The 121,896-nt window shown below is 41.0% G+C and overlaps 2 protein-coding genes across 10 annotated transcripts; both read right to left on the bottom strand.

Annotated features, from left to right (window-relative positions):
- Window positions 1-533: 533 nt before the first annotated feature.
- LOC307023768 (eukaryotic translation initiation factor 4E-binding protein 2-like) lies at window positions 534-5,660 on the bottom strand. The gene is made up of 3 exons (XM_079657314.1): window positions 5,374-5,660; window positions 943-1,131; window positions 534-860 (listed from the first exon to the last, which is right to left on the bottom strand). The coding sequence occupies exons 1-3, from the start codon at window positions 5,507-5,509 to the stop codon at window positions 835-837; spliced, it is 351 nt and encodes a 116-aa protein (XP_079513440.1). The 5' UTR covers window positions 5,510-5,660; the 3' UTR covers window positions 534-834.
- Window positions 5,661-6,336: 676 nt separating this feature from the next.
- ank1b (ankyrin 1, erythrocytic b) lies at window positions 6,337-86,748 on the bottom strand. 9 transcript variants are annotated; one of them, XM_079656975.1, is made up of 44 exons: window positions 85,936-86,748; window positions 50,171-50,272; window positions 46,820-46,918; window positions 46,087-46,185; window positions 45,360-45,458; window positions 44,457-44,642; window positions 43,991-44,089; window positions 43,116-43,214; window positions 42,862-42,960; window positions 42,179-42,376; window positions 39,623-39,721; window positions 39,119-39,217; window positions 38,585-38,683; window positions 38,165-38,362; window positions 37,711-37,809; window positions 37,232-37,330; window positions 36,838-37,035; window positions 36,642-36,740; window positions 36,095-36,193; window positions 35,791-35,889; window positions 35,048-35,140; window positions 34,788-34,860; window positions 34,609-34,629; window positions 33,253-33,376; window positions 32,952-33,015; window positions 32,560-32,672; window positions 31,021-31,245; window positions 30,284-30,438; window positions 29,821-30,032; window positions 27,727-27,931; window positions 27,055-27,151; window positions 26,729-26,957; window positions 25,881-26,009; window positions 23,892-24,011; window positions 23,043-23,127; window positions 21,863-21,937; window positions 21,649-21,780; window positions 20,425-20,583; window positions 19,043-19,114; window positions 11,722-12,367; window positions 11,525-11,642; window positions 11,085-11,156; window positions 10,649-10,743; window positions 6,337-10,424 (listed from the first exon to the last, which is right to left on the bottom strand). In XM_079656975.1, exons 1-43 carry the CDS (start codon window positions 86,059-86,061, stop codon window positions 10,675-10,677), a joined length of 5,682 nt encoding a protein of 1,893 aa, XP_079513101.1. In that variant the 5' UTR covers window positions 86,062-86,748; the 3' UTR covers window positions 6,337-10,424; window positions 10,649-10,674. The 9 variants fall into 9 exon arrangements, with proteins under 9 accessions (XP_079513101.1, XP_079513108.1, XP_079513102.1 ...); XM_079656982.1 differs by having other exon boundaries at window positions 11,722-11,794; window positions 85,936-86,747; XM_079656976.1 differs by having other exon boundaries at window positions 21,863-21,931; window positions 85,936-86,747.
- Window positions 86,749-121,896: the final 35,148 nt, after the last annotated feature.

The following is a 121,896-nucleotide window of genomic DNA, read 5'->3' as shown; positions in this document are numbered from 1 at the left end:
ATGAAGAATACGTTTCTCTGTTGTCCACGTTCATAAAGCATAAAACAACAGCATCAGAGCACGGTGCAGAGTCTCTAGATGAGTTTACAGTAGTCCCTCGTTCTTATTAAACATCCATGTAGTCCGCTGTATAGAAGACTGTAGTTTCCATAGTTTCCACACAGCAGCAGACGCACATTTATGACGTCCGCTGGCGCATCATAAACACGTCGGATAGGGAAAGTGCATTCTGATTCTCTAAAGTCCTTTTGAATTCTCCTATCCACTATCCCTTAACCCCGTGACGTTTCACACAGAGGTCAAGGGATAGACGATAGGGTTAGACGTCAGGAGCTGATTTTTGGATTATCCGACCGCAACCCTAGTTAGAATAGGCTTCAGTGTTACGATCATAAGGGCATGCTTAAAAATGTGTTCTCCTTTTAGAGTCCCTGGCTCTTGATTTACACCGTATAACCAACAAATAATTTCAGTAATTTATCTGTGAAACATTTAATAATTTTAAGACCTAAAAAGTCATCAAATGAGTCAAATCACATAAAATATTGATTGTTTAATTTCAACAAGACTTTGACTTACTTGTCAAATATGTCACAGGTCATACAAAGTCAAGTGTATTCAAAGTAAAGAAACAATTATGCATGTTGTTTCGTAAGAGAACAACATTCTTACACATATTAAGCATTACAACAACAAAAAAATGCCATCTCGTTTTCAGAACGAATCTGAAGGAAGATTACCTGGCTCAGTAAGACTATGCTTCTTATGTCACTGGACATAAAAAAAAGAAATAAAAATGTTGGAAATCACTTTTATCCTTGCAGCAGAGGCTCTTCAGATATCCATTTCAAACTGGTCGTCTACAGGAGAAAGAAAAGACATTGGAGTGAGAAGAAGGAAGTGGATAATGGCTGCTCATGACAGATATACAGATCTGTTTACCTGCGCTTTCCTCTGTAAGCAGGCTGTGGTTGGAGTTATTGCAGGGGGGGGTCTGTTCCGGCTGGTTTCTGTCGCTGGGTTTGAGCGGCCTGGTGACCCCGGGGATGTCGGGCAGATTGGGGGGGGTGCGGGCGAGGGGGGACGTCCGACACTGCAGGAGGAACTTCCTGTCGTAGATGATTCTGGTACCTGTAGAAAGCAGCAGAAAAGACTTTAAAGTTCATTATTGTCCATATTTTGATACTAAAATAATATGTTGAATTTCAGGAGATCAAAATGTGCTGCAGCTGTATTCATAGTGTACATTCAGTTAAATAGCACTTGAGTCAGTTTAACTTAAAAATAAAATGAAATAAAATACAATTCAGCAGCTAATATCCACATTGAAGAATTCTAGCCAGTTCGAAAAAGATAAATATAAATAAATATAGAATAATTTCTGAATTGTAAGGTGTCCTTGGGTGCTTTGAAAGGTGCCTCTAAATACAATGTATTATTATTATTATTATTATTATTATTATTATTATTATTATTAATTTAAACAAAAATCTAAGCAACTAATCTCCACATTTAACATTTGTTACCAGTGGAAACATTATTAAAATATATTCAAGAAGATGTAGAAGCATACATTTAAAAGTGGTAACTTGTTTATTAGATATAAAATACAAAATAAATAGCATTTAACTCAATCTAATACAATACAATTTAACAAAATATAGCTCCAAGTATAGCACAATATAAATGAAAAATAATTCAATCATTATTAACATAAAGAAAGTATTAAAGATATTTATGATCCCTCATCCATCCCACAGTATTGTGAAGTACTTCTTGTTCCCCTTTAAGAGGACTGTTGTGTGTTCACTGCACACACGTCCATGACCAATGAATGACCCATTTCTTTTTGTCCCCGAGATCAGTCCACTAACCGTACCTGCACCAGTGCATGACATTAAGGATTTTGGGAGATGGCCCTGTGGGCCATCTAAGCTAATTTACAGATGGCCCTGAGCCCAATAGAGATTGCCCTGAAAAATGCGCGCGGATGAAATGGCACGAAGGGTTTGGGGGGCCTCCCCCTAGAACATTTAGATTTTTGCAGGCCTTAGATGCTGTCTGGTGCATTCTCTAGACTGAATTATAAGATGAACCACCACAATATTATATTGTACAATGTCAATGTTATTCTTCATTTCACTTGTTTGTTTGCTCTTGTTTGCTCGCTTGCATGTCCTGCATAGCTATAAGAAATACTTAAGTTGTTGGTCAAGATACATCTGATGAAGGCAAATGCCTTCATCCGATGGAAAAAAGTAGAAAACATTACATTCAGTTATAACTGCCAAAACAAACATTATTTACACTATTATGGCCCCTGTTAAAAATGTTTGTAATGTTATCTACTGTAAGTTGGTCGAACGAATGCCTCCTCATCCAGAAGCTGACCGAGCAGACCCGAGCAGCAGTCGAGAGGAGCCGAGCGCATCCGCGAAGCACACAACATGTGACGTCGGAGTTCCCGTTAGCCGACAAATCTAAATCTCTTCGGTCAAAATAATTTCCCTTTAGCGCAAATACCGCTTCAGTTGCGCCACTTATGTGACAGACAAGAAGAGTATGTGACAGACAATAATAGTCAATTCTAATGTCTAACACTTAATGTGGAGAAAGAGATGTCCTGTCTAGGTTGATTGTGCGTTGATCTGTTGGTAATGCATCGGGGTTCCGGTGGGCATGTAAACAAATGCATAATGCTGCGCTATACTTTGTGGCCTCACCCGGTTGCATTGCGACACTTATTGTTTAGGTGTCTTTTAATAAGCAGGTAGTCATATCATTAGCTAGAACTAGCTGGATCTGATCGATATGGACATAAACGCGAGTGAAGTCTAATCTGACGGGAGAGAGAGATCAGCTGCTGCTGACGAGTCGACACGCAGCTCTGCATGATCACATGCAGCGGTGAGCGGACAAAACACACACTTCAGGTTAGAATATCACACGTAGCTATTTTAATTACCTCTCAAACTACCGTAACTAGTTATAGATATGTTTAGTTTTACTGTCGGGTCACTCATTACTGGATCCGCGAGCTGCATGATACTGGCATAATAGATTGCCCGATCGGGCAACCAGCAGGTGAGGCTTCATGGCCCGAGCTAAATACTAGATGGCCCCGGGCAGTCCTTAATGTCGAGCCCTGTGCACCAATTCTGTCTCATCTGTGTAAATCTGCCCTCATCTGTGGCAGAACACACTATCATTTATAATGGACGACATGTGTAACTTTCTCACCGCAGCAGAGTGAAAACACTTTTTTGCGTCACTCTTGTCATTGGAGATTTCTCAAGGTGTCAAGATTAGATATATGAGCAAAAAATGCTGAATACATTTATTGGCCAATAACTCAGCGTTTTGATGCGTGTGAAACTGGCTTTTAGTCGGTTGATGAGCCAAAAAACATATATATATATATATATATATATATATATATAATTTAGGTTTTCATGGCAAGTAGGTGAAAGTTTGTTAATTTTTAGTATCTTGCATGTATCCACGGAAACATATGTTGCTTTTAAAACACATAAGGTTATTATAAGCGCATGTTCTTCCTCTAGTCTACAGTATCACACACGTGTCCTGGTGAAGCCAAACTCTAGTAAACAAGTTGCCGCAGCTAAACAGCAGCCTGCTGTAATAACAAAACTATAAATAGGACGGGACCGAGGACGGGCTATATTTGAACATACTCGATTGTGTGAGAGCAGCTACAGCCTGAACACAGAAGATGCCAAAACCATCAAATATTTTAAATGTCCTTTATAAATAACAGTTTAAATGCCACAATATATATATAAATAAATAAAAAAATATATATTATTATTATTATTATTATCTGGTAGGATTATTCCCTTTTTTTCTATAGCGTATCCAAATATAAATCCATGGAGTAATGTTTACATTTACAAACCATTCACTTCAATCTATGGCAACACAGAGATATTCCATTGAACCAACATACTGTGTGAATTGGAGCAGTTTAAAATACAAATCTGGCAACATTTGGGGTCATAATGGTAAGTGGCAGCTAATAGGTCAGATAGGCTAACATTTGATAAGAAGGTCAGGTTCAATCCCCGGAATAACAGAATTTGGGAGGGGAAATGGCCTTTTCCAGGTGAGAATGTGTAATAGTTGGTGCTTTCCATGCTCCCATACTGTGCAGCATGTCAAACGTATGTCCCAAAGATAGTGCATCCTGTTACTATTTTTGCATCCAGCATGATTTACTGGCATATCTCAACCATAATGCTTTGCGGTGTTGATATAAGCAAGAGGGTCAAGTCCAAGTGTTGTGACGTAGGCCCAATCCCAAACCGCCCCCTACACCCTACCCCTCCGTTTTCACGTTCGTGGGGAGGGTCCGCCACATTAAGTGCTGTTCCAAACCAACGAGTGTGGAGCGGTGTGGAGGGGGAGTGGGCTCAAGCCATCAAACAGCGAGTCTGCATCGGGTGCTGACTGGAGACCGGTCTCTACCTGACCGGTCTCAATGCTGTGTGTGTCTGTCAGGAAACACGCTATTAACAAGTAGTTCCAGCAAACATCCACTGATAAACTGCGATGTTAACAACCTCATGATAACCTCATATTTTTTAACTTAGGATCGTATACCTGTGTTTAGTCTAGAAAAAGGTAAATGTGTGCATTTTATTATAAAGTTGTGTATATTTACAGACTGTTGCAAAAACTAAGAAGCTTATAAAAATTAGGTTTAAAACTAAACGAGCTTTACAAAAAAGTAACACAATTAAAGATGTTTGGAGTTTTATTTTAGTTATTAATTTTTAGCCTAAGAGATGCTGATTTGAAATACAGTCTATGATTTGAAACCGTTGTCACATACAGCTACGGCATTTCCTGTTTCTACCGGAGAGAGGGGAGTTTGTCCCAAAGCTTGCTGCTGTATTTAATCCCTCCATCTGACAGGAGGGAGCCTCGTTGAGCTGCGAGTGTCACTCCACGGAGTTCACTACGTCACGGAGGGGTAGTGTGATAAGGGGTAGGGGGTAGGGCGTGGTTTGGGATTGGGCCGTAGTATGCATGCTGCATGCTACAGTACTTCCCGAGGGCAGCTGCAGAAAATAGTATAAACAACGAGTGTTTTTGAACACAGCCTTTGTGAACGTGATCAGGGCGTTTGTGAAAAGGGAAAGTAACTCTCAATGAATCTCCCTATAACTAAATACATTTTGAACTTGAAATGCTGGTTTCGGGATCAACGTGACATTCTTCAGAAATGTCGTGTAGATTTTCCATGTAAGTGTCCCTTTAAATGCCCCCCCCCTTTCATTACTGATCTTTCTCTTAACGCATATCGTATTTAAACTGTGTTAAATCCAATAACAAGACCCAGTTCTTCGTTACCTCCTGGCGTAGTGCTGAACAGAGTCCCCCCGGGGGTCGTGGAGTAGTCCTGCGGCATGTGGGCAGCATCGTGGATGGTGACCCGTCTCACGGCCGGGATGTTCTGGCTCCTGGTGGGCTGGCCTGCCGCTGACATGTCTCACAACACGGTTCTGTTTTAATAATACTTAAAGGCCACAGACAGGGCTAGCTGCTTCAGTGGCTCAACACGCAGTGAAGCTGAGAAGTTACCTTGAGCCTCCACGTGGTGAGAGCAGGTCCAAAACATTCCAGGAACCTCCTTCAAAACAACATGTGGAGTGGAGCGCTGTGATTGGCTGGAAACATGGTTGTGACGCCCCCTGTTTCTAGCCAATCACAACACGAGGAGGTTTTATTTCTTCCGGATCTGCAGGCTGCTCTATCAATCCATGGATGTATAATCCAGGGGTATCAATTACAGATACAACTTCAATCGTAACAAATCCTTAATAAAAAAGTATTCACATTGATATAAAGAACAAAAATACATTTTGTTTTAAAATTACATGCAAAAAACCTTTTTCATGTAATCAAAAACATATTTGTAGTCATAGGAAACATCCAGTAAAATACCCAACGATTGTATGAAGTACAAATATTATGTGCAGGCCTACTATAAAAAACACAACAAATTAATAATATTTTTAAATATTTAAAAAAATAGTTTTCTATGGTATAATTTATATGGTAAGCATCAATCTATACAACCAATACAATCTACAATAAGAAATACTATAAAAACCTAATGTATTTGGAGCAGTTCTATAAAATAAATCAAATTGCTAATAAAATAAAAAAAGCATTTTGTATGGTTTTGATATGTTAGACCCCTAAAATAAAGCACTTTAAACTCCCAATAGTCAATGTAGGAATGTTATTGAATACAAATATATATATAAAAGCTGCACTAATTTCCCATTTTACAAAAAACATGACACCACATTTATGTCACATCTTTGTTTATTAAGTCTTGTAAATGGTTTGAGCTGGTGTACAGGGTAAGATGATCTATACATATGTCAGAATGATTCTGATTGAAAGGCTTGTATACATATTCACGTTTGTTTATCCTCTCTCCAGGACAATACAAAAGAAAAGAAAACAAGTGGTCATAGCTACGAAGCCTCTACATTCCCCATGATGTGGGCGTTGGCCTACTCTAGATAATGCTTAAAGAACATCCATAACAACTCTATGAGGGTGCATAGCATTCTAATTAAATATATTTTGTCATATATTTATACACATATTTTCATAAAAACAGATTTTTTTCTGCATGTGCGCAGTTGCATTCCTTAGGATAGATAAATATGATATTGCGTTTACATTGTCATGTATCCATTCTAAAGGAGTATAGGTGACCTCTATTCTTTCGCCACAGTTAATTTTACAATACTCTTTTTTTAAATACATCGCCATAGGTTACACGTCCTCTCAGGTCACAAGTCTGGTAAAAACTCTCTTTTCTTCCCCCTGATCCAACAAGGTTTCAAACCAAACACCATCACACATTCTCTCTCTCTCTCACTCACTCACTCACTCACTCACTCACTCACTCACTCACTCACTCACTCACTCACTCACTCACTCACTCACTCACTCACTCACTCACTCACTCACTCACTCACTCACACACTCACACACTCACCCACTCACACACACACACACACACACACACACACACACACACACACACACACACACACACACACACACACACACACACACACACACACACACACACACACACACACACACACACACACACACACACACACACACACACACACACACACACACAGATACACACCGTGGAGTTGTACTGATGTTAGTACAAAGGCTCAATGACTTGTTTGATTCAAATTGCAAATCTAAGTTATTGTTCAGGAAGGAAGCAGAAGAATTACATTAAAATAAACTTCAGCCATAAATCTTTTTTGGGTGGCCACATCGAATATCTTCTAATTTTCAAAATGGATTAATACCAACTACATTTGAGCGTACAGGTACCACACCTGACAGACATAATCCCTTCTCTAATACTTTTCTCATAAACCAGCAAAGAAAATGTTTTCTTGTTATAAGTAGGTTTTTTTTACATTTTATGTCCAACATGAAAGTCAAAATAAGTTTTAAACCTTTCCCCAGAGACATTTTTAAATTGTAGTCTTGGTGGCTACTTTGTCAGAATCGACAATTTAAAGGACTATACAACTGTAAGCTGATCATATTAATGGAGAGAAATGTCCACAGCGTCAACGGACTGTAATAGGATTGAATGCTGTCCCACGACTGTCAAATCCACCAATGAAGAAAGCAACTATACTGTAGGGAAAACTCTACATGCTAAACATGACACAAATATATTATACCATTTGGGGTTTAAATCTCGAAATTGTAAGGATTATTTCCTGAACACAAGATGAATTAAATTGTCTTTAACATCCCCAAATCTAACTCCCTTCTTGCGCTGATACAGTACAAGAGGTGATATAGAAGGTAACTCGTCACTTTAGATGAATAATGCTACAGCTAACTTAAATAAAACACTTAATATTAATTTAATGAAACTTTCCTGTTGGAAGAGGTTACTGACTACATACTGAATGCTTCACGTCTCCTCTTTGTTCTTACTTGAATCAAAGAGCTCTCCACCACACACACACACACACACACACACACACACACACACACACACACACACACACACACACACACACACACACACACACACACACACACACACACACACACACACACACACACACACACACACACACACCATCCTGCTCTTGCCCCCCTCCTTTACATCCCTATCCCGCCCAAAACACCAACGCCTTCCTCAGAAACACTCACTTTGTGCCCCTCACTCGTCTGTGAAAGGAGGACTTGGAACATAACAAGGAAAAACATTTTGATTCTGACCGAGCAGAACGGAAAACCTGAGTGGAGTAACAGTGGAAAACGTGTGATATGTAATAAACATGTGCTATATCAGATGATGCTCTTGTGTGCACTGACAGGGCATGAAAACATGTGCATTTGTGTGATGTAGAACTAATGAACTCGCTCATTCATTCATTCAATCGGCGTCTCACTCTTTCAGGCTACAGTAGCATTTACAGCACTTCAATATTGTCCCATTAAATGTGCTACTATGGTACGACCCCGTCAGGTTTCTGCATAAAGGAAGTGCGTTGGAGATGAAGAGAACGATGGGCGGGTTGCAGTGACGTCAGTGTATGAAAATAATAAAGACATTAATCAAAAACACAAATGGAGCTAGGTTGCAGCACTCCTTTTTTTCGGTACGGTAATATATCCTGATTTAATTTTTGCTACGTTAGGTGCTGAAAAACAAAGAATCCCTCTCATGCTAGAGCTGTATCTGACTGATGCCTAACTCAAATGCTTTCCCAGAGATTTAGTCATCTACACCGTTCCAAATCATGTATTTCCAGAACCCTGGCTAGCATCTTCATTGTTCTTGCCAGTATTATTGCGGTGGCAAACTCAAAAATCCGACGCTCTCCGACTAGGCAATACGTTTTTATTTTATGTCACATGTTTCTGATTATGTGTGTGTGCTTTTGTTTGTGTGTCTTCACAGTTCTCGAGTCTGGGGTCAGTGTTAATAAGACAATCACAGTGCTACCTGTCTGTCCCCGCTGCCCGTCACAATCCCATGTTGTACTCTCGTAGCAAGATGCTATTTTACGCCTGCTACCATTGAACTACAAATCCCTGTACCCCCCCCCCCCCCAGGTGAATCCTTGTTTACGATGCAACCACTGTGTTCAAATGAATGAATGTACATTTTGACGGTGAGGTGCTACAGCTGTTTCAAACAGATAAAGAGGGAGCACATGCAAAGTTTTCAGCGTTAAATGTAGGAGCTAATAAATGCTGATAAGAGGCCTGTGATTTTTTAAAACTGCATATTGACTGAGGCTACTGATAAGGATCAAGATACCGCGCGCTACTTGGAGAAATGACGGAAGAAGTTAGAAAAAGGTCACGATGGAGGAAATCTTTGTGACGTCGAGCCGCTGCACAATACAATCAAGCAACCAACCCCTATCCAAAGGAAACACCAGGGGCAAAATGTTCCTCACATTGGTCGGACAAATACTTTAAAAACCAAGGTGGACCGAAGGAACGGAAAAACACACAAGCTTCATCCACAAAGGAAAAGACGTTAGCAGCACACGCAGACAGGTACACTCACGAGCGGGGGGCGGGGGAGCAGAGCACGGCGGCTTTTCTTGTTCCGCCGTGACATCCACAGGGCTCAAGAGCCAATCATGAGGCAGGGCTCAGCTCCAAGCCAAGAAACACATGCGGTAGAGAATACGCGCACACATACACACACACACTGACACATGTCCACGTAGCATAGAGTGCATATATCACATTGAGAATAATAGGGGACAGTGAAAGAAGCATCAGTAGGCTCAGCAGGAGCTTAGCTGTATACGGAACCGTCCATCGAGGGATCGATCTTTTTTTCTTTTTTTTTGTGTTATTGGACTCAACTTGCCGACACACACAACTCCTGTTGGCGGGAATAGGGTCCTTAAAAAAGGCCCCAGCTTGGGCCAGCCCCGTACCTTGTACCGCTTCAGTTTGTAGATAATGACAGTTCAAAAGGTCAAAGGGCATGCACCAGCAGTCATCATGCGATTACAGTTCACAGGAAGCACTTTTTGTTTAGTTTTTTTTTCTCGGTTGTTTTACTGACATTTATGTTTTTTTGTAAAAAAAGAAGAAGAAGAAGAAAAAGAATCATGCCTTAGTCTAGTTGATATTTTCATTTTCGATTATCTTTACAAATGTTATAAAACTACAAGTTGAACTTTTCTTTCATGGTGCTCCATGTTCACACGTTGAGGATGTTTCTGTGTTTGTCATTTTGTAGTTTGCACTTCTTAAGTCTTTGTCTCACACTTCCTCTCCTCCCCATCCTCTCATTTCCATCTGCGCTCTGGTTGTGTTTTTGTGGAGGATGATTTGGCAGTGGCTTTCCGGTCCTAGAAAAAAAGAGACGAACAGCATTTAGAAACAAAACCCAGGAAAAGTGAATTTGCCCTTCCAAAATAAAACAAAAAGTGTAACTGAATGCCAAATCATTTATGCCCAAATTCTAATTTTGCACAGAAATGGAACAGCAAGTGAGAGACTTTTGAGTCCGATAAGTTGCTGTAGGCTCTGTCCAAGCACTGGGATGCACTCGTGCTTGTTGTGTGTCCCGTACCTGGAGGACCGGGCAGTATTTGTATTTCAGTGTTTAACTCTCCGCAGAATGGTGCGCTGCGCTGACTGAGCGCCCTTTCTCTCATCCACCCCCACCTGGAGCAAGGAGGCAGGGAGGAGGGAAGGAAACAAGACTCGGACCAGTTAACTGCTGAAGCCTCTACATGTAACCAAAAAACTTGTCTCTCCGTTAGCCGACCGATGTGGCTCTCTGCAGTCCCAAGATACAGACAACAATGACATGATGATGGTTATGCCTCACACTCACAACTATTAAATACATTTAATTCAATTATGACTTCCTCCTTTAGAGTTGAAATTACCCTTAACTCAGATTTGACAACAAATTATAGAGGCTTTGTTGTCAAATCTGCTTTCAACATTTGGCTTGTGGCTATGTGGTGGAATATGAGAGGATGAAAAAAGGACTGACGCACCTTTCTGGCAAGCGTGCGTCCGTGTTCGTCTACAAACCGCACCTCGGCAGCATAGTCCTTTTTCTCTTCTCTCTGTACAAGAACAACAAAATGTACATATAAGAACCAATTCATAGTACCCACTTTTACATGAGAATAAATAGTTTGCAAAAAGAATTAATCATGGCCGATATTATATTTATATGTGTTGCAGCACACAACACATCATTTTTGTCGGGGTCTGGGAAAAATGCATTTTGATGTTGACTTCTAAAGACAAAATAATGACTGTCTTCAACGAGGTTCCCCCTCCAGGCGCAGGAAGCGACTGATGGTCGGCGACCTGACCTGGCCCCGCCGCTGCTCTGCAAGCACTTAGGCCCGCCTCCTGGGGAGAGAAGCCCCGTCCCCTGTCAAAGGGCTGCGTGCGCTGCAGCACATGAGTAACTCGTGTCACACACCGGGGTCAGCAGAGCCTCCTGCACGCTGCCTTCCTGCCCCGACGACACCGAGCCCCCCCAGCCCTGCAGCGAGTCCTTGTCTGCCAGGTAAGGCTGAAACGCTCCGCCTCCCACCATCCTGGAGAGCAAATAATATCAAATTGTTATATTCTTATTGTTTCTTGATTCATATGTAGATTTGCCAAGAGGTACCGTACCGGTTATCCCCGTTGTGGTCCGACCCTCGACTCAGTCCCGAGATCTCAGTCCGCTGGGCGTACACCTGCTGGCCTGCAACGACAGAAAGCCCTTCCACTGAACCCAGCCCTACACCCCCCCCTCCTCCTCCTACTGCCAGGACCTCCCCTCTCCTCCCGTCCGACCTCTGACCTCCCAGCTGGCCGTTCAGGTTGACCTTGGGCACGGCGCCACTGGCCCTCACCCTGTTCCATTCTGCCAGAGCAGTTGCTGGCTCCTGTGGCGTCTCCTCCTCCTCAACCTCCCCTTCCTCCTCCTCCTCTTCCTCCTCCTCCTCTTCCTCCTCCAGCTCCATGATGGAGCCGCTGGCCCCGCTGCTTGGGCGCCCCAAGCTGTAGGGAAGGGAGAGCGTGGTGCCCTCCGAGTCGTCGGCACGACTGCTGCCATCCAATGAGGAGTCCTCCACTGTGACTAATGAGGGGCTGACCCCCGCGGGCCACACCTGAACATCGGACATCTCCATTAACGTGTCTTCTTCGGTGGTGGCGATGGGGGCGCACTCCAGGCTGGAGACTTCCTGCCAGTAGGGCTCTGCTCCCAGAGGGGAGGGCAGGCTGTACTGCATGGAGGCCGGGGACAGCATCTCATCCTGCACCAGCCCATAACCTGAGGGGGGACAGGGCGAGACAAAAGAGAGACTAACACCACGCAGGCACAGCCGGGGCAGGATGGGGGGGGGGGTTGATTGTTTCTCCAACCTGTGAGGAAACAGTGGGCTCAGCCCTGTCCCAATATACCAAACTATGGACTAGAATCAAGATTTATAAAGCCAATAATGTAGGATCAGGATATATCTATTTTATTGAATGAGCAATCATTTCATTAAGGAAGCCTTAGGAGGCAAGATAGAAAACATATCTATTGTGATCTTTTTACAAAGTGTGAACTTGTTCAATTTCTCTTTGTTGTTAATTACTTAACATGTCTTAAAAAAGGTTATGACAAGATAATCTTTAATAAAATAAATGTTAAGCTAGAATCAATTTAGTTTATTTATTACAATTCAATTAATTTGAGTGACTTCAATCAGAGAATATGTATTGTTGTTGTAACACTCATTTTGACCACAAGAGGCTGAAGTATATCCACAATAAAGGGTTGAAAAGATAGTTATGTAACATTGTGGTGAGTATTTTTCTTTTATCTCCACTATCTTGCCGCTAAGGAAATCATAAATGCATCTACCTGCACTTTTCTTTTTCACCCATTCCACATTTAAACAAAAATAAAATAAAGAATTATCCTGCCAAAACATTTGTTCACCTGTTATAGATGTAGATAAACAATTCAGACCCTACATACAAAAAATGAACTGTTTTTGGACTGATACTTGTGGGTTTGATTCAAGCACTTTGGTAATTGGCATTGGGACAAAGCGATAAGAGTGAGGTGAGGGTCAGAGGGGTTTGCTGTATCACCAGTTGTCCGTGAGGTGACGGGTGCAGAGCTCTAGCTTGCCACAGTGAGAGAAAGGGAATCTGCAGAACATACACTTGTTTCTTTATAAGCAAAAAAGTCTAAAGTTATACAGCATATGAACCCTGGGGTTGGCACGATATAAATGTATCATAAGTAACATCTGAGGAAAAAGTGGCAATTGGATTTAAGTAGCCATAGTTAAAAGAGGCTGGTTATTTAAAATGTTCATATATAGTGGTTTAATACAACCAATATTCAAATCAAAGTAGTTCAAGTACATACTTTTATTACGTACGTTCATTTAATTAAAAAAAGCATTAACTGTAATAACTGTTGAGTGTTAACTAATAAAGGATTAGGCTGTGTGCTGTACATTACATTTGTAATAAGCTGTGATACAAGGATCAAAGCTTCATTAAATGTTTTTGACCATCTATTATCGTTCCAACCCATTTCACACGTTTCTGATTGGGAGTCAGTAGCATCTTGCAGATTCTGCTGAATGCAAGATCCTGTGGCTCTTGCATCATAAGAGGCATGCGTTTGCTTGTGTCTGCATCCCAGGCATCCAAATAAAGACCACACACACTAACACACACGTACACACACATTAGAGAAAGAGTTTTTTTAACAGATTATGCCACTTTTACAACTTGGTCTATATTTGATACCTTTTGAATACTGAATTGGTCACATTTTGCAGCATGATTTGATGTTGTTGTTATTCTGCAAACCTCTTCAGATTCAGGAAGATTACTTTTATGAACTAATAGTAAATGAATAATATATATTTTTGCGATAACAAAATATGTTTAACAACTTTCTTTATAGAACTATAATTAGCTACTTATAAAGAAAGAGCTTGATTAAACCAGTAAAATACACAAGGACAGACAAACACACTTTATATTCAGTGATACTTTGTCAATTATTCACTAAAATGTACTTTTTGGCGCATATCAAAAGTTAGATATTTTTGATTAAAAGTAAATACAGTTAAATATGTTTGTGATTTTATTCGAAATGTTATTTAATTTAAATATTTTAGTACATTATCCTATTCATTAATTTTTAAGATATATAGGATTTGTTTCCACCGCTGGTGTTTTTTCTTTTGTTTCCTTTAATAATATGATTGAGAGCATTTTTATTCATTATCTATGATATGAGTTCTACATCAAGACGTGGTAAACGACCTTTAGAAATAAATGTTGAAAAGTGAATGAACCTTATAATCTAACAATCTGTGTTTTTCATTAGTGATATTTGAAGACAGCAATACTTTTGTATATGTGACCTGTTTGGATCGGGGAAGCCCGATTACTCTGAGTTCAAATGTTTCATCAATGTTTTCAGATGAATGAAATAAGGGCAAAACTAAACAGTAATGGAGTACTTCACCCAGAATGAATGTGAGGATGCGTTCACACTGCTGTGCTTCAATTAGATCAACTACAGTATAGTTATTTTGTTAAATCAAATACATTTAAAAAACAGATTTTGATCATGGTTGTACACATTTGTTATAATAATTTTTTACATTTTTATATTTTCATTGTCTATTATATATATATATTCATTTTGTTCTATGTTTTGTCCTCGACCTTGTACTTTCCTTGTCATTTCAGTTCCTGTGAATGTGTATTGCATGCACCAAACACCAATACATTTCCTAGTCAGTGAAAACACACCAGGCAATAAGCCTTCATTTGAAGGAATATGAAAGAAAAGAATGCTTACTTGAGAAAATACATAACATTTATCTAATCGAACCTGCCGTAATGTAGCTGTGGAACACTACGAAAGAACGTAGCTAGCTGTATATGGTCCATAATTAACATTATCCTGCGACAGGACCCATTTCAAACTCGTATACATATATACGGTAATGTCCAGCTTTTGTAAGAAAATGATTGAGTGATACAAAATAGCAAAATCTACCTTACTTTCTAATTTCAGATTTAAATCATTTTTGGTCAAATTGTTGCAAACAGAACGCCAGCCATAAAATCTATGGTCAATACAAAATATGTATTAATGGGTGAAATACCTCTTTACTGAGTAGTTGTCTCAGAGTGTATGTGTGTATGGATTACATGTGAGTAAGCATGTGTGTGTGTTTCTGGGATGGTAGAGGGCCAGGATGATGGCATGTGGCGTCAGAATGAGGGGAACTGGGAGGAATGAGTGAGCATTAGAATGAGAGTTAAATGAATCTGGGTTAGCCTTTCCCTTCGCTCCTGCTATTTAGAACACACACATACACAGACACACACACACACAGGTGTCAAAGGCACAGGATGTGGTGAAGCACAAATAAACTCCACAGAGATTGTCATAGCACAAGAAAACAACAGAAAACAAACACACTGCACAGCACACCACCACTTTACACACACACACACACACTCACAAAACTGCACTTATATTTAGATGAGGACACACACTTCTAGCCCACAGGTGAGCCTCAAATGCACACAAATCATCACACACACCCAAACCAACACACAAACACACCTCGCAGCAATATCCCTGCTGGCAGATAACGTTTAGACAATGTTAACGGGGAGTCCGTCGTCACACATGGGCAACACATCGGTTATACAAATCTAATTAAAGTCATAGCTTGTGTTTGAAGTGGGGTTGTATGAGGTACTTATACATAGTCAGTGTATTGCCTACAGCAGATGGCAGATTAGAGAAACAGACCGGGGTAAAAGCAGGGAAATAAAGCACTGTTTTGCTATGGCAGAAAATATCTTGCCATGTAAAACAATATATCTTTATCAGTTTAGGTGTATGCTATATTTAGATTTGTCCTCTTTAATTTGCAGCATCTTTTGAAGCCATTATACTACCCATTGATTCCATACTGCAAGCACTACTATTTAGACATACTTATGGCTATTTTACTAATATATATTTAGACTGTAAGTGTAAATATGACACTGAATTTGATCTCGTTGCACTGTCATCGCTACTACCTCTGCTTTTACCACTCTTATTTATTTATTTATTGTGTCTATTTTTTACTGCAGTGTGAGTTGCTAAAGAAATGTTGTTGTACTTTGTATGATAACAAATAAAGATATATTCTTATCCTCCCTGCTGGTCTATAGCTGAGATTTCTGTGTTCTGCAAGTTCAAATGTCTGGCTGTTTTCTTTTGGTGGCTAAAATACATCGACCTGTGCAAAGCAGCACATCGCTTAGCTTCCATTCCAGTATTTTTCTCTGCTTTACCAAACTTCCAGCTACTGTAGGTAAAACACTGACCTAATACAAAACCCACAAAAAAAAGTAAACTGTCTCTTTAAATGTCGGGATGTAGACTGATTTTGATGAAGAACAATTCTGATATATACACTGAACAAAAATATAAACGCAACACTTTTGTTTTTGCTCCCATTTTTCATGAGATGAACTCAAAGATCTAAAACATTTTCTATATACACAAAATAACCATTTCTCTCAAATATTGTTCAGAAATCTGAAAAAATCTGTGATAGTGAGCACTTCTCCTTTGCAGAGATAATCCATCCCACCTCACAGGTGTGGCATATCAAGATGCTGATTAGACAGCATGATTATTGCACAGGTGTGTCTTAGGCTGGCCACAATAAAAGGCCACTGAAACGTGCCGTTTTGCTTTATTGGGGGGGTCTGGGGGGGTCCGAAAACCTGTCAAGTTGAACCCTAACCCTAACCCTAACATGTCACCCACTGACACATTAAAAAATGTTTTAGGGTTTAACCCTAACCCTAACATGTCAGTACCTCTTACTGTCAAATGTAAGTAACTTAGTAAGTGTCATTTACTGGGCAAAGGAGAAGTGCTCACTATCACAGATTTTTTCAGATTTGTGAACAATATTTGAGAGAAATGGTTATTTTGTGTATATAGAAAATGTTTTAGATCTTTGAGTTCATCTCATGAAAAATGGGAGCAAAAACAAAAGTGTTGCGTTTATATTTTTGTTCAGTGTATAATAAGAGACAAAAAGTATAGTCCCATGGATCTAACACTGAGGAATATGATTCACTTTGCCCATGGATGAAAGACATCCTGCCACAGCAACATTGTACATAGAACATTATGTACTATGCAGCTGACCATGTTACAGCGTAGCATTAAACACAACAACATTTATTTTACAGGTTAAGAATTACAAAAAAACACACATTTGTTTGTTAATAAAGCATTACAAAACGAGACTGAAATACACCCATTGAACAGAGAAAACATTTTAGACTGTACATTGAAAGCATGCCATGCACATAAAGATGTCAGAAACAAAAGCAGTTAATTATTTTCAGGAAACTCACTCGTCCCAGTCACTGTTCACACCAAACCATCTAAAGGACACCTGGGTACAACTGGGTTTTAAGACCTTTTTTACGAATACAAAAAAATATAATACTAAGAACACTTTGTCTTGCAAGGAAATTCAAAGACTTCCTGTTTGAAAAAAATTATAATATATGCAAATCAAATCTTTGCAAGCAGGAACAAATTAAAGTTATTTTATTATTTACTAAACCCAGGTCTGAAACACACACACACACACACACACACACACACACACACACACACACACACACACACACACACACACACACACACACACACACACACACACACACACACACACACACACACACACACACACACACACACACACACACACACACACACACACACACACACACACACACACACACACACACACACACACACACACACACACACACACACTGTAACAGCAAAGCATGCGGCATGCACATGCACAAACTGTAGTACACACACAGAGCTGATTGAGAGAGGAGGAAGAGGAGGAGGAGAGGGTCCCCACTCGACTGAACGGGGGAGGAGCGCAGGAGAATAAGATGGCAAGAGAAGGAGGAGGCCCAGAGGTCAACATGAGGTCATATGAGGTCAGAGGTCGGACAGGAAGAGCTGTGAGGAAGAAGAGCAGGACAGGGGAGGAAGAGGAGGAGCAGGGCGGCTGGGCAGCGGATATGACATGTCACAGGTTCAGAGACAGACTGAAGGAAGGACGGAAAGAGAGAGAGACAGAGACTGTCCTGAGCAAAGGAGACACTTTGAGACGGCCAGAGCATTGCAGTTGTGTTGCAATGTCAGCTGTCAATCAAACTAAATATGTCTGTCTCTTTCCCAGTGAAAGAAAGAAAGAAAGAAAGAAAGAAGAGAGAGAAACAAGGTATGAAGGCCCAGAGCACACTATCATCTGCACTATCAACCACTTTTGAGTAGTGCACCATCACAGACACACATGTACACACACACACACGCACACACACGCACACGCACACGCGCACACGCACACACACACACACACACACACACACACACACACACACACACACACACACACACACACACACACACACACACACACACACACACACGTAATCTAAAACAATCTCAAACATACTAAATTGAAAATCAGAAATGAATCAAGTGTTGACTTGTTTATTGCTTTTAAAATGATGTCAGTTATAGCAAATGTGAGTGTTTCTCATATGAGGTAAGAAGAATCAAAACGTCATGTTTAGGGCTCCAGTATGAGGTGTAATAAATGGCAGTGGCCCAGTGAGGAGTGCACAGAGGCGGCGTTGGTGCATGCTGCAGAAGGCTGGGTTCATGGTGGGAGAATGACACCATTTCTCAAATCTCAGAAACATCATCTCAGCTTTCATTACCAATCATCATCATCATCATCATCATCATCATCATCATCATCATCATCATCATCATCATCATCATCATCATCATCATCATCATCATCATCATCATCATCAGCAGCAAACCACCATGCAGCCCGACTCCCCTTCAACTTACCCCTTCTGAAAAACGGGGGTCTAATAACTCGGGGCTTGCGCACATGGCGCGTTGGCCTTTTGTCCGTGACCTCTTGTGGAGCAACAGAAACAAAGTAAAACGGCTGGTACCAAAACTCCTGTTTAAGAATTTCTTCTATGATTTTAAGTAGAGCTGAATATACCAACTGTTGGGACCAATATATTCGTCTGAGTGAACACATTCTAGGATCAATAATAATTGTGAAATAATGGTAGAATAATAAGCTTCTCAAGTGAAACATCTTGAATTATTAAGCATTTTAGAAATCATCTTTGATCAAAAACTACCAAATACATCTAATAGCTTACTCTGCAATTGAAGTAATCGAGCCTCCTATTAAGTTTGAATCCAAATTCTGTCTTAAGTTTAAATGTTCCTTTTTTTGATCACATCATTGAACAATCAGACATCAGTCCAACCATAACAATACTAGTATTCATTCCATATATTGCCCTCAACACTTTTAATGAATGACAATTAGGGCCGCACAATTAAAATGTTGAATAATATATTGAAAAAAGTTATTTAAAGCTGCAGAGGAATACTGCCCAGAAAATCACATTCTACAGATCATCTTAAAAAATAAAATAAAATAAATAATTTAATATATTTTTCAATGATAATAAAAAAATATCAAAATCCTAATGTCGTAATCAATTGTGATATCAGTTAAAAAATAAAGTAATGGCAATTTGTTTTTCCTTCAAATTGTCCAGCCCTATTTACAATCACATTTTGGCATTATTCAAACATACCCTGAATGGGGAATTGTATTCTAGTCTCATAATAGAAATGGATTTATAACTTGCTATATAAGGTAAAGTCAAATGATCTAACCTTGGAGATAGACTGACTTTAGTGTAACAAGGCGGTAAGACTTACGACCCGTCCACACTACAGCTTCGACAGCTTCAAAAACGGTTTCCAACGCGTCTGCCCATTCACTTTGAATGGGGTGACGTCACGTTGCCTCGCTTTTCGCCAAACTGAATTGTGGGTAGCAGAGCGGAGCTTTCCTGGCTTTTCAGGCTGCAAAAGTTGAGCAATGTTCAACTTTTGAAGCTTCTGAAGCTTTCGGTGGAAGCGTCAGGCAATCAAATCATATGCCAGTACAAGCTCTAGCCAATCAAACCGCTGCTTGTGTGTCAGGGGCGGGAGATTCATGTGATTGGTTGTTGGTCGAGCTTCAGACACGCCCACCGGCAAGCTTTTTTTGAAGCTGTAGTGTGGACGGGTCGTAAATAAAAGATGAAATTATTTCAAAGTTGCTGTTTGAATGTAGCGGGCTAATTCACTGTTCATTGATAAGGATATAAATAGTTGACGTCTTCTGTGATGTTTGACGGGTTTGTGTGTCTCACCATTGAGGACGCTGGGGGACAGCAGGGTGGAGTCGCGGTCGCTGAGTCGGCAGGCCCCCACCTCTAAAGACCCGGGCACCAGCTGTTGAGGCTGACCCTCCAGAGAGGTAATGATGTCGGCACGATCGATGTACTTCAGAGCCGTGTAGAGGCTCTCCACTGAGAGGGAAACACAGGGAGTGGGGAGGGAGACAGGTAACAGAGACAGGGAGACAAACAGGGAGGTATGGGACGTGGACAGGGAAGTCAAACAAATATTTTAGAGAGCATTATGTTTCATCAAAAAGACATTCGACAATTGAATAGACAAAAACAGACTCACAGAATGGGGATTTACTCATTTGTAACATGTCTAACCGTAGTGGATCACATCATATAGAACAGGGATGTCAAACTCAATTTCATCTCGGGCCACATTAGCATGGTTGCACTCAAAGGGCCAGTTTTATACACATACAAAAAATACATATATAAATATTTAATATATATAAAATAATGTATTATATTACATTATTGCCTTTGCATTGGATTATTATCGGATAGGGTAATAACTTCATAAGTCTCTTCAGTGAGAATGTCACAAAATGATTAAAAAGAAAAGCCACATTTTGAAAAAAAAGTCAGATTCTGAGAAAAAAGGAATATTTTGAATAAAGAAAGTGATTTGATCAAATTTGAGATGCATTGTGCTACATGCAGTTTATGGGCAACGTGCTTCTGTAGATCGGCATGTAACCTTATAATAAACATGTTATATTCTTTGCAAGCTCTTGTGGGGCCGCATCAAATGAAATCACGGGCCGGATTTGGCCCCCGGGCCTTGAGTTTGACACCCCTGATACAGAATAGAGAATGAATCCTTAGCTGCTCCAGCTTAAATCTGTTCTATGGGTGGCAGTTTTTGAGCCGTAACAAAAGCCAAAAAAGTAAACGTTCACTCAATAAAACAGGCATTAAAATAGTTTTTTTTAAAAGTGTGAATCACTGCCACCCATAGAGGCCCTTGATTGTAAAGTTATAAATGAGCACAACAATTATTAGGCTGATGGGTCCAGTAATAAGCAAGGTTAGCTGTTGACAGATAGCCATACACAGAAACAAACGGTCTCCCCACCAGCTTACGCCTAACGGGGATAACAAACCAGTAGCAATCAACATCTGTGCCTTACAGCAGTTCCTTTGTACAGATCATTTCTAAGAGATAAACAGTAGTATGGGACTTACTCTTGGCTCTTTTGCCTTCCCTGCCGGCCCACAGGTTAAGCAGGGCGGAGCTTTGGTCCAGCAGCGAGTTGGGATTCTCCACACGGATCCTGTTAATGTCGTCCACACCAAACTGAAGCTCACGTGCCAACTCTGACAAAAGGACAGGTAGTTCAATAAAAGAGAGCTGCAAAGACAGAGAGATACAAAGCCTCTTTGATATTAAAGAACTAACCTGCCCAGCTCAGACCCAGCTGTTCAGATATGAGGTTGATCTTGAGCTCAGTCCTCTCCATGGCATTCACTGTGGCTTAAATGAAAAATAAGGGGGAAAAACAGCATCCCAATTAGAAACTCGCTGCCGTGCCGGTGTTAAATATGTGAACACTTAACTGAGGAGATTATATCCTGAACTAAAATAAAATAAATACATAAGAAGTCTTAATTCCAGTATTTGGACAGACCAGCTGATACTCAAGTGACTACAATTAGTGGTCAGATAATATAAACTTTGGACCATCCAAATGTGTGTTATTGACGGCAGACGGCAGATTTTGAATACGTTTTCTGTGTCCTCAATGACTTAAGTTTATATTAAAACTGTCAACAGCAGTACTTACCTTGGGAAAAGCATTGTTCTGTTGAAGGAAATCAGCAATAGCCACAACATTTGTTTTTTTGTCCAAATCATTTTCAGGATTAAAACACCATATGGGCAGGGGGAGGTTATAATTTGGGAGGGGAAGGGGGGGTCATTCAGGTGCTAGTCCCACCAGTCAAAGTAGCATTCAGTAAACATTACAGAGGGACTGAGGTGCAATGTAGCAGCGCTGTGTGATAGACAGAAAAGGCCTTTTCTTCTTAACTAAGCCTTCAGCAACGTTTTAACCAACCAGAGCGGCCATCTTGACTCTGTTTAATTTACAACTGGCCAATCAGCATGAGGGCTCCTCTGTCTAGCTCCACTGCGAGGTCCTTCCCATTCCCGATGCTAAGCTAAGGTGCTAATGCTTACAGTATCTGCTGCCATGCGGTTGGAAATCGCAGTGGAGACACTAGCGCCATGCAAACTGTTCACATAAGTCATTCATCTGTTGCTACCAGGACACTCGTTTCCAAGGAAAGGCTAACGTGTCATGGTGCCATTATGGGTCGTGTTCGGGCTCATCATTTTGATATTATTTCCTCTAACTGCACTGCAAAGGACTCTGGGGCATACTGTGGAACAGTGCATTGCATCCAAGGTTCGGTCTTTGTGCCATGCGTGCACGCGAGAGACAGATAGGGGGGAGAATAATGAGGGCAGAGTGGGAAGAACAGGGGTTGTGGGTAAAAGGGGCGGTGCAACATTCAGTGCCCATCTCCACCGTGAGTAAATCAGGAGAGGGCTGGAGGTCGGGCAGTGAAGGACTCACCCACACCGGGCTCGTTCAGCGCGCTGTAGCGTTCCCTCAGGGCGAGGGGGGTCAGGGTCCGCCTGCGCTCCTCACTTCCAACAACCTAATAATTAAACCAAGAACAACATTCAATTATATTTAATGTCTAAGGCGTCAATAATGAATCACTTCTTAAACTTGTTTTGCCAACTGTTAGATTCGGCGGACTGCTGATACAATAAAGATACATAAATATGAGCATGTATTAATTATTTGTACACGTGTATTTGTCATTTCTAAAGGACTATCCTGTCTTAACAATATGTTGGGTTTAATGCAGAGCAGAGTATCCAATAAACCTTAAAGATACAGGCAACTCCAGACCTTAAAAGCAGTCCGTCAATTCTACACATTAATAATCCTTAAAACTATCGTATATTTTTAACAATCGAAATTGGTCCATCTGTTTTCATCTCGGGGAACCGCCACATTAAAGGGGAGGCGATAAATGGGTAAAGCAATTCAACAATGTTTGAAATTGATCAGCAATCAACAATTATCTAAATGAGTTTTACTCTTATGTTAAAGTTGAAATGTACTGTAGATATGCAGTGCGTTCATTAATCTTGCAATAAAGCATTCAGCATTTCAAATTTTGGAAATGTTTCAAACACATTTCTTCACTAGTATTACATATAATATTCAGTATAGTCCAACTTTCATCTGGCCAATCATGTTTGGCAAATAATGGCTCACGAAATCCTGCCTCAGACAAACAATTGGTAAGACTGGCACAATAGCAAAGTGTTGTCTTAAACCTTTGAGATGAACTGAGAACTTATTTGGATGAAGAAACTAGGTAAACTGAAGACATAAAAGAGTTCTTACCTTGACACAGGGTGGCATGGTTATGTTTAGGTTACACAGAACGTGCTGTGCGTCCTCGTACTTGGTGCACTTCCGCAGAAAGGAGAGAAACCCATTGGCTTCCTTGTTACTATCTCTGACCTAACAGAGAAAAAGAGAAAAGGCCAACAGAGAGAAGAGAGAAGAACAGAAAAATGGAGAAGAAAAAAATACCAAGAGGAGTAATGGAAGAGAGAAGGGTGAACAGTAGAGTTAAAAAGAGATGGAGCAATGAAAGGGTGACGAGAGAAGAATAGAGTGAAACAGAGCAAGAGAGGAGGAGGAGGAATAGAAAACAGATGAAAACGGGTATTAGAGTCGTCCGCCATGTCTGGAGCATGTGGGGCAGTAACATGGGACGAGAAGCAGGGGGAAACAGGGATGGAAGCAGTCCACAGGCAGGCGAGAGGGAGAGATTTACCTGCACAGTTTACCTGGACGTCTGTCAGACCAGACAGTGACAGAGTGACCGTGAGAGGGAGAAAGAGAGACAGTGAGACAGACACGTACACACAGGCAAGGCCGCAAGATAGGAAGGCAGGCAAAGAAAGTGGGAGTCACACGACATGCAAACGATTACCAAAGAGAGCTGACAGGACGTAAGTAGGTAAGTTGTTTGTTCCTTGGCTACGCCATAATGAAAGGGTTTTTATCATTTAGCTGAGGCTGAACAGCAGTGTGGTAAACTGACAGACACACAGAAACACTGATATACATATAGATGGATAATCAAATCAAATAAAGCAACACAATACAAACTTACATCAATACGATAACAGATATGAAGAGACGGGAAAAAGCAGACTGACTCAATTATTATATACTAGGATATATTTCTAAGAATGGGTTTGAAAACATCACTGAAATACAGATTAGGTACAAAGCAATGACAACTATGATCTGAAAATGTACTTATTTTACAGTAATGCAACCTATACATTAGGGAGAAGGTTTATTATTCAGGGTTCATACACTTTTTCACCAATGATTTTCAATGACTTTTCCATGACTTCTCCATGACCTTTACCTAATTTTCCATGATCAAAAGAATTACTCTTTCTCAGCAGTACCACTGAAAATGGTTTATTTTAACATGGAACAGGAAAATAAGGTCTGCATATGAAACATGTTGTGCCTATCTAAAACAAATCAAATAGGCTTAATAGCTTCTACACGCTAAAGCAACTAAAATCTCTCACCAGCAAAATACCTCGAGAGTTAAATGCCATTTTACATTTCATTACTATACGATACAGTATGTATTATCATTATAGTATTACTATTTCGGCAATTAGCTAAAATATAAATTATATTTGATGCAACTTTAGTTAAATTTCCATGACTTTTCCAAAACTTTGGGGAAAATATTGTTTTCCATAACTTTTCCAGGGCCTTGAATTTGCATTTTGAATTTCCATGACTTTTCCAGGTTTTTAATGACCGTACGAACCCTGATTATTACATATTCAGTTCAAATATATAATGAACCACACAAACCAGTGACACATTTGCTTGATTTTTCATTTGTGGAGGAAGAATGATTTGACAAACACGAAGAAGAATGGACCGGTAGACAAGTAATGTATCTATATATCATTAATAGAAATCATCTTTACTGAAATACTTTCAAACTGTATGAATATATAGTGAGATAAGACTCAATGTGTAAGTAGAATGATTATGCGTCTAGTCTATTTTCAGGTGTATTTCACTTTCTTGGCGTGGTGTAGCTGATTGTATTTGGAGTAGAAAGCGCCGACTGTTATTTCAACCTTAACATGCTAATGGTGAGAGACTGCCTCAGCGGAAAAGCACACAGAGACCACCGTATGGACAGGTTGTGTGGGTGCTCAAGAGGACTAACTGCCGAGAGGATTCTTGAAAACACTGGTCACACAAAACCACAGTACTGTAGGAATACGTAGCGAGTGAGAGAAAAGCAGGTGTGTAATTGGTCGGATAGAGACAGACCTTGACAGAGACGGGCAGCCGGTTGTCTCTGAAGGCCTGGAAGCTGAAGCTGCGAGGCTGCTGCGTGGCCTTCCTGATGGGCACCAGGTTTCCGGAACATTCTAGGTGCAGCGGCATGCCCTCCATAAGCTGGGGGAAGTTTTTAGTAGATGTTAACGGGTACAGGATTAAAGCTGAACCGTTAAGTTGATCAGTCGACATAATGGCAATACTATTTTGATTTATCGATTCATCCTTTCAGTCATTTTTCAAGCAGAAATTGATACAATACTTGGATTCAAGCCTCTTTTCCTTGTCATATAATATATTTGTTGGGTATTTGATCAAACAAGAAGGCCACTTCATAGACTTTGATTGTGTACTACTTGAAATAATGAATGGCGGATCAATCGATAAAGAACATAATCAGTAGTTGCAGCCCTAGACAAGATAAATCATATCATATCAGCAATGGAGTCTAATAGTTCTTTTAAACAGCCAGTGTGGATCAATATCTTAAGACACAAACTCCTACTCCTCTGCATTGAAGAACACTCTCTAATTCCAGGATCATGTCTCAAAGATGGAGACGTTTTGGAAGCAATGCCAGCAGTAGTGTTAGTGTCTTTTCTCTTTAGCATGCTTCTTGCATCATCTTATGCTATTGACTTTTTAGTAGCTACAATTCAACTTTATTTATGGATATCATTCTTTCGAAACTATCAATTGCTCAAAAGTGGGCCGATATATATTTTTCTCATGTTAAGAGTTATGAAAATGCAATACATTTGAATAAGCCCTCCTTGCTTTCCTCAACACTTTTCCCTTTTTGTGACCTTGGCAACATCTTGCTTTGCCACTGTGCTGACCTCTATGTCTCGACTGCGGGCCACTTCGGTGAAGTTTTCATGCAGCTCCAGTGTTTTGTCCATCTTGTCATCTGTCATGCAGTAACAACGCAAGCGTCCCTCACGTGCTTCATTCATCTTAGCAAAAACAACAAACTTGGCCATATATGGAACAGCCATCAACTCGCGGTACAGCAAATTGGCAAAGGTCACTGCCTCTGCCGTGCGCGGACAGTCTGCCAGCCAGAATCTAGATAAGGTAGGAGAAGATAAATAAGAAGTGTGCAAAGGGAGCAGGGAAAGCTGATTGGTAATGCGTTTGTTTTGAGTTCCGCTGAGGGGCTCACCTTGCAGAAACGTTGGTGGTGAAGTTGGCACAGCTGTGTGCGTACATTAGCTTCGTGGTTCCAGTGATGTCTTCCCACTGAGCTGGAGCTGTGCCACCTGAGAGATAATAGCTACATTGTGTCATTCATGTAAGGACAAAAGACAGCAAGACGGTCACCCCCCACAGGGTGAGCAGGACATATTAACCTTCGTATTACACGGCTACTTAGAAACAAAAAACCTGAATTTCGACATAAAATATTGATTACAACCTGATTTTATTGAATAATAATGATTGTATTGCTTCTGCTAAGAAAAAACGGTCCATTCTAGTACCAATGGCTGAACCGCACACACATTTAAAAATGAATATTCAAAAAGTATGGTAAAGGACAACTAATGTTTTTTTTTTTACCACAGCTGATCATACATTGACCGGACTTTTTTCCGCGAATTGATATGAATGCACACAGTCCCTCAATCAGAGTAGCCATAGCAACAGTCTGTTATCAAAAAAGAGCAGACTGCTGAATATCCAAATTGACCAATCAGAATTAAGTATTCAACTAAGCCGTGTAAAAAGCAAAAAATAAAACATGTACAAATACACTCTTTTGCAGCAGATTAGACCAATCCAATAAATACAATAAATACAAAATAAAAATAATGTTGGAAGGTCATGTGGCTCCTACCGATGACACTGCAGAGGAGGCGCAGGCTGGTGGTGTCGCCCTCCCCAGCATCTCGAGGACTCTCCCGCCAGGATGGTGGCAGAGGGATGCGCAACCCGATTGGACGGTGGAATTTGCGTCGCCGTGGTTCGATGGTGACAACTGGGCTGAAGGTCGCCTGGTTGCCAAGCTGCTGAGTCAGCAGTTCATCGGGGATTGGCTGCGCCTGAGAAGTAAGTGGTGGAGGATAAGCTCGTTAAAAAGAAAGATGCACAAAAAAGGTAGTTTGAAGGAAATGGAGGTCAAGAAGGCTGGGGGGAAGAGAAGCACAAACACAATATAAAACGGCAGGAAGTACAGGTAGGTGATTCTAAAGGAGTGTGCAAAGGCAGGGAATAGAAGTAAGGGGAGGATACAAAAAGAAAATGTGCAATTGACTGAAACATGAAATCCACAGCCATACTCACACATGCAACCAACTCATATTTCACACCTGACCCAGCTCAGATCAGTGCATCAGCACGGTCAGTGTGGCTCACAACTTAAATCAGGCAACTGAGGAGTGATGAATGGCTGGATCAAAAAGGAAAAACATAAACAGAGCAGCATAAGGCAAAGCAAAGACTCTGACCCATGCAGGTTCCTGAAATAACATCAGTGCTGTGACCAATCAGTGTTCTGACGGACAATGTGAAATGTAAACAATGTGAAGTGACCAAAAAAAAAAAATGTGGAGAACCCATAATCCGTCATAATCTCCACAAAAACAAAAAAGGCAGTCAGCATGAGTTAAACCAAGTTCCTGTATGTGTGTCTGTGGACAGTCAAACACACATTTGCAGACAGACACCCTGTATGCATGCTAATTTAGAAATGGTGCAGTATGACATGACACAATGTGATATATCTCAGGTCTAGTTTTGGCAACTTTATGCTTTTTATAGTCTTTAAAAAGACCCTTAATATGTCAGTGTAATTGAAAAGAGTTTTGTTAATTTTACACGATGCATTGTTGGAACAAAAAGGTGATGCCACTTACTTCAAGGCAGCAATCAGAGTTTAGCGACGTTTGAAATGAAACATGTTGAGTGGACGTTTGTTAATGTTGTCAGCACTGTCAGTAAAGTGAGTTTGTCAGCGTTAAACTCTGGTTTACCCTGATTTTCTTCCAACATGTAAACTTAGATTTTTGCTGATGTAGTCATGACTTTTTAATGTCACGAAGAAATAAAAAAAAAGGTGCTTCAAACCTATGACATAACACGAATCTAAGAGGAAGAGGTTAATGTTTAAAATAGTAAATAACCATACCACTGTTTTTGAATATTTTAGACATTTAGTACAAATAAATACAAAATATTTGACATTCTGCTGACCAGGGCATTTCAACATCCTTTAGATGTTTCATAATTTCCTTTTTTTGGAGTTGTTGGATTCAGATCAGGTTCAGCTAAAGATTTGTAGTAAATACTGGATACACAAATACAGGGGCCGTTTGTCAATGTCGAGTATAGCTGCTGCAGAGCCACTATTTCAAGTATCCTACGTCATCGAGTGGCGCCGAATGCTGGGCATTTAACATGCATTTAAACAGTCCTTCGGCGCCACTCGATGACGTAGTATACTTAAACAGTGGCTCTGAAGCAGCTTTACTCGACATTGAAAAACGGCCAGAGTCTAAAATGGATTAGCTGCCTGTCGCGTTCGCAACAACTGATAGAATAATTCATGAACTTTGTTCAAACAGCAAGAGTGAAGCACACACTCAGTCTCAATGACGGATAGCACGGCTCAAACATATTTAGGCCTGTCGTTTGTCAAACAGACAGATCATCAACTTCAGGATATGGAACCTGTCAACTCTCCACAGCGCAGCACAGACTGAATGTAAACTCGTTGGCACGGACCATTAAGTCACACACTGAGAGTCAGCTGTTTTGTACTTCAAACATCTGTTCTCTGTAATTGATCAAAAGCAGCCGATTGTCTCAGTTCTGCGAGCAAAGCAACAAACACCTAAGCTAATCAAAAAAGCTCTAGAGGATCTTTAATGTCATGTTTTTAAATGTGCAATCCACTCTCCTCTTGTTCATTCCTTCCATCTCCTCGTCTTACCTGCAGCCCCAGTCTCACTCTCTTGGTGACGGCCGTCTCGGGAAAGATGGCCTCGACTCGTGGCACTAGCTTACTGGTCAGCCGAGCGCCCTCTGGACCAATCAGATCGCTCTCCTGCTGAATGCGGGAGACCACGGCGAAGTAGAGGGGGAAGTCAGTGGAGATGATCCGACGGATTCTCTTCTTGTCCAGCTCATCGTGATTCTCGAGGTCTACGCACAGGAAGAGGAAGGAGACACAGAGGGATCCATGGTAAGACGAGAGTTAATTTCTGTGTAATAATGGGTTTCCATGTGAGAAAAAGTGCACTTCTGTGTTCTTCGATAATATTCCCATAAAAAAGTATCCCCTCTCCTTCCTGTGCCTTTGCTCTGCAGCTCCAGGGTCATACATCAAGATTAGGACTGTCTTATCTGTCGCCGTGCAAGGTCTCAGGAACAGTCTTTAGTTACATCGTACTGACCTTCATCCATGCCATTCAGGATAGTTTCCAGCACTTCGTCACCATAGCGATTGCGATGCTCCTTCCAGACCGAGCCGTTTTCGCTGCGGAGGACCACGAGCTCCCGGTCCCCTCGGCCCAGAGAGGCAAAGTGAGGGATTTCTACTATCACTGGCCTGTGAGAGAAAACAAAAACTGAATGAAAATCATGGTTTGAATCAGGTTTCAGGCTTTTTCTGTTCATTTGGGATGTAAAAGCACTCTGATCACCAGGGAAAGCGCTATATAAATAACATGTATTATTATATATAATCTAGTTCAAACCGAAACATTGGATTGTGTTACTGTTGCATGAGATATACAGAGCCATGATTGTCCACTAGATGGCATCCTAACCATAAGCTTGTCATTTATATTACACATTTTTGTCATTATCTTACAATAAAATCCAGTTCAAGTTATTGTTACCTCTAGTGTCAGTCTCATTTGGAATTTGGGATGCATTTCCAGCATATCTTATAATAAAACATTTTTTATAAAAATTGCAGGAAACTAAACAAGTAAATATTAAACAGAAAACATATAATATTATACATTACATTCCTTTAATATTATTATGAACACAAAAAAATAAAAAAAAGCATCCATATCCTATCTAGGTACTGCCACATGCTAAACATAAACGCACGTACAGGCTGACCCAGAACAAATAAAATTACTTCTAGGGAGGCCATAAAGCTGGAAAAACGTTGACTCACCCAAGGAACTGCATACTGGACGGCCCTAAGGAGATGATACGGCTAGCGAGCCCCTCCCCCTCCACCAGCGGAGGGGGCGTGGTCAATTTCAGAGGTTTGACCAGCCGGCAGGTGATGCGTGTCGGCGCGGTGCAGGTGCGCGGCGGGATGATGACTCGCAGGCCATGGTGTCTGCTGCCGCGCATGGAGCCTCCTCGAGCGTCCACCATGAAACTCACCAGGAAGCTGAGAGACAAACAATGACACGATGATTACCTTTAAAAAAGGATTGCACGATCATTTAATCATCTTCAAATGATATGAAACGGTGATTAAGATGAATTTAGAGTTCAATAATGTCGGTTAGTTATATAACATTTAAGGATCAATACTGGGCTCTCCTCTGGGAAATTCTCCCCCTGAATGAGAGAGAAGACTTCATTCAGTAGTGTTCGGAATTGATCTGGTCTTGTTCTGTTTCAGGATGATTAATAGAGGAGACACTCATTCGGTATGTGGGTGCCCTTTTCCTTTCATTGTTCTCAATGTGACAGAGGAGGGCCGGCCATCTGGAGTGGCCCTGAAGTGCAGCAAGGATGACATCAAAGACCTAAAAAAAGAGCCCCATGCCGTTTGATCTTGCATTAGACTGGCAGCCTCATACAGGGGTGTGTGTGTGTGTGTGTGTGTGTGTGTGTGTGTGTGTGTGTGTGTGTGTGTGTGTGTGTGTGTGTGTGTGTGTGTGTGTGTGTGTGTGGCAGGGTGACTCTTCTCTCATGGTTTATCTTTGCTAATACCCTCACTTTATATTCTGCATTTTAAATGCTGACTCATTGTGCCGTGCATAAATTAAGACAAGTCAGATTAACATGATGCTGCTTTAACATTATGCATTTCTTAAAAAATGCCTTACTTTCATGTATTGAATGTAAATGACTGCTTTATTTTATTTTATTGCTATTTACCTATATTTTATTACGGTGTCCTTATATATATTTTATGTATGCACCATGGCATCAAGTCAAATTCCTCGTATGTGTGAACCTACCTGGCAATAAACCTGTTTCTGATTCTGATTCTGATTTACAATCTAATCAAAGTGTAAACAGTGTGACAGTTATCTTTTTTGTGTCATCGTCATAAACAGTGTAAATGCTGAATCTGTAATTATGGAGAACGGATTATCTGTGCTTCAGTCTCGGCATCATTGATGTTTGGATGTCAAGGATGTCACAACTTTAGCAATGATGAATTATTGCTAAAAATGTGAATATGTTCCTCTGTTTTTTCTTTGTATAACTATCAATTATTATCTAATCAAAGTAAGTTAAAAATGAGACCCCGGTCCTTAGCATACTTACATGTACTGTACATTCTGATAATTGTCCCCTTTATTTCATCTTCTCTGCCTTGCATGCATTTTATGAAGTACTTGTAATCTCACTGAGTCTGACCAAACCCCTGCTTCATGCTGAGCCTGACTAGCAGCATCAATCAATGACATATTTAAGTATTCCAAAAATGTGGATTAACAGGCAGCAACACGTTGTATTATCTGACCCGGTGTGAATGGGGCTGGCCACGGGGCTGACGTTGTCTGAAGTCTCTGTAGCCGGGCTGCTCGGGATGAGAGAGTCGTCATCGTACTCCTTTGGCAGGGGGATGGGGGTGTGCTGAGGGCGGAGAGCGGGAGAAAAAGACAGGCATGGGAAAATTGAGAGGCAATTAAATGACCATCAGTCAAAAGGCAAGCGCAGAGAAAGAAGCACAATCAACTGAGTCAGAGACAAGCTGAACAATAATGGACAGAAAGAAGCATAAACAGAATCAGAGAGAGAGAAAATTGAACCACAAAAGAAGACTTTTTTTTGGCTTTCACAAATGAATAACTGTTTTCAATTGGAAAATGAAGCAAATGCTTACGAATGCTTAATATCACAAGCTAAGCCTACCTGATCCAGCAGTACAGTCTCCGGGGACACACAAGGGATTCTGGGAATACCAGGAGAGTAGGGCCTGTCGGGGAGGAAATGATGTAAGACAAGAAACAGCTGACTTTTATTTGGCAATAAAAGATGATTAGAGCAAATCTTCTCATGATTTAGGACAGAGATAATGTACTTTAAATGGCAGCCATTAAATGACCTATTTAACACCATTATATTTCAGCTGTTATGTCAAAAAATAAATAAAAACAGTTTCAACTTTCAACTGCAGTTTACTATACAGACATATGAGCACACAATGACTTACGATGTTCCCATGGCGCCCTCGAAGTCTCTGAAGGTTTTCTTCGGGGAGAGGAAGTCGTCATCCTGGTCCTTGAAGTCGTCAAGCTTCAAATAGCGTCCTCCATCCATCCCGAGCAACTCGTCTCCTGTGGGCCAAATGAAGAGATAAGAAAAAAGGAAAAGGAGCAAAGAGGGGAACAAATAGGCAAAGAAAAGGTTTCACATAAATAATTAAAGAGAAAAAAGGACGAGACCACGGGAATACAGGGCAAAATGATGCTGATCTCAACTCTCCATTTCTTCTACTAATTATTTTTTGTCTATATGGAATTCACCTTATTCCCCTAATTGAAACTTTTTTTTTAAAGAGTGACAGTATCTTGAACTTTGGTTGACCTCTCCACTTAGGTCAAAATAATGCCACTCGATTCAATTCCCAATAGGCGAAAGTTCATTGTTACACCACCATCCTTCCCATCACTTCACCTTAATGAATACCACAGAAAAAAAATGGCCACAAAGCGATGTTTTATTTCAACCGATTAAACCAACAACAACCAGAGCCGATGGAAACCAAAGGAGTGAAAGAATAGGTTTGGTAAGACATTGAATATTAACACAGTTTAGGACACTGCATGGACGGCACACTGCAAGCCACCTGGTGACAGCATGTTTTTTTGTGAGCATGCCTATTAAAGATGAAATCACATGTGGTGATGGTTGTGTCTGTGTAGGAGAAAAGACCTCAGTTATTAAGGACGAATGGTGTTGAAATAATGATCATAACAACAATAAACAATTCACAAGACAGAGTTGTTTACAGACATTGAATAGGACAAGCTGTACAGGGAAACTCAAAAAATGTTAGAAGAAAAAGAAATACCATTAAACATCGAGAACAAAATAGATTAGAAATGAGTGTGTGAAAATGCTTTAATGTTAATTCTAACAAATATTTGATTAAAAGCAGAAAAAGCGATTGAATAAGTGCCAACTGTGTGTCACAGCTGGGACGCAGCGTGTGTGCAATTTAGCTCATTGATCAATTAGTCTGTAAAAGGCAGGAGCACTCATTTAAAAAATGGCTCGATTGGAAGGCGGCTGTTTGTCTTCTAAAGACAGAAATACTGGAGTTCAGTCAATAATTAGTCCGCCAACAGATGTGTATTGGTAAAAGGAAAACATATCGTGACTACACGCTGATGAGAAAACAGACACATTTTGGAAATAAATCTCTGAGCACAGGGCTGGAGTTGAGAGTCAGAAGAACTGATTAAAAAGACACTTAGTGACACACAGAGAAAATGAGATTTGCAATGAAGGCACAAATTCACGAACCACCAGACTGGACAAGCCAGAGATACACACACAATCCTACCTAAAGTTAGCTGGGCAACCCCTACGAAGCAAATGGAAAAAGTGTTATAAACAGTCAAACATTTAAAAATGATCAACATTTACAAACTCATTAGTAAGCCAGTGTACCTCCCATACAGTCTTCTTCAAAGTTAAAAATAAGGGTTCATAGTTGATTAACATAAGATATTTCAATCCTACCTTCGTCCTCTGACACATCCAGAATCTCATCTACTGTCTCAGGGAAACTCATGCGATGCTTCTCCGTGGTGATCTGTGCGGAGCAGGAGGAGGTGGAATTAGTCAGAGCGGAAAATAGTTGGAACTGCTGCTGCATTATATTTGCAAACTGAACCTGATCAAAAGACAACTATTTGATTGAACAGCTGAGTCACGATGTGTCAAGGCTACTCCTTGCGTACTGGTGTAACCATGTGAACCGTGCACGGCGTGTTGCTCACCGCGGAGACGGACTCCTCGGTAACCAGTTTGAGCACATCGATGACAGAGATGTAGCCCAGCCGCTTAGCGATACCCAGGGGAGACGTCCCATTCTGTACGGAGAGATGGGAAACAACACAATACATTATACAGCATCATCAGCATATACTGTAGGGATTAATGTTAACAGGAGACAACGGTGATACTCAGATGGCTGTCAGATTACATGACAGACATTCCCAAAGCATTTCATACTGATTACAATCACCACAGATTGGTTACACATCTTCATTTTAGACCAAAAAACATGTTACAAACCTTCAGGCCATTCTATAAGTGAGGCACTCGAGTACAAAAGATGATATTACAGAACAGTATGCTGACCATCTCCGTTAAGAAAATGTAGGATGTGGTTTGATTGTAAGGGGGCATTTAGCAAAATGTGTGATCATGGTATTCATATGAGTTGGGACCTCGTCAGATTTCAAAAATGACGGTTGACTACTAACTTATATTTGTATCTTATTGTTTTACTAAATTAAAGTCTATCAAGCCATTTGAATCATGTTGTCAAAGTAGATTACAGAAAGTATGTCACATGTCAGATGCTTGCCTCCATAGCGTCCTTTGCTTTTAGTTTTCACATTATCTATAGGACGCCTGTTGATCTTGGCCAAGAGATCTGAGAGTGCAGGTACAGTGGGATTGAGGGGTGCAGAGAGGAAGATTGTATCTGAAAGAGGTATTCCTAAAAGTGTCTCACCGTGGTAATCTCATTGGGCAGCGCTCCATGTTTCAACAGCAGGGTGACTATGTCCGTGTGGCCCTGCTGAGCCGCCTGATGCAGGGGAGTGTAACCCATCTGGAGGGGAAGAAAAAGGAGGGAGGTCAGAAAGATGGAGAAAAACAGAACAAGTATTTCCATCTATGATTATGGAATGCTAAAACCATCATGGTATGCTCCTCACAGGGCTTATTTAACACATGGATGAAGCTTCACAGGACTAACAGGTAAACAAAAGACACTGAGATATATATATATAATATGAAAGTGACACGACGCTTACCCTCGTCTTGCAATTCGCATGGGCCTGCTGCTGCAGAAGAAACTTCACCATTTTGATGTTGCCATAGTGACAGGCCACATGCAGGGGTGTGTATCCCATCTGAGACACGACACAAGGGAGAGACAGGTGTAGAAATACTTGTGATTCCAAATAGTACAAAAAAGGCAGCTTTCTTATTCTTTCTTAAAGATATGAAATTTAAAAATAATTTTTTACATCTTAAACACAGATGAGCTGCTTTGACTAGTTCACATTAAATATTCATTGATTATCATTCATTTGCTTAATACGGAAAATCCAATTATATGAAATTGCTAAACACTTCTCAGAGATAAGAGACTTAAAGCTGTGTCATGAATATTATATATGGAAACTATTAACGACAGAAAGCCCAAGTGAAGTCTGGCATATTCAGTCTATTGGCTGTCCCAGCAGGAGAAGACTACGTTAGGACACTGCCTCCTTAAGTGGAATAATCGATCTACTCTTCTCGTGTAATAATACCCGTTCTATCATCGCGTGTACCAGAGGAGGCGGTGTCACTTACCCGTGACGCAGCGTGAACAGAAGCTCCCTGTTTGACCAACGTGTCAGCGATTCCCACATGACCTTCCTGAGCCACAAGATGCAGAGGGCTCAACCCGTTCTAAAAGACAGAAGGGGTAGAGGGAAGGGTTGTTTGTAATGGTGGAAAGATATGTAAATCCACTATTGCTTCGTTCCGATCCATGGTAATACTTTACCTTGTTGCCCAGATTCACGTTGGCCTGTTTTGAGATGAGCAGCGCCACCATGTCGGGCCGCCCCTCCTGAGCAGCCAGGTGTAGGGACGTGATGCCTTGGAGCGACTCAGCGTTTGTTATCGCCCCGTTCTGCAGCAGACAACTTGCCACCTCCATCTGGTTCTGCTTGGCCGCTATGTGCAGGGCAGTGTAACCATTCTGAGGCGAGAAACGAGGACACACACACGAGTGGGCATCGCTTTTCTAAGCACTATTCATGTTTAATTTTAGATTGCATGCTGTCAGTGCCACGGAGAAACTGGTTGTTATGTAAGGTACTGTATTTCCACGTATCACACACACTCATTTGGCCTGTGTGTCGCTGTGCACGCACACACAGTAGTGAGCATCTTACTCGGGCAGTGCTGTGTGCAGATCCTCCCTTGCTGACCAGGAGTCTAACAACATCCAGGTTGTTGTGATGGACTGCCACATGAAGGGGTGTCAGACCGTTCTGTTAAACACACACATGTACACGTATATAGACACACACACACGCAAAAACATGTATATATGAAACACATACCGTGATAATATACACATCCAAAAATGCCGCTATTTGGTCACACTTCAGGCTCTTTAAAGGTGTGTAAAAAGGACTGTATTGTGTGTGTGTGTTTGTGTGTGTGTGTGTGTGTGTGTGTGTGTGTGTGTGTGTGTGTGTGTGTGTGTGTGTGTGTTGTGTGTGTGTGTGTGTGTGTGTGTGTGTGTGTGTGTGTGTGTGTGTGTGTGTGTGTGTGTGTGTGTGTGTGTGTGTGTGTGTGTGTGTATGTGTGTGTGTGTGTGTGTGTGTGTGTGTGTGTGTGTGTGTGTGTACTTCAGGGACTGTCTCACCTTCCCAGCAGCGTTAGGGTTGGCCCCTCTCTCCAGGAGGAGCTCGGCCACGTCCACCTTCCCGTATTTAGAGGCCACGTGGAGGGGAGTGAAGCCTTTCTGCTCAAAAGAAAAAGCATTCTGTCATTATATTCTCTGTTGTTGGAAAAAACAAACAGAAAAGGCCATTATTTTCTTTCATCTCCCGTTGTTATAAACACAAATCAGTAGTACGTTTGACCTAGTATGACTTCATTCACAATAATACCCAACATAAATAATACTCTGTTTGATAGAATGAGACCAGAATTAAATATAAACAAGCATAGAAAGGTACCTGATGCTGCTAAAGTGGAATACTAAAAGTAAGATCTCCGAGCACAAAACAAAACATGTTTGCCTTTAGTAGTTTCTAACATAGTTCAGTTGAGGCTATTCTTGCAGTAATGCATTATTGCACATTACGAAGCCATACCTTTGTCATCTTGACCTGCTGTGCCCCAGCGTCCAACAGGATCCGGATGGTGTGGACGTGTCCCTCCCGTGCAGAGATGTGTAGGGGCGTGTGGCCCGCAGTAGTAGCTGCGTCGGGGCTGGCTTTGTGCTCAAGAAGCAGCTTGACAAGTTCCTTGTGGCCCATGCGGGCCGCACAGTGTAGAGGTGTCTGATCATCCTGGACACAAGGAGAACAAGGGAAATTAATGTTTAAAACAGGGAAACAGATATCATTAAGTACAGGGCAATGGAGTCACACAGCTATCCAGACACCCTGCTGCCTTCATTATGTGCTTTAGGTGGGCTTTATGAAACATTCCCTGAAGTTTGAAAGCAGCACTGGCTTACAAACATTAAAGTTAGAAACACAACGTTTGTTTAGGGTTGTAGTGGCTTGTACCTTAGCTCTGGCATCCGCTTGTGCTGCGTTCTGCAGCAGGAACGCAGCCACTTCACAGTGTCCTGCCCTGGAGGCCATGTGGAGGGGAGTCTCCACTTTCTGATGAGGTTAAAAACAGACAACCGTCACTTAAATGCACAAAACTATTATGAATGTAACTGAGATTTTCAATTAACGCGTCAATTATTACGTAATCCTGAATATGATAAATGTGTAAACCAAGTCTGACACAGTTCTTCTTTAATATGAGCAAGACCTTTTTAAATCCACCCTATTCATATCGGGGCTCATAGTTCAAAACACTGTCCATTCATTTCAGTGATTAAGAAACAATTAACAGGATTTACTTTCATTGCTTAATCCATTTCTGGCTAATTGTTTAACGTGTGACTTAGGAAATGAATCTTCCCATGTAATGAATTATTGAATTAAGTGTGGAATTAATTCTCAATAAAAAAAAGTTGTAATGTGGGACAGTCATTTAGAGAGAAGAGAAAATGAAGTTTATGGGTAAAAAAAAGGAAGGGTTCTCACCACATTGGAAGCATTAGGTGAAGCCCCTCTCTGGACCAGGTTCTTCACTATGTTCAGATGGCCCATGAATGCTGCTACATGAAGAGGAGTGAGACCAGACTACACACACACACACACACACACACACACACACACACACACACACACACACACACACACACACACACACACACACACACACACACACACACACACACACACACACACACACACACACACACACACACACACACACACACACACACACACACACGCACACGCACACAGACAGGTCACTAGAGCTCAATATCAAAGCATTATAACAAACTAAAGCGACATTCTAGTTCTTTAGCCTCATCTGAATGACACATGTTCTGCCAACGCTGGAGCGTGAATGTTCATGTAAGAAGCACAAACAGAGAAAAATGCAAAGTATAAATAACCAGGAGTGCTTTATGAGGACACTTGAGTGAACACTTTTCTTTCCGTCAGAAGAGCGTGTCCCTGGTGGTCACATTGTCTCACCTCTGTGACAGCTTCTAGGGAAGCGGAGTGCTTGAGCAGCAGGTCCATGGACCGCATGTGGTTCTTCTTGCAGGCAATATGGAGAGGTGTGAAGCCATTCTGGAAACATAAGGAAATATCTCTGAAAATGTTTCTTTGGTGATGGTGATAATCTAATCTAATAATAATAATAATACATTATATTTATATAACGCTTTTCTACAACTCAAAGACCCTTTACAGTATGAGGGAGGGTAGACAAACAAGGACAGGCAAACAAATGAATATAGTAAAATAAAATAAACAGAAAAAGGCAGTCAAGAGGAAGTTGATTGAGAGGGGGGGGGGGGCTTATGGGTAGACAGAGTTGAAAAGATGTGTTTTGAGGCGGGACTGAGAGACTGTGAGGGACTCAGAGTCACGAAGATCTTTAGGGAGGGGATTCCAGAGCCTAGGAGCTGCCACTGAGAAGGCTCTGTCCCCAAAGCTGCGGAGTGTGGATGTGGGAAATGGGAATGGATAATATAGTGTATACAATATATTGATTGAATTCACTTTAAAGTGGGCGTAAAAGATACATGTTCCTATTATCACGAGGAGCAACATAGAGGTGGAATAAAATCCAAGGTCAATAGGTCATAGATGGGTGATAAAAGGTGCTTCCGCATTTCGCAGCACAATGTTTTTGCTGTCTTTGTTTATAATATTTCTACAGAGCCAGGACTTTTTATCAGCACAAGTGCACACTAGCAGACCAGGATAAGATATCAGCTAAATGTGAAAGAAGTGTATTTGTTAAGGATCAGACTATTAAACCAGTGCTTAATACTTTATGCAGACGTGCCGCTACAACTGATTCAATCTTAAAATATAAATACATTTTATATATATATATACAGTGGGGCAAAAAGGTATTTAGTCAGCCACCAATTGTGCAAGTTCGACAACTTAAAAAGATGAGAGAGGCCTGTAATTTTCATCCTAGGTATACCTCAACTATGGGAGACAAAATGAGAAGAAAAAAAATCCAGAAAATGACATTGTCTGATTTTTAAAGAATTTATTTGCAAATTATGGTGGAAGATAAGTATTTGGTCACCTACAAACAAACAAGATTTCTGGCTCTCACAGACCTGTAACTTCTTCTTTAAGAGCCTCCTCTGTCCTCCACTTGTTAACTGTATTAATGGCACCTGTTTGAACTCGTTATCAGTATAAAAGACACCTGTCCACAACCTCAAACAGTCACACTCCAAACTCCACTATGGCCAAGACCAAAGAGCTGTCAAAGGACACCAGAAACAAAATTGTAGACCTGCACCAGGCTGGGAAGACTGAATCTGCAATAGGTAAGCAGCTTGGTGTGAAGAAATCAACTGTGGGAGCAATTATTAGAAAATGGAAGACATACAAGACCATTGATAATCTCCCTCGATCTGGGGCTCCACGCAAGTGATGAAAAAGTTTGAGAAACACTACGCTAGTGGATTGTCAAAGGGGGAGCCTCATTGCGGGGACAAAAAATTAATCTATTTTTTTTTTTAAATTAAAAAAATTAAAATGTTCCATTTTTATTTTGTAATCATCTCGCGACCCCCACTCGGGGTGGCCCACTTTGGGAACTCCTGCTCTAGAGGAGATCTGCATGGAGGAATGGGCCAAAATACCATCAACAGTGTGTGAAAACCTTGTGAAGACTTACAGAAAACGTTTGACCTCTGTCATTGCCAACAAAGGGTATTTAACAAAGTATTGAGATGAACTTTTGTTATTGACCAAATACTTATTTTCCACCATAATTTGCAAATAAATTCTTTACAAATCAGACAATGTGATTTTCTGGATTTTTTTTCTCATTTTGTCTCTCATAGTTGAAGTATACCTAGGATGAAAATTACAGGCCTCTCTCATCTTTTTAAGTGGGAGAACTTGCACAATTGGTGGCTGACTAAATACTTTTTTCCCCCACTGTATATATATAATACTTCAATCAATAGTCAGTAGGCCTAAATCAGTCTGCACTGATTGGGGGTGATTCTTACAGTATCTGCTGTCCACAGCTGCTTTCAAATATGAAAAGCTCCTTTCAGCTCAGTAAATCCCTGCACCTGCTGAATCAGCATCTTTTCTTGCTTTCCTTTTAGCAAAAGTAGCGTCTCATATCTTTGAAACACATTGCAGTGCAAACGCTGTTCTGCGTCATTAATAACTCAACTATTTATGGGGATATTTGCTGAACAATCACAGCAGTTATATATACATAGTTGAACCTAAACTCTTTAGTGAGGAAACTCATGCGTTTTTAAAGGAAACACTTGAGATTCTCAGGGAAAGTTATGTTATTACATTTTTATACCCCTTCACATTCCTTCCCAGGCCAAATTGTTCATGTTTTGAGTGAAATAAATACATCTAGACCGTTTATCATAACAGATGGGTAAATTATACTTAAATAAGTACATTCTGAAATACATATTTGGACATAAAACAGTCACGTATGGCCTTCTTGATTAATTGTTGAATTCAACTTTGAGAAAGTAATCTATAGTAAAGAAGAAACATTAAAACAAACCCTACCAAAGCTCTTGCATTGGCTTTGGCCCCCTTGTCCAGAAGGACTTTGGCCATCCGGCTGTGACCGCAGTGGGCTGCTACATGAAGAGGGGTTAGGTGGTCCAGCGTGATGTCATCAATCTCAGCGTTGTACTGCAGCAGCTGCCGGACACAGTCCATGTGATCCCCCTGAGCTGACATGTGGATGGGGGAGAGACCATTCTGTAGGAGAGATAGAACGGGAAGAAGTTAGGGAGAGAGAGGGATGTTCATAAATCAGATACAGTCAGATAACATTTATTGTGTTCATGAAAGAGTCATTAGAGGGTATGTAATCAACACAGTGTGCTAAAAGTACTTGGAAATAATACTGGCAATGAATCTTGTAATGATGGTATTTGCTATGATGTAATTGCCTAGCTTGCTTAGTAAACAGACCCACGAGTAAATCTTATTGATTTAAGATCATTATCCAAAATTGGATGAAAGTGTTTCAGTTTTTAACAATCTGCTTTATATGCTGATTTTCTGTTGGCCTTGGGAAAGTCTCCTACAAGATAGAATCTCACTAAGTAGAACATCTTAGATTGACCAAGAACACATCAGTGCTGAACAGTAAACCCTGAGGATCACTGCTGATATCCGAGCTTCTAAGGTTAGTGATGGCTGAAATGCAACCCCAGCGACTGCACTTTTTCATCATCTACCTTGGTTTTAGCCTGGATGGGAGCACCGTGTTCCAGCAGGAACTCAATAATGCGAACATGACCGTTCCTGGCGGCACAGTGGAGAGGAGTCAGCTCATCCTACAATGAAAGAGGGACCAGGAGAGAAATTGGAAAATTACACAAGAGACAGGAATGAGCAAATCAGCAGAGAGGAAGACAGATGGGGGGGGGGGTGGATTTTGGAAAGTGTAAGTGAGTAAATGCCAAAGGAGTGGAGCTGAGCAGAACACTACCTTTGTCACGGCATCAATCTGAGCTCCTCTGTCCAGCAGTAGTCTGACCATCATCACGTTGCCCCTCCTGGCGGCTATGTGAAGGGGCGTGATGCCGTTCTAGAGAAGAAGCGGAAGAAAGTCAGGTTTAATAATCATCGTAAAGTCTAAAGACTGTTAATGTAAAGTATAATGGAAACTGATCTATTGACAAAACATGTATCTTAAAGAGGCCCTATTTTGCTAATTCTCAGGTTTCATATTTGTATTTAATGCTTCTACTGTCTCCATGCTTTAATGTTTAAAAGGTCTTTATTTTTCTCATGCTGCCTGTGCCTCATCACCTCTTTCACCCTCTGTCTAAAACCAGAGCCTTGGATTGGTTAGCTGGCCGGCTCTGTGGTGGTTGGTCAACCGCTTTGAGATGTCCCGCCCCTAAGTCTACAGTATCACGTACAATGAGTCGGAGCGCTAGCCAATATAAGCGCAGGTGTTACGTAGTGATGTCTAGTGGACCACGCGCGTGGAACCTACGCCGGAAGTTGTGGCACAATTCCGTTGTACACACCGACGTTAACAGCAGCCCCGTCTGTCCACACGGCGACCGGCTCTGTCGTCCAGTGATCGAAGCGCCTTCTGGAAATGCTTCACAAGTCCGTCGGTACGCAAATGCGCTTAGCCTTAGTGAGACAAGTGACGGTACGCATTTCAGATGTTTGCCGCGCATGCATACCTGTTATGTGAACCCCTGTATATAACACACTATAGGAAAGGGAAAACAAAAAAATAACAATAGGGCCCCTTTAATATTCCTGTCTCCTTTAAGGTATATTTCTCTTTAAACACAACGTTTGAATCACGCCCATCATTCCTTTGAGACCTTGTGAGACACTGACCTTGGGGGTGAAGTTTACATTGGCTCCTCTGTTCAGCAGCAGCTGGGCAACGCTCATGTTCTCATAGTGGGCTGCAATGTGGAGGGGTGTGAACCCAGTCTGCAGTGAAGGAGACATAGGAAAGAAGAAACAGTTTAAATAAGGATAATTACCATCTATTTATATCAATATTCAAAAACAGGGTGACAACAACTTGCAAGACACGGATTACATAATAGTTGGGGATATAAAGTTCGAAAGAACAGTCACACAATAGCCTAAAATATTCTATAAATGTCTGTTATGAGGATTATTTTTATAATGAATAGATATGTTTTCAGTGAGAAAGCTGTTGCATCTAGCTGTTCCTTTTAGTATTTCCCTAGACTGTTTAATTCTCAATCAAGCAAATGACATTGTAATTGTATTGTTGCTGCTTATTAATCTTATTCTTTTTAGCTCGACACACTTCTCGATGAGTGTGTACCTTGCTGAGCACGTCCGGGTTGGGGTCGTTCTGCAGGAGCACAGCGGCGGTGCGCGTGTCGTCGTTACGAGCGGAGATGTGCAGGGCGGGGAGCCGGACCTTGCCCTTGGTGCCATAGTTGATGAGCAGTGCAACAACATTTTCATGGCCCTGCTGCAGAGCTACTGCGAGGGGAGTGAAGCCGTCCTGAGAGAGGAGGCAGCGAGAAACAGTATGGAGGTCATAACGGGGAAAAACGAGACAGGAATGGAGAAAAGGAGAGAAAATGGAGAATGCTATATTGTATGAGATATGATACAGTCAAAGATACAATATTCTCTAGCCTCATATGTTTAGTTGGCACCATCTGTGTTACAGTAGGTGCAAAATCCCATTCAGAACAGCTAATTTGAAGAGACATATACTGCTACAAGTACTTTATAATTTAAGCTGATTCCAGTCCATTAGCATAAATATAAATGAATGTATATACACATGTATTACATATGTCTTTGACATTAGGCTGTCCTTTTCCTGTTAGGAATCATTTGAGTAGATCTGAGGTCACATATCTCTCCTTGAGAGGGGTCATTCTCTCCCAGTCACATAACATATAGACATGCTGAGCTGTCTGCCCAAAACTGATGAGTCAAGACTGACACAGCACTGACACTGCTATGCAGGTTAAAGGAGATCGAGGTCGGGGACAGTGATGATACTATTTTTTTAAATTATGGATTGTATTTAAAAAGTCATTGAAATGATTACTGTTGGGTAAACAGGGACAGAGAATGGCTGGGCGACAAAATTGATGGCTTATACTGTTTCTCTCCTGTGTCCCTTTGGGGAGAAACAATCTTTCTTTGATCTCCAGCTTCCTTGTTTTCCAGTTAATACTCCAAGAAGAGTCTCCATCACACGTACCTCTGTTGGGAGGCTCTGATTGGCTCCGTTCTCCAGCAGGAACTTCACCACCTCGAGGTGATTCTCTTGTGCTGCCATGTAGAGAGGACTAAACCCTTTCTGTAAAGACACACACACATTATTTATGATTACATATACACAGAATTATGGGGATGTGGTGGAAAATATATTTACTGTACAGATTAAGATGAATAGCTAATACATCAAACAAATCAGTTAATTAAACAGAAAGCCATTTACAGTGGCTCCGCCTTCAACAGCTTTGATAGAAACATTATTGTGCAATACCATACAGTCTAGGGGCCAATACTCCTAAATTAGTCATTTAATATATACAAATATATCTGAAAAGGCTTTTAGCAACTTATAGGAAGTATCAAAGTGCCCCTTCTAAGCCTGCACATTTCTGTCAAAAGAAACCACTTCCTTTTTACACGTTAAATTGGATTTACAGTGATAATGGCTGCCACAACCCTAACTGAAGTTGAAAATGAAAAGCTTAAAAGGAGGATCTAACCCTAAAGGATTATACAACAGAATTTATTTTTTAAAGAAAATATGTACATTATAATACATTAATAATACATTATTTTGCAGTCAAGAAGTCTGCATCCTCTAGAAGTTTAAACGAACCACACATTCATGGATAGCCCTTTAGCAGGTGTGTCACATATGCATGCGTACACGCTGACACGCTCCTGTCTGAGCCAAAGTCGGGGTGACTCACGTGTGACTGGGCATTAACGTTAGCTCCGTAGTTGACGAGCTCAGCCACCACCTTCTCCTGCCCTGCCAGCGCCGCGATATGGAGAGCTGTGTTCCCTTTCTGGAGGTCACACACACACACACACACACACACACACACACACACACACACACACACACACACACACACACACACACACACACACACACACACACACACACACGCACGCACGCACGCACGCACGCACGCACGCACGCACGCACGCACGCACGCACACACACACACAGACACACACATTGAAAGAGAGACAGGGAAAAGTAGAGTGAGCCGGAAGGGAATGATTACAACCTAATGGCCTAGATCTCAACATGGAGAAGTCGGCACTAAAATACACTATAAATAATAGTGTATTAATGTATTCAGTATACATGTAGAAGTTAACCATCGATGATAAACTTATGACCACAATTAAAATACATTTGAATGTATGTTATTTAACAGCTCTGTTAAAAATGCAATTGCAAATATTCTGTAGTTAGCTTAACCACTCTTTTCCCCAATACTGCATCTACTTTGTTAAATAATTTCGTATTACTTATTCAAAGGCTAATCCATTATCTTGTAAAGCCGTTTACAGCTTTGCTGGGTACAATGTGAAGGATGGCTACACTGCTTTCTACAGCTGCCAGCTGAATTAGCCCCGAGCTACATTTAAGAGAGGTGCTGGGATGGTGTGAAAAGAAAAATCAAATACCTTGGTGGTGGCCTCCAGCTTGATGCCAGAGTGCAGCAGAGCCAGGACCATTTTAACGTGGCCTTCTTTAGAAGCCAGGTGTAACCCGTTGAGACCATTCTGAGAGAGAGAACAGAGACATTTAGTCACATTAGAGTTAGAACAAACACAGTCATGATAATCCTGGTGATAATCAGGATTACTATAACCACAGTCTGTATTAACTGAAAAGTGATGCAGCATCTCTTATAAGAGGTGGTGCTAAGCAATGCTGAATAAACAGATAGAACACATCTCTGAAAAGTCTTTGGACATCCATGCCATCATTTGGCCGTGTCCTATCCTCGGCCTTTATCATCGTGGTCTAAACCACAACCTGACAGCTTGTGCAGTGGTCTGAGAAACCAGAGCGAAGTGTGTTTGAGTTCTGCTAGTGAACATCTTTATACTCCCAAGTTCCTTTTAATCACGATTAAATAAAACCACTCCACATTCGGAAATGAGGGAAAAAGAAACACCAATTCTCCAGTCTCATGCCCCTGTGAGCAACATGTGCTGTGTAGAACATCACTCGCCTAGTTACAGTACCTCTGAAAATAACAGATACAGACACAGAGACAGCAGGAGGACTCAGTTTGGACAAATTGAATAACCTGAAAGTATAGAGAAGAGGGAGAGGACAACTGTTTTATCCCAACATCGCCCAGACAGTCTGTTGTCTCTCTGGCTGAATACAGTGTTGTAATGGAGCTGAAACCTGCCTGCTGTACCCAGTCTGACCAGAAGGGGTCTCAGTTACCCACAATGCTCTCAGGCTTCCCCTCATATTGCGGTGTGACTCAATTCAAATGGGTAACAGCCTCAGTGTGAACATGCGCAGCAGAGAATGGGAAACACACTGTGTATCAATTACACACACTGTTCAATGTGGTGTGTGAGGCTCTGCTGTGTACACACCGGACCAAAGCAAATACGCACAGACTTTAAATGTTGTTTTTTAAACTCAAGACTAACACATTAATGCCCATTAACACGCCCTTCTGCAAACAGCTACATGACAGGGATGAGAGAGGGAGACTGTGCAGAGTTGCAGGCATAGCAAGGACACGCTACTGCTGCAGAATCACATAAATCACAAATACAAATAAGGTCTCTGCCCTTGCAAGACATCAATAAAATAGTAAAAGATGAAAAATCCTTAGGAAAAAAAGGGGATGGAAAATGGAAGAAAAGCATTTCTTTACAGAATTACAGTTAGGGTCTTTAAGAAGTAATTGATCACACGGTTGTGGGTAGTAATGATGTAGTATATATATATATATATTATGGACCATTGACAAATGACTCATTTCGATCCCTATCTTCAGTATCTCATCTACTGTCTCTCTGTCTCTTTTAAATTCACATAACATAACCACAATGACATCAAATGTAGTAGAAATGTACGAGTAATACAATTATAACAACATCTATACAAATACATGTTTTCTTTACAAGGAAAACAATCCATCTATTTTTTTCAAACATCAAACAAAGACATTTTATCTCAAATGTTTTTCCTTCTGTTTGTTGAATGAACACAGAACAAATACACGCATGCATAGGAACACAGATGCGCACGAACACATGCATTTCTACAGTTAGTTGCCAGGTTTTTCCGGCGCTTTTCTCAAGGACGCCTCGGCATGACCTGGCACCTCTCCAGCTGCCAGTCCACACTCAGTATTTTTGGTCTCAACGGGACTTGAACCAGCGAACCTTCAGTTCCCATGCCAAGTCCCTACAGACGGAGCTACTGCCGCCAATTGAAATAGCTTTATTGGCATGAGCAGAATAAAATAATACTGTGTTGCCAACAATTATAAGGTGCATCTATACCTATACATTTCCCACATGTCGTCGCCACCTCTCTTTCTGTATGTGTTGCGGAACCAATTAGTGTGAAACGGGCGTTCATTCTTAATGTCCGCTCTTCCATCTCTCTGACAGTGGTGTGTATGAAAGCACTTCTCCATTACTCTGCACCCATCCTCAACACAACAGCTGTTTATGTGTCTAAACCAATCATATTGTCTTTCACACGTTCACAGTGATGTCTCCTCATTAAGCTGATTCGGCTGTTTTATGGTCCTGATGCAATAAGGTGTAAGAGAGCAGACGGCAGGGCTGAAGATGGAGGGGACTTTAATCTAATACACTTAATTATTCATGCACACCACTTTACACAAAAGATAGAGAATCAGGAGGTCTAGGAGTCGTGAATTTTTCATTTTCTTTTGGGGCTTTTTTTCATTTGTCATCCTTAGCTGATACTGCAGAGTGGTATTCCATTGAGACATTACGTTTTTCTCATTCCTCTCAGAGATCCTTTAACACCACATTTCATAGTTTCTTTCTTTCTCATAGGGATGAGATGAAGTTCCTGAGTACCATTCGCCTAACTGAGGGAAATTATTTTACTCCTAAGAGTACTTAAAGAGAAATTAGTGCAAGCAGCCAAAAAAACCTTTTGATTAACACCTCTGTGTTTAGTGTCCTGTCTGTCTATAACTTTGTGTGGTAGTGTTACCACTGAACAGGTCTCTCTTGAAAGTGAGACCTTGTGTCTCAATGAGATTTTACACCTGTATAAATAAAGGCTAAAAAAAAAAAAAAAATCTAATTCCTCATTCCGTGCTCATAAATCTCTTAAGTTTATTCAAAAATATCATTTGAGCTATGTGTGAAACATTAAAGGATAGATATTTGACCCAACTAGATGTCATGCAAAGAATAGCTCTTACTTAACTCTTCCTAATCTGCTGCTCCTGGTCATGAAAGACTGAATCGGAGGGACATTTCTCCTGAGGGACATTTCTCCTGAGGGACATTTCTCCTGAGGGACATTACCAACTGAAGCAATCCTGTTCTCTGGCCTTGGTCTGCTGCTTATACGTGCATGGGTCAGAAAACTCTTTCATTTGTATTATACACTGACAATTTCAGTACCTCAATGGCTATCTTCGTCACAGACAGTGGCAGAATGTGTGTTTATTAAACTATATTATGGAAGTGTTTTTAAAATGGTTTTTGACTTCCACTGACAACATGCATGGACTTGTTGAATGCCGCTCATGGGTTTTCATTTAAATCAAAACGAAAATGTGTAAATACTGTAATGTAGCGATTACTGAACACTGTCAGAGAGAAACATTTTTTTTGGATTGGCTGCTAGATTTGTAAAGCACTGTGAGTCCTAAAAATATGCTGTCATTTTTAATACGAGGGGCAGTTTATAACGTTTTGTTCATTAAAATCATCTTCCTCTACTCCCACAAACACATGCTAATACACACAGCTTTTTGGATAGTGAGTTAAAGGAAATAGTCTCACTTGATTAGATGAATTGATGTCGAGGCCGTTCTTCAGGTGATCGTGAGCCTTGTCCAGGTTACCGGAACGAGCGGCACGCAGGAAGCTGGTGGATGCATCCGCCTGCAATGAGGAGGAAGAGGAGGACATGTCAACTCAGCATGTCACACAGAGATACTGCTCGGGGCGAGAACACTTCCTACTATGGCTGCACAATTCATCAGAATGATATCAAAGTAGCAATATGGAATATATGTTTAAGGGTCCCTATTGTATATTTTGGGGTGGGGTTTGCATTTTCTGTGGCGTGGTATATAGGTTTTTGTGCATGCAAATGGTCTGTATTGGGTTCAAATCAAATGGTCTGTATTGGGTTAAAATCAAATGGTCTGTATCGGGTTAAAATCAAATGGTCTGTATTGGGTTAAAATCAAATGGTCTGTATTGGGTTAAAATCCCAAAGTTCCCCCCACCCACCTTAAATGCCTTTATTGGACTCCTTTATTAACCTTATTAACCTAATGACATCACTACAGTATGTAATACTTGTGCTGCTATTGGCTAGCGCTCCAACATATTATACGCGACTTTCCCGAGTGGTTGACCAATCACAACAGAGCCGACCAGTTAACCAATCAGAGCAGACTGGGCTCTGGTTTCAGACAGAGGGTGAAAAGAGGTGCTGCAGCACAGGCAGTATGAGAACATTGAAGCATGTGAACATGTCATAGAGGCATAACAACAAATATGAAACTGAAAATGACCATAAAAGGACGCTTTAAAGACTAAAAACTTGTTAAAATACCCTTTTGAATCAAGAAGTGGGTCAGCAGCAGAAATTCCTTCAACATAATGAATTACAACAACGCTATAAACTGAACACACACATTGCTCATCAATATCAACATGAGCAGGTCTGAAATACACACAAACACTAGCTCAGAAACCTTTGTTGTCCTTGATATCTGGATGTAGTTGCACTAAAAGCCCATTACGATCACCCAACGGGAAGAGACAAGGCTATATGCAGGAAACACGATAGAACATTCGGGGGCTCTCCTGCCCTCGGTGAAGGCTGAAAATGTCAGACTCCTTACAGTGGAGCTTCGCCCACACGGTGAGTTTGGCAGGCGTTCATAGCGGAGCACACTCCGCCACGAGCTGCGCTGTCTGCCTGTCTGATCTCAGAGGAAAGCTCCTGCCGTTTGTTTCCCTGTGTGTCAGTGTTTGTACGCCCACCTCTGAGTTCATTCATCAGCCGTTAGTGTAACACGACTGACCCGCGCAATGAGATGTTTCCAATGCCCCGAAGAGGAAACACTGCGTGATGTACTTTGAACCTCTCTTCACCTATGTCACGGGAAGAGTTATTATTTAGCTGTTATTCTCAAGTGGTTTAATTACGCTGAATAGCCGAAAGATATGCCTGCCCTTTTTGAATGACTTTTATACATCTCTCATGTGTAGCAATGTATCAGTCGAAAATGTTGTTGGTTGTTGTGAACCATTTATTGCATTTTATCTAACAAACAGATTTTTTTTTGTCAGGCTGTTTCCTATCCCCACCCCTTCATTGTCTGATTTCTTATCTTCTTCGTATGTTTGCTAAAGTAAATCAACACGGTTCAACCTTCAAAGTTATTCCCATTATTTTCTTAAATCTAACTTTTGAAAATATCAAGATTTCCACCTCAGCTGAGTTCCTGTGACATTTTGCTAAATGAAATATTTCCCAGTGGATCGCCTAGAAACGTCTTGTCTGCGTGTCTTTAAAAAAACATGGTGGGATATGGCACAGGATATAAACCGATACAGTTTTCAGAAAATCTAAACCATAAGTCCAGGTCGCATATTGTGATCGATCCGACTTTTAACTAGAAGAGCTCTATCAGCTAGGGCTGCTCAATTAATCGTATTTTAATCGCAGTAACGATTTTGGCTTGCAACGATTATGAAAACAACATATATTTTTTTTTTCAATAAATGGATGTTTTCAAAGTAAATGGATAATCGTTTTTTAATAATCGTGATATCAATTATTGACCCAAATAATCGAGGTTATGATTTTTGCCATAATCCAACAGCCCTACCATCAGCCCTGTGTTTCAGGTCTGCTCCGAGGTTTAGGCCCCCGCTAAAGCCTTCCAACAAGTTTCATTCAAAATCAGCTCAGTAGTTCTTACACAACCCAAATCAAACAAACAAACCAAAAATAACATCTCTGGGAGAGGTACCGGTAATTAACAATAAAAGCAACCCATAACAAGATGTTGTTCTTTTTGGAGAAAATAGCTGTTATGCAGTCGTTCTTGTAATAACCCAGAGTAGATTAGCAAAAGGCTTTATGGCAAACGTTTCATTACCTGATACCGAAGCTTGTCTAACTTAATAACTCCAAGAGTTGGTGTATGATAAAGGTGTCACATTATCCACACTTATGAATATTCTAAAATTATAAAACTGGCATATGAAAAAAAGGAATGTGAACAAAGTCTTGTTAGCTTTCTCAAGACTCTTTGAGATCTAAATATGAGTGACTCAATCCTGACACATTGCAGCTTTTGAAGCCATTGTGTTCACAGTAAACTCCTTTTATGATTTTCTTCTTCTTCACTATGAAGTGATCGTGATATTTACTGTATTTCGGATCAGAGCCTCGCTCCACCTGCATCCCTCCTCCTCTCCCCCATGGCCCCACCGCCGATGCTTCATGAACCAGTTCTCTGCGTTCATTTATCAGCAAGATTTTGTTAATGAGTGTTGGTGATTTTTGTGAGTGAGTGTGTGTGTGTGTGTGTGTGTGTGTGTGTGTGTGTGTGTGTGTGTGTGTGTGTGCGTGCGTGCGTGTGTGTGCGTGCGCGTGCGTGCGTGTGTGTGTGCGCGCGCGTGCGTGCGTGTGTGTGTGCGTGTGCGTGCGTGTGTGTGTGTGTGTGTGTGTGTCTGAGTAATGAGCTGACCACAAATAGCTGTAAATGAAAAAATCTTGCAGCACTTTTTACAAATCCATTCTTTAGAAGCTTGTGTGAGGCAGAATCCATGTTCCTCTGTTACTCCCCTATCACCTCTATGCTTCTATCTCCCCTTTTTGGTTTTACGTTACATCAATCCTTTCTTTCCATTAGAGCTGCACGTCCAATCTTGGCAGTTTCACTTTATTTACAATCAACGAGTTGAGATAACTGGAACCTTGCAATACATATCACAGGTTGTACAAATAACATTTGTCTGTATCTGAATCAGATTTCACTTTTCCAGGCTCTCATTCTGTCCATTTCCCTTTCTTTCCCTGACTAACAAATTGTGCATTAAGTTCCTATGCAGTTCATCTCACTCTAATGTTCGGCCTGTACACAGTTACATCTTGATTTATTATTATCTATCTACTATACCTAATACCTAATTAACAACATAACAATTGTACCACGACATATTTCCAGAGGGGAGGTCTTGGACAAAACATAGACTCGGTGGCTTGCTGTGAATTTGGGGAGTATTTGTGTGTAATCCCTTGGCAAACAGGACTTCAAATGTTATGATGAATAATACATAACGAATTAACATTTCATAAAGTATGTAGGAGACGAGTTTCACTCAGTGTTTATCACGAAGCCACAAGGCAGATACGATCTTAATGGACAGTGTTTACCTCAGATAAACACTCAATGTGTAGCTTCACACTTATTTTTTTCATTTAACAGGGCCAAGCCACATGTTTGAGAATGTAGAAAATTATGAAAAAGTTAATCATTTGATTACATTAGATAAAGGTTTGTCAGTCCGTAACAAAAGCCAACAGAATGACTAAGACGTGAGATAGAGTAGAATGAAAAAAAACACACACAAATAACAGTTGAGTGAACACATTATCCAACCTAGACAATCATAAATGCTAATGGTCTGAATTGTTCATCAGCTCAAAGCACAATCTACACGTCTCAACTCCAAATAGGAGGAGGAGAGGAGACACAACAGCATGGGGAACATGACTAAAAGGCCAACAACATAGGGCTGCTCGATTATGGCAAAGATCATAATCTCGATGATTTGGGTCAATAATTGATATCACGATTATTAAAAACGATTATCCATTTACTTTGAAAATATCCATTTATTGAAAAAAAAAATGTGAGCAGTATGTTTTTAACAGTTGATTACCCTGAACTTTAAGTATAATTCAACTGAAAAACCAATAATAAAAAAAAAGATTTATTTTATTTTATTTCGATTATGTTGTTTTCATAATCGTTGCAAGCCAAAATCGTAATAGCGATTAAAATACGATTAATTGAGCAGCCCTACAACAACAGCAGTTTTCTTGAAGACAACGACCACAAGGACATAAGAAAAAGCAGCAGCAACACACCAATATAACTATAGCAGTCCAACATCTGAGTTATTCAACAAAAAATCTGTACTTAATTTTTTGCCAATTTTAGCTGAAATATTCAAGAATTCCACTGATTTGCTCCAAATGTTTAATAGAAACACTAATTAGTCGTGTTGCTACAAGACTTACAAAGATGGCATTGTTTCCCAGGTCTAAAGAAACCCCGGGGCAGCTGATGAGGACACACAAACAAAGCGTTGAGGAAATAGACAAAGTGTACACAAGGATGTAAACAAACATCATATTTACTCTGTTATTACAGAGTCATATTCCATAGGCTTCCTCCAACCCCTCAGAGCTCACAGTACTGTTGTTCTATTGTTAGCGTGGCGAACCGACACAAATCTGATTCTAACAGTGAGACAGACTCAGGAGCTTTGTACTGAGCCACAAATAATCATGTAGACCTGACAAAAGCCAAAGATAAAAAGACTTAAATACAAAGGCACAGAATTTAAAAGCAAAACTGCAATACACATGTGGAAATGAAAATCAATGTCAGGATGCTGTTTATAATGAATGTTATTTGCGCCCTAATATAATTGGCACCACATTTTGCACACACTGAATTAATGAATGAATGAATGAATCAGTCACACATTTGAATTCACTCATATATGCCGAAACAAACTGTCTAGCACAAGTGTCAGAATAGCAGGTTGATGACTAATGAACCATGCCATTAAAAAAAACATATTGCTATGAGATAAACAAGAGTGGGTGATTAGATGGAAATGTTAGCTGTTATATGAGTTGTTGTTGTTGTTGTTGTTGTTGTTGTTGTTGTTGTTGTAATTGTAGATGTGTGAATGATTATATAATTTGAGAATGTGGTATTAGTGTTCAGGAACATTATTATTAGAACATATTAGATTGTCCTTGTTGATCGAATTGCCATAGTCCGTTCCCCTTGATCAAGTTTCAATAAACCTTTATTGAGTTGTAAAACATAAGCTCAGTTTCCATCACTCTCCTTGTTTTCCTGTCCTTCCACTTCACTCGCTGCAGCCTTCTTGCTTTTGGCTTCCTCCCACATTCACTATGGTTTTCTATGAAAGGAAGTATGGACTCGGGGATAAGGAAGATATCACACACTCTCTGTCCCTGAGGTGCTCCGTACTCTGGGTCTCCTCTGACTGAAGTCATTGGCCCAACACTGGAGATGTGAACTTATTGTAGTGACAGCTCCTGTCACTCTAAGTGGAGACTTCTTTTCACAGCTCAACATGCGTCTCATCTTCTGCACACCATACTTGATAGGTGCTTGTAGAAAAACTTATTATTATTAATACTTATATACTAATTCTACCCGACTGCTACTAATACTACTACTACTACTACTACTACTACTACTACTACTTGTTTGTTTGTTTGTAGCCTTTATTTAACCAGGTGAAAGCCCCTTGAGATCAAAATATCTATTTTTCAAGGGTGACCTGCAGGACATTAGTTACACATGAAACATAAAAACAACAGAACAGCAATAAGGATGACATACAACATAATGTACAGGGTACAGTTTACAAACTCTATTTACAGTGACAGGTACCATGAGTATCAAACAGCATGTCACCCAGCCGAGTTCTAAAGTTATGCAGGGGAAACAAAGTGCTCACTTTTAAACATGTTTGCAGACTGTTCCAAGTTAGTGGAGCTGCACAACTAAAAGCTTTCTTCCCTAAGACAGTCCTAGCACTTGGCACATTTTACTTACTACTACTACTACTACTACTACTACTACTACTACTACTACTACTACTACTACCACTACCACTACCGCTACCACTACTGCTACTACTACTACTACTACTATTACTACTACTAGTAAACAGCATTTTCCTTTACTTATTTGATTTCATTTTTCTGACCTAAATGACATTGGCTTGGTGTATTTGATCATATTACTTTATTTAGTTCCCTTACTAATAATTGTCCTTGTTTGTTTGAATACATTGTTTTAAATGTGTGGTTCAGCTAACAAGCAGCTCTACTGCAATGGAATGCTGTAGTTTTGGAAGTACTGTCTGTGTATTATTTGTAGTATATGAGCTTTACCAAGATCTTCTCTGACATCTGATTTGTGCTGCACAAAATGTATATAATGACAACTGAAGCTCATCGAGTTATTACTTTATTCATCTTAGTGAAGAACACCATCTACTAAAACCTACTCTAATTATTTCTCTGACTGATGTCTTAACTGTTAACTAAAAAACAACACATTGGTTTGTGAAAGTAGAATGTTCAAAGCTGTTGTTTTCACTGTCAATCATCATTAATTGCACAGAGAGGGAGGGGGTAAGGCAGAAGGGGGGGGGAAATGTAAAACAGAAAGAAGTAAAAATGTCTTCATTATCCTGACAAGCATCTACAATCCATCTCTACAGAGACATAGTAGAGTAGGTCGTACGTTGCCGGGACTGACACGGCCTATTCTGGCTCTAATATGCTGAATACTGGTGGACCGTCAGAGAGTACACGATAAAAAAGGTGTGTGTGTGTGTGTGTGTGTGTGTGTGTGTGTGTGTGTGTGTGTGTGTGTGTGTGTGTGTGTGTGTGTGTGTGTGTGTGTGTGTGTGTGTGTGAGAGCTTAAACAGGAAACTAATTCATATAATACTTAAAAAAATAGAGGAAGACAAATCACTTTCCAACACACACACGCGCATGCAAACCGAAACTAAAAATAGCTGCAGAGACGCCACAGTATGTTAGTGTTAGCACTAACAGGGAGGGAGATGGATCACAGTAATGAACCCTCATGGGTTTAAACAAAAGACCCACTTCCACCACAAAACACGGAAAGATTCTCAAGCAAACTAACACGCATATAAAACAGGAGCAGACACAAAATCTATGGTACCAAAGCTACCATACACAACTGCTTAGTTTCAATATGCGTTCTTCTGCACTTACCTGAGCTGTTTTGAGTGCATCCCAATATCAAGTATTGCAAAACTCTGTGCCTGTGACTCTCAAAAAGTAGAGTGTGAACACTTGACACTTGTCACACTCAACAGCTTTGAGGGATGTAACAGAAGTTGCGAGACCAGTCGAGACAGTTGTTGCTCCGGTCAACACAGCATTATACAAATAAATATATATGTGATTTTAACTATATTAAAATACATATACTTCTATATTGGAGTTGAAAAGAAGGCATCAGTAATTTGCAGTAAGACTTGCTAGCACAAATGACAACATTGCTAGCTAGATAGATAGATAGATAGATAGATAGATAGATAGATAGATAGATAGATAGATAGATAGATAGATAGATAGATAGATAGATAGATAGATTCTTCTTTCCCACTTGGCTCTACTACTCTTTTCCCTTAACTCCTACCTCTAACTGTAGAAAAAGTGCATCAGGAAAGGAACTGAAAGATCAACGCCCTTCACAAATATTACCCTACTACAGTCAGTAAGAAATGGGTCACCTCACTCTGACCTGTGAACTTTATTACTTTCACCAGACACTGTTTAGTGGTGTCTGAGAAGTTATATATCAATCATTGAACAATATGCCTTAGTATCGCTCACAGAGTTACTGGTAATATTGATATTTCTAAAAGTTTGTGTAATCATCTGTTTTGTGAAATGCGGCTGATGAATTCATAATTTTGTAGATTGTTTTATCTGGTCACAAAGTTGTCAATACTTGATGAATGCTTTGTTGGGGTTTTGTATGTGCCTGGTACATTTGAAAATGTGGCATAACTTACAGTAATTACAGTAAGTCATCAGAGAGATAACAGAACAATGTTAAGTATCTCAAACCATTTGTGCATTCAATTAACTGAGTTAAAGAGATGGTAAATTATAAATGGAGTGTGATCATTTGACCACTCAGGAAAATGAAGAATGTTTCCAGAGCACGCCTTTGCCGAGCAAGATGAAGTCATGGCCTTGAGAATAAAATCAATGGAGTCCGGCAGGCTGTGGGAGTTGCTCCAGTATTGATTGATCGATGGCGTGAGTGTGTGAGTGCGTTGCGGCTGCACTAACGCACAGTGACACTAAAGGGCTGCACTCGTACAAAAGTCACAACATTCAAGTGATTCATGCAGCATTTAAATACACATCGTTGAAAGGCTGAATTGAATAGACTTGACCCTCTTTTCAGTGGTTGTTTTTCAGTTTATGATAAAAATCGAACGCTTGTAAAGAGAGAGTTAAGAGTGCCTTTTGAAGCTCTTCAGATCGAACAAAAAAGACTGTTTGCCTAGGATTTAAATAGTAAGATATCAGATGAGCTTTCATGAAAGTTAATAAACTGCCGAGCGTTGTAATGAGAGGTTTATGAAGATGTTTGATCAAGTTGTTTGCTTCAATCCTCACACTAATCCCACAGAGCAGTGTGTGTACAGTATAGACTGAACACTCATGTAATCCTGCCAAGACAAAGCCTTCCAGAGAGAAACTTCAGACTGCGCTGAATAAACTCTAGGGCGGTACCAAATGTAGGTTTCACATTAGAAGCTTCTCACATTTTATGATGTAATCAACCAGAAAATAAAATGTTTTTTTAGTATTGTGTTGAATAAATGTAATGTTTGGTGCTTTTAGCTGGCTGCTCGACAGCCTTGTTAATAGAGGTATGTGCAGTCCTTTGTGTGCAGCAAGGGAGAGCAAACTGTTCTTTGACCACAGAGGAAATGATGTGTTTAAAAGACTTAGCAACATATAATATACTGGAGAGTAACGAAAATAAAAAATAAATGTCTAATAGATTTAAATTTGTTCCCTTTCATGCTACAATGCAACCACTGGAATCTAATTGTATAAATATTATAATATTAATATTGTAGCTTAATCCTATCTGCAACCACAGAAATACCTCTTTAACACAATGAAGACATAGAAATAAAATAAAAAGCTATGCAGCAATAGAATACAATGTTGCTTTTATAAGTGTTGAGTCTTTAAACTATTGGAATGCTAGATTATAGTGACTGGAAACAAACACAACTTAAAGTAAATCTAACACTGGCCTAACTCAATAGATCAGTCTAACATGTCTTGGTGCTAGCAGCGCCTTGCCCTCAAAGGGCTGCTCATCTGAACCTGCCTGCTCTTGTTCTTAACATATAAAACAAAGAGATGCAGATGATGTGATTTGTTGAGACGATTATATATTCCACCAAAATCCCTCTGTCCATCGTGAAAGAATAATGAGTTGTCTGCTCCTCTATCCCGGTGCTAAAACAGAGCATCTGAAATATTTATAGCCTCTGTCAGGCCACTGCTTCCGCAACCCATTACAATCAAAGCCTGCTTTTCCTTTTTATAAATACATCTTGATATCTAACTGCGTGCCAATCAAGTCACGCACACACACAAACACACACTTACGGTACTGTTTGCAGATGTTTGCGCATTAACTATGATAAGAAGGTTTATATTCTCTCAAGACACAAAGATAAAGCTATACAATGCACATACAAGTACATACAGTCACACACTAAGAGGGTAAGAAAAGAGGCACTTCCATTACTACTGCAAACGCACACTGTTAAGGCTGTACAAAGGCGTGGAATCAAATGCGAGATGCAGAGACAAACAAAGTATCAAAATAAAGTGTTTTAATGTAAACAGGTCATAACACACTGAATACATAAAGCAACAAAACAAACACTCAATAAACTGTCTAACGATAACTCTATGGACAATGACAAATGAACTTAACGCTGGAATGCTTGGAACACACAAGACAATCTGGCAACGAGACAGGGGAAGACGAGAACTTTATATACTAGACAGACAACACCAGGTGAAGACAATTAGACAATCACAACAGCGGGAAAACAGACAAGGCAGGAAACGTACTTTAGACACATGAGGGTAGACAAGACTATCAAAAATAAAACAGGAAACTATCTAAACACATAACATGAAACCTAAACTAGGGAACAATCTTAGCAGAGCCGTCTACGCATAACACACACATTGTACACATGTCAATTCCATGATTCTAATTACATGACTTGTACTGTCTCTTGAAGAGGGCTTCCATGCATAAAATGTGATACACGATTTAAAAAACAGAAAACGAAAAAGAAAAAAGTTTGTTTCAGCAAACTTCAAAATACTGAAAGACGCCATTAAAAGAAAGTGACCTTGGAACTGAAAGCAGCTATGGAGATTTTCAGAAATCCTCGCCTCCCTTGTTGCCTGAAAGAAACACTGTACCATCCGCCTCTAAGATACATAATTCATGTTTATTCCATTTCACTTTCTAGTCCAAACCCAACTTCATAATCTACTATTTATTGAGAGTAATCCCACCAGATGTCAGATGAACAAAACACATGGAAAGAAATACACCTTTGACCAGGTGGAATGGGCAATGGCGTTTCCACCGTAACTCTGCCTGGTTCTGCTTCGCTATGATTCCCAGGTCTATTTTTCTTTACAACGTCTGCGTATTTCTGCCAAGAGCAAAGAAAAAGGTGACACAGGAGAGAGGGATAGACAGCTAGGGTCAATAAAAGACAAATCTGACAGAGGGTGAGGCGGCCCTGAACTCCACTCAGGCACTTCTTCATTTGCTCAGCTACACATCATACCGACTCATTTCATGTCATTACTCTTTCCTCTCTCTCTCTCACTACCCCTCCCTCTTGGTGATTTTGCAACTTCTCTCTCTTCTCATAACCTTTTCAATAATGATGAGCACATCAGAAATAATACTGGCAAAGCATGCTGGGTATAGCTGTCCCTAAGTAAGAGTCTGTTCTTTGACGTCATCAATCTGTGCATTTAAAAGTCAAGTTCGCTGACAGGAAAACTGATATCTGGAAATGCATTTAATAACACTCTGGAGGTTTGGGGATCCAGATATTAGCTACAGAAAATACGAGGAGTGCACAAGATGCTCAAACTGAAATCTGGGGAGATGAGTGTCGGGTGTTAGTTATTGTATCGCAAGATCCAATATGAAACTGCTTTAGTTATTTATGTGTCCTCAGGGCACTCACAGCAAAAGGCCATGAACTCGTAAGAGAGATCGGCATCTTGACATTTCTAGTAGGCACGGGAAAATACAAGAATTTCATGTCCGAACGATATCGCCAAAATAACTGCAATGTTACCCCAAAACATTTTAAGATAAAATGCTTGAAACTCTTGCAATAAAACCTATGATAACCGAATCACATGACTTGACATTTGGGTGAGAAATTATAATAAGTGAACGTTGGTTTTCAAGACAGAGATAGTCAAAAATAAGGCAAAAATAAATAAATAAATAAAGGTTACATTTTGATTATTTACACAAGGCTTTTAAATTATTCTTCAAGTCCCTCATGAGTATTTTTACGATTATCCCAATAATAGATCACAACTGACTAAATGTGAGTGTTGTTAATGCAATACACAATTATTTCATTCACATTGTCCAATCTTTATTCTGAAATTGGATTTTCAGAATAAAGATTGGACAATGTGACTGAAATGTAAGTGCCAATTACAGCACGAAAGAAACAAATCAGCATGTCATTTTGAAAAAAAATTGTGAGGATTATTTTTTAACCAGGTGCTTGTGTGCCACATTATAATTTTTTCTGGATCAATGTGATGAGAGGTTTGGGGCGTATTGGCCAAAGCCACATAAACCGTGCTCGGAGCAAATCTGTTAGTGATTGCCACATCAACTTCAAGAGGTTGGCGCTATAAAACAATCATCACATTAATTGAGTTTAGCTTGTTTCCAGGCAACCAACAGAGAGACCGGCCATTAACAGCTGCTTCACATCTGTTAATGGTATTTGTGCTAAGCTAACTAGCTGAAGAGCTTGACCTTAGAATGAATGGGCAGAAAGGAAAATGGTGCTGTATTGACTCTCCACCAAGGAGTATAAGCGTATTTATAATGGTAAATTATTGCTATAAGATTGAGAAAAGTGGCCTTTTAAATGGATTAGAGTCAATTATGAAAGGAAAAGAAAGGGTAAACTAATGGTACATTAAAGGTGGTGTAGGTAAGTTTGAGAAACCAGCTCGAGATACACTTTTTGTTATATTCCATGGAATGCTCTTAACATCCTGATAGCAATGAATATCTGAAGTGTTTTGATAAAAAATCCATTAAAAAATGTAATCTGTGGAAGCCGTAGTACTGTAAAAAGCATGACCAATCATCTGAGCCGGCCCGGCTAAAGTAACTGGATGGCCTACCTGCCTGTCAGCCTTCCATCTGTGCACACACTTATCTCGTGCCCTCATTGGTCATGTGCACGTTTGTGTGTGTTGGAGGGGGGGCTCTGTAAGGAAGTGGCAGATATGTTCCGGCTGTGTATTTTCAAATCCTAGCGCACTCGAGCTGGTTTCTCCAAAATTACCTACCCCACCTTTAAGGCACAGAAAAGGGAAGAAGCTAAAAAATGAAGGAGATAAGGAATAAGGGGATAGATACAGAAGCAAGGGAGCCACTATGTCTGAAGGTCATGTGTGCATAACTGATGGGAAGCACTCAACTGCACCTGGCCAATGACTGCTCTACCTCCCATAAGGCCGATACACAATCACTATGACAGGAGGGAGGCGGGAGGAAGAGTGATGGATAGGAAGCAGGAGGGAGGCAGGAAGGACATAAACAGAGAGGGTGGGATGGGGGGTGAGATGGTGTAAAAAAGAATAAAGGAAGGCGTAAAGGACATAAAGGGTAATGAGAGAATGAATCGGCAAAAGACGGAAACTGAGAGGGGGAGGAGCTGAGAGTAGGAAAGAAGGGAAGAGTAAGGCCAGGTAAAAGGACGGTTGGATAAAAATTGGCCGCATGTTGAAACAGATGAAATGCTGTTTACATGGCGAAAGGGTTTCTGTCCACACTGGCATTTTCAGGTTGTTTTTGTAACTTTAAAGCAAACAAAGTGGCTTACAGCTTACACGTTTTCCTTCACATGGATGCTTTTAAGTGCTTTGTGGGTCAAGCCCTTAGTGTGCAAATGCATTAGTGGGGACATGACTTTTACAGTGATATAGAGAAGTAGGTGTAAGTGAGAAAGATGAAGGGAGGAGGGTTGAAATACAGCTGTGAGAGAAGTAATATATCAAAGCAACCTATGTGTGTGTGGTGGGAGAGACATGTCTTAGAGCAATGAATCCCAACTGGGAGATGTTCTTTTTTCTTGACCCCCCCCCCCACCAGAAGAGCTAGAGGTCATGGTCAGATACAAGGCGGAGCGTGGGGATGCAGGGTGTGGAAGCAAGGTCAGTGATAAGAGGAGTCTAAGGTAGGTTTGCTACACCAACTGTCTACTCCAGTACAAACTATATATGAGTCAACACATTCCCTAGTGTTAATGGAGTGGTGTGGGAATGAGTCCTAAACCTCATATTGAAGTCAATGGTTTTTGGTTAGCTTCCTGAAATGAGGTCTGTGGTAAACACAAGGGATTGTCACGTTTAGTTCTTCGACATAAATGACTTTAGGTAATACATACGTAAGTAAATATGCCACTGGTGAATGTCTGAAGCTTCTATGTGTCATGAAATATTGGTTGCTAGCAAGTGAATAAATGAGAATAGACGTCATTATGCGAGTCCCACTTTGGCTTAGCGGTGGTGGTGATGTAAAGTCATGTTAGCACAATGTAGTTTGTTATAGCCTAACTTTAGCTTTTGACTTCTGGTGACTGCATTTATGCTTTAATAATCATACAAGGCTCGTTAATATGTGGAGATTATCCTGCTGAACAAAACGTGTAGGTATCAGAAACGTTTGTTTACCACAGAGCTTTTTTTCCATGATATTCTAAAATCCAATGGATATATCCAATTGGCTTTTAGTTGAGGAAGCCCTTTGGTTGCTAACTTTGGCCTACAAAAATGCATCCCTGCACCACTCTATATCTGTCATGCAAAGACTAAACCCTTTAAATATAAGTAGCTTGTGGATCAACAGCCACACCAGATATGTACACAAATTCACACACGCTTGAATTCACGCAAACATGAGGAACAAAAGCTTCTCAGTGCTGCTGTCTCAGCAGATGACACACTGTTGTAACACTGCTTGTTTTAGCGTTGTCAGTTTATCACTTCCCCCCCATCCATCTGTCATCTGTTCATTTGGAGGTGATCGCAGGCCAAGACTGAGGTCGCTGACATTACCTTTGGGCTTTGATGGCTCAGGATATTTGACTGCACGTTGGTGGCAACATGTTCATAATACTTTATGTATCCTGCACATGTGTCTTATTCATTATTCCTTTGGTGGTTTAATTCCTATAGAAGCTTAAGCACAACATTTGAAGGTTTTAGCATTTCATTTGGTTTATATGAATACATTCAAGACTAAAAATGTGTGTAGCACAATAACAGAGATATGAATAGAGCAAACTGGCATCTCATTTAAGCTCAGTGAGCAACCTGTTGAATATTTAATTTTTGATCAAATGTTCATTACTGATGTCCCTGCAATCCTGTATGAAGCGGCATCAAATCCAAGATTAATCCTGCTTCTAGAAGAGCGTTGTTCAAACATACATATGTAAATGTTACTATGTCAAACCCATGAGACCTGAAAGAGTACTATGGTGCACTGGCTGATTCATACATATCTCTACATGGTTCCGTAAAGGCACTTCTAAGGCTTGTTTCATTCCTCATAAACCTTTCTTTTGGATTGATGTGTTAAAAAACAAATATCTAGCAAATAAAGAAAGCCATGTTTAAAAAAGGTAACTTAGAATGCTTTTCTGACCTATAGCCAACACTTATAAGCCAACCAGTAACTGTTAACCAACTTCATCAGTGCCTTGCATGAACGGGATGTCTGGGTACTGTAGGTTAGCGCCAGGTTAGCACAACTTCAGCTTAGGCTCATTTTAGGTGGGCTGACCTTTAAGGTGGTCCAGCTATTATTATCTATCTTGGAAGCTTGAGTTTTTCTTAGTTGTTCGTCAGAATTTCTTTTGTCGGCTAAAGGTTAAATGTTATGTTTTAACATTCCCACTATGCAAACTACAAGAAAATGTGATATTCAAACCTAGAACCTAGAGGAAAAGAAACAATTGTGCAGGGGCAATACAATGAACATCTAATAGCAAATGAAATACAGCACATAAACAAACAAAGCCTCAACATGACAAACAAAACCACAAGATTAGCTACTTGCAAATGAGTTAACCACAAAACTCACCAGGGAAGTCACAATAAGGGCAGTATGACTCAGTAGTTGAAGTTAGATGTCAGAGTATTTATGATGAAGGACTGGGAGGGGGAGATAGATGGGCTGAGAGGCGTGGGGGGCTGGGGGGGGGGGGGGGGGCAGGAGCTGGTGCTGCTGCCCTATCGAGACGTTGACTGACTACCAAATCACCCGTGTCATGAATCAGGACTGTGGATTGCTCCGGAACTGACACATCCTAACTCACACACACACAGTGACACACACACACAGCCTGAACCTGTATGTGAACGCACGTGCACTAAAGTCATCCTGATACACGTTTCAATACCTGTTGGCTATATTCATGCATCTCATGCACTGCGACATGCATCGTCATCCTCAGCCATGCTGCCAACAGGCGGTTGCAGAAGCTGAACATATGCTCCTCACTGCAGGAAGACTCCAGCAAACACAGGGATCAGCTCACTGCTCCCAGAATGCAGTGCACACAACAGACGCTAACAACCGGAGTTACGCACACAGTGTATTCTAAATGTTTCATACCAACACAAGTTTTCACTCAGCCCTGAAAAAGCTGACTTCATTTTTGGGTGGGGGGGGGGCTTCAACATCATTTACACTCATGGTCAGATTCATTACTTGGGACGGATACACAATGAGGGAAGAGTGACGGACGTCCAACTATGAGGTGTGATAAAAATGATATTGGAGCATTTCATATATTTTAAATAATTTATTTAACATCTTCGGATAGTCGTTTGTTTAATCATAGTCTTTTGTTATGCTCATCACTTGCAGTTTAACACATCCAGACATACAAACAGTAAGAAAAACAGATACAAGCTTTCATTATAATTATATGCAAATGTACTTAATTGCTTTGATGATATTTTTCTGACCTTCCCTAATGCAGTTAAGAGATTTGATTGGGATTACAATGGGAGCAGAGGCAACAAGGCATGCTCAGTAAGAAATGATGACTACATAGGGAATGTAAATGAGGAAAGAAAGAGATGGAAGCTGAGAGGGCATATTTATATACCATAAGTAATGTGAAATATCTGTGTTTATATCTTTGTGTATGTCAGTGCGTATAAGTGGCAGCTGCATGTTGTGCTCGTGTGTGTCAGCGACAGCGGGTCTTCACTAATCCCCCCGTGGGTGTCGAGTCATGCCAGTGAGCCTAATGCTGCAAGAGGGACGGGGGGCAGAGGCGCTGATGGAGGATGAAGGAGGAGAATGCGTTGAGGACAAACACTAAGTTGAACTAGAAGACAAGATGGCAGGAGGGCACGGCTACCTCCAGCCGTAAAGGTGAGCTCACAAATACTGCTAGGACTACAGCGTCTAAAAATAACAAAGATACAGTCAAATATTAATAATAGAAGCGCAGAGCTCTGTTTTGCTGTCCTTAAGGTTGGGCCATTTGAAGAAGCTCAAATTGTAGAGATGAACATTGAAGCGTTCACAAAATATTTACACAATAAGCAGTTTGATGAATAATCATCCGTAATGTGGATTTAGTGACTAAGAAATGAAAAGAACAGTCTGGTTAATTTTGAAAAGTACTTTTATGCCGCATTTAAAACCAGTAATCAGTAACACTTATCATATTAGGATATCTAACATCTAAGATGGTATCTAGTGTTTAATCACAATATTCATACATTACTCAGTCCGACCTTAAGACACTAAGAATAAGCCTTAAATGGTTCCCTTTTTTCATTAGAGAAAATACTGTTATATAAGTTATACTCAGAGTGACATTACATTAAAATGTATATTATATTAAGAATCCACATCACATCCAGAACCACACAAATGGCAAATCCTCTCAACATGCCACCATAACAGAATAATGGTATTATCCTCAGCCACAAATTGCTGGTCTGATAGATTTCACGGCATGGTGACCACTCCCCGAAGCCGGTCGATAGAGACAGGTCCTTATGATTCAGCATTCTATGCAGGTTCACAAGAGCTAACGGGACAAACTCCTCATACCAGGGTCAGGACTGCCAATTGAACACAGCAGCAAGGGGCTCGTCCCCTGAGCCCAGCTAACTACAAGTTTCAATAGATAAGAGAAGGGATTAACAGAGAGCGTGAAGGAGAGTGAAGGAGAGAAGGTAAAGGGTTCTTGAATGCTAAATATATCCTGCTTTGAACTCATTAACGTATAAAAAGACGATGACAGTGACACAGAAGCAGACACATTGTGAGACTATTGAATCGAACCAGAGTGTAAGGGGGTTAACAAGTTGCTCAAAGCAAGTCAACAATACAGTAAGAAGGCATAAATACTACGAAAAAAGTATTTTTCTTTGAACGGATGAAAAGACCCAAAAAAGAGCATACTGTTCCTTGAGTTCAAAGCACAACAAATTCACTAAAATGCATTATCAGGCGTTGTTCAATCGACAGGCTGGTGAAGAAGGATGCAAAGTGGGAAGCAGCATGTCTATGACACATGATGTCTAAGAGAGAACTCACTGAGCTCCTTCCAAAGCTCATGCTATAATAAACCGTATACACCAGGGAGAGCTAAAAATATGGGCTAGACAAGCTGACACACTGCATTTGCAGAAAGCTGCACTTCATACGGAGCTCCATCAGTCTTCGTCATTCACGAGATGCTGATGCTTGTTGTCAGTGCTGTGAAACTAACACGTGATACACATTTACACTGTCTACAAAAAGGGATGGCAGATTGTAGGAATATTCAAGGTGGAAATGTTACAGGGGTTATCTTAACAGGCAGTATTTATCATGGAATGTGGATAGAAACCCATCTTTTACCACATCATAAGCAAAAATAATATGATATTAGAAATGATTTATTATCAACTACATGCGATATAAAATGTCCCAGTTGCTGATCTTGCTAACCCATGCTTGCAAATTCACTAACGGGATATGAAAATTGGAACTTCAACAAGATTGAATAGGAAAAAGATTGTTTAAAAATCCTTGATGAGTATGCTCCATGTCCACTTGCAACAAAAGAGCTGAAGGTGTTAAGAAGTTATAAACTGTTTACTTAGCTTTAGGCCAATATCTGCTGGTTAACTAAAATATCATAACAATTGCAAATACATATTCACTCCTGTATTATAATCAATACATATTTAACTCAGACAGTGCAGTAGTGTTGGCACATGTTAATTAAGAGTGCAGTTCATATTTACAATTCAATAAAAAGTAGGCATACTTTTACTAAAACACGCTCTAAGACCTAGAATTGCTTATATTTCTCAGTTCGTTTGTAGAATTTCAAAAAAGATAAACACACATTCTGGAGTTCAACCGTCCTTGTAAATATGTCTGTCCCTTTTCAAACCTGTGTTTCCAGTTGTCTTTAACATCTAGTAGCAATATCTATCTGCTGTTCTTGATCTTTTAGCCGGCTAAGACGGAGAACAAGCTTCCACCTTTCTTAAGAGGTCATTCTAATGCATGCCGTTTGTTCTTATTTAAAATATGTCATGGGACAAAGAGATTCCAGAATTTGTAACGCAGAGGTTTTGCACTTAGTGCCAGATTTAAATATCCAGAGACTGATGTGGGAGCCGAGGTAAAGATACCTTGCTCTATTTAGATTCCAGAGTTGTTTTCTCTTTTGTTCCCGAAGGGGATGTAGATTATAGAGTAATCAATCACTTCCGACTTACTGCCTGCTTCAGCGAGCTTGGTGACTTGAATTGTGATGAAGGAGCCTCAACTTGCTAACACATATAGGATCAAGGGCGTGTTATTAACATGTATGCTATGTGCATATTTGAGAGTGAATGTGTTGTCCTCTCACCTTGGCTTTCCCCACGGGACCAGCTGGTGCAGAGCCAGCAACCCCCCCTGTCACCCTGTCACCCTGCCAGTTGGTCATCCCGCCTTAAAACGGATGAGTCAGACTCTCTGCGTCATTACTATACAACCAGGCCACCATCCAAACATATTTGAGCTTGTATAGGTTTGAATGAGTCACAGATGCGAGACAGTGTGAAAATTCAACTGTGTGTGTTAGGGGGAGAGAGGATATATAAATTCAAGACAACACATGCAATCCATCCAACAAGTCAGGCTTTGCATGTGTGACCTTCTGGCACACAGAAACACAAAGTGAAATACTCAGTGATATAGTAAGCATTATCATGCTACTGTTGCATATCTGCTTTAAATTAAAAAGGAGCTTGTAGAAGCTATCCACGAGTAAACAGATAACTGGATGTCAAGCCAAAGTTGCAGGAAAGACACAAAACTCTGTAATATCCTTTTTTACGGCCATATTATTCTTTTTTGTGTTTACCCTTTCCTGTAGTGTGATCAAATAACATCCACAAAGTTCCCTCCAGAGGGAGTATCTCTCCCACACACTCCCCCTCTGCCTGTAACGCCTGGATGGGATGTCCCTCAACATAATTACATCACAATGTAACACTCGCACTTCTATTGGCTACAATCTAACACATTGTAGGTGATAGGCTAAAGGGCGGGACCTCTCGAAGGCCCCGTCCACACGGAGACGATATCAGTTGAATCCGCAAACGTTCTCTATCGAGGTGCCCAGTACGTCGACCGCGGTCGACCGGCAATGGTGGTAGATCCCGAGTCATTCATAAATTAAAAAAAATCCAGCTCCGTTAAAATAGACAAAACAGGTTTTGATCCCTCCTCCCTTGGCCTCCCTGCCACTTAATTCAGGAGTTGACTTGATTGACAGAAAAAGCGACCTATTGCTTTCCAGTCTGTTAACCCAGAATGCAAAGCGATACAAAATCAGTCAAGTGCCGGGAGAGACAAACAACAAAATGAGTGCGGGAACGAGCAAAAAGCTAAAGACATACCACTTCCACACAGAATGGGAGGGAGAATCTTTTTTTGTGATGTCACATTCAAAGGTTATTTGCCTTATTTGTAAAGCAAGCGTCGCTCTGCCAAAGAAAGGTAACGTGGAGAGGCATTATCGGAGTGTTCACAAGGCATATGACAGCGACTTCCCTCCGAGTAGCGAGTTGAGAAAGAGAAAGGTCATGTATTATTGCTACACAAACATTATCTCTTGGTCTTAGTGTCGCCAACTCGTTTCTAACATGCAAAAAGACAAACAAATGCGTCTTTGGTCGGTGTATTTTCTATCTTTCCAATCCAGAAGAGATCTCTCTCTCCCCCGTCTGTTTGCAAGGGGGCGGGGCAGTTTACACACACGCATCTGCTACATGCAGCAACACACGGAGGAGATGGTGGAGAGGAGCGCTCCAAGGTGTGGTTACATGTTACCCGTCTTGAGGTGGACAATGCTCGTCACCAAAAGTGTTTAGCATGTAAGGGCGGTAACACGAGCAATTTGTCTAAACATTTAGCAAAAGTGCACCACATTCAGACGGAGGAATGCACCGGGTTCGGCTGTCTTTCTAGTAGCTCTGTAGCCCCATCCACGAGTAACGTTTCCACGTCAGGTGTTATGTATGCTAGCAGCAACACACGGAGTTAACTACATTATACAAACATGGGTTAATGATTAGACTTAGTAACTGAGTTATTTATTTTGTTAAAGTTTCAGCTATTCTGTTTCCAGTTCTGTCATAAGATTATTTAATAAGATTTGTTAAAACATTGTTGTTTCTTTTGATGTGAAATATTATTTATTTAATTCAAATAAAAAGCAATGTTAATTTTGTTCACAATTTGTTAAGTTAATTTAATAATATATGTATTTTTGAATCAAGTATTCATCTTTATTGTCTTCATTGTTAGTTTCCACATGCCTAAAACAACCTCAAACTAAATCTAAAAGTTGATGGCTAAATAAGAGCGTTTGAGAAATTGTGCAAGGCACACAGTAGTAGTCTGAATAGTCGATTAATCGTTTCATTAATCTATAGATTAATCGATAATCAAATTAGTCGTTTGTTGCAGCCCTATTGTAGTTATCCCATGTAAAAATAAAACGTGTTATTCAGCAACCCTTGCAATTTGGGATTTTATTTTTAGTTGGTAGACCTCGGTAAGCTGGTCATTTCAAAAGTAGCTCACCTGCCAAAAAAGTGTGGGCACCCCTGGTATAGACGGTTCGTCCACACGAGGCCGAAACAGGAATGCGGGTTCGGAGCCCGAATCCGATACCCTTTGATAACGGCTCCCAAAGTGGGTAGGTCTGGAGACGAAACGCTTGCGGCTCCGTGTGTACGCCCTATACGATCATTCCCTGAAAACGATGACGCCATAGCCCGCCTCTCCCCACCTCTCCTGCTCACCCCCGCATCATTGCTGATGCATTTCGCCAACAACAATAACAACAACAATGGCGGATCACAGGGTTGCGTTTGTGCTCCAGACGCTACTGAACATGCTACAGATTGTAGTGCAACATCTACAGCTCCTCTACCTCAACCATCAGCAACAATAATAATAATAATAATAATAATAATAATAATAATAATAATAATGTTCGCTGCTTTTGGTGTATTTACAGGCCCGGAATATGTACTACAACGTCTCCAGCGTTTTCAAGCTTTTTTGTGTGGACGGACACGTTTATTGAGCCGATTCCGTGTGAACGGAAGACTTTTTTGAAAACGACTGAGGTTCGTTTTCATCTCCGTTTCGTCTCCGTGTGGACGGGGCCTAAGTGTCAGTGCCAGCTATCAAATCAGAACAGACAGGGCTCTGGTTTCAGACAGAGGGTGAAAACAGGTGATGCAGAACAGGCAGTATGAGAAAAATAAAGAGCTTTTTGAACATTAAAGCATGTGAACATGTCACAGTAGTGGCACTAAAATGTGCATAAGTCCTTTCGGCATTTATTTTAGAAAACAGAGCAACTGAACGGGTTGAAATCATGATGATTATTTCCACTGAGTGCCTCAGCAGAATTATCTTTCCATCTGTTCCTGTGTTGCTGCTAACGGGATATCATCTAAATGCATGAAAACATTGTATGACTCACAGGCTGTTCTGGCAAAACAGTATTAACATTTATTTATATGCCATTATACACAAAACCCATTTCAACAACTAAATGCTGATATTACAACGCTGAAAAGCAAGGGAAAAGGAAATTAGGCAGAAGACAAACTCACTATGATTTGTTTCTCCTGTGCTGTACGATGTTTAATGTGTTAAACTCATCCCCTGCCAACTATCGCACATTTTCAGATTTTCAACAGCTATCAATGTTGGATCAATTGTCCACGGTCAATATAATCATTGCATTAGGGAAGAGCTTTAAGAGGGGATGGAGGGATGGATCCGGGGGCAAGAAGGTGGAATGATTAGACCGGGAAAAGGGCTTTCCGCTGAGAAAATCTCCAAGTTAATGAGGCTGAATATGCGCAGCAGGCAGTAAATTAATATTTGGTTTGGTGTGGTGCATGTGCAACACATTATTACCAGTCAATAACTGCACTCTGCCACACACAGAGACACACACAGAGACACACACAGAGACACACACACACACACACACACACACACACACACACACACACACACACACACACACACACACACACACACACACACACACACACACACACACACACACACACACACACACACACACACACACACACACACAGGTAATAGGAAGCCGACTGTTTTATGGTGGTCATGCACTAATGCGGCTACATATTTTCCTACTTTTGAAATGTGACAAACCGATTGACTTCTTCTCTATGATACGTGAAATTCATTTCAGACATTTAAAAGCTAGAATAATGGTCAAATGTATAATTCTTTCCTGGTTTTTGATTTCACTTTGCCCAGGCTGACACATTAGTACGTGTCACTGACATGCCTTTAAGTCATTTTTGAATCCTGGGTATAAGCAGATAATTGACAGGCTTTTGAGAGGAGCCTTACAGAATACGGACTCTCCGTTGACAGGGCTGGGTTTAGTTCTCTTCTCATGTAACTACTTGTATGCATATATGTATTTGTAGTTGACCTTGGATAGTCATTATTGAACTTGGGGATGGTGAAACCATTTTGCACATGGTTTGCTCCCCTTCTATTATGTCCAGCTTCTATTCTTGTTCATCAGCAGATTGCTCAGTATTGACTGTGTGAGCTGAGCAAACTAGAAGCTGACAGGACAGACTCTGTCAATAGCTCTAAACAGGATTTTCACACACACTTCATTGTTACAGCTTCCACTCATGGCATGGCATACTGTTGGGGCCTTACGAACATTCAGCATGATTCATTACATTAATATGAAAATAATGTCTACTAATTTGTGTGCTACATTTTTGTTTTCCATGCTAGCAATGCAGAGATGGTTAGGGTGACTTTACACCAACCACTGCATACAAAGTACACACCGAGGCTTGGGTTCGCATCCTGGGTCCATTTGGTTACAAAATCAGCTTAACCAAGTACTTTGATGTCTCAGTATTTTGAGAAAAATATACTAATATTAGTCAAATGTAAGAAAGGTCTATTAGAAAGGGTTGGATTGAAGGAAATGTCCAAAGGTAAAAGTTCTGCCATGTTTTCTTCATCACTTCTCTGTTAACTTAGTCCTGAAGCGTCTCTGACCTTACATATTCTAAATTCTTGTATATAGTTTTGAAAATGTGATTATTTACTTCAACACATAAACATATAAATGTCAAAAACAATGTACCAAGAAGCATTTTTAGTTCAAATAAAAATAAATAACAGTGCTCTTTCTCTGCCTCTACCATTACAAATCAGGAGGAATAGGTGTGGTAAACACGAGGCATGAAGACAACAAGGCATTTAATGAGACAAGATAAAGGAGGGAGACAAAAAGATAGAAGAGCGAGCTGGAGGAGAAGGTAAATCACAGGAGAGAAAGATGGCGGGAGGTAGAAAAAAAGACACTGTGAAGAGCAGGGATAGGCACGGAAAGATAGCTGACGGAGAAAAGGGTTCAGGGCATGGCGGAGGAACAAACACTCACTTCCTTTTTTTTTCTTTCTATTTAGAGTTTAAAATTGAATTAGCGATGAAGTATTTATACAAGTGCAGTGTGCATTTTCCAACTCAATGCATCTGTACAGCAGAGGAGGATAGTTCAGCACTGATGAGTCTTCTTCTTTTTTTTCTACATACATGTCATGGGCATGATGATATATTCACAACCAGAAACACACAACATCAGATCAATAACAGTGAGAGAGAGAAGGTATGGCAGAGGGATGACGAGGAGAAACACTCAGTTTGGGTTTGCTTCTCGCTGTCTCCCCTTGCTGTGTTCCCCGTCTGGCTGCCATCAATGAGTGCTGATGTAAGCTCACTCGGATCAGGAGGTGTCAAATGATATCTGTGAATGAATGGCAGTTGGTTTTGGCAGGGACACTTAGAACCCTCTGATGTTAGTTTTTTTTTAGTATTATTAATTTCAGATGGTTTTTTTATGTCCCTCATGTGAGCAACCCATTTGGGCACTTTCTCTCTACCTCATGGCCGCGTCCCTTTTTGGGGGTGAATATATATATATAATACAAATCCTTAGGTATTCGTAAATCAAATCAAAACATCAAAAATAGAAGAGATTTTTTTGTATCTATATTGAGCCCAATATGATGGTCAGTCAGGCAAACGATGACACCGTGTGATTGGAGAGCGTTGATATATTGCGCAATAGGGGATCGATTTCATTTCAACGGTGGCCATGTAGCTAACACTAAAACTGGGATTGCCTTGTGCTTTATGTTTTAATGCAGCTTCTACATTCATTACCTCAACTTTGAACATATCAGCTGATTACTTTGACGATTGGCGTTAACCTCATTAGTATCATAATGAAGCTGTGATGAGGTGTTTCCCACAGACATACAGTATTGCCCTTTGTTAACACTGTAAGTCCTCTCTGTGGATGGACCAAAGGCACATACCCTCCTTTTAGTGTTCTATTTTTCTAAGTGAGAGTAAAGAAAAATGTAATTCTGGATCATGTTTGTGGTTTAACGTGAAAAACACTGCACAGCAGCTTTTAGACATGACATTAATAAGTATGCTTTATATGAATGATTTGCTAAGGTGATGTGCACACAGATGATTAACTCAAACTGGACTAGAGGATATGACTGTATGAACTATATACTATATTTCACAACTCGAAAACCATTACTGTTATAAGAAAGTATTCCTCTTTAACCCATCACTTTGATTTCAACAGGATGTGTGTGTGTGTGTGTGTGTGTGTGTGTGTGTGTGTGTGTGTGTGTGTGTGTGTGTGTGTGTGTGTGTATGTGTGTGTGTGTGTGTGTGTGTGTTTCCATCAGCATAGATTGGTTGCTGAGTGATGGGTCTAAAGAGGAAGAAGCCATTACATCTGACACCACACAGCAATCCCAGTGACACATGACACCTTCTTCATCGTGCAGATTAACACACACATACATAACCACACCTAGTCAAAACCAATTAAATTACCGACACACACGCATGGCTCAAAGGGTGAAATAAAGGTGACAGTGCTTCGTCAAAGAACACTTATAGTTCCAGTGCAGCAATTAACATTTTTCAATTGTATCTCACTTTTCAATCCCGGAACGTCATATTAAAGGTCCCACGTCATGCTTCTCCGGTTATTACCCGTCCCCTTGTGTGTTATGTAGCTTTTTATTAATGTAAACGGTGTGCAGAGTCACAAACCCTCAAAGTACACCCTGTAGCGAGTCAAACTCTAACACAGAAAATACCTGTCTATGCTGCCCCAGAATGCCTCGTTGGAGATTTTTATTTTTCAATTTTTTTCTTCCTGAGTATAATGACGTAACCATACCGAGGTCCAAATGGACCAATCCGTGGAGCTCCTCACACACACACACTCACTCAGCCTTATCTTTTTTCAGCCACGCTACTCCGCGGAGTTTCGCCGGGACACACCTTATCTTTTCTCAGCCTCGGCTCTGTGGATCTCCCCTCACAGTTCGCCACACACTCACGTGTGTGTGCTCAGGCTGAGTTCCTCGGTGTCTCGCTGTCTCACAGACCCCACGCAGCAACCAGGAAACCACACCAGTAATCCAGCTCACACTGTCCGCAACGTCCAACCAACACGGCACCCAGACCCCACGCAGCATTCTCATCTGTTTGCCATTACTGGTGTCCTTTTCTGGTTGCTAACAAACGCCATTGCAGACACATCAGAGCATAGTGGGCTCATAGGGAGGGGGGGGGGCAGGAGCTCCAACAAGCCGTTTAGGACAGAGAGTGAATACACATACTAGAGATGCTGTACGAGAAAACTAATGTGATTTTGTAACATTGTAATTACATTACATGTTACTTGTTAGACGCTTTTATCCAAAGCGACTTACATACTCAATACTGTGGACAATCCCCACAGGAGCAATTTGGGGTGAAGTGTCTTGCCCAGGGACACAACGACACGCTGACTGCAGTGGGGTTTAAACCTGTGCTCTCCTGATCCGAACACCAACGCACTAGTACACTGCGCCACATGCCTCCCATCATACCTAAATCTATTCTAGTATACCTCAACAATGGAATTATGATCAGTAGAAATGGCCATGACATGGGACCTTTAACTGCAACACGGGTGACGTCACATGAACGGGAATGTAATGATCTCTCCTAAAGACAATGGATGACCTTTTAGGAACCCCCCGACAGATCTCTGACTTGCACCCTTGCTTTGTACTGATTGCCTTTGTAGGAAGGCTAACACAAAGTCATATTAAGCCTCCAACAAATAAACGTGGTTGTAATAAGAAGCCTTCAAGAAAAAACATTTTGTCATAAGGGATAAAAAAACCCATAACCATGGGTTGAAATAAGGCTAAAGCTTGGGGTATAATAATATGCATGATTAGATTTGAAGAAAGTTGACAAAATCCACACTAATTTCACACGGTCTCAACTCAAGCAAAACAATATAAGCCTCAAGGAGGTATTATGTATTGCAGGACAACTATATTAGATTGCTATGTTTTTGAATGGTTGTGTCCATTACATTAGACATTGTTTTTATAATGTAATATATCCATTAGTGAGCCAACCTAGTGCAAAAATGTTTAGGGCGGCAGAGCAGTGTGATGGAGTCAGGGTGTGCCTGAGAGCGGCTGCTTCAATGCATTAGTGATTAGTTTGTTCCTGCGGGCACATGATCCGTGCAGACCATCAGAGCACTGATTCCATTGCATAATGCCCCACAAACTCAATGTGTGTGTGTGTGTGTGTGTGTGTGTGTGTGTGTGTGTGTGTGTGTGTGTGTGTGTGTGTGTGTGTGTGTGTGTGTGTGTGTGTGTGTGTGTGTGTGTGTGTGTGTGTGTGTGTGTGTGTGTGTGTGTGTGTGTGTGTGTGTGTGTGTGTGTGTGTGTGTGTGTGTGTGTGTGTGTGTGTGCTCTTTGTGGGCATATCAGTGTGCCAGTCCGTATAACTTTCACTCTTCCTCTAATGATTATTGGGAATTAACGGCGCTCATATAGCGATTTCTCTAATGACCAGTGATGTGTCGACTGCATCATTAGTGCTAGTGCTATATACTCTATATAGGTCAATTATTGGGCTGTATTTGTGCCAAACCACATTAGTACAGGGGGTCATGGTCTGAAGTAAACTGCCAAGTGTTCACAAGCATGAGTTTCAGCTGGAAAAATGTACGCCGTTAGCTACATGTGCTAAGATAAGACAAGTTGATTACAACCTTTCCAATGTCCGAAATGCTACCGTTTTTTGTCCTCAGCAGAATACAATTGCTGTCTGATTCATTTTTTCTTCTAGATGTAGTCTCATCAGAGGCACTGAGATTGGAAATGAAACTCAACATCCACATTGATCTGCGACCAACTGCTGTCCAGTTGAGAGTAAGCCAAAGCACTCCAACATTCCTTTTTAACAGGTGATCTGTTCATCAAGTTGGATTTGTCATCGCAAACCAGGGCATGCCCTCATCCATCTCCTCATCCCTTCATCATCCTGCCACTAGCAGTGTCACACCTTAATCACCTTGGTTGCATCAGTCACTTCAGATCGCCTGCTGACTGACCCCAGGGTCTCAATAAACTTTGCAAAAAGATTTACAGGTTTTACCCGTAACTGTGTGCCAGGGCTTTACACTGGGCGGCCTTGCTAACAATAGTGATGGATGATCTGGCTAACAGCTAGAGGCTGCCAGATGAGCTGTGACACTAAGGGTCTCACAACTGCACAGTCATCTAGTCAGCCATCGGCAGAATGACTCTGACCATGTCAACTGTAGCTGGTGTTGCAAAACAATGTATGTAGATTCAATGCAAAAGTGGAAAATGTGTAATGACACCAACCTAACACAACAATATGATTTAGCCAACCTATGGGTTGAGATCAAAGTCAGGCAAGTCCCACACTTTAAACATGATTCCAAGGTAGGAGTGGGACTCGAGTCATTGTGACTTGGAGTTCTATTCACGGAGAATAAACAACTTGGGCCTCAACTTCGAAGTCTAAGGCTTGTGACTTGAGATATGATTTTCAGGATTACTTCTTTGTGTTCATTTTATGTTCAGTTTAAGTTTGAAAAATTGCTCAACATGGTCAAAGCGGGCATAACAAACACCTTTGTATCATTACCCAGTATGAAAGTGTACAATGGAAATGGCATTGTCCTAATTGGATGAATACCCTGTTCGTCATTTGAAGACAAATGCCTGAGGGCTGATGTTGGCTATACGTTAACTTTTCAAGTTCTGAACAAAATCACTTTTTTGATGTTGAGCAAAATTGTCCGCCAAGGAATGCTCACTTTGATCTCCAGATGAAATATGTGACTGACTCGAGTCCTAGATAAGCCCTTAAGAGAGGTCTGATAAGTATCGACCATGGTGCTTCTATTCTGGAATCTTTCCATGTTGTTCGAGCAGGTACGTATCCGGGGCAACATCAGATACAGTATCAGAGAGGTGCTGAGCCCACAGTAGTGATGTGTCGATAGGTGGGTTGCTCTAGTCTCACATGCAGTGTAATCCAAGGTAAATATAGCCTGTGGCGGCTTCGGGCTGGGCTGAGTGCTGTTTCGCTCGGCTCGACCTTGGCTCATCCTGCCCTCCCGTTGCTCAAATTGGATACAAATGCACAAGGACACTATTACACTACCTTGTGCTGTAGTCCACCAAAAAACATGCCTCTCTAAAAATGGTTTCAAGTATTGTTTCCATGTAAGAGCTTTCACCTTTCACATTTCACAATCTATCCTTTTTTAATAAATATACCTAAAATAAACCTTGAATGAGCCGATCCCTTGAATAGCCGATCCCGTTTTAAAGCTCAGCCCACTTTAAGTTAGGCTGGAAGCTGCTAGCACTGAATGCTACTGGCGCCATCACCCTTGATAACAGTGATATGTATTGTTTGTTTTCATATTGCATTAATGATATTAGATTTTTCATCACTGAGTGGATCATTACAAGACTTTAACATAGGCTAACATGTAAGCCTAATGTCTAAGTATGTTTCTGTGAACTTTCTCCCCCCTAGTGGTACACAATGTATGAATACAGTTTATAACAACAATACCGAAAAGTGAGCCCAATATAAAAAAAGAATGAATACCGGTATATTCATACAGTCCAATGCACAACTATCTGCACAAAAACAGAGGCTCGCCCAATGCAAACAAAATGACATATCAGATACATAAGTCCTTTGGATTCTGCGTCCTTAAGAGCCCCACTCTCATGGGAACAAATAAACAAACTCCACTAACTCCCTCTTCCCCCTCAAATACAGAGTGAATCAAGTATTACTTTCATAAACCCGTCTTTCAGAGAATCTGGGACAGCGTACAATACTGTATTTAAACATGGTAGACTTGCTAACCATTTGAAATGGTAAGATACTTACTTTCAAGAGAAAAGGTCTCAAACACAGAAGCTGAGTAGAAAGCGAAACACGTCTTTAATCACTTCTTCTCAGTAAAGCCAAAAAAGCTGCTACATCGAAAATACATTCCTCATGGCTTGTTGCATTTTTAAATGATCTGACCTGAAGCTAATCAATTTAAATCAAAACGTTTTGAGTGGTCATAGGAGTACTGCATGTCAAAGTTGTGTGTTTCAGTGTATAACTGGACAGTTTTTGAATCATTGGGTTCGACTGCAAAAACTAAAATACCTAAAGGATATAACGATTTTAACCAAATGCGGATGAACCACAATTTCTAAAGATAGGCATTACTCAAAAGTATTTCTGTTGTTATGTGCAAGGACAAAAGTGGGCAGCGAGGCAAAGACAAAGGAAGAGAGATAGAACAGGGTTTTGGCTAACTCGTGTGAGGTATCCATAAGGTTACATACAAGTGGATGAGATACCCTAAAACCCTGCTATTTCACTCACAGTATGTGCACATGTTAAGCACACACAATGCATTAGCCAATTTTTGAATCCATTGTAATAAGTGCAGTGCTGGAGCAAACAGGATAATGTGCTGGCCCAAGGACGCTGAGGTACTACAATAATGCCCCTTTCACACCAACGCGGTTCCAGGGTTCGCAGCGGTGCCGCCTCTAAGCTCCGGAATCCGGTTTGTTTCAAGCTCCAAAAAGTTGTCGGTCTAGAAAGCAAGCACCGCATACGTCACGCTTACGTCGGAGGCGGGGGCCGGGGCATCAGTTTTAATGTTATACCATAGTAATTAATGCTGCAAAGCTGGGTATTTTGAGCTTGGTGCATACAGAGGCTAACAACAGCTAGCTCTAACGCCATTGAATAGGACGTATATATTTACCTTCTTTCTCCTACGGATTCGTCGTTGAAGTTGATGATGATGATGATTGTAAAGAACTTTTGAATGTAGCATGTAACGACTGTAAAGTTGGAAGTAAAGTCGTCCCATTTCTTCCATTTCATTTCGACAGAGCAAAACCAAAACGAGTAGCGCTTCAATACAATCGGTCATTGTTGTTGTTGTCGATGTGAGGGTTTCCGCGTGGTTTGGCTTTATGAAGCAGGCACGCAAACAGTGACGCAATGACGCAGCACCAGTCGGCCTCTGAGCGGTGTGAACAGAGCGGGAGCTGAACCGAAGAACCGGTTCCGAACCAGAAAAGCTCTAGCACGGAGCTAGAACGGGAAAAGCCTTGGAGTGAAAGAGGCATAAAAGGTTTCATGTCCTAGATTACTCCATCTCATTGTTAAAACCCCCAAAAGAAACCTTGAAGATGACCAAAGAAGTGTGTTCTTCTTTCATTCCCATTATTACATTCTTATTATGTGTTATCACCGTCCGGTTTAATCTCAGCCATACTATTATTTGCCCTATTTCCCTATGGAAATGTGATACACTAATGAGGTTGCATTCATAGTAGAAATGTCAAAGATTTAGGTAGCATCGTTTCATTTTTTGCCTGAACTAACCATCTAATGTTACTAATTTTGCCAACTGCAGTTCATATCAGTACAGATGGAGTGAAGATGTCTCTGTTCAGAGCATATTGTACACCACTTTTGTGTTCAAACTACAGAAAAGCAAGTTTACAGAAACTTCAAGTAGCTTACAGTATAATGATGCCATGAGAATATTGCTGAAGAGACTTTGATGGTCTAGTGCAAGTGAAATGTTTGTGGCTGCAGGAGTCAATACTCTACAAGCTGTTTTAAGAAATCTCATGTATAAATGTATTTGCCGGCTTAATGACTCTGATAATGAAATCCACTTGGCCTTATCGAACATACGGTTTAGTACCAGTACACGCTATCAATCACAGCTGTGGAGACATTGGTATAGTTGTCTCTTTGTAGGACACTGATTTAAATTATTCTTAAACTATGAATTATTTTTATGCTGTGTATGTAATTTATTAAATGTAATGCCTTGTATTTTATCTGGACCCTGAGTCTGTAATAAAGTTTTCATTCATTCATATCATGTGTCGCTGTATATTGTTAATTCCGTGAGTAACTTGATAATAGGGAAACATTTAATTTGCTTGTGGTCTGGTTTAAGTGCTCTCTGCCAGCTGGAGTCTGTGTTCGGCCAAAGATCATTTAGGAGGAAAGAAGCATCACTCTGTTTCACTTTAATGACACCACATGTGGTTTTGAAGTTGTGAAGACTCCAAGAGTGTGATACAGTACTTCTCTCGAGCTGATAGCACCACATTGATTTCAGAAGCTTCATTCATTAGTAAACCACCTTGATTAATGCTAATCAAATGATTGGTTGTGTGTAAGGACAAATGATATTTGAATAACAAAGTATTACAAAAAAAAGGTGTATGTTAGTAGTGTACAGCTGTTTTTAAATGTGGCATTAACATTTAATCTTAACATTGGTAAATATAAGTTGTATTACATTATCAGCACCAGATGTTTAGGACTCAGCTCGAGTTCAAGGCCAATAAAACTTGATCTGTACATCGTTAATTCATGACAACATAAATCAATAGCAGTTATTGGACTGTTGTGACTAGTGACTGGAAACCATACACCAGTGGTCAATTATGTTTTTTCAGAAAGGGATCTGCTCACAAGTATATGTACTGTTATCTTGTCATTTCCAATAACGTCTGACCACAGGCTTAACCATACTCAGATTGGATTTGCTTCATTTTCCACATATGAGCGAGAAAAGAAAGAAAATATTGATGAACTACACAAAGGTTGATAATCTATTTCAAACCATTGGCTCTGCAGAACTCTCAGAGTGCCCCTGCACTTTCTTTGCAGATTCTCTAACTGCATTACTGTCCAGTCCATCCAGAGTTATGATAGGATCTCTGTTGGCACTGTAGTAGATGACCTTTGTGAAAGGGAAGGAGTAGGGAAGAGCGATGCCATGCTGCCGAGTTTGATTTACATCGAATGGAGCTAATTAACATCCCCAGAACATTAAGACCTGCCTGAGCCTCTCTGTCTCTTTGACTCACTTCCTGACTGCTTCAGGGTTCATAGCAACAATCAGCTGAAAGAAATAAAAGACAGACGTGGAGAAAGATACAAAAAAAACAAAGAAGGGTTGATGATTGAGGTGGAAGTGATGGAGAAAGGCCAGAGAGAAGCAGTGAAGCAGAAATGGGTTTATTTTTTATTTCAAATTCTTCCTTATTGCATCAAATGTGCCGTAAGCTGTGATATCCTGTCGACAACTAAACGATACGACATCGCTCCTCAAAGATTTTCTTCCATTTCTCATTGAGTATAACACTGATACTAATAAAAGAGAGTTCTTTCTGATATATAATTGGAAATCTAATTATAACTTTAGGAGCAAAGTAGGAACACACGTCTTTTGCCTCTATCATGGCCTTTGTTTTTGAGTCATTGTATATCAGTGAAGCTAAAGCAGCTCTTTACAAAGAAGCCAGTTGAACCAAATGGCTATTAATAAAATCTTAAACATACTTGATTGATTTTTAAAAGTGAAAAGAACTAAGGTAGCGAACCTTAAGTGGATGGCTAGCTAAGTGCGGTGAAATTAGGTAAGCACTAAAACTGGCCTTCAAAACCGTATCTGTATCGACTGAAGAGCACTTAGTAACTTAACTTTTGATTTGGATCAGTAAGAAAGACTAAAACATCCACAAAGCTGTATCATGCCATCAGTTGAAGTTACATTCTTTTTCTACCCTGCTAGTGTATTCAATAATTGTATTAAAAGCAGGTCTCAGTGGATTTGAAAGAGGATGGGTTTCAAAATAAAAGTAATCAGAAACAAAATGCCTGTTTCCGGCTGCTCTCTTACTTAGTGACATTGATGCTAAAATCCGAAATTAGGTAGCCTTTCTAATTGCCCACAATAGATAAATACAAACAACATTTGATAAAAAGGAAACCACTAATTTCTGTCATTTTACAAATATATATCCTTAGACAATATACATTTCCATACCGCCCAACCACAGTTTGGTTTTTGTAACGTCTATAGCTCATTAATTGATAGTATGTTTTTGGTACACAAGCCTTCTTTTTAATAGCTTGTTATAAGGGAATTTCAAAATGAACAACATTCCCACAAGTATTGCCTAACTGCCTTAATTGAAATCTTGCATGGTTAACCATATCGTGGTGTGCCCCCGCCCATTACCACAATGCAGAGCCTGTCTGGTCATTGTCTCTTTTGTTTCTCATTCTCAATGCTTTAAACACACACATACACACACCTCACGCATCACAGAGTGAATATAAAAAGACCTGTCTATTATCTGTTGCCACCAACTCCACGTCGATATGTGCACACAGAAATACTGCAGGAGGAACAGAATGTAATTGAGAGCTGACATTTCATTGAAAACAGCCTGTAAATGGCATACTGCTGTAAACTCTATTCAGGGATACAATTCATAAAAGTAATTTTTTAATCCAGTCAACAAGTGCCTTTCGTGATAGACTATGTATCATCATAGTGCCGCCAAACATGAATTTGGGGCAGCAGAACCCCAATAAAATCCACACCTAAAAGCAGCACCAGAGCGTGAGAGTGCAGCGGAGAGAAGTGAGACAGAAGGCTGAATGAGAGACCTCTTGCCTACAGGATGTACTCTGCGTGCCTGGTTTGTTACAACACATTTAAATATTAATCCTCTTCCCATCAAATATGTATAGCTCACAAAACATCATAGAATCAAACACAACATGTAGCACAAACACGCCCCCCAAAATAAATAAAAATGTGTTGCATCTATTAACAGGGGTGTACCTCCATCTTCCCCCTCCATTTTACATTTTCCCCAATGAAAGAAACCTGAAAAACGGGGAAAGACACCAAATCTAATACAGCTTTGTGTGTAGAGCGTGCAGAGCATGTCAATCGTGACAGGATTATATGCATTCAAACGCATGTAAGCGCAGCATACTGAACTTGCATTGCATTAATATGAATGAGCTGCACCCATGTAAGGCTGAGATTCCCCCCAAAAAGCATCTGAAGGGAAACTGACATCACCTGTTATCTAACCTACAGCCAATATTGGTCCCATCTCTAACGGCACACAATCATCATCAGCCTCCTTTTCCTTCCCCTGTAGCTTCATATCTGACCGACAAGCACAACCTGTACCACACACACACACACACACACACACACACACACACACACACACACACACACACACACACACACACACACACACACACACACACACACACACACACACACACACACACACACACACACACACACACACACACACCAGATGAGGCCGCAGGACCAACTGAGTAGTTAAACATGTGTAATTGCATCGTCACTAATGATGCACAAATGATCCCTGGAGAGATAAGAGAAAGGCAGGTAGAGGGGGATAGATGGATGTAAGGTACACCGTCATCTCCCCTGTGTCAGATACAGCCAGTCATACCTTGCGCCTGCGGTCCCTGGAGCGGTTCCTCTTTTTGATCTTTTCCTCCTCCTTCTCCCGCTGCTCCTGGGCGGCGGCCTCTGCGAGGTCCTTGGTCTTACGGAGCTGCTTGGCGGCTTGCGCCATGGTGCCGCTGCTACTGCTGCTGCCTCTGCTGCTGCTGCTGCTACTGCTGCTCTAGTCGGCGTCGCTCCAGCCCTCTCTCGTTTGCACCACCTCCAGTCGTGCCGGTTTCCTCTTCCTGTGTCCCTCTGTCCCCAGAGCCCTGTCACTCACTACCTCCTCTCGGGTGGCCACCACGACATGTGTGCGAATAAGGCAGGCAGTGAAGGCTTCTGCGTCCTGGTAGCGGTGTGTGTGGGGAGGACGCTACGGCAGCCACAAGACAGCAACGAGACAGCCTCCAGCAGCCTCAAAGGAAGATGCTACAGCTAGTGGTGCTGATGCCGCTGCCTGTGCCGCGGCTGCTACTCATCCATACAGCTTGCACTGCGCTGAATCGCCTCCCCTCCCCCTTCCTTCTCTCCTACCTTCTCTCCTACCTTCTCTCCTCTCTCTCTCCCCCTGCTTGCACAGACCAGTCACGCAGACCGCGGTGGGGATCTTGCTGCAGAGCTCCCTCTTTTTATCTGTCAAATGTCCTCCTCTTCCTGCTGCTCTAGCTCTGTCTCCAGTTTTCTTCTCGGCTCAACGCTTCTCTTTCACAATAGCTGTTGCTGCCTCTTGCATAAGTGGGGTACAAAGGATGAAGGAGCCAAAGCTGAGCAATGCCTTCAAATTATATATTTCCGCACGTCTTTGCTCTCCCTTACTGTGCCTTCTCCGTGGCACCTCCCACCTGGAAACAGATGGAGAATAAGAAGAGCATTAAGAGAGATGAAAGCGTGTAGACCAGAATTGAATATACAGTATCTGAGTGCTTGGCTTTCTTTAGCATTATTGTTTTCCCAGATTAGTCACTTTTTGACTATTAAAGGTTAAGGTAAGGTGGCAAGGAAACAAGGGGCCATACATTAACATCTATACTAGCCAAGTTTCCTCAGGTAGCAGACAGAGTGAAAGACATCAACAACATGAATGCTTCATTAAAAACTGCATGTCCTCTCCCCCCCTCCACTTCCCCTCTTCCCATCACAAGGGGAGGTCATGCATGGCTCTTTGATGTCGCAATTCAGTAGCAGATGAGTAAACAACCCCATGAACAGAGAATATGTTTTAAAGGCAGAAAACTACGACTGGTTTATGTTTTGATGTGCGTAAGACATTTCTGTCATCTCAATATTCTTATTTATTTCAGCAAAATCAATAACTTAACATTATTTTAATTCATCTTTGGAATGACTTGCTGTCTAACACAAAAAGACCACTGCGAAACAAAATATATGTTTCACTCCTCTTGAGACTTTCACTTGTTATCCTGATCATTTCAGTTTCAATGTACTGACTTTAAATGATATTTTGTTAGGTTGTAACTTGACAAACTAATTACACACAACAGACAATCAGTATGAAAATAGTGCATGACTCATCTCTTTTGTCATTTCAACAGAAATCTTTTGATTACAGTATTATGATGTGTTTGCTCTCTGTAGACAATATCAGAGAGAAGATGCACTGACATCAAACTCTCTCTCCTTCTCGCCACTCCAACGGCATCTTTCTGCCGAATGATGCAATGTAACATGCAGCAACACCTTCAACAAAGCCAGCATGTGAAGTTGTGAACAGAAAAGGAATGCATACATTCTAAATTCATAGATGCCATCTATTCACAGATAAACCCCAGAGCCATTCCATAATTTCCAGCCAAAAGGCATGACATATAAATCAATACTGTGGGAATATGTAAACATTCATAATTGGATATACTTCTAACAATCTGAGTGTTCACTGAGGACATGTTGTCAACAATGCAACCCTTACTTAGAGTGTTTCTGTGCCTCTGTACAATTCTGTGTTTGTTTGTGGTGTAACGCTTCACTGTGCAGTCATTTGAGTGGCAGGTTTTTATTTTCTTGTGCATGATGATAATGGGTATTTTAAGCTGGAGTTAAGTTCAACTAAATAAATGCCATAGCCTCCTCAGCACTCTAGGTTTGCTTGAGCTGAAAGGTCTGGTGGAAGAACAAATAAATGTAACCATATGGGATTGTTTCAAATCCCACATAAAAATTACCCTCAATGAGATGCATGCGTATATTCAAGGTTATGGGCACATCATACAGACCACATAGGCAAAGGGTTTCAGTGCACCAGATTGATGTCACCCTTGGCCAGGTTTATTGTTTAATGTGTCAACTAGTCTTTGGAAGGCACATTTTTTGTCACTTAGACACTTCAATGAATAAACGATCATAAAAGCGTCAGTCCAGTATGGATGTCTATGTGCTGCCATTATCATTGTCTCGCCTTTTTAGAGAACAGAGGTCATCCGTCTCTGTTGTTTTCTAGATGCTGTATTATTATAATATAGAATATCTCAATTACACAACCTAACCTGAACCTCTCAAACATTTATTTTGAGGGCTTCCTTTATACCAGGGGTGGGGAACCTCCGGCCTCCAGGCCGTATACGGACCGCGAGAGCATTTGGTACGGCCATCAAGGTAATTTATAAACACACGCAAAAAAGAAACAAATTAAATAAATCTAGACCGCAAAATAATGAAACAAGCGAGTGCCTGTTTTTGCTGGCCAAGGTGAGGGTCCTTGAACAAAACACGAGCCTAACGTGTCATCACGTGATGTCTCATCTGACAGGGGTGTAGTGCTGACGGAGAGCACCAGAACGCCGCTCCGGCACTTCAGAAATTGCAGTACCCATAAGGAGCCGTACACATGCCGCAGTTTTTGCTTGGCTGTGTCTTTAGTTGAAAGCCCAGTGGCGATCTGTTTATCTGTCATATTGATCATACAGTCAATAACTTTGTTGTTATTAGTATCTGGTTAGCTAGCTATGCTAACAAATATAAGAAGCTTTTACAACTAGTGAGGTAAAGGCACATCTTTATATAATCATTATAGTACATACGACATACTATATAACAGTACAACAAAAAGTTGTTATTAATAAACAAGAATACAGTTTGAAAGGGGAGTGATTTGTAAAATATCCATAAAGAAAAATAAATCTGCTTGCAGTTCTGTTTCATATGGGTGTTGATCTCCTAATGTTGCTCTCAAAGAGCACACATCTTGTGTCCATAATCCATATATTTCTGTTTTGGTGGTCATGGTACCGCAAAATAATTACGTCACGTTCTGGATTAAGAGGTTGCTTTTTCTTTGCACAGCATGAAGGAAAGGCAAAATGAATGGGCTGTGATTTTAGTATTTTTAAGCAGAGGTCAATAATTGGTACGGCCCTCGGAGGATGTTGAAATGGCCCTTGAGAGGAAAAAGGTTCCCCACCCTTGCTTTATACCCAGGGCCGTCCCTCCCTACAGGCCGATCATGCAGGCTGCATGGGGCCTCACAGTGCGCAGGGGGCCTTGGCTTATGAGCTTGGCTTGTGCGCAGTTCTCCGCTCAGTTCTCAGCGCAGTTCTCCGCGCACCCCGGGCAGGTGAAGAGATGTCGGCGAAAAGACAGTTTCAGTCCGGCGCAAGCAAGAGGGGAAAAAAAAAAAACATGAAGAAACTAGAGCATCACTCGAAGGTGGGTTATTGTATATGAGTCAAATGTACAACCTGCGAATGTTGTATAAGTCAAATGTCAAACTTTTGCCAATTGCCATATTAAAACATCAGCTGCAATTCACGACATGAAGAAGGCAGTCTCTGCATAGCATATAGGCTAATGGAGATGCAGTTATTTCCAGCATTCTTTATTTAACATTCATTCAAGTATTTGATGCCTTTTATCTGCTAATATACATGAGGAAGAGTGATAAACTGTCTGTCTAGTTGGCTTACATAACAGATAAAGTTTACAGCCTAAAAAACATGGAGCATTTTTTCCCCTTTTATTCATTTTTGCACATTGCATGGTGATGCTCAGCCTCTCCCCTTAACTCCCAACAGTCATCATCATGTCAACCACAACACAGAGAAATACTGATAGAAATGTGTGTGTAGTTGTTGATACATTGCTGACAGAGGGAACTACATTTGAATACAGATTTAAGAAGTATCAGTTTTTGAGCATGTCATAAGCATGTTTTGTCTTGACTATAAACTATGTTATAATAAAATAATATAGTATTTATATTATTGAATTGATTATGATTATTATTATTAGCAGAAGTAGTTTATTTGCATTAATTATATTGTAATCTTAGTATTTGTCAGGAAATGCAGACGTATTCACCTATAAACCATAGATGTAAACGCATACTGAACGACATACATGCACATTTACCATTTACCTCATTGTATAAAAAAGTAACTGTGTTGATAATAATAATAAACAGGAATTATATTTAAGTACTTTGTTTCCCAAAAAATAGTTTTCACTCCTGTCGATGAGAAATACCCGTCAATAATCGGGGGGGGGGGGGGGGGGGGGGGTCCCCATCTCCCGTTTATTGCGCAATATACCGGTCGAAGATGGATTTCTCAATATGCAGTAGGCCTATACAATATTTCATGGATGCAAGCCAAGACAATCAGTAGTCTATAGCAGCGTTTCTCAACCGGGGTGCCGTCTGGCGTCTTCAGGGGTGCCGTGAAATAATTATATATTCTGACGTTCATATGAATGAATGAATACGTGACCGTTAAAGGGCCGTCTGTTTTCGATTCTTTGCGAGGAAATGCTTTTGCCAGCCAAAATAGAAGATACTTGTGAATAAATGTTTGGAATTATGAATAGGCTACTGGACATGGTAAGCTTAAAAAGATTGTAGTGACCATTGCAAGTGACAAATAAATAATATAATTTGAGAACCCCCTCAAATGTTGCTGTTGAGGCTTTCAGGGGGGCTCAGGTGTTAAACCTCTGACCGGCACTTTTCTAATTTTGTACGGAAGATTTAAACTTTAACGGACATGTTGACCGGCGGAACATTTTTTTTACGGAAACTGCCGCACGGTCCCCTCGTTCCTTGGAAGAGGCGGAGAGGTGGGTGTTTTTCATCTGCTGGTGGACTACCTGAGAGATACAGCAGGAGAACACGCCGTCCACCGCGGAGAATAAACAGAAGGGCAACCATGCTTCGGGGTCTTCTTCGCTGCTTTTGGTGTATTTCGGGCGGCAGCAGCGCCACTTACAGGCCTGACATATGTACTACATCGTTTCCAGCATTTCCAGCGGTCTAGTGTGAACGGACACGTTAATGAATCGAATGCGTGTGAACGGAAACCTTTTTTGCGCTTGCGTATGCGTTTTACCGTATGCGTTCTTGTGGGGCCGGGGTCTAAGCTAAACTATATCCGGTCACAGAGATCTGCTATTTTAAAGTAAAGTCAAGACATATAGACCCTAAAGTCTATATTAAGAACGAGAAAAGTCTTAACATATATATCCTTTTTTGTAAACATATGACAAATGTGTGAGGGTGATGACGTCAGAGCATCGTCCTATGTGCCAGGGCTTAGCCCCGGACAGCCCCAGCCCAATTTAACCCCTGGGTATTTGTGAGGGAGCTCCTATATGGCATTACCTCGCTGAAGCTCACCAAAGTTTAACATATTTCATAGTTCAAAGTTTTGTCAATTGTTTTTTTTATTGGTCAAATACTGGTTTCTAATGGTTTCTGAGGAGTTTTACTGGAATGAAAGAGCACAGAGTCTACAGAAGCAAAAAAGCAGCATACTGCATTAAACCTGACCTTCACAGAGAGGTTGAAGTTCATGTGGAGAGGAGGCTTCAGTAGTCTGTCTGCAATCTGTTTAGTTTTGCTATCTTACAATCAATATAGTAAAGTGTGTTGCCAATGTAACCGGTTAGAACTCAAAGTTGCGATGAGGTCTTAAAATGTATGGAAAGGGTCTTAAAAAAGGTCTTAAAAGGTATTAAATTTGACTTCAGGATTCCTGCATATACCCTGAAAACGCTTGGTAGTTAGCAATTAGTTAGCAATTTATGTCTAGCTAACAAACAATGTTAACAATGGGTAACAACAATTCATCACTTTGTTTCTAGGTGGTTATAAAGTTTAATGTTTTTTTTCTAGGTAGCTAGCTAAAAATGAAGGTGACGCAAGCCACCGTTTTTAAGCTAGCCAACGTTGTATAACTTGCTAACTTCCCTTTAGATAACATATTGACAGTGATAACGAATTAATTAATAACTTGCTTAACAAAATATCTGTCCATACTTTTGGTCGTTTGATTATGTAATTCAAATCATTTAAAGATAATTCTGAGCCCTACGAATGTATTTATTCATTAGAAATGATAGACTGTACAGTCCCATACATACCTGTGGAGGTGCCAGAGAACACCAGAATGATAGCCAACCAGAACCATTATAATGAGTAGCCTATTAATAATGGTATTATTATAATATTATTCATAGTTACTGATCGAGAGAGATGATGGCTGCCTGTTACCATATAACATTGTATATTAATAAAAAGATTAAAGAATATAATCCAAATCCAACCAATCTATTTTTTCGTCAGATTCTTATATGATTGATTTTATGTAGCCTAATGTTGTCAATAGTTGAACGACACATTGTACACATTTATTTTAACAATCTATCATTTGATTTGCTAAAATATGAGATATTTAAGTGGTGAAGCTAGAAAATGGTATGATGAAATCTTTGGAGAAGATGATGTACACTAATAATTTGTAAATGCATGATATATATTCACCCCTATATTATGTTTTATTACAATCATAACATTTTTGAATTATTCAAATTCATGCTTTTGAGTTGAGTACATGTCTAAAATGTTTATTCATTATTAAAATAAAGATTTATTTTTAAATGATGAGTTAGAGGAGCAGATGGTGCTGGGATCTATAATTGATGAAAGCAATGACGATAGCTGGTTCTGGGTCAGATCTGATTCCACCTGCTCCTCAGCCAGATTGTGGCTTGTTAGATATGGAAAAAGATGAAGCAGCAAAAATGAGTATTACAAAAAGACATTTAGTCATATTATTTGTATTTGGAAATACTGTACACCTTCATGGATTGACGTAATTAGATTTATCTCAATATATACCCACTTTAGTGCTGTACTCCTCTCCTACTCGACCGCAGGAAAGTGGAATATTTTTCAAAAGGATAATCTTTTTGTCTTTAAAAATGTCTGCTGTGTCAGCCAAATAGATAGAGGCACTAAAACATTTTTCATGAGGGCTTTTTTGGAATATTTAGCTTGCTACAGTGGACTTACAAGGTTGTAGCGTGACAATGACTGAACAAGTTAACTCTAAGTAAAACGACTGGGCAGTAGTGTGGTTGCTAGGGTAGTAAAATATGTAGTAATCTCACTCTCTAATTTGATTCGCAACAGTAAAGTTGTGGAATTGCAAACAACATGTGGTATAGCATGATAGTCTAATATTGATTGCCAGGCTGTCACACTCTACATTTATAGTAGATTAAACTGTTTGTAGCGGATGGTGATTCATGATTCTTCTACGGTGTGGAGATTTACAAGTACATCCCTGCCATTTAAAGCCTCAAACTATTGAGCTTCTCATGTCCACTGTGTTGTGGCACCATCAGGTGGTAGCTGGTTCGTATTACTGCTAATGGACCATTTTTTCTGTACAGTACGTCCCTTGCTACAGAGAGTATTGCATTTTGATTGTTGGAGATGTTTCTCTTTGCATTTGGCCTGATAATCATATTTGTATTTTTTAAATTGTCAGTGAAGTCACCATTGTGTGGGTATGTTCCGGCTTAATACATGTGATTCCAATAAAATCCAAATGTTGTGTTTATCGTCAGTCATGCTTACAGTTTAGATTATTATATGCGTCTTTCATGTTGTTAATATTGGCTCCTTATCTGCCCTTCATAGTTATTGTTGCAAAAATAACATTAAATGATACGAATATGTTCTTTAAATGTCCCTGGCCTATGTTTTGCGCAGTCTTCCAAGACTGTCGGGTGACACCTTACTTCTTCCTTCTGTCTGTCTGTACCTGTGTACTCTCATGTTCCGAATAACGAAGCTTCCCCCAAATTTCTTTTTGGTGTCTATCTACGCCGGGATCCTGAGTCGTGGCTGATCCTGTTGCTGTGGTCCTGTGTCCTGGATCCTCTATCCTGAGTCCTAGATCTGAGTGCTGGACTTCGAGTCGTGGCTGAACCTGTCACTGTGGTCCTGCCTGACTCTCATCATAGTACTTCCCTGATGGCTCCCACAGGATTGTTGACACCCTCGTGGATTCATCTTCTTATTATAGACACATGCATTTCCAAACATTTGGTCTACCTATATTGTAAATGTATTATCTTTTCGATTTACACACGGCATCTATTGCACGTCTGTCCCTCCTGGGAGAGGGATCCCTCCTCTGTTGCTCTCCCTGAGGTTTCTTCCATTTTCCTCTTTAAACTGTGGGGTTTTTCCTTCTTTGGAAGTTGTTCCTTGTACGATGTGGGTCTCAGGACAGAGGGTGTCGTATTGTCATACTGATATTTTGTACAAACTGAGGTCCACTGAGACAAATGTAACATTTGCGATATTGGGCTATATAAATAAACATTGATTGATTGATTGATTGAATAAAATGTAAAAGTGGATCAGCTACGGTAAATTGGCTTAGCAGTGACACAGAATCAAATGAGCCAATGTTCTTTAAATACAGAACCTATAGCTGCTGGCCTTGATTCACAACAGTGAGTCACATGAACCTCTGAATTGGTTAACTACTGTAACTCTAGGACAAAATAAGTGTTAATCAAAAGAGAATAGTATGTCCTCCAAGTTGGGTCACATGCCATCTGGACTAACTCCAAAAAATAATGGCTACCCAATGGTTTTTGCCCTTGACAATTATTCACACATCCTGGGACTGTGCCAGTGCTGCTGTGTCCAAGCTAAACCCTATATCCATCTCTGAAACTGAAAGACAGGATGTGAGTGCTATACACGAAATATAGGACATTGAGTGAAATACACTTGAGGAAAATACTATCTTCAATAACAGTTAGATCCACATGGAGTCAACAGACAAAACATTGGATGTACAGTAGAGGTACCATGAGGAGTGGAAGAGGGTCTGGATGTCTTCACATACATGTTTACAAGCAGCCAAACCTTAAGAATTTGGTTGGAAGTTGAGGATTAGATTTAAACAGGTATTGCTACATCAAGGAATAACAGTGAATCTCTCTTTGTATAAGAGTTTGACCTTATTTATACGTTTATTGGGAGAGGGGAAAAATGGAAATAGTGAATTTTGCCTTTTACCTGCCTTGGACCGATAGACCAAATGACTTAAGGTTGTGAACTACTGTATGGAAGAAAAACCGTAAATCCAGAGGGACATTTATTTAGAAAGATGGTCTTCTGGAATATTGTATTTAGCAAATAATTATTTTTGGATAATTTGGGGTCAATGTGAAAGCATGTATAACCTTTCTTATGTCTTTGAATGGTAAAAAATGATTTATTATACCCATATTTTTGTGTAAGCAAAGATATATATTTAAGAAACTTGTCATTGTAATTCCAAGGATTACTGTTCTGTAAAGTCAATACATTACCCTTCATATGGTGTAAATATCACCTTTAAAATGTCCAAGTTAATATATCTGAAGAGTTAGATCCACTCTTTGCTTTTTTCAACAACTACTACTACCACTACCACTACAGTTAGCAAAGCAACCAATACTATCACTGTCATTGCTGTAATACTATCACACAACTCAACACTCACACACTTTAAACACTAGGTGTCAGCAAAGTTTCAGCATACAGGTCTACCAAGCAGGACTATGTGGAAAAGATAGAGACACACACACACACGCACGCACGCACGCACGCACGCGCACACACGCACGCACGCACGCACACACACACACACACACACACACACACACACACACACACACACACACACACACACACACACACACACACACACACACACACACACACACAAAGCTCACACACAAAGCTCACACACAAAGGTCACACACAAAGGTCACACAGCCACACATTTAACATAGTCTGCCATGAGTTGGTTCTGTACATTGATTTTATTGATGTTAACCCTTTATATGTAAAGCCCTGTTCTTCGCTATGTGAGCCCCTGGTGTCTCTTATCCATACATGTCAGCATCTATTGTGTGTCTGTATTAGTTGTCAATATGTATCTTCCCCAATCATCTTTAAACACTAGGTGTCAGCAAAGTTTCAACATACAGGTCTACCAAGCAGGACTATGTGGAAAAGATAGACACACACACACACACACACACACACACACACACACACACACACACACACACACACACACACACACACACACACACACACACACACACACACACACACACACACACACACACACACACACACACACACACACACACACACTCTGTTACACATATCTGCTACTAAATAACTGTCCTTACAAAGATTTAAGATAAGATACTATAAATTAGTATATAAGTATCTCTGCTTCTTTTTTCATATTTCTTTTTTTCATTTCCCGGCTGTGGGATGTTTTATTCACTCAATTAAAACTGTGAGCTACGCAGAGATATTGTGACATATCGTCTAATTAAGCAACATCAGCATAACAAAAGTTCACTATAAAACCCTTTTAACAAACTCTAGCTCTCTCTGCAGTGTAAAAGTAATATATTGCGTTGTATAGGAACCAATGCAGATAAACAGTGAAACAAAAGAGGTATTTGAGTGTGCTCAGCACTTCAGCTACTGCACCGGCGGACAATGGGAAGGTGTGTTTTGTGTTCCCAGATATATTTACTACCATGGTAATTAGAAATTAGACAAGAAAACAAACACTTCATTAAAGAATGTGTGACATGATGCTGACTGTTACATTTGGAAATTGAGGGGTGATTTAAACAAATTTAGTTAACAACCAGCACTTTTTTAAAAAAAACATCTGAAATGCCAGCATTTTTAAACTACTTATAGAGCAGCAGCATGACAGATTTTTATTTTAACATGAGTTAAACTTTTGTAATGCGATGAGCTTTTGGGGGTCTATGTCCATCTAAATGCAGTTCTTGTTGCTTTATGCTAAGCTTACTGGCTATAGCTTCTAATCTAACTCTCCAATCAAACTTTTCCTTTGAAGATTAAATACTTTCTAAGTTTAAAAACCTTTGCAACACATCCTTGATGATGTATCTGGATGGCTCCTGCACGTTTGAATGGATCCTTACAATTAGATTGGAGTTAAATTACGCTGCCGCAAAGAAAATGGATTCAGACAAAGGCTACAAATCTCTGTTCCATTTTTAAATCTCTCATGCTGTTCATGACTGCTCCTGCATTAGACAGCGTCTAGCATCGGAGATGGGCATGCTGAAAACCACTCTGTGAAAATCAAAGTGCTCGGGGTGAAAAAAACCTTGGCGGATGCTCAACAATTATCTCAGAGTCACCCCCATGGAAGCCAAGATGCCACAATACTGCAGACCAGCTTCCTGTCGAGGGGAAGAATAATGCAAACTTTCCATCCGAGATGCTGATGAGGAGACTAGTGCACACCTTCATTCTGCGTCGCTTATTATACAGTCTCCTTTTTCATTGTCAAAGCCCTTTCAGCAAGCAGCTGATGATGGTGCAGCGTGTTACATTATCAGCTTTTGAACACAATTATTATAATTCTCTTAACATCTCCCAGTAGCACATTTCTGTTAGTTTGTGTGGAATGTATGAAAGGTGTTGATTGAATAGATCGCCAATGAAACCAATATAAGATTATTTGTCTCTTTCGAGCCACCCCTGCCTCCCCCTGCCAGGAAATTGTGCGACCTCTGAGGCTTGGATTACCCTGATTACCCTGGCAGGACCTGAGAGAGCAGCTCAAGCCTCGCACAGCTCCCGATCAATGCCCATCGACTTGGCTTTTTTTTTACTAGAGTTACATTACAGTAAATGTGTTTGCTTTGCAATGGTTCTGCAAACTGCATCGGCAAATACCTTGTTCCATAGATTAGGAGGTGCAGCTGGGGTGTAGAGGTCTGATCCTCCTCAAATGTCTTCCCAGAGTATGACACAGCAGATTGCAGCTGTAATGTTGGGTCTATGTCGTGCTGCATCATGATGCAACACAACATAATGTGATGGGAAGGGGCAGGCCGTGATGGAATGTGATGGGGGGAAATGGGATATGATGGATATGATCGGATAGGACAGAGTATGTAATCTAACAAGAGGTCACATTACCCAACCCCATCACCCTGATAAACTACAAAAGCAATGGGACCCCTAACTCCAGCAGAGCTAGCGCAGTGCTACTAACTCTTCATATATGGCATCTTGATTAGTCACCCTATTTCAGCGTCAGTTTTAGACATGCAGGTGTAGGAGATACTTGCGTTAAGCCTTGCGTTTGCGTGCAAATGATAACTGCCACTCGAATCATGCGTCCGTTTAAAGCGTTTGTTTTGAACACCAAAATGAACACAATGCAAACATGAGGTAAAAAAAAAACTATCCCTGGACTAAAGGATTAACTGGTTACGTACATGTATAAAGAGCAACACAGTTTACCTAGGGGGGGTTTCGGGATGAATGGATGGGTCAAACAAGCACTGGTCCAGTTTCAAACAGACTTTACTAACTTCTGCCACAAGCGTAACGCCGACCAATTGTCGACGTCTTTGGGCTGTCCCATACGCTCGAAATTGGCACTGTCGGGGGAGCCAGTGCGTCAAAAAGTAACACCAAAGGGTGATACAAAATGTGTTTGTTTGTGATGAGTTGCGAGTGAGAACTTGTTAAGTTATACACTTAAAAAGCACAACACATGCCATTGAACAGACACACTTTATCATGACTTTGTATTGGTGCCACCACCACCTGTTGATTAAGAGATTGAAACTGGCCAGCATGTGTATCGCATGACCTTTTTTGAGCGTACATGTGAATCCTCAAGGACACATTAAACAGGGAACAGTCATACACATATAAATAACTCGTAGAAATTAAAACAAGAAGTCCTTGGAAACATTATTTTCAACTTGCAGGTGTATTTCCTAATTGAAAACCTAATTGCATATTCTACCGTAATTTAGGATTTGAGTAGTACTCTCTGTTCTTTTCTTTCCATCACTTAAGCAAAAAGTATTGCAATCTGGAGTTATCTTCCGAGTATTTTAAAGGAATAAAATGTTCCCTTTCTATCATTAAATCCAGGAACACCTCCCAAACTACTCCTCACTCTTTGTGATGGCTTCATCCTTCTGCAATCAAAGTTCTGTGTCTCCTCTCTTCTCTATAACTCCCAAAGGCCCAGCTCTGACTGTTTCACTCACTGTTTTAACACATTAGCTCTGGGGTAACGGGACTTATTTAATACGAAGCACTTTAGCAGTATGTCATTAAAGTTATTAAAGTCATTAAATTGTCAGAGAAAAAGAATCCCCAATCCCCCTTTAAATCCCCAGGAAATGAAAGACTTTGAGCTGATGTGCAGGAGCTTGTTTGGGGTCATTAGGTTTGCTAACAGTGGAGGGGAGGGGAGGGGAGGCGGAGGTAATGAAAAGTTAGATTTATGTCTGCTGCAGTGTTTCTTTTATCGATAAAAACACTCCTTGTTTGGTGAGCCAGGAGGAGTCCTATAACATAGTTATTGTCTTATCCTTTGCTACAAACCTTATCTATGCATCCTTATTTTCAGTTTTTAGAGCAGTGACAGTGCAGCTTTACCGTCCCGATCCCCTCGCTCTGCCTCTCTGCAGAGAGACAGAGGTAGAGAGACAGAGAGAGACAGAGGGTGTTCAAAACGGGAGAGGGAGGGGGGGCAGAGTTTTTGGGAAACGGGGATGTGAGCTGCACTGCAGTAACTTGGGCGTTGGCTCGGCCGCAGCAGAGGGGGCAGAGGAGAGAGGTAATCTGAATGAGAGGTGCAGAGGAAGTCTATAAGTACTGTTATGAGGAGGATTAGGAAACAAATAAACAAAATATAAGGGGAGGCAAGAAACACAGCATGGAGGTTCTTTTTTACAGACAGAAAATCCTCCAATGTGTTGACAGAAGGACTTGAGTATAGTCAAACACTTGATTTAAGTTCATATTTTACGGGTAAAGTTAGTAGTTACCTGGCAAATTCAAATGTTTTATGCAAAACATAGGATGAGTCCATAAACAAGTATATGTATTTTAGATCAAACTATAACAGTATATAATAATCAATTGACAATAATGTACACATAATATAATGTCAAATGTGTATTTGTTTGTAATATTGGCTGATAATGATCTGATTAGCTGAAACTAATTCTACTTGAGGAAACATATTAGTCAACTTTTTTACTTATATTTATGTAAAGGTGTTTTTCCTCCAAAGTGGTTATTATGGATAGTTTGGGTTGCTGAGGATTTATGTAATTTGTTAAGGCTTACTCCTGGACCTATATCTGAACAACTTATATTTCCTCTTTTTGTTTTATGTTGTCCCAATAACATACTTCAAATAATGCATTATTGCAATTACATGCAGATTGTTTATACGTTTTGTTGTTGATAAAGTGTAAAGCGGGAAAAATGTTGGTTTAGGTGAAAATATCAAAATTAGAAAACCGATAAAATGGAGTGTGACTTAAAATAACCACTGAGCCCTATTTCATAGCTAAATTCATTGTTTAAACTGCTGTTGCTGCTTTTTTCTTTTTAATAAAGTTCATTGTGTTTTTATCTGTCAGTTACATCTCAAGTGTCAAGTGGTATTTAAGTATTATCATACCTTCATACCATTGTTTGGTGCTGGATGGAAACGTCTAAAACATGTTACTTGTGCATTCTTCTGTACACACACAGTGGATTAGCTGGACTTCCTTTTCTGCTGTGTCATTGTTTGCCATTTTCACATTTTGCAACAACTATAACAACCATTTTTTGTCAGAACAGTAAACATGACAAAAAAGCAACTACACAGAAAATGCCACCAACAAATGTCCTCCTCTGATATCGGTTTTCTCTCTTTGCTACCTTTTTATCCCTCTCACTTGCATTCCCCTGTCCCTGCCTCATTTCTTTGAAAAGCGAACACGGCTCTCCTGGTAGCAAAAGCAACGCTGATATAAATGACTCCCCGTCTCCTGCACCAAATAACCTCCCTGCAGACACAGCACATTTTCCTGGCTCAAGGAGAGAGGGAGGAATACGGAAAAGAAAAAGAAAAAGAAAAGAGGAGGAACGGATAAAGAAAGATTGAGAGGCTGAAATTGAGACGGAAAGAGAGGTAGCAGGGGAAAGGAGAGAAAGACAAGCAGGCAATATGAGGGGGGGGGGGTAAAAAAAAAAACAGCTTACGGCAATAAACATTATATTGCCAATACTTAAAGTGGGTTGGATGATAAAGGAGCTGCTGCACATTAGGCTTTATGAATTACAACATGGCAGCTGCACTCAAATGACATGCCGCTGCGAGTGCTATGGATGTGTCTTCATGTGACCTAGCACCAGGGGCGCCGCCAGGGATTTTGGGCCCCATGAAAAGATAATCACATTGGTTACTTAAAATGTTTTTTCTCAATGTTCTAAAATAGTTTGGGCCCTTGTTAGTCACGGGCCCTTAAAATCGTCCTCACTTTTCACCCCCTTACGGCGCCCCTGCCTAGCACATACACTAGCAAGCATGAACTGTATAATAACATAGGAATCAAGGATAGACTGCTGATGATTATTATAATTCATGTCCATTATCTAGAGTCCAGTAACCCAATTTCACTTGTTGCAAAGTCAAACATTTTTTTTTTTTTTTTATCAACTTTCTTTATTGGAAGCAATTAGAACAACAAAATAACAGAGCAGTGTCACAGAGAACTTCCATTCTTCCATTTTTCCCCGTCATTTTATCTCTCCCACAATCCCACCCAAAGGAGAACACTTCTCAGTACACAAAATGTAAACAGTACAAAATACATACAACAAATACATAAGTATGAAAAAAAAAAAAAAAAAAAAAAGGGGGGGGGGGGCTCAGTCGTCACAGTCAGGCAGGGATGTCAGAGATTCAATATGATTTAAGAAAGGTCTCCATGTTTTTTCAAAAGAGCTTAAGGAGCAGTTGAGGGAAAACCTAAGCTTTTCGAGTCTAACGGACAGTAACATTTCTTTCACCCACCTACTATGAGATGGAGGTTGAGCGTGTTTCCAATTGAGGAGTATAAATCGCCTGGCTAACAGGGTGGCAAAGGCTAGAACAGTCTGTATAACTTTAGAGGCGACAGGCTGCAGGGGGGCACCAAACAAGACCAAGAGAGGATCTGAAAGGATATTAGTATTATATGCTGTGCTAAGAGTTTTGAAGACATCGGACCAGAATGTGGTGAGTTTAGGGCAGAGACAGAATATATGGGAATGGTTGGCTGGGGATTGTTTGCACCTATTACAAGAGTCAGTTACATTGGGTTGAATCCGAGATAGCCTCAAGTTAGTGTAGTGAACTTTGTGCACAACTTTACATTGTAGGAGGCCGTGCCTTGCACAGATTGAAGAGGAGTGAACCAACCGTAAAACTTGTTGCCAATCATCGGGCAGTGTGATTCCAAGCTCCTGCTCCCAAGAATCCTTGGGGCCGGTCGCTGGGCTGTCAATAGCAGAACTGATAAGGCTGTAAATGCTAGAAATTAGCCGCTTTTGTTCGGGATCAAGCGCCACTAACAGGTCAACCAGTGTTTCTGGGGGACGTCTCTGGAATTTAGGGTTCTGATTCTGGACAAAATGCCTTGTCTGAAAAAAACGAAATAGGTGTGTTCTAGGCAGGTCGAAATTTCTTCGAGAGCTCAGGGAAGGACATAAAAGTCCCCTGGTTGTAGAGGTCCCTAAATTTGGTTAACCCTTTGTCAAACCAATTCCGAAAGGCCATATCAGTGCAAGAGGGCAGGAATAGGTGGTCATTTACAATGGGGGAGAGATCTGAGGCCCTATGGAGACCTAGGCTCTTCCTAAATTGAATCCAAATTCTAATGGTGTTAGTTACCACTGGGTTTGAGGTGAAGTTGGAGGTAGACAGAGGGAGTTGGGAACAAACCAGGGAGTGAAGAGAGAGTTTAGACGATGCAAGTCCATATCCACCCACGTGGGGCGTAAGCCGCCTGCAGCATTGTTAAACCAATATAAAAGTTTATGAATATTACAGGACCAGTAATAGTGTAGGAGATTGGGCAATGCCAAGCCTCCAAGAGCCTTTGGGAGCTGTAGCACTGATCTTCTGATGCGTGGATTTTTTTTGCCCCATAGGAAAGAGCTTATTAGTTGATCGAGCAATTTGAAAAAATACTTCTTAATAAGCATGGGAATATGTGAGAAAAGATATAGAAACTTGGGTAAAACAACCATTTTAACCAAATTAACACGACCCACTAGGGATAATGGGAGTGCAGACCATCTGACAAAGTCCAGTTTACACCTCTCAAGGAGAGGAGCGAAATATTTTGAGAAAAGGCGATCAATTGAGTCAGTAATATGCACCCCCAAATATTTAGACCCGTCTGTAGAATATTTGAAAAGGAAAAAAGCTGGGGGTATACTTTTAGCTGCAGAATTGATGGGAAAAACTTCGCTCTTGTGGAGGTTAAGTACCTCGATAAAGGGGAAATGGGGCAGACTGGAGACCGTTTGTGTGGACTGAGGCGACTGGGCAGGCATAAAGCAATTTGAACCAAGATATACATTCTGAATTGAAACCAAATTTCTGCAACACAAAAAAAAGGAAGCTCCATTCCACCCTGTCGAAGGCCTTCTCCGCATCTAGTGAAATAATAAATTCCAGACTGCATGAACTAGATAAGCCAATGATATTCAAGAGCCTCCTTGTGTTATGAAACAAGTGTCTTCCAAGCATGAAACCTGTTTGGTCAGTAGATATTATACTTGTTAGGACCCGTTGTAGGCGTTGGGCTAGGATCTTTCACAGGATCTTTAGGTCAACATTTAAGAGGGAGATGGGCCTATAGCTACCACACATAAGAGGGTCTTTATCACTCTTAAGCAGAAGAGAAATGGAGGCTTCCGACAGGGTGGGAGGCAGGCGGCCCTCAGCAAAGTCTCATTATACATTCTCTCGAGGGCTGGTGCAATTGTGTCAGGGAGTAACTTAAACAATTCAACAGAAAACCCGTCAGGGCCTTGAGTTTTACCGTTCTGAAGTGACATAATTGCCTCCTGTACTTCCTTGATAGAGATCGGACTTCCCAGCTCCTTACACAAATCCTCATTTATTTTGGGGAAAACTGTCCTATCTACTGTAGAGGATTATCTCCATCCCAAACATCCGGAGGACATTGGGAGGAATAGAGGTTAGTGTAGAAAGAACAAAATATCTTATTGATCTCTGTCGGGTCCGAGGTAACTTCACCTAAAGTAGATTTGATCTTGGGGATCAATCTGGATAGTGTAGCTGCACGCGCCTGATGTGCTAATAATCTTCCCGCTTTGTCCCCAGTCTCAAAGAAACGTTGTCTAGCGAGTAATAACTGCTTCTGAGTCTTACATGTGGACATTAAATCAAATTTGGACTGAAGTTGAAGGCGTTCCTTATAAAGAGCAGGGTTAGGAGCTGAAGCATACTACTGATCAATTCTAAATACCTCCTTAGTGAGCGCCTCCGACTCTCGCCTTTCTGCCTTACTTAGGTTTGAGACATAGGAGATGATTTGGCCACGCATAAACGCCTTGCACACTTCCCATAGCGTGCGTCTAGAGATCTCTGGAGAATCATTAGTATCAAAGAACAAGGAGATCTGCGTATGGAGGAATTCTTTAAAGGAAGTGTGGGCTAGTAGGGAGGAGGTAAGTCTCCATTGTTGGGATGAGGGGACACGACTAGGAAAGCTAATATCAATAGATACGGGGGCATGGTCTGAGATAACAATGCTATGGTATTCACATGAGTGGACCTGTGATCGAAAGTAATTATCCAAGAGAAAAAAATCTATCCGAGAGTACGAATGATGGACGTGTGAAAAAAATGAAAAGGCTTTGACTGAATGGGATTTGGCTCTCCATGGGTCGAATAAACCTAAACTAGATTTATATGTGTCAAGGACTTTAGCTGACTTGGATAACGCCAGAGGCTGAGAGGAAGACCCGTCAAGGGATTGTCATACTGATATTCTGTACAAACTGTGAAGTCCACTGAGACAAATGTAACATTTGTGATATTGGGCTATATAAATAAACATTGATTGATTGATTGATTGAAGGGAGGGGTTTTGAGTTAAATTGAAATCGCCGCCGATAATTAAGTAGTGGTCATCAACTTTAGGGAGTGAGGAGAATTTTTTTTTAATAAATGTATCGTCATCCCATGTTAGTGCATAAGCACGGGCCATAACCACTGGCATACTACACAGTCTACCAGAAATAATTACAAATCGACCATTTGGGTGCTCAATGGAGTTTGATAACTCAAATGGAACATTCTTGTGTATAAGGATAGCCGCACCCCTTGCCCTAACTGGGAATTTAGAGTGAAATACATCCCTTATCCAAGGTCGCTTGAGAAGGCCAACCTCTGAGGAACGAAGGTGGGTTTCTTGTAAAAAGAAAATATCACCCCTAAATTGCTTTAAATGAGTCATTACCTTATTACGTTTGATGGGCTGGTTGGCACCCTTCAGGTTCCAGGAGATAAAGCGAAGATTCTTACCCTGAGTCGTCATATTATAAGGAGACGAGGAGCACTAATTCTCCCATGGCTGACGTGACTCCCGAGCCAAAGGAAAAGGGGAGAAAGCAAAACAAAAACACATAACAAGAAAAACACACACACATACAAAAAAATAAAAATAAAATAACAACAATAATGAACAACCCTCCCACCCCCCATTCCCTTATACAAAACAAGCGCGACCACATCTTCACTCCCAACAGGGTATCCCTTTCTGCTTCCATAACCTACTCTTACTCAGAGGTCAACCAGTTAAACAATATGAAAAAATATATATATATATCCCACATTTTAAACTAAGAACATATATGATTACAGTGAAGCAACATTAGTCCTCACCTTTAAACAAGCCGTCAATAAGTTTGCCTAAACATTTACCTCAAGTAAAAAAAAACGAAAAAAAACATCCCACTTAAGAAACTCTACTGCAGGATAGCATATGGCACAGAGATAAAAGCAAACAAAAAGAGTTAATAATAGTAATAATTAAATAAAGTGCCTGATATAGGATAGCCTAACCGTCTCATTGAAACAAACATAACATGTTTACCATTTTAATCAGAAGAGAAAAATGGTGATAAAATCACATGCGGCGACCACACCGTGCAATTGGAAGTAAAAAAAGTCCCCATCGTAACAAAGAAAAATACATGGAGTCTATGCACGTCGCTCCCGGAACATACTGAGAGTAAGCACAACTCACGCGCAGACCCGTTTCCATGGTCACCACGACGCTCGTTCAAGGTGACCGCATAGCAGTGAGTCTATGGGGCAGCATGCAGTAGCAGGAGCAGACGGCTTCCTCCAAACAGACGGAGGAATACAGTCTTTTGGAGAAACCCTCAGTAGTGGGTGGCCGCCAGGAACACTATACTGCCCCCTACTCTTTGCCCATCACCCGCTTGTTGTAGAATGCGCGCGCGTCCTCCGGAGTCTCAAAAGTGAACGTTCTATTCTCAAACGAGACTTGCAAGCGAGCGGGGAAGAGAAGCCTGAATTTCACTCCTTTCTGGTAGAGGGCTTGCTTGATTTTGTTGAAAGCAGCTCGTTTCTTTGCAGTGATAGCGCTGACGTCTGGGTACACTCGCAGCGATGTGTCGTGGTACTTAAGCTTGTGTTGTCTGGTCCAACGAAGCACCTTCTCCCTCTCTTGAAAACGATGAAAGCATATCACAAAAGGCCTGGGTCTACCTCCCGGTCCAGGTCTGGGAGCTAGTGAGCGATGTGCTCTCTCGAGCTCCGGGGGTTTGGAGAGGACATCGGGGCCGAGGCTTCCCATCAGCAGGTCGGATATGAACTCGGTCGGGTCCCGGCCTTTTTCACTGCCCTCGGGAATATTTATTATCCGGAGGTTGACTCTACGGGACCGGTTCTCCATGTCGTCGAGGCGATCTAGAAGAGACTTATTCTGGGTCAGTAGTGTTTCCACAGTTTTTTCCGTGCTTGTTATGCGCTCAAAGTTATCCCCCGCCAGGGTCTCTGCAGCAACGAGGCGGTTATTAAATTGATTCACCGTCTCGCGGAGCGCGTCCACCGAGCTCTGCAAAGGTTTGACAGACTCCTGGACTAACTCAGACATGTCTTTCCGGAGCGAGGCCCGTTGCTTCTCCAGTTCAGAAACCAGCTGGTTCATTGAAAAGGTGTCCGGTGTGTCGCTAGCGCCAGAGCTTGCAGCCGCCATTTTAGCAACTTTGCTAGCTACAGGGGTCGCACCGCCACGAGTAACTGGGCAGTTCGGCGTATTGCTCGCTTTAGATTTAGAACCACTCATTTCAAGACTGAATTTAAGTTATAACTGTAATCCGTCACTTTCCCGAATGAATTGTGGTGTTTACAGAGATATATTAAAGTTAAAATTAAAGTTCAACGGGGATTTTCCTCTTCCGTGCGACTTTCTCCTACATCTTCACTACCGGAAGTCCAAAGTCAAACATTTCTTACTGGACACTAAAATCTTTAGGAGTTTTAATTACAACTCCACCATCTTTTATAAATTCCCATTGTCCCATTCCCCTTGTCTCTTCTTTCCATTTCCAATGATTGGTCATGACCTTTTGTGTTCTTAACTGTTCTCTTGGCCTAACATAATTAAATACATACATTTAAGTAATCAAACATATGTGGTAACACCATATTGTGGACCATAATTCACCTTGCTTGTTTTGTTGCTACTAGTGATGGCGAGATGAAGCCTTATGAAGCTTTGAAGCTTTCCAGCCAATTGGTTCGTAAAAGGGTTCATCTCATGAGGCTTCATCATGGGCTTCATTTGAACACAAACCCCCTGTTGGTCAAAGTGTGTAAAACAGGCAGATTGGACATCTCAACAGTGTGCTCCATGTCATACCGAGTTCCCAATGAGTAAAGCCTTAGAATAACTCTGAACAACAAACATAAAATCATATGTTCATGTTAACAATATTGTTTTTATTCCAGTTGATTGTGATTGAAAAGCCTAAGGAGGCTGGTAAACATTGCAAAGAGGGATGTGTATTCCTTAGCAATATTCATAAACTTAACCATGTTGTAGCCTGAGAAAGGCTAAACCATATCAAAGAATACATTTATTAACTACATTATCTCATTTAGCTGTAGCTTATATAAACAACAAAAAAGACGTATTGACGAGTCGTTGAACCAGGGACCCTACGGTCGTGAGTAAACTGCTTTCCAGCTGAGCCACAGCACACACACTGAATCTCCCTGAAAACACTGTAAGCAAGCCCGCCTTAACCTGCCATCAGGCCCTGGGTTTTGTAGGCCCCCTATTTAAACAACAAATCAAAGTCATTTATAGCTTCGGCAGGCTCTGTGATCGCACTTCTCCACCCAAAACTCCTTTTCCCTCAACAATTTCCTTTTCCGAGTGCCACTTTCAAACTTTTTCTTCTCTGATATTTTCTCCTAAACAATCTTCATCTCTCACTCAATCACTTGCAATTTGAATAAATCACATGGGAAACATATTCTCATTCTGATTGGCTGTTAAGTGGTGCCGACTGACTGTTTCGGAGTCATCATTTTTGAGAAAAATCTCTGGAATCCATCGATCTGATTGATTAGCGGAGCAAATGGTCAAAATACTACGGAGGGAAAATATTTTCGCTAGGATTACTGGTCTGGGGGAAGCTCACGAGTGTTTGTGTGTGTGTTTATACGTGTGTGTGTTTGTGTATTTTTGCGTTTGTGTGTATTGTGTTTGTTTCCCGGGGAAAACACTCACAAGAAACACCGGCTGTTATTATACCTCCTGTGACATCAAGTTACTCCGTTCTCCGCCTGTAATTACATTACATTACATTGCATTTAGCTGACGCTTTTATCCAAAGCGACTTACAATAAGTGCATTCGACCAGGAAGATACAACCTTTAAGAAAACAGAATCATATAAGTACATCAGGTTTCATAGAGCCAAACATTTCAAGTGCTACTCAACTGGCATTTAGAAAGCCAGCCCTTTATTAGTATATAAGTGCTTTGTTAGTAATTGTATCGCTCGAAGTGGAGTCTAAAGAGATGAGTTTTCAGTTTGCGTCGGAAGATGTGTAAGCTATCTGCTGTCCTGATTTCAATGGGGAGCTCATTCCACCATTTTGGAGCCAGGATAGCAAACCCACGTGTTTTTGCTGACGGGAACTTGGGTCCCCCTCGCAGTGCGGGTGCAGCGAGCTGTTTGGCTGATGCAGAGCGGAGTGCACGTGCTGGGGTGTACGGTTTAACCATGTCCTGGATGTAGGAAGGGCCAGATCCATTCGCAGCATGGTACGCAAGTACCAGTGTCTTGAAGTGGATTCTAGCAGTTACTGGAAGCCAGTGAAGGGAGCGGAGGAGCGGTGTGGTGTGGGAGAATTTGGGAAGGTTGAAGACCAGACGAGCCGCTGCATTCTGGATGAGCTGCAGAGGTCGGATGGCACATGCAGGTAGACCAGCCAGGAGGGAGTTGCAGTAGTCTAGGCGTGAGATGACGAGAGCCTGGACCAGAATCTGCGCTGATGTCTGGGTCAGCTGGGGACGTATCCTCCTGATGTTGTAAAGCGTGTATCTGCAGCAGCGGGTTGTAGCAGCGATGTTTGCAGTGAAGGACAGTTTGTTATCTAGGACCACACCCAGATTCCTTGCAGTCTGAGTCGGGGAAACAACAGAGGTGCCGATGTTGATTGTTAGGTCAAGAGTGGGACAATCTTTTCCCGGAAGGAAGAGCAGTTCAGTCTTGTCAAGGTTGAGCTTGAGGTGATGAGCAGACATCCACCGAGAGATGTCTGCTAGGCAAGCAGAGATGCGTGCGACGACCTGGGTCTCTGAGCGGGGAAAGGACAGAATTAGTTGGGTGTCGTCAGCGTAGCAGTGGTATGAAAAACCATGCGGGCTAATGACAGACCCGAGCGAGTTTGTGTACAGGGAGAAGAGGAGGGGACCAAGAACCGAGCCCTGAGGGACCCCTGTAGTTAATTGACAAGGGTCGGACTCGGACCCTCTCCAAGTAACCCTGTAGGTGCGGTCGTTGAGGTATGAGGTGAGGAGGGAAAGTGCAGTGCCTGAAACTCCAAGTTCTTGGACAGTGCGAAGGAGGATCCGATGGTTCACCGTGTCGAATGCAGCAGACAGGTCCAGAAGGATGATGACAGAGGAGAGGGAGGCTGCTTTAGCAGTGTGCAGTTTGTCAGAGACAGCAAGGAGAGCAGTTTCTGTTGAGTGACCTGCCTTGAAACCAGACTGGTGCGGATCCAGAAGGTTGTTCTGATGGAGATAAGAGGAGAGTTGTTTAAAGACAGCGCGTTCAAGTGTTTTAGACAGGAACGGGAGGAGAGAGACGGGTCTGTAGTTAATAACATCAGACGGGTTGAGAGTGGGTTTCTTTAGGAGAGGGTTTACTCTTGCCTCCTTGAGACTGTTTGGAAAGTGACCAGAAGTTAGAGAAGTGTTGATGAAATGGGTGAGAAATGGTAGAATATCAGGAGCGATAGTCTGAAGGAGGTTTGAGGGGATAGGGTCCAGAGAACAGGTGGTAGGACGGGCAGAGGTAACGAGGGTAAGAACCTCACTTGGAGAGAGAGGGGAGAAGGAGGTCAGTGTGTGGGTGAAGGGAGGGTCTGGTGACCCAGCGGTGAGTAAAGGTGAGTCAGAAAAAGAAGAGCGAATATCATCAACCTTTTTTTCAAAATGGATAACAAAGTCGCTTGACAGAAGGGAGGAGGGGGGAGGTGCTTTGGGGGGGTCCAAGAGGGTGGAGAAGTTAGAAAATAGTTTTTTGGGATTGGAATAGGAAGATTGGATCTTATCTTGAAAGAAAGTGCTTTTTGCCTGAGAGATGGAAGCAGAGAAAGAGGAGAGGAGAGCCTGATAGGTTAGGAGGTCGTCATGGTGTTTGGATTTCCACCATTTCCGCTCTGCTGCCCGAAGGATGGTTCTATTAGCACGCAGTGCATCATTTAGCCAGGGAGCAGGAGGGGACTGACGAGCCGGCCGCGATGTGAGAGGACAGAGAAAGTCCAGAGAGGATGAGAGAGTCGAGAGGAGAGTTTTTGCAGCAGTGTTTGGAGGCAGGAGTTGGAACAAGTCAGAGGAAGGGAGGGCTGAGAGCACCGATGAGGCAAAGGTAGAGGGGGAGAGGGAACGGAGGTTACGGCGGACAGGAGCAGAGTTAGAAGAGATGAGGTTGTTATGTTTGGAAAGGGGTAGAGAGAATGAAATGAAGAAGTGATCGGATGTGTGGAGCGGGTTTACAGAGAGGTTAGAAGTAGAGCAGTTCCTTGAGAATATGAGATCAAGGACATTGCCAGCTTTATGAGTTGGTGGGGATGGAGACAGTGAGAAAGCAAAGGTGGTTAACAAAGATGTTAGTTCAGATATCTTCCCTGTCTGGAGGTTGAAATCTCCGAGAAGTACAGCGGGAGGGCCAGTTTCAGGGATGTGTGAGAAGAGATTATCTAACTCCTCCAAGAAGTCCCCCAAGGCGCCTGGTGGACGGTAGAGAACAACAATGGTTAATTGTATAGGATGGGTTACTGTGACGGCATGGAATTCAAAGGTGGAAGGAGTGAAATTAGGTAGCTTGAAGAGGGAAAAGCTCCATTTGGGAGAGAGCAGGAGACCAGTGCCACCTCCTCTGCCAGAGGGTCTGGGTGTATGGGAGAAGGAATATGCTGTGGAGAGAGCTGCTGGGGTGGATGTGTTGGATGGAGTGATCCAGGTCTCCGTTACAAGCTTCAAAGTTGTATTTATCATCTGAATTTGCTGAAACACGTTTAATATTCTGAAAGCCAAGACTTTGTTTATTTTAAATCAAATGAAAACAAACTGTAACGGACCCTGCCGTGTTATCTATGATTACGCCTTACATTCATAATTTCAGTCGGAGGGAGGGGGGAGGAAACTCAGACGAGGAGTCGGAGGCTGGACGTAATGTAATGTAATGTAATGGAAGTGGCAGGCAGAGGAGTAGGCAGATGGATACTGGACAAAGAGATCACAGGTAAGTAGCAGAAACAAACAGAGTAGATGCACTAAACTGTTTAACCAAAGTCGTGTTTACCAGCGTGGTTAACTGACGAACTGGTGAATACTGGATGGAGGAACCGGGTATATATGCAGGTGAAGGTGATTAGAGTAATCCGGATGATGAGCAACAGCTGAGGAGGTGAGCTGGCGGGAAACAGAAGTGGGTCAGCCACACCGAGCCAGGAAGACAGACACACAGACAGACAATAACAAACATAAAACAATGAGGAGGGAGAACTCAAATCCTCACAGTACCCCCCGCCCCTCAACGGGAGCCTCCTGGCGACCACCAGGTTTGTCAGGATGAACCCTGTGGAACTCCCTCACCATGACAGGGTCCATGATGCGTGACCGAGGCAACCAGCAACGTTCCTCCAAGTTGTAACCCTCCCAATCAACCAGGTACTGGAAGCCCCTGCCCCGACGCCTGTTATCCATCAGCCGACGCACAGTATAGGCAGGATGATCATCGATGACTCGGGGGGGAGGAGGGGAAATGGCCGGAGGGCACAGGTCACTGGTGTGGACTGGCTTGATTTGGGAAACATGAAAGGTTGGATGAATTTTCATGGTCCTGGGGAGCCTCAGGCGGACAGCAGAGGGGTTGATGATGCGTTCAATGGGAAAGGGACCAATGAACCGAGGGGACAACTTCCTCAACTCCGTAAGGAGGGGAACATCCTTAGAAGACAACCAAACCGACTGTCCATGGGCATGAGGTGGAGCAACATGTCTGTGGCGATTAGCTGATCTCTGATTTCTGGAGGAAGTCAGAAGAAGGGCAGAGCGAGTGTCCCTCCAAACCTTACGGCAACGAAGAATGTGTCTTTGGACGGATGGAACAGACAACTCATTCTCCTCTTCAGGAAACAGGGGTGGCTGGTACCCTAAGGAGGCTTCGAATGGAGAGACACCATTAGCAGAAGATGTTAGAGCATTGTGGGAATACTCAATCCAGGGTAGATGAGAACTCCAGGTAGACTGATTGCGGTTGGCAACGTAACGGAGAGCAATTCCAAATCCTGATTTGCCCTTTCAGTTTGGCCGTTTGACTGGGGATGGTAACCTGAAGTCAGACTGACAGATGCACCGAGAGAATGACAAAATGTCTTCCAGACCTGTGAGGTGAAACGAGGACCACGGTCGGAGACGACGTCTGCCGGGATACCATGCAGGCGGAAAACATGCAGGGTGAGAAGCTAGGAGATCTCCAGGGCTGAGGGGAGCTTCGGCAGAGCAACAAAATGGGCACACTTTGAAAAACGGTCTACAACTGTTAAAATAGTTGTATTACCCTGCGAGGGAGGTAGGCCATTGACAAAGTCCAGAGCTATGTGCGACCAAGGACGACTAGGGATAGGAAGGGGCTGAAGCAATCCTGCAGGTCTTTGATGAGAGGCCTTGCTCCTAGCACATGTAGTACAGGCTGAAACGTACTCCTTAGTGCATAGTTGGCCACCAAAAATGTCTCCAAAGAAGGGAGAGTGTGCGGTTGGCACCTGGGTGATTAGAAAAACGGGAGCTGTGGACCCACTGCAGAACCTGAGAACGGACTGAGTCGGGGACAAACTGACGATTAGGCGGACCGCTACCAGGGTCATGTGCATCCAAAACCGGATTGAGTTACTTATCTCCCAGGTGAGGGCACCCACCACACAACTCCGGGGGAGAATAGAGTCCGAGGAGGTTACAGGACCCTCGGAAGGAAACGATCTGGATAGGGCATCAGGCTTGGCATTCTTTGAACCAGGTCTATATGGCAGGGAGAAATTGAAACGACCAAAAAAGAGGGCCCATCTGCCTTGTCGGGAGTTTAGTCGCTTGACAGACTGGATGTACTCCAGGTTTTTATGGTCAGTCCAAACAAGGAATGGCTGCTCGCTGCCCTCGAGCCAGTGTCGCCACTCCTCCAACGCCATCTTCACCGCCAGCAGCTCTCTGTTGCCCACGTCATAATTTTTCTCAGCTGGGGAAAGACGGCGAGAGAAGAAAGCACATGGGTGAAGCTTATTGTCTGGCCCTGCAGTCTGGGACAGAACAGCGCCAACCCCAATGTCAGATGCATCTACCTCCACAACAAACTGCTTGCTTGAGTCCGGCTGGATGAGTATGGAGGCAGAAGTGAACAGGGACTTGAGCAGAAGAAATACCTTGTTAGTTTCTGTTGTCCAGGAAAACTTGATCTTGACAGATGTGAGACTGGAGAGTGGAGCTGCTACCTTGCTATAGTTCCTGATGAACCGGCGAAAGAAGTTAGCAAAACCCAGGAACCTCTGCAGCTCCTTCCGAGTAGTGGGGACTGGCCACTCAGAGACAGCTAGGATCTTTCCTGGATAAGCCTCCAACTTGCCTTGCCTGATGATGTATCCAAGGAAGCTGACCCGTTCCTGATGAAACTCACATTTCTCAGCCTTGACGAACAGCTTGTTCTCAAGCAGCCTTTGTAAAAACTGACTGAAGTGGTCCTGATGTTCCTCCAGACTCTTGAAAAGATCAAGATGTCATCAATGTAGACAAAAACGAATCGGTTGAGGAAATCTCGATGGACATCATTAACCAGGGCCTGGAAAACAGCTGGGGCATTAGAGAGTCCAAAGGGCATGACGAGGTACTCAAAGTGACCAAGGGGGGTGTTGAAGGCTGTCTTCCACTCATCTCCTTGGCGAATTCGAACCAGGTGGTAGGCATTCCTGAGGTCGAATTTGGAGAAGATGGTGGCACCTTGGAATGGTTCAAAAGCTGAGTTTATCAGAGGAAGTGGGTACTTGTTTTTGACTGTGATGTTATTTAACCCACGAAAGTCAATACAGGGTCGGAGTGACTTATCCTTTTTATCCACGAAGAAAAACCCAGCACCCAGAGAAGAGGAAGGTGGACGAATAATTCCTGAAACAAGGGAGTCACTGATGTATTTCTCCATGGCCTCTCTCTCTGGCCGAGACAGATTATAAAGTCTGCTGGTAGGTAAAGGAGCTCCAGGTAGCAGATCGATGGGACAATCATAGGGACGATGAGGAGGGAGAGAGAGAGCTTTCTCCTTGTTGAAGGCCCCACTCAGGTTGTGGTAAACCTCAGGAACACCAGACAAGTCTACTTCAGCAGAGACGCATGGAGCAGGCTTAGGGTCTACAGGGACGGGAGGCACAGCAGACTGTAAACAGTTAAGGTGGCATGACTGACTCCATTCTATGATTCTCCCTCCGGTCCAATCAATATGCGGATTGTGGGTGCGAAGCCATGGATAGCCAAAAACCAAAGGGGTTGCTGGGGCGGAAATAACCTTCAGTTGAATTTCTTCTCTGTGATTTCCAGAAATTAACAGGGTTATGGGTTGTGTTTGCTGTGTAACCTTAGAAATGCTTTTACCATTTAAGGCATAAGCTAGACCCTCCAGAAAAACACGGTCAAAAATCCTTGATTATTGGGACTAAAATCCTTGATTATGCGATTAAACATGCTGGGTTTTTATGTGATTTTATGCGGTGAAGTTGCGAAATATGCGGAAAGTTGCGAAAAATAATAGATTTTTTTTTAAATATTGGGCTGTCTTTATTTATTCTCTCTCACACACAACCTGCCACTAACGTTAAACCCCTTTCCTACACACACACACACACACACACACACACACACACACACACACACACACACACACACACACACACACACACACACACACACACACACACACACACACACACACACACACACACACACACACACACACACACACACACACACACACACACACACACACACACACTGCATTTACTCGTCGGGTTTTGGAGGTTGATGCCTCAGTGAACGTGAGTTGTTTGGCTTTCTTGTCCGCAGCAGCAGAAAGCATTTTCGAATGTTTTAATGAATCAAAGTGGGTCTTCACCGTCGATTTTCTCTCAGACTTACCCAGCTATAAATGTTTGGTTCTAAAAACATTCTGAGAATGTTAGTCATTGTTCTAGGAAGGTTTTCAGCGGGAAGTTTTTGTTTGGTTCCCAGAACGTTCTTCTGAAAGGTAGGATAACGTTCTCTAAAAACATTCTTAAAATGTTTGGTGATAACATTGTTAGAACATTATGCCCTACTGTTCTTAAAAGCGGGAAGTTTAGGTTTGGTTCCCAGAATGTTCTTCTGAAAGGTAGGATAACGCTCTCTAAAAAAATTCTTAAAATGTTTGGTGATAACCTTCTTAAAATGTTTTTGAAAACATTGTTAGAACATTATGCCCTACTGTTCTTAAAACGTTTTCGCCAGAAGCTTTTATTTTGGTTCCCAGAATGCTCTTCTGAAAGGTAGGATAACATTCTCTAAAAACATTCTTTAAATGTTTTTGATAACATTGTTAGAACATTATACCCTACTGTTCTTAAAACGTTTTCGCCAGAATCTTTTATTTTGGTTCCCAGAATGCTCTTCTGAAAGGTAGGATAACGTTCTCTAAAAACATTCTTAAAATGTTTTTGATAACATTGTTAGAACATTATGCCCTACTGTTCTTAAAACATTTTCAGCTGCAAGTTAGATTTTTTATGTTGCCAGAATGTTATTATTTTAGAGAAGGATAACATGGTTTATGTTAAAGAAATTATGCAAATGTTCTATGGTAACCATTTACTAAAATATTTTTACATTATTTGAACATAAAGACATAATATTCCTGTAATTGTTCAACTCAAAATTCCTGGGTAAGTGGACTGACCACTGTGGTCATTAGGATGATTATGATAGTTAACTTAACAATTGGAATTTGACTATTAACACATGTAAAAGGATGACACAGAATCAGCTGGTAAAAGTAACATTTGTTTATTAGAAAAGGGGAGCTGGGAGTGGAGGTTGGTTATGGCGGCAGTGGGAAACAGTTGTTCCAGGGTGGGCAGAGAGGCCTGGCTGGTCTTGGGAGTGTGGAAGGCCTTGGATTCCTCCTGGGAGAGACACAAAAATCAGTGTGAGGCAAAAGCAGGCAAAGTTGTCAAAGAATATGCTGGTAAAAAGCTAGAGCGGCACGCAACAAACCGTTCACGGCAACAATCCGGCAGGGAATGAGTGCAGGCTGCAGGCTTTCATAGTTTGGCTGACGAGCACGTTGCATGTGTGGTTGATTGGAGATTGCTCCCAGCCATGTAGAGCATACCAGCAGGCAGAGAGAGAGACACACAGCAGAAAGAAACACATACAAACACTAACAGGGGTTTCAGGGACGGGCAGTGATAGTCGGTCCGTTCTCCTATATGTCTGTCTTTGGTTTTTTAAGTGTTATTCGATCCATATGACTATAGAGATACTTATGTGCATAAACAACAAAAACACTTGGGGTATGATGTTCGAACAATGTTATCACCAAACATTTTAAGAATGTTTTTAGAGAACGTTATCCTACCTTTCAGAAGTACATTCTATGAACCAAAATAAAACTTCTCGATGAAACCATTCCTAGAACAATGAATGGTAACATTCTCAGAATGTTTTTAGAACCAACAATGTCTAGCTGGGAACTCAGACATGCCTACGCAAACATGCAATATCATGAATTACGTGCTTGCTTTTTTCTAAAAAGGAAAATGTGGTGACATCAGATTTCTTTTAAACATCCTTTTCAAATAAATGCAAAAACTTTGTTTTTTAAAGCGCACTACAAATAAATCTGAAGTTGACCATGACCCTGTTAATATTTTGCATCACAGGAACATTTTATAAAAAAATAATAACCTCCTGAAAATATTATCCAAATGTTGCTTCCAAAATGTTCTTCTTTGGTTATTATGTAACATTGAGGGAATGTTCTATAAAAGAACATCTTTAATGTGTTACCCCAACAACGTCCAAAACACATCCTTAGAATGTTGGAGGCAATATATTCCACCTTTGTTGACTTATGTTGCAGCAATCTTTGACTCAAGTTTACTTATCAATACTAAACAAAAATTAAATTATACCTCCTTTGAAAGCCTCATTTTCAGTCTTACGCATCCGACCTGGAAAACTTTGCAGCCAATCTTATTTGTTACAGTGTACCGTGCACCAGGTCCTTATTCAGAATTCTTATCAGAATTCTCTGAGTTTTTATCAGCTTTGGTACTTAAAACAGATAAAGTAATTATCGTAGGTGACTTTAATATTCATGTTGACGATGATAAAAATAGCCTTACTGTTGCATTTAACTCTATATTAGATTCTGTTGGTTTCTGTCAGAGTGTAAATAAACCAACCCACTGCTATAATCACACTCTTGACCTTGTTCTGACTTATGGTATTGAAATTGAGCAACTATTAGTCGAACCGCATAATCCTGCTTTATCCGACCATTTCTTAGTAACTTTTGAAGTACTGTTACTAGACTACAAAGCATTAGCCAAAAGCTCCTGCAGCAGAAACCTATCTGTTAGTGCTATAGCCAAATTTAAGGAAGAGATTCCACCAATACTTAACTCGATAGCATGTCTGCATGTAGGGGAGGAAACTTATACAAAATGTACACCACCCCAAATTGATCATGTTGTTGATAGTGCTACAGATGCGCTGCGAATAAAATTAGACTCTGTTGCTCCTTTGAAAAAGAAGAAAATAAAACAACATAGATTAGCTCCATGGCATAATGCCGAAACCCGCAAAATAAAGCAAAAGTCGAGACAACTTGAAAGGATATGGCGTTCCACTAAACTTGAAGAATCTCGTTTAATTTGGCATATTACTCTCAATGAATATAAGAAAGCACTGCGTAAAGCGAGAGCAGCATACTACTCTTCATTAATAGATGAGAATAAGAATAATGCAAGATTTCTTTTCAGCACTGTAGCCAGGCTGACAGAGAGCCACAGCTCGACTGAGCCTTCTATTCCCATAGCACTCAGTAGTAATGATTTTATGTGCTTTTTTAACGATAAAATTGTTACTCTTAGAAACAAAATCAATGACCTCTTGCCTTTGACCAGTATAGTGTTATCAACAGCTCCCGGAAACGTAAGTTCTAATAATATTACACTAGATAGTAAACTAGAATGCTTTTCAGCCATAAACCTTGAACAATTAAATTCAATGATTCTCTCTTCTAAACCATCAACGTGTATCTTAGACCCGATTCCAACTAAGCTGTTAAAAGAAGTTTTTCCATTAATTAGCACTTCTTTATTAAATATTATGAATATGTCTTTATTATCAGGCTATGTTCCAAAATCATTCAAAGTAGCAGTGATAAAACCGCTTCTTAAAAAGCACAACCTCGATCCAGAGGTTTTAGCCAACTATAGACCTATTTCTAATCTTCCGTTCCTCTCAAAAATTCTTGAGAAAGCAGTCGCAAAACAGCTGTGTGATTACTTAAGAAACTATGATTTATTTGAAGATTTTCAGTCTGGCTTTAGAACACAACATAGCACAGAGACAGCTCTGGTTAAAGTCACAAATGACATTCTAATAGCCTCTGACAAGGGACTTGTCTCTATTCTTGTCTTACTCGATCTTAGTGCTGCATTTGATACTATCGACCATGATATCCTATTGCAAAGACTAGAGCACTTAGTTGGCATACAGGGAACTGCTTTAGGCTGGTTTAGGTCTTATCTATCTGAACGCTCTCAGTTTGTACGTGTCAACGATGAATCTTCCATGCAAACCAAAGTTAGCCATGGAGTGCCACAGGGCTCAGTGCTTGGACCTATTTTGTTCACCCTATATATGCTTCCGTTAGGCAATATTATAAGGAATCATTCTGTAAACTTTCATTGTTATGCGGATGATACTCAACTATATTTATCAATCAAGCCTGATGAAATTAATCATCTAAATAAAATTCAAGACTGCCTCAAGGACTTAAAAACGTGGATGACCTTAAATTTTTTTGATGTTAAACACGACCAAAACTGAAGTTATTGTACTTGGCCCGAAGAATCTACGAAACAAATTATCTAAAGATATATTAACTATGGATGGCATTAATTTGGCCTCCAGTGAGACTGTAAGGAATCTTGGTGTTATATTTGATCAGGATTTATCCTTTAACGCCCACATAAAATCAATTTCAAGGACCGCCTACTTCCATCTACGTAACATTGCAAAAATCAGGCATATCTTGCCTCAAAACGATGCAGAGAAACTAGTCCATGCATTTGTTACTTCAAGGCTGGATTATTGTAACTCCTTATTATCAGGGTGTACCAAGAAGTCAGTCAAGTCACTTCAGCTGATTCAAAATGCTGCAGCTCGTGTACTAACCAGAGTTAGGAAAAGGGACCACATTACTCCTGTTCTGGCTGCCTTACACTGGCTCCCTATAGAACACAGGATAGAATTTAAAATTCTTCTTCTCGCCTACAAAGCCCTTAATGGGCAGGCGCCATCTTACCTTAAAGAACTCATTATACCCTATTGTCCTACTAGGGCATTGCGTTCCAAGAATGCAGGGTTGTTGGTTGTTCCTAGAGTCTCTAAAAGTACAATGGGAGCCAGAGCCTTTTCTTATCAAGCTCCACTTTTGTGGAATCAGCTTCCAGTTTGTGTTCGGACGGCAGACACCCTATCCGTTTTTAAGAGTGCGCTTAAGACTTTCCTTTTTGATAAAGCTTATAGTTAGGGCTGATTAGATTCAGCCCCTAGTTTTGCTGATATAGGCTTAGTTTGTCGGGGGACATCTTACTTCTTCCTTCTCTCTGTCTATACCTGTGTACTCTCATGTTCCGATTAACCCAGCTTCCCCAAATTTCTTTCTTTTTGGTGTCTATATACGCCGGGATCCGGAGTCATGGATGATCCTGCGGTCCTGTGTCATGGATTGCGAGTCCTGGATCTTGAGTCGTGGCTGCGGTCCTGGATCATAAGTCCTGGATGGATATCCTCGTGGATTCATCTTCTTATTATACACACATGCATTTCAAAACATTTGGACTACCTATGTTGCAAATGTATTATCTTTTCAATTTACACACGGCATCTATTGCACGTCTGTCCGTCCTGGGAGAGGGATCCCTCCTCTGTTGCTCTCCCTGAGGTTTCTCCCATTTTTCCCTTTAAACTGTGGGGTTTTCTCTGGAAGTTTTTCCTTGTACGATGTGAGGGTCTAAGGACAGAGGGTGTCGTATTGTCATACTGATATTCTGTACAAACTGTGAAGTCCACTGAGACAAATGTAACATTTGTGATATTGGGCTATATAAATAAACATTGATTGATTGATTGATTATCACATTAAAGGAACATTTTATAAAACACTTTCTTTCATCTCAGGCCTCAATAACATCCTGAAAACATTTTCAGAATGTTGCTTGGAGAATGTTCTTCATTTGTTATCATGTAACATTGAGGGAACATTTTATACAACCCTTTCTCTCATCTCAGGCCTCAATAACATCCTGAAAACAATTTCAGAATGTTGCTTTGAAAATGTTCTTCATTTGTTATCATGTAACATTGAGGGAACGTTTTATAAAGAACATCTTTAATGTGATACCCAACAACGTCCAAAACACATCCTTAGAATGTTGCAGGCAAAACGTTCCACCTTTGTTAACATATCACATTAAAGGAACATTTTATAAAACACTTTCTGTCATCTCAGGCCTCAATAACATCCTGAAAACATTTTCAGAATGTTTCTTGGAGAATGTTCTTCATTTGTTATCATGTAACATTGAAGGAACGTTTTATAAAGAACATCTTTAATGTGATACCCAACAACGTCCAAAACACATCCTTAGAATGTTGCAGGCAAAACGTTCCACCTTTGTTAACAT

Source organism: Notothenia rossii (assembly GCF_949606895.1).
Source record: "Notothenia rossii genome assembly, chromosome: 11".
Taxonomy (NCBI): Eukaryota; Metazoa; Chordata; class Actinopteri; order Perciformes; family Nototheniidae; genus Notothenia; species Notothenia rossii.
Note: the sequence above shows the minus strand (reverse complement) of the source record. Positions and strands in the feature narration are given on the sequence as shown.

Coding starts and splice junctions, on each gene's coding strand:
- LOC307023768 (XM_079657314.1), bottom strand. CDS start 5,509: ATGTCAGCGGCAGGCCAGCCCACCAGGAGCCAGAACATCCCGGCCGTG. Junction 1,132..5,373: donor GTTCAGCACTACGCCAGGAG/GTAACGAAGAAC, acceptor TGCTTTCTACAG/GTACCAGAATCATCTACGAC. Junction 861..942: donor GCTTACAGAGGAAAGCGCAG/GTAAACAGATCT, acceptor TTTCTCCTGTAG/ACGACCAGTTTGAAATGGAT.
- ank1b (XM_079656975.1), bottom strand. CDS start 86,061: ATGGCGCAAGCCGCCAAGCAGCTCCGTAAGACCAAGGACCTCGCAGAG. Junction 30,033..30,283: donor CCTGAATGGCATGGATGAAG/GTCAGTACGATG, acceptor TCCTGTGCGTAG/ACCTCGAGAATCACGATGAG. Junction 10,744..11,084: donor GACGCACGCTTGCCAGAAAG/GTGCGTCAGTCC, acceptor TCCTTGCTCCAG/GTGGGGGTGGATGAGAGAAA.